The 144,179-nt window shown below is 36.3% G+C and overlaps 1 protein-coding gene across 1 annotated transcript; it reads left to right on the top strand.

Moving 5' to 3' along the window:
• Positions 1-85,668: 85,668 nt before the first annotated feature.
• Positions 85,669-137,105, top strand: CWC22 (CWC22 spliceosome associated protein homolog). Its single transcript, XM_054562314.1, has 20 exons — positions 85,669-85,705; positions 98,295-98,432; positions 102,979-103,046; positions 104,383-104,493; positions 105,554-105,799; positions 108,217-108,345; positions 111,895-112,063; positions 112,447-112,500; positions 114,137-114,272; positions 114,350-114,556; positions 114,650-114,712; positions 118,659-118,763; positions 120,053-120,134; positions 124,029-124,089; positions 127,714-127,791; positions 128,446-128,598; positions 130,023-130,150; positions 131,773-131,874; positions 131,967-132,184; positions 136,305-137,105. Exons 2-20 carry the CDS (start codon positions 98,406-98,408, stop codon positions 136,886-136,888), a joined length of 2,721 nt encoding a protein of 906 aa, XP_054418289.1. The 5' UTR covers positions 85,669-85,705; positions 98,295-98,405; the 3' UTR covers positions 136,889-137,105.
• Positions 137,106-144,179: the final 7,074 nt, after the last annotated feature.

Here is a 144,179-nt window from a genome sequence, read left to right as displayed (position 1 = left end):
CCGGCAAAAATTGCCTATGTAGCATAAGCTATATAGTCCTTTAACCTTAAAAAACTGTGTTTTTCATTATTTCAGCTGGATGGAAGAAGCTATGTTTTATTTTGTTCTGATGTCATTATTGGCTATAGTAAAAATAGGTGTAACATAGTGTTTCTAAAGTTAGCTGTGTGTCTGGGGGAAGGGTTCAATTATTTTAGAGAGGAAAGGTACATTTTGAATCTTTTGTATTTCCTTTTTATCAGAAGTTCTCAGATAACTCTGCAAACACATCTGGGATTTTTGCTGATACGTCTCTTCAGGTGAAATTACACACGTACTTTCACTTACAGTAAGTGTCTCTCTAGGTTTGTTTGTTGTCACTGTTTATAGTTCCAAACCTCCTACAAAATACTTATACTTTGACACAAATATGTCATTTAAAAATTCACTTGGCAACTGCCCCATTGCTAACACGCACATTAACGGCACTATTCCAAGGGGAGAGGTATCTTAACTGAAGACTGTCAAGAAGTACATACATTGAATGAGCATTTAATGAGCACCATCTTTGTGCCCAACACACTGCTAGGCAACAGAAATATGAACATGACACCAATCAGTCTACACATGAGAAACACATGATTTATCATTGTTAATTTGTATATATGGCATATTCAGATGCATATTCATTCGTTCATTCAATGCATACCTAGCAATATAGTAATGAGTACTAAGAACTATACCAGTCTGAAGTTAGAAATAGATATTTATATATTATATTAATATACTTTTATATTAATAGAATTAATTATATAAATACATTGGCTATTAATATATAATTATATGTCAGTATATAAATATATCAATTATTAATATAAATTATATATTAGTGTAAATTTATTAATATAGAAATATATAATATTAATACATAAATATATTGATCAGCCTTCTGGGTGTTCACAGACAAGTAGGAGAGAGGTGAGATGTCTAATGGGGACTCTCTATGATAACTGCATTAAGGGAAATATATCCAGATATCACGATAGTTCAGAGTAAATATGATTAGTTTTACTAACCAAAGAGCCATCAAAGAAATCCATACAACCATTGTGCATGTCTGAAGCAATACTGCTAGACAAATACAGAAAGGCATCCCTGATTTTCTTATTCATTTGGGCAGTGTTTCTTAACAATGTGTCTCAATTCATCCTAAAAGAATATGACCTTTAGACCACCCACCAAATGCCTCTGTATCTGGGCACAGTTACCACTTGGCATCTGTTAAGAAGTGCAGCGAGGGTATTAATTACTGCTCACCATGTGATTAATGTGGCTGATAGTTCTTGATGAGGTCAGTGTGTTTGTGGATCTTAGATTAATGATTCCAAGTTGACAGACAGCAAGCCACTAAATGGTTACCAGGTGGCAAAAATATTGTGTTACCCTGGGCAGAAATGAAGAGAATAACATAGCTAAGAGATCAGTTCAGGGCAAGCTTAATTACTTGAAAAGTTTTCCCATATTTTTCCAAATAATCTTAAACAGAAATTCTAATTTTCCCCATTTTTATTTTTAGGAAACGAACCAACTTCTCAGTGGTTTCTACCAAAAATCAAAGAAATTATTTTAAGATAAAACATAGATCAAAATTCATGAAGCATGGTGAGGGATATCTATCAGTTTTATGCTACACAATGAATGTCTAGCCTTTGGATGGAAAGAACCACATAAATGTTAAGAAATTTCACCTTACTACTTACATATTAACCATAGACTAAGTACATTTATGAGAGGCATTTAGCTGAAGACATTTCCTGAGATTCTTTAAGAAAATCCTATTAGCATATTATCTTAAATGAAGTACCTGCTTTTAAAAAGAGATAAAGGAAAAGAAACAGAAGTCAAAAGAAAATCATCTGACAGAAAAAAATTGAATGGGATAGAGTTATATTTATGTTTCCACTCTAGTGAGAACAGCAAAAGTCCTAACACACAACTCTCTTACGTCTTCCCCAGGACATTCATTTCTTATTTTTATACTCCCTGCACTGAACATAGGGTCCAATGTGGGGAGTGAAAATTTTGATGAGTTGTTTACCAACCAGATCTGGAGTACAGAGACTTAGCCTTGACATATATGCCACTGGGCATAAAGGACTTCCACTTCCTATGTCTAGAGTCCACCTGCAAAGGGGCAGACAGTGTCTGTGAATGAGCACACACAGGCACAATGCATGAGGCTACAACAATGATAGAACATACAGTCACTCTCCTTAAAGACCGTGATATAGTTCCTAACGTAGGATGGCTGTCAGTGGGTGTGAATATTTTATGTCCCAAAACCAGAACATTCCACCTCACAGTGGGTTTTGTGTGTTCCACTAAAAAATATTGGCCTAACTTATGACCCCTCTGCTTATGCAACTTTTATCATTACACATAGGGCTGCCAAAGTGACGATAAAATCTCATATTGTTAGCCAGAGTGATGCTTTTCAGAGGTCAGTGGATGGTATCATTCCTTTGCTAAAACCCTAAAGTCACTTCCCTATTTCCCTTTATCCCATTGTTCATGTGGTGAAAGCCATCGTTCATGTAAAGCATGGCCCCCCTTACTTCTCTTACCCCACTGTGCCCCTCTTTGAGCTCTGGTAGACCTCTCCTGCCTCCGCTTTTGAATAGCACTCACTTTTCCCTCATCCTAGAAGCCTCTCTTTTCACTCTATTCCTCTGTTCAAGCCTCTGCCCAAAGGTGACTTCCTCAATGAGGTGTGCCCCACCTACCCTTTCTCATCCAGCACTTCCCATCCTCCTTAGTATTTTATTTCCTGTGCAGCACTTATATAATGTTCTAACATATTATAAATGCATGTATAGACCCTATAGTGAGGTAGATCATTAGGGTTGACCTCACTCTGCTGGAAGGCAAGTTCCATAAAGACAAGGATATCCGTCTCTTTTGTTCTTTGCTGTATCCTCGGTTCTAAAGGTGTGCCTGACATATAGGATGCATTCAGTATTGCTGAATGAATGGATCAATCAATCACAAGGGCCTTTTTACATAGGGGCTGCACATAGGAGCTAACAGACATTAGAAAAACTTAGAGTTCAATTTCTTGTTGGGATGGAAGAGTAAGGGGCCACTGAAGAAGTCAAGCTAGAAATGCTCCTTCACTACCATTTATTATAAAAGATTTTCATTGGCATCCATTAAACACTATTGGGAAGAACACAATTTAAGAAGAAATGATCTTTACTTTGAAAGTAGTTTTGAGGGTTTAGGAACAATGATGAATGTCCACACAGACTACAAGGACGTTTACCAGCAAAGGAAGACTTTAGTCCAGACTTCCCCTGTCAAAGCTTCAGGCAGTCTACCCTCACAGCAAAATCCCCAAATTCCCACTCCAATGCCCCACAGACATAAGCAAGCGCTAGAAGACTGTCGTGTTTCAGTCCCTGGTCTAGCCCCTCCATTAAGTAAGTAACCCAAAGTCGCTTACAAAACAGTTTTTAATATTCAATACAAACTTATAAAAGCCTATTGATATGAAAGATTTCCTCATGTATTTTCATAATCAATTTTAATGTTTTATGATTTCTAAAAATTGGATATCCGGGAATAGAACATCAAATTACACCCTTATGCTTACAGAAAATACAGGTTCAATTAATAGCAATTAACTTGACAACCTTGTCCAAAACAAATTAGGTGAGAGCCAGAGCTGGTTGATGTCTGCAGCAGTACGCCTAGACTGGTTCTAAACTGTGATGGATTTCCGCTCTCTAGTGCTGTCTATTTCCTCACTCTCAGAATATTTTGGGCTTTCAGTGTGTACAAATGGCACAAGAATCTTAATTGTACAATTAACCATAGGAAGCAAAAACTGGTTTTAAATCTCCTTGGAAACATAAAACTGTTAAATCACTGTTAATTCCAAATTTAAATTAGTCATATGTCATTTAAATCTATGATGCCATTGAGTGTATAATGCATCATTATTCTGTATCACTAAGAAAGAATAAAATGTCAATTATAATTACAAGATGCCATTGATTATTAAATGCATCCTAATTTCAGAGATTTTAAAATGAGGGAAATGTCCATTTGAATCAATGAACCTTTTACTAATATTTAGGGGCATTATAGCCAAGATGGCCGAATATTCTTTTTCTAACAAGGAAAAAATAAGAGTAAATTAATTACTTGAGTAAGCTACTATTTAGTAAAAATGCTCTTGTGACATTACAGACTATCAAGCACTGCCCCAGAGTCAAGAAAAATTGTTAACTATCCTAGAATGAAATAATTCTAACTGGCATGAACCATACAATTAATCATGGTCCACACAAACAAGATCTAGAAAAATTAGCCTGGATATAAAAGAAATGACATTTAAGCTATAGTCTTCTGAAGCAAATACTATGCTTCCAAAAAAAAAAGATGTATCTTAAGTTATTATTGGCTACTCTTGATATTCTTGAATTCATGAAGGAATTGATTTTCTCAAATTGTTTTTAGTGGAATTCTGAGTTTTCACAAAATGGCTTTGTCTAATGAAAATATTCACCAATATGATCTTTTATATCCAATTCTTCATGCTGAGTTCTAATGGGAAAATAGAAAATGTCATTCTAAAAATTGTTTTGACAAATAGCAGGTAAATCATAAAACGTAAGCAAGATAATGCTTAAAATAGGAAAGCATTTGGCAGCCAAATAGCCAAGAAAGAAAAATGAAAACTATTAGTATGAAGACTGAAAGCATTTAAAGAATTTCAAGAATGCATGACTAGATTCCTCAAAATAAGAATTACAAACAATAAGAGATGTCATGCAGCAATTTCATTTTACGTAGAACCTTGTAAGTAAATGTACCATTTGATTTAATAACAAAAATATGAAAAAGATAAACTGTTAACAAAATATAGTCTGCAGTAGCTTCTTTCAGTAATAGTGTATACATTTTAAAAGGAGAAAGTCAATAGATGTAAGATTAAAAAACATTTTTCATCTCTTTCTCACAGCAGGGTGACTAAGCCTGCTGTCACCAAACATGTTACCTCACTGCTCCCTGATGGAGTTTCTTTAATAGGATGAGCTGAATGCAAGTGTTTAACTATTTTAACATATCAACAACAGAAAATAAAAGCAACTATTGAAACAAATGATATGGCTTCCCACTAATCGAATATGTTTGTTTTTAGACAGAAAGGCACTGATGCCTAAAATTTTCATACTGCCATAGGGATAGGAATTTACCAATTAAAGGACAAATTATGTTCAGTACCAAACAGGTTTCTCAAACACTTTGCCAATCCCTCAAACCAAAGTGCTTGTCATCATCTGCCAAGGAGTTTGTGCATGTTAATTTTAAATGTAAACTGAATCTAAACCATGGTTTCAAAAGTTTATCACTTCCTGACTACTGTTGGTCCAAATGCAGGAAGTTGTCTAAATTATTGACAGGTCACACTGCCTGGAACATGTGTACATAATGGGAGAAGTCTCTAGAATCCAGAAGATTTCTGTCTGCAATGCAAGACACCTTACCAGTCTCTACCTTTCTTGTTGTTGTTCTGTAAGGCACCCACAAACCAAGAAAGTACCACTTGGAAATAAGAGCATCAATCCTACAAATGAACCCCTTCAAGATTTTCATCGTTTTTGCCCTGACCTACCCTTAAGTCCAAATGAAAGCTAAATCCACCTTAATTCCCCATTCTTTAAATTTGCTTTCTTTTCCGCCTGACCTGTCCTTCTTTTTCATTGGGCTCCCTGTTCCTGAGCCTCCAAATTTTCTCATCCAATCTCCACTCACAGAGAACAACTTTTGCAGAGGAAGGACCTAACAAATTCTTTCTTTTAGTAACATGTACATTTCAAATGGTGAATAGGGAAGGATTAGTAATGTATCACATACAGTGGAATTTCCAGAGATGCGTTTATGTCCCCCTCTGGTGCAAATGACTGAGCTTAGCCTCGTCTACGCTTTTACACCAAGTTGAGCCATATTTCATATTTCACATGCCACAACTATGTTTCCCTCCAGGTTTCATTCTAAGGTTTCATTCTTAATTCATAATTAAGAGTTTTGCAATAAAACATACAGGATTTTCCAGAAGAAATATTTAAAAAATTCACACATACTCATAAAAATATTCATAAAACCTTGTTCAGTCAAAAGGAGTTTGAGATTATAGAACAATTACCAACTTCAGTGAGTAAGTCTACAGAATTTTGCAAGCAGTTACTTTACAATGTTTTCATTCTATCTAATTAGAATCAGCTAATGAGAAGAAAATAGCAGCCTTTCATCAAGCTCGAAGTACAATTTTTACTATCATATCCTTTAAAATAAGGACTGTAGCCTGAGGGCACCTAAGAACATGCGACCAATGGCAAAAAGGGAAAGGATTTTGTGGTTTAGAATATTTTAAACTCAGAATACTAATTATAGTATATATTTTTGGTCAAAATTTTTCTTTTAAGTGGGGATAATATGCTCCAACTTGTAGCCACAATTTTGGATTTTCAGGAAAGAAGCGGGGAGGGGGGAAGAATGAACAGGAGGAGGGGGAGAGAAGGGGGGAGGGGAGAGTGATGCTTTTCTGTCTTCCATCAAACTCTTCCCCCACATTAAATAACAAAACGGGCCAAGACAACAAACTCCATTGTTCACACTAAGGTATGAGGCAACAACCAAGATTTCTTCATTGAAACGACTTTGCCCCAAGATTCATCTCAATGTTCCCAGCACTAGATACACCTGGAAAGGTTTAGCTGAACACCTGATGCCCTGGAGCTACCCCACCCACAACCGCCCCCCCCCCCCGCCCCGCCCCCGAGTTTGTGATGGGATAGGCCTGGGGTGAAGCCTGGGTACCAGGAGATGTAAAAGCTCCCGGGTGAATTGCATGTGCTGGTACTCAGTTTTCATTAAAAGACGGAAGACAGAACTATGCCAGACACCTGTTTGAACTCATTGCGCTTGACTGAGCCGCAGCTGCAGCAGAGACCTCACCCCCCTGTTGAATCTTCATAGCCTCCCGCACCTTGACTCAGTGACCGCTGCTGCGGGATCGCCTTTCTTTGCCCGCAGTAGCCGGCCAGACGCTGCCTTTCAGCGACGCCCAGACCGCGTAGGGACGAGGCTGCCATCTGGCGGCCTTCCTGGGTATCTCACTCTTCTTTCTAAAGAGAAATGTAAATGACAAATCATACTCTCCCACTTTATTTACATACTAGAAACAGGCTTAAATATTCCCTGCAATGGAGGAGGGGAGCGAGGAGGGGGACTCCGTGATGACAGGCAGAACCTGAAGGGAGGACAGAGCCAGCCCTCTCTATAGGTCCAATGGCACAGCTCGCCTTCAAAATTGGCCCTGGCCCAATGGATTGGTTAGAGCGTCACCCTGTTTCTCCACGGTTGCAGGTTTGCTCTCCTGTCAGGGCCATGCAAGAATCAAACAATGAATGCATAAATCAGTGGGACAACAAATCTAATGTTTCTCTTTCCTATCCTCTTTTCTCTCTCTCAAATCAAAAAATAAATATTACAAAAAAAAAAAAAAATCCTTCACCCACCTGTCCATCCTTCCAAAGACTATTAGGAGAGAGGTCAGCCCAAATGGGTAAGAGTCTTGTTACCAGGAAGGATCTAGCACGGTGGTTCTCAGGTTCATTAGAATCTCCTGGAGCGCTTGTGAAAATCCCTATTGCTGGACCTCCACTCCCTGGGTTTCCCATCCAGCTGACCGGGCTTTGGGTTTGAGAATTTGCATTTCTAACAAATTCCCAGGTGATGCTGCTGGTCCAGTAACTGCACTTTGAGGAACACTGGGCAAACTGGCAAAGATTAGTTAATTGTTAAGAGTAAGCTAAGAAATCCTTCAGTCCCCTCAGTCGGCGGAGGGGACAAGACTAGGCAAAGTATCTACAGACCAGGGCAGCGACCAGGGTCCAAAGGCGGTGTCACTAAGAGGTTGTTCCTAGGAATCAGTGGAGTTATATAGGGAAAACAAAAAACACCAGCAACGAAGTGTTCTGAAGGGATTAAAGAGTACGAAGTGGCAGTTACAAAATAGTCAAGGGGATGCAAAGTACAGCGCAGGGAATATAGTCAATAAATTTGTGATAGCTGTGCATGGTGCCAGGTGGATACCAGAAATATCAGTGGGAACACTCTGTAAAGTGTATGATTGTATAAGCATTATGCTGTGCACCTGAAAGCAATACAAAATAATATTTAAAGTAAGTTATAATTGAAAACTAAATCATAGAAAAAAGAGAAGGAGTCTGGATGAGGCCTGGGCAAAAAATGCCTCTTCATTGTTTTGCCTAGTGTTCTCTGGGGGCCTTGGGAAACACTGCATGCTCTCTTACCTAAATACCAAATCATCCCAATCCATTTTGCTTAGCAGGGAGCAGACCTAATTTACAAACGAAATAGACAAGCTACAACAGATTTCAAACTGAGGATTTTATACAGTGACTAAAGATAAGTTTGTATTCCAATCGCGCCATCTAGTGGAATTTTGTTTTACATCAAACAACCTAAAATGAAGATGGTTTACTTTTGACAGGAACAGGGCCATTTGTTAATTATTATACAACTAAGGAGGGCAAGTAAACAAAACAGTAAATTGTGGCTGTGTGAAATGCATTTTTGAAATTATACATAATATTTTGTATGAAAACAGAGCAAAACTATTAGCTGAAAAACTTGCATACACAGAGAGAAATATATACACAGAGAGAAATATATACACATAGCTTTTGTAAAGAAGTCTGGTAAGAATAGGCAGTGGAAATGGAAAAATCTTATCAAAACAATGTCAATGTACTGTATTTATATGCCAAAACCTCAAATCTCCTCATAATAATTAACAAATTATTATGAAAATAAGAGTAAAAGAGCTCATGTTCAGCATCAATGTAAAATGATTCATATAACCACACACTTTACAGTTAAATAAATTGAATTCCCTACTCTCTACTAAAGACCCCAGGAAAAGACAGAATAAGAAAGAAAAGATAGATGTTAAATTGTGGCTGTTAGCCCTGAGAAGGGGTCAAAAAGAAAAAAATTCAAAATGTTAAAAATCTGCTTCACAGCCACATGTTAAATGCAGAACTTTTTCTTAGGTGAACTAATAGCTTAAGGGTAACTATTTGCTGAGCATAAGTTAAATATTAACAAGAAGCAATTTTATTTCTCTAATCATTGCTTCAAATATGATTGACTGACTAATGCAGTCACACTTCTGAGTATCTCAGGCAGATACCACTGATGTCTGATCACTTTTATGATTCATGAAAATAAAACTTTACCTATTCCAGGTTAGTGAAACTGATGACCCACAGGAGCCTGGCCTTACCCTCCTCCTCAGACTCCAGTGTCAAGAAGCCAACCTGGGAACTTGTTAAAATTGCAAATTCTCAGGCTCAAGTCAAAAGGCAAAGTCCTTTCAACATCTGTCGTCTGAAATTAATGCACGGTCTCCCATTCCATTGTTTGATTGTTGTATAGCAATAACATACAAATGCCTTGATACTTCACTGCTTGGTCCCAAACTATTCCTCAGATACTTTTGTAAATATTGTTGATAAAACTTTACCTAACCCATATTTCCTACGCTAAGTGAGATTTCAATGTGTATAGTTATAAAATTATATTCAAGAAAGTATATGTAATTCTATAGAGAGCCCTGGATATATTTCAGTACCTTCAACTAAGGTTTTATTACATTGTATTTCTATTTCTTATATCAAGAATTGTTCTAATAAATATTCATTGAATTGCATATGTACTCAGTGCTCTGCTCTGGAGGAAAGATAAGTATTTTAGGTGGGTTTCCCGAGAGGCGGACTCTGAGATGACAATTCGTGAGCACACGATTTATCAAGAAGGTGCTCCCAGGAGAAATCAGGAAGGGATTAAGAAAGCAGAGAGGGAGGAAAGCCACTCAAGGATGTGTTTCAGACCAAGTCCCATGGATCCCACGGGGAACTCCGAAATGTATCCAAACTAGGAACTGCCAAGCTGGGCTTTCATGCTCGCTGGCACATTTTTTCCGAGATAAGGAGCCTGATGTTGGCCAAGTAAACATAGTTCAGAGGTGCTGGCCACTGAAATCAAACTATGCCAAGGCTGCGGGCAGAGGGGGGGGGGGGTGGGGGTGGCCACAAATGGGTAAAAGGGATGCAAGGGGATCTGCATAGAGCAACAACAGTCTCTGTTTCCATCCGCATAAAACTTGTTTCCCTTTGATTGGCAAATAACATTCTAGGTGAGTAATAATAAAAAAAAAATAGATGCCAGTGTTAAACCAAATACAGCCAAGCGCAAGGTTATGGCACAGATGAAGCACATTGCAGCAAACCTTGCCACATGCTGAAATCAGTTTGGGGATCTAAAATATACGGATGCCTGACTCCCACCCTTAGGCATTCTGATTTATTTGGCATAGAGGGCAACCCAGGAATTTTTTAAAGGCCCTCCCATCTCCAGGTGATTCTAATCTTCAGGAAAGTTTTTGAACCACTGACCCAAGGCCAGAGAAACCAGTGTGAATTGTTTTCACTGGGAAATAAACATCAGAAAAAGGGTGAGGTTTCAAATGGATCTCGAAAGATGGTTAAAATTGGAGTAATGAGAAATAAAAGGGACAGACATTACAGGCAAAAGATGTATCATAAGTTCAAGGGCAAAAATTAGCATGACTAATAAAAAATACAATGCAACCAACATGAAAAGCTTTTGCTCAGACTGGTGAAAAGTAGGGCCTGATAAAGTGAATCTCTACTGCAGGTGGCCCAGAAGTCAAGCAACTACTTTTGAACTTGACCCAGTGGGCAACCACTGTAGATATTGAATAGAGGAGTGAAATGATAGAAGTGGTGTTTAAATAAAAGTATTCTGCAAACAACACAGAAGACAGGTTCAGACAGCAGGCGATGTGAGCGCCTGAGGCCTGCGGAGAGGCCATTTCAGTAATCCTGGTATTTGATAGGGTCTTCACTGGGGCAGAAGCTGTCAGAACTGAAAGGAAGGCACAAATAAGAAAAGGTATTTTGAAGAAAAAAGAGGTCTTGGAGCTTGGATACAGAAGCCAAAAAGAGGAAGGAATTAAAGATAAGTCCAAACTTAATAAGCGATTATAAGTATTAACGGACGTGTTTTCCCCAACAGTACGTTAACTCCCTGACCCACTTTCGGCTGGGCTGCGGCACACGAGGCAGGCTTGGCTCTCTTTTGAATGTCAAAGAGGGATTTTAAAAAATCCACCAAATCCTCTGATTTAAATAAAAGTTAGTAGTAATAATAAAGCTTCGTTGCACATATAACAGAAAATTGTAAAGGAAAAATGTTAAGAAAGCTTTTCTCAGCCTTCCCTCCATGCAAACGCTCCCTGGAAAGAAAGAAGATAATTAGGTGGGAAGAAGAGAGCTTAGACGCTCAGAGTAAGGGCTTTGAACACTGTCCGCCCCCCCACCCCGATTCCTCCACATTCTTAAGTGCTGTGGATCAGAAAGAGTCAGAAAAATGTACAACCCTGCTTTATCCTTAGGGGTCCGAGGATGGTGCGAAGTAGTATCCTCCTTTTCGTTCACCGCCATGGCATCGGGGCTTGTGATGACTCGGGCACGCGTTTTGATGACGGTCCTATATTTTGACAGCCCTGGAGAGAGAGCGTCAAACAACTGAAATTATTTGAGAGTCGGTGGCCCAGAGGCGTGTCAGAAATTGTTACGAAAAATGATGGCAGCAGAATGTGACACCGGACCCGCACTGTGTGGTGCCCAAAGACCTTAGTAAAAGTAAAGATTGATGCCGATAACCAAGAACGATGGCAGGAGGATGATACTTCTCAGCCAATGGCCACGTGGGGCAGATCAAGACTGAGTCAGGGACCCTTTGTCTGCCAACAGCGCACCTGTGCAGTGAAAAGAAAAAAAGCAGAAAATATTTTATACATAAATATATAAAATATATACTATAAATGTATCTAAGTATGTGTATATTAAAATATAAATATTAAACAGAATGGTTGGGAGCTCACTGAATCTGATTGGCTCAAATAATTAAGACATCGCAAAAGTGACCGAGTTTTCCTAGAAATGATTGGGCTGCTTTGTTACTATGAGAAGGAATGACGTGTGAAGTGAAAATACAGAATAATTGCATTTTCATCATAGAAAGATCAAGAATGTTACATTTTACACATCTGAATTTTCACTCTTTGAAAATCATACTGGCTTCACAAGGTTCTGAGCTAATATGACCGGGAAATGGCGGCGGCAAGGGGATGAGCCTGGCTTGGGGGCATGTCAGGTTCGAGCACCGAGACAGGAGTGGAAGATAGTCTGTGAGCAGATAGAACGCAGAACTGGAGCCAGACTAGAAGATGAAGACAGAGTTATGGATTAACTCGGTAGTCATTAGAATGGAAGTGGTAATTTAAGCCTGAGTAAATGTACAGAGGAAAACACATCAGTAAAGCCCCAAACTTCTATGTCACTTGTATTGGACATAAAAGTGAGCTTGGTACTTTAAATATCAATGTAATTATTCAATTGTATAAAAGGACACAACATAAAATGTACATATTTTTCCCCATCTTTTTCATTATTTGATTAAACTGAATAAATCAGAAGAATTTAGTAGGCCTATATTTTTTTCAACTGTTTCATATGTTTATATACTTTAAAGTTTTAAAATATTATAGGCAAATAGAACAGGAAGATCTCAGAAATAAAAATGTGATTGCTGAAATACATGACAAAGGCTGAGAGATAAGGTCGAAAAATTTCCCGGAATAAACAATGAAAACAAAACAAACAAAAATCCAAAAGATGGGAAATGAGAGAAATGACAGGTGATATAAAGGAGTCTCAGGAGCTCCAAGCTCCAAAATAATAGGAGTCAGAGACAGGGAAAAAAAAAGAGAGAGAGAGAAGGGGGAAGGGAGGGGAGAGAAGGGGAAGAAAATTATCAAAGAAATGGTAAAAATTTCACAGAGTAGTTTCTGCAGTAAATAATATTTACATATTCATTGTACGGTAATTTCTGTTTATTTTTATTTCACAGAATCGACACATTAGTGAGTCACAAAAAAACATCATTTTAATTCTAGGCCAGAGTAAAAATGTTATGAGCCTTGACAATGTTTACAGTGCAATTTAACATCTCTGTTTGGGAGGTCGAGACAGGGAAGAAACCTGATGGAAGTATGGGAACCCAGCTGTCTTCAAATTAAATAGCACAGAGGGAAGAGAAACTGTTTTAAGGTAATAGACTGCAAGATAAAGTTTTGAGAATATTATTAAAAGTCCTAATAGTAACCAACAGACCTCGAAACATGATTGTATCTGACTGAATATGGAAGGCAGAGAGGGCGGACTAGTAATGCCGTGGGACTCAGCGCGGTTCCTGTGGCAGGCAGCCTCTAAGAGGGCCCCAACAGTCCCTGCCTCCTGCTACCACAATCCTTGGTGCAAGCCCACCCAGACTCCCTTTTAACAAATAGAATACAACACGAGTGATTAAATGTCTAGATTAGGTTGTAAAAGCGACTTGGCTCCATAGAGGGCTCTCTCTTTCTGTCTCTCTCCGAGGGATGACAGCTGCCAGGCTATGGCTGTCCACATGACATGGCACTGAGGAGCCAGCAGCTTTCAAGGAATTAAGTCCTACCAGCACCCATGCATGTGAGCTCAGAAGCAGGTCCTCCTTCAGCCGACAGTTCAGATGAGGACGCAGCTGCAGCCGACCCCTTGATTACAATCTTATGAGACTTAGCTAAGATGAATGACTTAGCTAAGCCATGTTGAGAGTCCTGACCCACTGACTGTGAGATTAGTACACTAAAAATTGAATCACTGATTTAGAAGAAAAACCAAAGAAGCTCTCCAAGAATGAGAAGAATATGGGCAAAAGTAGAAAAATTATTAATAATTATTAATTATTAAAAATAACAGAGGAAAAATCCAAATTTCAGAAAATAGGCATTTGTCACAAATTAAAACCACAATGAGATATCATCTCACACCTGTCTGAATGGCCATGATCAATAAATCAGCAAACAACAAGTGCTGGTGAGGGTGTGAAGAAAGGGGAACCCCTTTGCACTCTTGGTGGGAATGCAGACTGGTGCGGCCACTGTGGAAAGGAGTGAGGAGGGTCCTCAAGACATTAAAAGTAAAATTACTATATGGCCCAGCAATCCCACTTTTGGGTATTTATCCAAAGAAATTCAAAACACTGATTTGAAAAGACATTTGCACCCTTACGTTCACTGCAGCATTCTTTAGAATAGCTAGCCAAGATATGGAGGCAACCTAAGTGTCCGCCAATAGACAAGTGGATGAAGAAGAGATGGTACATATATACAATGGGATATTGCCCAGCCATAAAAAAGAAAAAATCTTGCCATCTGTGACAACATGGATGGACCCAGAGGGTGTTATGCTAAGTGAAATAAGTCAGAAAGAGACAAATATCATATGATTCATTTACCTATGGAATCTAAAAATCAAAACAAACAAAACATAAACAAACTCCTACATAACAGAGATCAAACTGATGTTGCCACAGGGGAGAATGATTGAGGGAATGGGTAAACAGGGTGGAGGGATTAATATGTACAAATTTCCAGTTATAAAAATAGTCACAGGAATAGAGTCAATAATACTGCATAATTATGTGTAGTGCCATATGGGTACTAGACTTACTGGGGTGACCACTTCATAAGTTATATAAATGTCTAATCACAGTGTTGTATACCTGAAACTAATATAATATTGCATGTCAAGTATAATAGAAACTAATATAAAAGTTTTTAAAGAAAAAGAAAAAATAGGCATTTGCAAAGACATATGAGAACAAATGGATTCAAGGCAATAATCAAAAAAGAATAATATTTTCCTGGACTATAATAAAAGATCTCAGCCTGTAGTTCAAAAGGGCTCAATATGCCTCATATAACAAAGATGAATAGAGAACCATGCTTGGAAATCACCTGGAAAAATATGTAATTTCAGAGATGAAAGGGAGAAAGCCTATAAACATTCAGGAAGAATACATGGAATTTATATTTTATAAAATAAATAAAACTCATTCTCTAAGACACTGACCACTAAAAGGGTGAAGCAATATCTATACAGCTTTGAAGAAAAGTGATTGTGTTTTAAGGTTGTTTGTGTGCAAAAGCCACTGAAAGGCAAAGGCTATGAAAATAAACCACCCATTAACTCTGGTCTTAAAAAATAGGCAGAGATAAACTCTACCCAATTGAATGGTCAATAAAAATACTTATTTGATAATAAGAAAAATGGGATGCAAAAGATCTTTGGGGAAACACTGATATCAGTTAAATATGTGGGATGAAATCTAAACAAAAATATGATAATATTCATCTGATATAAGAGTAAAAGTAAATTCCTCATCATTCATACATCATTCATCATTCATACATTTTTCTCAGTTCAAGTTTAATAGAAACTACAAAAGATAAAAGGTGATGCCCCACTACTGTATACATCAGTTGGCCTGCTCCATAAGTTCAGGCCATTTCCTCCAGGAAAAGAAATGCCAGCCTCCCCAAACCCTGCAGGAAAGGGCTGTTCTGTCCCATACCACATCTGGCCTAAATCTAAGATACTGTGTTTTAAACATGAAAATAGTAAAAGAGATGTTTTGTTCACATGGTTGTAGACTGCCACCATGACCCTGTAATTGCCCAGTGCTCACTTCTGCTTAGGGAAATATTCTTGGCTCTTCTGGACATCAGGCTCGATGGTATCACTGCCAGGTTTCCAGCCAGCTGGGCACACTTCCCCATGTTTGTCAGTGAACTAGAAAGCCTGAACCGGTCTCAGAGTCTCATCCACAGAACGGCCAACAGGAAGGTCGTTTACGGTGATCTGACGAAGGATACCTTTGTCATCAATGATAAAGACGCCTCTGAATGAGATGCCTTCATCAGCCTTGAAGACCCCATAGTCCTGAGCAATGGTGTGCTTGGAGTCTGATACCAAGGGAATGGTCATGGCTCCCAGTCCTCCTTGTTTCCAGGTGTGTTGATCCATGCCAGGTGACAGATAGCAGGAGGTTCAAAAGTGATTTCATTTTTAATGAGTTTGGTGAAGACATTATCTTCTAGAATGTTTTTTGAAAAAGCAGAGGAGAGCCAGTAGAAGAGTTTATAAGTTAAATTAGACCGTGTAACAAACTCCTCTAAAGCTTACTGGGCTTAAACAACAGCCATTTACTTAGCACCTCATTCCGTGGGTAAACAACATAGACTGTGTTCCGGGGGCCAAGGGTTCTGTTCTCAGCCAGCCTCACTACTGCACCTGCTCACTACTAGCCAGCTTCAGCTGCCAGGTGGGCTGGGAACCATCTAGATTAGGATGGTCTCTGCTGGGACAGTTCATCTTTGGTCACACATGTTCCAGCATGACAGCCTAGGATTTTTCACATGGCAACAGGGTGATGCTTCTAAAAGAGCAATTGGAAGCACGCAAGACACCTGGGAGTTCAAATCTGAAACATGATTACACTTTCATTGCACTTTGTTGGGCAAAGGAATTTACAGGGCCAGCATAGACATGAGGGGGGGAAAAACCTGACTCTGACTCCTGATGGAAACTCTGAAAAAGGGCATGAAGATGGAAGGAAAATAATTATGACCAATTTTCCAATCTACCATGGCCGGATGTCTGGCCATAATTTTTCACATTCTCTTTAATTATTCACATTCTCTTGTAGACAAAATATACTCACTTCCCCGTGAGGCATCCCAAAATCTAATCTAATCAATGCATTTTGCTCCAAGTTCAATATCTTGAGAGCTACACCTGCTCCGGATACAGCTCCTCTTAACCTAGAAACCTCCTAAAAAGCCAAGGTATATATCCGCATACACCCAGACTACAGTAGTGAAAAATAGCAGGATAACCTCACTCGAAATAAATCAAAAAAGATAAAAATAGCTATTCATGTTCAATATTAAGAAGACTCAATATTGGTAAGATATCAGTTCTTTCCCATATGATCTACAGATTCAATACAGTTCTGACAAAGTCCCAGCAAAGTTATTTTGACAACATCAAAAAAACACTCTAATGATTACATGCAAAGGCAAAAGAGTCATAGTAGGCAAAGAACAAATGTGGGGGACTAACACTATGAAATTTCAAGACTTATTTAAAAGGCCACAGTAATCAAGGTGGTGTGGTATTGGTAAAAAAAGAGAAGAACAAGTAATGGAACAGATTAGGAAACCCAGGAATAGACATTCAAAATCTAGTCGCCTAATCTTTGACCAAAGAACAAAAGACACTCTCACTCGAAAAAGAGAAGGATCCAAGGCAGGAAGCAGTGATGGCCTATAGGAATTTTGAAATCTAGACAAGCAAATGTTCCTATGTCCCTCTACTCAGAGGTATGAAATGTTCCTTGATTAAAGGGCCGTTCTGATCCCTGCAAGTAGCTTCGCAGTAAACTAAAGGGTCACCATGACCCTCGGCTCCACCCTCTACATGTTCTTTCTGTTTGAACCCTGCCACACCGCCACGATCACAAACCTGCTTGAGAACATGTGGCCCAGTTGCCTGTCTGTTACCGCAGCTGACAGCCAGACAGACCCCAGGAGAAAAGCCACCCTCCGAATGCATGAAGGAGTCCAGTGGAGCTATTGAAGTTCACCCTAAATTGCTGGCCCGTTGAATCTGTGTTTAATAAATGTTGTTTTAAGCCACTTAATTTTGGTTTGTTACATAGAGATACATAACAAATTCATAAAATTTAAAAAATAGTATCCCTACTACAGAAGATAAAACAAAAAATAAATAAATAACCCCCTCCAAAAAAAAACCCCACAGTCTCTGTAAGGAGAAAAAATAAAGCCAAAAGGAACACAAAAGCAAGATGACAGAGAAGCAAGCACATCAGTCATTACAGAAATAATATATGAGTTAAGCTTCTCAGGTACAAGGCAACTACTCTCAATAAATTTCAATTTGTTGAAATTTGTTGAACTATCTGGAACTAACAAGAAACAAATCTAAAAATGACATGATAAAAAAGTATCCAAAAAAAATAGCAATAGTGTTATTATTCTATAATTAAAGATCCAAAACTTCAATGGCCTCTTTATCTCTTAGAAAAGATATACCAATCATTACTAAATATTATTAAAATATAAATATCTGATTGTAAAAAAAAAAAAAAGAGGGAAGGGGGAGGCAGGGAAAGGGAAGGGAAGGGGAAAGTCAAGGAACTTGACTCAGGGGAGAGGGGGGGTGGGAGGGGGAAGGGGGGGGGGGGACAAATGTATTTAAAAGTAATATTTATTAAATGATGAAAGTATAAAAAAAAAAAAAAAGGAACACAACACTAAATCCTAGAAAACCCAGAGTTAAGCCTAGCTGGAGACTTCCATTTGTTTTTGGGTTTTTTTTTGTTTTCTTTTGTTTGTTTTTTTTTCTTTTTCCTTTTTCCTTTTTTTCTTTTTTCCTTTTTTTTTCTTTTTTTAAACAGTCAGAGAACCACTACCTCTAATTTGTTTAATTATATAAAATAAATTTTTTACACACACACACACACACAAAAAACAAACAAAAAAAAACTCATTGTCAATTCCATGGTCATCTAGATGTTCTCTTTCATTAATTTCTAAAAATGCTATAGTTTTGTATTTTAAACTTATGTCTGTGATCCACTTTGAATTAATTATTAGGAAATGTGTTAAGACCTGTATCTAGATTTTTTTTTTTTTTTTTTGTATTTGGAAGTCCAGTCCTTCCACTACCATATGTTGCAAGAAGCTATCCATTCTACATTGAATTGCTTTTGTTCTTTGGTCAAAGATTAGGTGACTAGATTTTGAATGTCTATTCCTGGGTTTCCTAATCTGTTCCATTACTTGTTCTTCTCTTTTTTTACCAATACCACACCACCTTGATTACTGTGGCCTTTTAAATAAGTCTTGAAATTTCATAGTGTTAGTCCCCCACATTTGTTCTTTGCCTACTATTACTCTTTTGCCTTTGCATGTAATCATTAGAGTGTTTTTTTGATGTTGTCAAAATAACTTTGCTGGGACTTTGTCAGAACTGTATTGAATCTGTAGATCATATGGGAAAGAACTGATATCTTACCAATATTGAGTCTTCTTAATATTGAACATGAATAGCTATTTTTATCTTTTTTGATTTATTTATTCATTGTTGTATATTTTTATATAGACCATGTACATGTATTATTAAATTTATCCTTAATTAAAAAAATATATATAAATATCAGTATAAATACAAGAAAAATGAAAGAATAGGTAGGTATTTATAAATTATTGAACTTGAATCCTATTAAGATTGATTGATTTAGAATATAATCTCCTGTATAAGAATACAAATATGCATTATATTCTAGCATCTTTAGAACATATTTGAAACTTAGATCATATAGAAGGCAACAAAGAAAACTTCAAAAACCCCAGAAATAAGAAATTTCAAGGGTTCATTTTCTGACCATAGGCCTGGGGGTTCTTAATCATAAGTCTTTGTATAAGCTTCAAAAAATCCACGTAACTCCTGGCACTATCTTTTGCGTGTTATAAGTATTTATCTCAGTATTGGGTGCATAGTGTCTATCAATTTTTAAAACATTCCATTTCTAATAAAAATGCAAATGGGAACTAATAAGTACAACAAGCAAAACTGTCTTTATCATTATAGTCCAGCGTGCATATTGTGGTATGTAATTTGGTTTATTGTCCTATGTGTACAATTTTTATCAATTAAAACTTTTGTGTCACAAATAAGAAAAAACCTAATTCAAAATGGATTTTAAAAAAATAACAATGATAATGAAATTAGAACTTCCAATGATGGGTTTATCTCAATGTACAGGCTCAATGTGTACCGCTAGAACATGGCATATTTCCAATTCTATTCCCTGGTCCAATTGCAGATAGGCTGCTCCCTTACAGAAGCAAGAGAGCATGGACTCCAGAAACTTACATAATGAGATGTCTAATTTCGTATCACTATATCCCAAAAGTCTCCAGAAAGTCTCAAGACATCTCATTGGCTCTGATGGCATCACTTGGGCATCCCTGAACTGATCACAAGGGACAGGAAAAAGTGGGGATCTGATGGCCACACCAGATTCACATATCACCCTTGGCCCGCCACCCAAGCCCACCTATTGAGAGTGAGTGGTAAGTGGATTTCAAGTATAAATATACAAGAATTATCTAAAATAGCCAAATAGATGACAGAAAAGAATAAATGGGGCTAGCAATACAGCACATGCATTTTATTGATAATTTCATATTGACATGGTTATTATGCATTCTTTTTATTCCACAGTTTCTGAATGGAATAGAGCTATTAAAATTGGCAAAACTTGCTGTCATAATCAAATACTGATCACATACCTTTCCTTTCTCACACCTTTCTATTTTCAAAATAAATAAAAATTCTGCACTTACTAGAATCTGGTGGTTCCATGTGACTACAATTCATGAAATAAAATTATCCACATTTGAACATCACTAATCATCATGGAAATGCAAACGAAACCCCCAAGGAAATATCACCTTGTACCTGAAAAATGGCTACTACCAAAAAGACAAGAAACAACAAGTTTCTTGGCAAGGATAAGGAGAAAAGGGAACCCTTGTGCACTGTTGGAATTGTAAATTGGTGCAACTACTATGGAAAACAATATGAAGGCTTTTCCAAAAACTTAAAAATCAAATTATCACATGATTCAGCAGTTCTGCTTCTGGGTATTTATCTGAAGAAATCAAAAATACTAATTTAAAAAGACAAATGCACCCCCAAGTTTATTGCAGCATTATTTACAATAGCTTAGACACAGAAACAACCTAAGTGTCCACCAACAGATGAATGAATGAAGAAAATGCAGATATTATATACATACACACACACACATATAATGGAATATTATTGAACCAATTATCAGTGGATGAATCTTGAAGGTGCTATGCTAAGTGAAATATGTCAGTAAGTCAGACAGAGAAAGATAAGTACCATATGATCTCACTTACATGTGGAATTCTTTTTTAAATGAGCTCTTAGATACAGAGAATAGACTGGTGGGGTTTGGGGGTGGGCAAAAATGGGTGAAGGGGGTCAAAAGCTAGAAAATCCCAGTTTAAGCAAATAAGTCATGGCAATGTAATGCACAGCATGGTGACTGTAGTTAATAACACTGTGTTGCATATTTGAAAGTTGCTAAGAGAGTACATCATAAAAGTTCTCATCACATGAAAAAAATTTGTAACTATGTATAATGATAGATGTTAATTAGACTTCGTGTGGTGATAATTTTTACAATATATAAATATTGAATCACTGTGTTGTACACCTAAAACTAATATAATTATATTCCAATTACACTTCAATGTAAAAATTTAAATTTGACGACATCCATACTGTTAGACCCAGCAGTTCTGCCTCTATGAGTATACTTGAGAGAACTGCCAATAGCATTGGATGCACATTGTTATAGTAGCAAAAACCTGGAAACAACATAGATATCCACTGACCACAGAATAAGTAGATTGTCATGTATTTATTACCTAGCTTTTGAAATTAAAAAAAAATTACTTCTATATAACGAATAAATCTTGAAAACACTGTTCAATGAAGAAAGCAAACAAAAATCCAACTATCTATATTTGCATTAGCTCGTAGTATGTTAAAATTAAATTTAAATAAATGCCCACATTTTAGCTATTTAATTAAACTTTGAACTCTTTTGATGTTTATTATTAATGTTTCACACATTTCAGTAAAATGAAATCAGATTAATTCATTGTTCATACTCCTGGAACTCAGGGATCTAAAACTAATTGAATTCTTTACTTGCAAAGATATTCTCTTATTTATAACTGAAATTAAAGTGTATAGAAATTCAGTAGATATAATTAATGAGAGATAAAGGATTCTTTAAAAAGAAGTTCAATAAAGTGAAAATGTCATATAAAAGAAAAGCTCAATACGAAAGTTAAAAAAGAACCAAAAACAACACAAAAAAAAAAAAAAAGACAGCACACTAACAGAAGACAAGGGACCAAGACGCGTTCAAAGAATGTCTAAGAGCTTAACCTCCCTGACCCCAGGATAGCAGAGAAGACAATAAAACTTATTTAGCATTTCTTGGGCTTCAGGATGTATTGTGCATTGAAGGAACACAAGATAAATTATTTAGACTGTTTCAACTGAGATTGGCAAAACCCCAAGCTGTCATAAGCAGAGTTTAAAAAGCTTGATACTGCATAAATAATTTATAGTTTCTAAACTAGAAAAGTTCTAAATTTGAAACCCTGCATTGAATAGAAGACTACATCAACCACAGGGCATTCATCTGCCTTCAGGAGCTACTGAGGTACTTTATAAAAAGGTCACCATCATAAATAAAAGCACATTTCTTCTCTTATTTCCTTTTTTTTCCAGAAATGTAAACAAAACAGGATATTGAAGAGATATGCCATAGCAATTTTTGAGTAAAGAAGAACAAGAAAAATGCTCCCTATGTGCTCTTATATTTATTATGTGAACTGCATGCCAAATTACCCTGCATTTTTCTTTTTATAAGAGGATTGTGTTAATTCTATATTTACCCAAGTTCTATACCATGAAACATACCTATGATAAGTGTGCTTTTAATGTGAAGCAAGAATTGTAAATCTGATTACAGAATATTTCTAAATTTTTATTAAAATGTTTTATCTTTTACATTTTCTTGCCCACTACTAATATCATAAATTTTTACTGACTTGCCTTTACCAAGTGTGCCCAAAGCATTCAATTAGGTTTATATAGAAATATCTTCGCTCCTGCATTCATGCTTTACTGGTTTATATAACAATTTACTTAGATTACATGATGAAAATAACAAATATAGCTGACAAACAGGTTTGGGAGCAGCGCATTTCATCTTTGGGAAGCAGACGCAAACACCTCAGGACACCTGCTGAGAGCTGACCTGCATTGGCACAGCTACAGCATTTCATGAGTATCAGTCCAAATGTTTCACAAGGAAAATAAAGAGCATTGGTTAGTCTGGCAAGTTTGTTAAGTGGAGGTCAGATTAGAACACTTCCACACAGTGTAAGAAGGAAAACAGGTACTACCTATGGAGTGGCCACTAAGGTCCTTGGCACTATGCCAAGTGCTCTACGGACCATCTGTCCAATTTAAATATATCAGCAGGTAGTGAGATGTGTTCCATGTGATAACATCCCTAACACACAAGCAGATTAACTAGTTTTTTTTCCAATAGTGATCAAGGTAGACTTTCTAGAGTTTCTGTGGATTTAAAACCCTGCTTAATTTGGCCCCAAATGACCTGACCAATCTTATCTTCCACCACTTTCCTATCTGTACATGCTGTGCCAGCAAAAACATCTACTACCATCCTCATCCCAGCCCTGTGCCCTCCAGCAAAGTGGGTAAGGGAGAGTTTCCAACTGATACTGCTGGGGTTGTCCCCATAATCTACATGTGAACTGCTTAGGCTTTTTAAGTCAGTTTCCTTATTTGGAATGAAAACGGGATTAATACAACAATGAATATAATACAATTTCTACCTCATAAGCAAGATATTGCCTATAAAGTACAGTCCAATGCCTGGCACACAGCAAGTGCTCAATAAATATTGCCTATTATTGTTTTAAAATAGTATTAATTATTAGAAAAAAGTTTGAGTACTTATGGGCACTTTCTTCTAATTTTTTCTGACACTTAAAATAGAATGACTTCGAAATGACTGACTAGTGTTTGTTTTATATAATAGAATACATATTTCTAAAAATATTTCTAAACCCCAGACTAATTTACAACATTCTCAGTATTTTCTTAGAAATAACTAAAATAAGAACATACATTTAGGTTTTGGGAGTCTGATGTGAATCACTAATATTTTGTCTAGTGTCAAGTAAACAGTCAAAAAATAGTCAATAGTGATAAAGTATCATATTTCTATGTGTTTACCACTGCGGCAAGTACTTTATATGAACTATCTTGTTCAATCTCAAAAAAAAAAATGAGGTAAAGCATTACCCTTTTTCATGTGAAGAAAATGAAGCTTAGAGTACTTAATAACTTGCCCAAAGTCACATAGCTGGTGAATGGTGGAGTCAAGATTTGAACTTAGTCTGATGTCAGGGCTAAATTTTTAAGACTGTGCTAAACTGCCAGGATTCCTCACAAAACAAAAAATGGTAAGGGCTCATAAGGTGAGATTAGAGACCTTCCCGACCAAGAATGAAGGCTGCACTTCCTACTGATAATGTTCCCTCCATCCCTATGCCAAGTGCTCCTGTCATGGGAATATGGGTGAATCTGCGATGTACTGAGAGGAAAAAGTATCTGAGTCTTGGGAAGTCATGGAAATGTGGGATGTTATCAAATCTTTGTGAAAGCTTTTCTCTCTGAGAGAGATCTGTTTTAGAACAGACCATGCCTGATTCTCCTGGCTTGAGGGATACTGAGAACTATAAAAATTTCCTCATAATCTGCTAGTTAATACCCTACACTGTATGGGCCCACAGTTGTGGTAGACGGCATGGGTCCTGATTAGCTAAAAATTATTAAGCTTTTAATTATAATTTACTATTTTGTATTTATTACTACTATTATTTTTCCCATTACCACTCTTGGGTCTTTATTAACGCCATCTCTTCCTCACTCTTCAACCTCTGATATTTTCTATCACTTAAGTAAATCTACCAAAATATACCCAGTCCCACCCGAGGCAGCTTTTCCTGACTACACTAACTCACCACAATTGATCCTGGATGGGAGTTCTCATAGCAGTTTTTGTCCCCATCACTTTTCACATTACTAGTTATTTTTTATGTCCACTAGACTTATTTCTGTTTACACAGAGATTAGAAACTCCTTGAGAGCTGCATTATGTCTTGTAGGTCTGATCACCATCAGTATCTTCCTTGTAGGAGACAGTCAACCAAAATACAGTGCTTTTCTACTTAACAGAGACATAACAGTGCAGCAGCACTGAGAATTCAATTAGCCTTGGGATCCTTCTTACACACTATTGCCACCCACACACTGAAGAAGAGAAAAGGTGGCTGTACCAGTTGTGATGGAACAAGTGAGGAACTGAGCTGGGCTTATTCACCGAAAGGATTTAGGACTTCACTCTGAGGTCCGGAGAGAAGAAATTTCAGTCACTCTATCCTTAACACAAACAACCAACCAACCAATCCCACACTGAGGAAGCAGAAGAAGCCTTGACAGTTCTCTAACTTATTAATGCGGGAGCCCCTTGGCATAGTGTGAATTAGGAATTACATGTGGCCTGCACAGGTAATATGACAGCACTCATGGGACCAAAAAGCACAATATCATATGTTCTGAAAAAAACACATCAAAGAAAACAACGCTCAAACATGCTAACTTATTTCTCTCTAAAATAGAGCTGGTTAGTATCAGAGTTTGGATGAGAATGTGGACCTCATTTCTTTTATTGTCTCTCATTAAACAACATAAAAACGATTATTTTAAAAAGGTTTTATTTTCATTTTGTAAGACTTGACTCGTTACGACTTAAAAAAAAAAATTCTAGCGTACCATTAGAGCCAATTTAGGATTATTTAAAATGGAATCAGGCGCCTAAGTTTCTGCCACAGGTTCTGTTATCCTTCACCCAAGGCCATGATATTTTAACAAAAAATACATTTTTAAGAATTACTTTTTAAAAATAAATATTTTACTTTTATTTTTACTTTAAACCTTTAGCGAAGATTGGTGGAATATTTTTGCTTTCATATAATGACAAATAATATTTTTCCTGTTTTTTTCAGATTCCCAACTATATTTAAGGTACTTAAGAATAATTTTCTAAATGACGAAATGTGCTGGAAGAAGATAAAAACTATACCACGGAAAGCACAGGCACCAAGGGGAGGAATGGATGGGACGGATGGGAGCGATCCATTTGCACAGGCAGCAACCGATACAGATTCCTAATGCCGTTGGTTGTTTAAGGCAGACATTTTGAGAGGAAACCTATCTTTTAAAAATATTATTTAAATTTTACCTTTAATTAAGAAAAATTTAACTTTTCATTGAAAAATATGCACTGAGAACAATCTTGAGGGCCTTCCGAGAGGCACAGCCTGTCTCGCAGTCGTTCTCAGTACCGCTCCCACCACCGCCCCCCCCAACTCCGCCCGCTTCAGCACAGTCCACCCGTCCATCAACCCGCCAGCAAGCCCCGCCCCTCCCTCTACAGCCGCAGCCACCCCTACCCACTTCTCCTGCCTCCACAGGCACTTCCCAGTTCTCAGTCACCATCGCCTCTGATCTCTGAATTAAGAATATTGTTTCTGTATAAAAAATTTTCCCCTTGGTTTTGGGTATCTAACTTTTCATTATGAGATGTGTTGCTATGTTTTTAAACAATATGCTTATATTGCCACCTCTTGTTTGTCTGCTTTAGATATCTAATTACTTGTTAGAAGAAAATTATTTCAATCTCTTATACCACACACACACCTACACACACATTTCTACTCCCTATGCCCCCATTACAGCTATAGTTTTTGATACAAATAAATATTAAATGTTATGCTATTATGATTTTTGCAAATCTTATCGACAGCTGAGCCATATGGTGACCTAAGATGATGTTTTCTTTCTTGAATATTTTTTATTTAACCTGAGTCACTGGACTCCTTTTCTTGTGCTGCACACTACTAATGTTGAATAAAATCTGATTCTCCTTTATCGCAGACACAGGGAAGACTGCACTTCTCCACTTCTTAAGTTAGCATGGCCATAAGTCTTACTATGGCCAAATAATTTGAGAAAAAAATTACTTGTGCCACTTTTAAATGGAAGTATTCCAAGGCAGTGCTGTACTGCTCAGCTACTCTTCCTTATTACAGTGATGGTGAAGGTATGCATCACTAGGAAGATCCAAACAGCTTGGAATACTGAATGCATGGAAAACGGCAGCTCGAGAGACACACCTGGATCAGCAGCAGACATAGAGGGAGTGAGCAAAACGAAAAACAAAAAACAAACAAACAAAAAAAAATGTTTAATTGTGTTTAGGTACCCAGATCTGGGGGTTGTTTGTTAACACAGTATAAATTATGCTAGCCTGACTGATCCAATCACAATTACCACTACCATTAACAGTAACATCAAATATGCAATACTGGTTTAATTCCTGGATAGCAGGTGCTGAAGGACTTGATATCAGAGGTAGGAAATGGTAATTCATGCTTTGTAGTTGCAAAATATTTGGTACAACTATGAAGTGGGAGACATATTATGTTATTATATTGTCATTCACAAGATACATGTAGGAGAAATGGAACTGAATTCTATGATATGTCTCTGTGGATAGTATTTGACAAAATATTACAAGAAATAGATGAGAAGTAGGAAAGAAAAGAATGAAAGAGAATGAATGCAGAAATTTGAGGGATTAAAGGTTAGAAGAAGTAACTAATTTTCAAACAAAAACAGTAAAAAAAACTAAGTTAAAATAAGGGAAACTCATTTAAACTCAATCTTAGCAAAGATAAAAATAAGGATCAAAGAAGGATATAAGGGTATAGTTGCCATAACCATTACCAAAACCTCTGAGGAGTTTGAATGTCTTAAGGTCACCCAATAAATTCTTTTAATTGGATAAAAAGCATAAAGAAATGCTAATTGGTTCCTCTCACAAAAATCTAATAGACACAAAATCTTGAGCTGCTAAATTTCCTCAGAGATGAATGCTCCAATCTCCTGCCTGGGAAGTACAAGCCTGTCTAAGAGCAGTCTCAGCTGGCTGGAGGAAGGGGGCGGGTTGAAGATTTTCTATTCACTACAAACACTTTCATTTAACCTCATTGTTCTTTAAGATAACACCCAAAGCTCCAGAGAATAAACCTCCATTCTCCTGCTCAATATATAATGTGGCCACTTGTCATCTCCCAACCAATGGTGTTTTGTTGTTGTTGTTGTTGTTGTTGTTGTTTTCTCTGAGTTCATTCCTTTTAGTCCCTCTGTCATTTTAGTTAAGTCATAGGAAGGAACAAAGGTAAACATCAGTGCCCAATCCACTATATTTAACTCAAAGTCTACAGTGCCCTTTCCCTGATCTATCTCCCTCTTCTTCTCTAGTGCCTATAAACCATTCTCAGCACCACAGCCAGAACATTCTTTAAAACATCACCCATATTCTTTCCTTATATTAAACCCTCTAATGAATGTCTGCTGTATTAGAATCAAATCTAGCCCCCTAATCACTGTCCACAAGTCCACATGTGATCTGAGCCTTGTGTAGATTTTGATAACATCTCACATCACTTGCCCCTTCATTCTCTGTTTAAGCCACTTTAAATTTGTGTATGCTCCTTGCACATGCCAAGGTAATTTTTACCTTAGGGCCTTTTCTTTTGCTGCTCCTTGTAGGAGTCTTTTCCCCTAAATTTGTACAAGGCCAGTTATTTTTTATTTTGGTTCTCTGCTCAAAAATTACCTGTTCAGAAATGTCCCTGACCACACAGAGTACTCATTCTATGACAGCCTAATTCCCCCCCAGTCTTAGCCTGTTGTTCTTTTTTTTTCTTTTTTTTTTTTTTTGTATTTTTAAAGATATTAAATCTGTAATTTAAAACCTTCAAACAAAGAAATCTCTAGGCTTATATGACATCATCAGAAGAAACAACATCAATTTTGCACAAACTCTTCCAGAAGTTAGAAAAAGAAGAAACACTTCTCAACTCATTTTATAAGGTCACTATAAAGCAAAATCTAATGAACATTACAAGTCAGGAAAATCATAAGCTTTCCTCCCCTGAGCTTGGATGCAAAATCCCTAAGCAAAACGTCAGCAGCAAATCTAACCCAGCAGTACATAAAAAGGATAATGCACATCATTACTCTAGAGATTATTTCAGAAATACAAGATTAGTGTAATATTTGAAAATCAATCCATGCTTTTTCCACAATAACATAATAAAGGAGGAGAACCATATGAGGAGCTCAATAAATGCATCATGTTTGATAGAAAGGAAGTTCTTTAATCTCATACTAAGTCTCTGCAATAAGCCTACAGCAAACATCATTTCTATTGGTGAATTATTGAAAACTTTTTCTCTAAAATTAGGAGTGAGAAAAAGGTCTTCCTATCATTACTTCTACCCAGCTTGTATCCTGGAGGTTCCATAAATTGCAATAGGAAATAAAAATAAATAAAGTTTGGAAAGGACAAAAACAACTCATTATTTGAAAATTTTATAATTGCACACTTTGGAAATCCAAAAATTTCTACCAACTATGAGAATCAATAAATGAATTTCACAAGGTTAAGGGTGTAAGGTCAACATTTAAAACAATGTCCTTTTCTAAGGACCAACAGCAAATATAAAAAAATAAAATTTTGAAATTATGCCATTATAATTGCATGAAAAATTATATTAGGATAATTTTACATCTGTATTTCCAAATAAGAAATACTGATGTCTTGCTCACACCACACCCGAAAATCTACAGATATATTCTAGATTTAAATGTGAAAGGTAAGCTTTCTGGAATGAAGCATAAAGAAATCTCTTATGAAGGTGAGGTAGGCAAAGATTTCTTAAACAGTGATAATCTTAAGAACAAATACAATTTAAAATTTAAATTTACATTAAAATTTAAAATTTCCATTCCACTTAAGACACCAAAGAGAATGAAAGGACAGACCACAGAGTGCTGAAGATAACACTACCATACATATTTCTAACGAAGGACTTGTATCCAAAGTATGAATTTCTATCTGTACCTGTATCTGTATCTATTCATTCAAGGTAATATTACAAAGACACAACAAAAATAGCAAAAGTTCATAAAAGAGGTATGTATATCACCAATAAACATGAAAAATGCTGAAATTCATTAATCATCAGAAAAATTAAACCACAAAAGAATAACGAGACACACCAAAATGTCTAAAACTCCAAGTGGCAGAAAATTCAGAGGTTTTAATAAGGGTATGTTTCATACTCTGCTGACAAGAGTGTAAGTTGATATAATCACTTTGGGAAATGGTAGCCTTTACTAAAGGTGACAATAAGAATGCCTCCTAGGTATGTCCACCTAACAGAAATGCATGCAAATAGTAACCAAAATATATTCAGAATAATGTTCTCAGTAGCACTATTCACAATGGCTAAAAAACAAAAATGACCCAAATGTTTACCAACAGAAACCATACATAGGTTACGGCTTATCATACCATAGAATACACAGCGATGAGAATGAACCAAGAATGGCAGTTACCATTGCAGAAGGAATAATGACTGGGATGGGGCTGGCGGGGGGCCTCTCTGTGCTTCTGGAGGCTGGTAACATTCCATTTCTTGATGTGCTTAAGTGGGGCCGCTCAAAAACTCTGTGAAATATCATTGAGTTGTACTCCTATGATTTATACATTTTATTTGTTATAACTCAATTAATATTTTACTTTTAAAAAAAGTGTGTCTGATACTTACATGGGGAGAGTTATCTGAAATTATTGTCTAGTCTCATGAGTCCAGGAAAAGATATGTAGACCTCACAGGTTTTCTTGACAGGTTTGTTCTTGTGCACTGTAGAAGCCAGTTGGCTTTTCCTGATGCATTTGGGTAAAGTGAGTGAAGTTATATCTTAGATGGGGATTAGATAATAAAGACAGTTTTTAAGGTTTGAAAACTGAAAAATCACGTTTTGTCAAAATTACCACTGAAAATCCCTTAAAATGGTAAAACATTGGAGTCCCATCTGCTTTTTCTAAATCTAAAAAAGCCACTTTTTTCTTCTAGTATGGGAACATGTCACTCTTTCTATGACTGAGCACCTGGTCAATGTGTTGGCTGGTATGTAGGGGATTATGGTATATGGAAAATTCATACTGTCAAGGCAAGATGCCGAGGGAGACTGAGTTAGAAGAGAGGAACATCAGATTAACAGATCACATAAAACACTCACTCCGGAGCAAACTCCAGCTCAGTGCAATGGTGGGAGGAATTGCTAACAGATTTGTTTTCTCTATTCTTCTTCCCATCCCTCCTCCCTCCTCCTCATTGCCCTCCTTTCCCTTTCATGCGCCTTTCTTCCTCTCTCTCCCCCTCTCCCTGTCTCCTTCCCCCTCTACCCATCCCTTCCTCTTTCCCTCCTTCTGTCAGTCTCTTCTCATTTTTTCTGGTCAAATGCATATGGTTTAATTTACATTAACTAAATGTGCATCAATATTTGAATGTGGAACAAGATTCTCTTCTTAAGGAAGTCCTCATAGTTTTTTCAGATGGATAGGAATACATTATTATTAGAAAAATATCTGCCCTTTCTCGTAAGCATAATTGTTCTAATACTATATTTTTTTTTCAGAGACACTAAATGCTAAGCATTGCCTTGGGCAAGATACTTCATTTCATCAACTGTAAAGCAGGAATAATAGTTCCTGGTTCATAGGAACTTAGAACAGGGCTTAACTAAGAGTAAGCACTATATAAGTATATTTTAAATAAACAAAACTGCTGATCACCCTGCTATGGATACTTTAAGCATGTACGTTGAAAACAAGAAATTCACAATAAAAATTAAAAGACTCTTTGACCTCCTGTATTTGTATTATTGTCCCTTTGCTACTTTTTCATAACAAATCCAATTCAATAAGATTTCCCTCCAAACACTGTACTCTTCATTCACATCATTTGAGCAAATGTCCTAAGGTGCTTTTGCATTTCCCTCTGAAGCTCTTATTTGAGAAACAGAACTTAATGCAGCTCTAAGACATTCTCCAGGCCCATGCCCTCAAGCTTTAAGGGACAAAGGCCTTTTTCCAGATTTATCACAATGGAGTGGCCTGTTGAAATCATTGTTCCTGCCAGATATCTCTGCATGGAGCCATGAGGTAATACTCACCCTGTTTGCAAGGTACCACCTACCAGGCCCTTCAAAGTATTGGAGGAAATCTGTGATAAATAATAAAACGCACAAACAGAATAGGCCCAAACTAGCTCTCAACAATATACGTGTCCTGCTGGTCTAAGTAGGAAGGAAGCATCTTACAGCATATACGAATACCACATTACTACATAAATTTCATAAAAAATTGTACATGTTAAGTTCCACCCAAATTGATGACTTATGTTTTATAGATGCAAAGCAAAAGAATTAGTCTAAAATAGTATGATGCCCAGATAGTATTCTGCAGCTTTTTTTTATTGTTTTCTTCTTCCTCATATTTTCTTTATTTACCTGTGTGTTATGGACTAGATTGTGTTCCCCTCTGTCAAAATCCATATGTTGAAGGTTTATCCCCACTCTCAGGTGATGGTATTTGGGAATTAATTAGGTTTAAATAAGGTCATGAGAGTGGAATTCTCATGAAAGAATTAGTGCCCTTATGAGAAGAGGTACCAACAAGTCCCCCCCCCCACCCACCCCCCGCCGCCGCCACATCACTCCTCTCCCTTCTCTCCCTCCCTCCCCTTTTCCCTCTCTTCCCCTCCCTTTCCCTTCCCTTCCCTCCTCTGTCTCTTTCTCCATAATATACTCTATGAGAGACCCAGCTCCGTCTCTGCTGATAAACCCTGTCACATAAATATTCCACATTCTTATTTTACTATCTGTCACAAGAATTTTGTGGAGCAAGATTATTACTATTTTACTTTATTTAAAAAGCATATATATGAGGTACTTTCCTAAGGTTACCTAATAAAGTAAGTATATGTATATACATATACATAGAGACAATAAATCTAGAATAATGTCTATACTAGGAGAGATTAAAATTTTACAGAATTTTATTTTTGTCCTTTGTGTTTGTGTGCATGCAAATCTGGTTATAGAAAAGATTACAAAAAGAATATACTGGTGCCCACTATTATTTGAAGAGCACTAACCTTGTGAAAGCAGAAAATGCATCTTACCAGTTCCAATTTTCAATGTTACAGCAGCATCTTGTAAACCTTTTAAAATGTATCTAACATCTTCCAGTAAAAAATCTCACAGGGAACAAACATACTGTTCAAAGAAACCATAATTTTAAAAATATTCAAAATATTCTTTGTAATATAAGAGATCATTCCATACACTTATATTAAAAGTCTGCACCCACAGGCATTATTTTAAGAGAAGAGCAGACTCTAAGACCTGAACTCTGCAGAGATGTACCCAGAGCGGTGATAGTTTTATATGTGCCATAGTAGGATCCAGTCTCCCCAGATGCAAGAAGGGAACCTTGTGTGTGGAGGTTAACTTCTCTACCTCAGGCTTCGTGAATGAATTCTATATCAGCATAAAGCTTCCTTTTATATTCTCCTGTGGCACATCACTCCAGTGCACAGTCAGCTGTGAATGGCGGGGCACTAAAGTACCAGTGGAAAGAAAGAAAACTGCGGCCACCAGGTTCTCCTCAGTCACAAACACAAAATTTTCGTTAAAAACAATGATACAGGAGAAAAGCTGCCAATATGCATATGAAAGATGTTCAACATCATTAGTCATTATAGAAATAAAAATTAAAACCACGATAAAATAAACTATATAATAAGGAAATGGCTAAAACAAAAGACTGACATTCTATCTATAGGTATTTGACAGAAAAAAACAGATTTTTTAAAAAGCAGTAAGTATAAAAATTTTGAAAAACACCAGCAACTTAACCTGAATGATACCTAACAAATAAGGTATACATAGTCCTTTTAAATGACATGGAGCTACATGCTGGGCCGTAAAACAAAACAGTCTTAACAAAGTAGATTCTTGCTATTTGATTTCAAGACTACTTCAATTCAAAGCTACAGTAATCAAGACAGTTAGTTTTGGTGTAAGGCTAGGCAATGGAGTACCTCGATGGAGTAGAACACAGAAATAACCCCACACTAATATAGTCAATTGATATTCAAGAAAAGGGCCAAAAGGAAAATGTAATCTTTTCACTAAATGGTGCTGGAACAACTGGATATCTACAGAAAAAGAGTCACGTTCCCTAATCTATACCATGTATAAAAAGTAAATTGATACGGATTATAGACCTAAACATAAAAACTAAAACAATAAAGCTTCTAAAAATATCATATATTTGTTATAACCTTGAGGTAGGCAAAATTTCCCAGGTCACTGAAAACATTAGCCATTAGAAATGATATATTAGCCATTACCAAAATTAAAAATTCCTTTAATCAATGAAAGTCTTAAGACTTGAACAGAGAGACCACAGACTTAGAAAAAATATTTATGATACATATCCTCAACAAAGAACAAATAAAGTAATATAAAAATTGACAAGATGAACACTTAATAAGGAAGATACTAAAAAGACTAATAATGCTCATTAGCTGTTAAGATGAATGCAAATTAAAGCCACCAGAAGATATGACTACACACTCACTATAAGGGCTACAGTTATAAAGGCTAACACCAAATGTTGATTACCCAGCACTACCCAGCACTAGCCTACATTGCTGGTGCAAGTATAAAATTGTACAATCACTTTGGAAAATGATTTGGCAATTTCTCCAAAAGCTGAATAAGCTCCTAACACATTAACCAGCAATTCTACTTCTAAATATATATTCTAAAAGAGCCTTGTACAAAAATAGTCTTAGCAGCTTTATTCATAGTAGTCAAAAGCTTAAAACAACCCAAAACAGGTAAACGGATAAGCAAATTGTAGTATATTCATACAATGGAATACTACTCAACAATAAAAAGGAATTAATTACTGACACATGCAAACGCATTCATGAATCTCAAAAATATTAGGCTGAGTGAAAGGCACCAGACATAAAAGAGTACATATTGTATATATGAATGCACTTACATAACTTTCTAGAACAGGCAAAGTAATTTATGGTAAAAATATTCACAGCAGCCACTGCCTGCGTAATTGTGGAGATTAACTGAGAAGGGATATGAAGAAACCTTCTGGGATAGTAGAAATGTTCTGTATCTTATTAGGATTACATGATTCAATTACATGGGTGGAGTTTATTAAAACTCATTGAACTATAACACATAAGATCTGTGTTCCATAGTATATGTTTAATGTTACAGAGAAAATAAAAGGCTAATGTGTTATTTCCAGAATGTAAACATCAATGTTGGAAACAAGAGGGCATTTGCTCTGAGACTTGGGCATCTCTTCAGTTTTTCTAATCACTAGAGTAGCTCTCTATGGATTGTTACATAGAATCTTAATCTCTTTTGAAAAGATGGTTCCAATTATAAAACCTGATTTTTAACAAATCATTTGAAAAGCCATGCAATTCCTAACCCTGTAAAAATTAGGACCTTAATCTGGTCTTCATTTTAGGCCATTATAAACATTAATTAAAAAAATAAAACTCTGAACATTTCAGACATAAAGTAAAACATTAAGATAGTACATGGGATAAAAACTCTTCTTAAAAATTTAAAGATAACATTTGATTCAACACAAATTAAGTACATGCCTTTCTTAACCTCTCATTCAATATTAACTATGGAAGATGCTTCCAAAGTTTTGATATTTTAAATAATAGTATACTATTTATTATTAAATATATTAAAATATTTTAAATGTTATTTTAACAATATTATGATGAATGTCATAGTATAAATTTAAATTATAGTACCTTCTCTTGCTAATTAAAAAATATATATTATTTCTCTGAGTTTAAAATTGCTATGTTTACAAATCTGACATGTCATTGCCCCTATAACCTCTTAAATTTTTAAAGTTTATATCTAATATTTCCTCTGCAAGCAAAAATGAAATAGGACATTAAAGAAATTATCCAGATTTATGGGAAAAATAATTAAAAGCATATTTTAGTGCAATTATCCACATTCACTATTTATATTAATTCCATTACAGACTGACTTGGCATGATCAAACATTAGTAGGTCAATTTGAACAATTTAGACATTTAAAATTATTTATTTAAATTTAATTTGAATAACTATCAGAGAAGAGCTGAGGATGAAGATAGGAAATTGAGAAAATAAAGTTGGAAAATTGGTCTGAATTTCAAAGACCTGGTCCATGAAAAAGAAAGAAAAGCTTAAGCAGCAATATAATTCAGAAATTAGTAAGAAAATAATGAGAGTTTGGAAGGAAGGGAAAGGAAAGAGAGGAGAAAGAAAAGATAGAAGAGAAAGAGAAGAGGAGACTTTCTCTATCAATGACAAATATTTGACCCAATTTCTCAGGGGAATTTTAAGGTAGACAATGTAATACACACCACAGTTACTGGAAATTATGTATATCATCAGGCCATGAAAATGTCCAGAGTTATTTCCCTTTCCTGCCTTTCTCTTTCTGCCTAACATGTCCTGTATTCTCATAAATTAGGTTATAAATTCATATATCAACGTTCATATGCAGTACAAAAGAAGATACAATCCTCTGACTTTTTATCCTTAGCATGACAGTAATAGTGCATTTAGAAGATCAACTAATTGCCTTTGGATAAACTGGGAGCACCTACTCTAAGAGATGAGCTCCCAAACACACCTACTATTAAAGTGCTCACAAAAGAAAATGAGCTACAGAGAGAGGGAACTGTACAGGGAAGACTTGGGTGGTCAAAGGGTCACTGCTGAACTTGTGGGCAGGTGCCAAGCCAGAAGAAACTAAAACAGTGACCAAGGACCAATAAACCAAAGAGAAGAAAGTAGGAAGAGGAAGAGAAGACAAAGAAGGAGGAAGGTGTATGCACACACTAGCACAAAAGCAGTGAACATAAAATGAGGAGTTGGATGTGAAAGGCAAACTTCTGTTTTGCAGAAGGGTAGCCCTGATTCTTACTTTCAGAAATAATTCATTTTGTTTCTCTGTTATGAATATTCTGAAAATTATGGCCTTAATAATCCAATGGTTGGAGACCTCTGTGAAAACTAAAAGAACATCAGGTTAATCAGTGAAAGTAATGAAGAAGTTTCGTATATATTTTAAAAGACGGTTCCTCTTGTTAAATTCTCTAGACTAGAAACTGCAGCAGGAATTTGTCCTTGGCATTAGCATAAAGTACAGCTCATCTCTTCCTAGGAAAACTGTATTCCTGTCCACTGTGCTCAGTGGGGGTAAACCCGGAATAGCTTGTCAGATTACACAGCATTTCTAAATGCACACTGCTCTCATCTGACTGCTTTTCAATCAGAGCTATGCCTCTTTTGCCAGATATAAATCATCTTATATAAAAGGGCTTTTGAATACAAAGTCAATGAAATATTCTTTTTTCTGGAGGTCTTAATGCAATCCTTATTTGATTATGAAACCCAAATTTGCTCACCATATTCCACAGAGATAACGTGTCCTATGTTTCTGTAATACAAATGATATAAACACAAAACAGAAAACCATTCCACTAAACTGCAAACTATTCAAATGAATATCACCCTAAACTTGAAAAAAATAAGCCATACCATACTTTTTTGTTACCTGTTTTAAATTATAGCGTAACTACATAATAGTCTCTTTTAATTACTAAGAATGATGTAAAAAATAGAGTACTGATATGTGTATGAGCACATGGGGGTGAGGGGATTGTATTGGGGAGAGAAAGAAAGGAGAAATGGGTAACAGGCAACATCTGCCTCCCTAATCTCCAAGCAGGCGGTTGGAAAACATCCCCAAATATTTCAGAATTGACTTAGTAGTCAAATAGCCTGGGTTCAAAATCTAGGACAAATTAACCCTGAGGTTTCTGATAAATTACTTCACCTCATTGAGTCTCAATATCCTCAGCTATAAAAAAAAATGGTTTGATCTTACCAAATCTAAGAATGTCATTATTATTTTCAGATAAACTGAGTATACTGTGTGCGTGGCACAACTGTGATCTCTGTTTGTTTGCCATACATTTAAATCCTGGCTAAAATGTAAATGGAAACAGAAAAGACAAATAAATAGAAATGATGCCTCAGATCATTTTTGAAAAGCATTACGTTCATTATTTAACAATTACTCATTGAGTACTATCACATCCTGAGCACAGTATAGAGCATTAAATTGTAGAGAAATGAAGAAGTAAATGGTAGGATAAACGGCCGTTTAGGTAAGAAGGGAAGGAGGAAATTAGTTAGCTGCTTAGTTGGTACTCAAGCCTGTAATGAACCACAGAATGCTGTGAGAGTGAGGATTGGGCTGGGAAGAACAGAGCTTACCCAAGTCAGTGCAACATTAATAAAATTCGTTAATATACGATTTTAAGTGTACACAAAGAAATAATCTTTATTTTAGTGGTTATTATATATACATAAATTATATACATATGAAATAACCTTAAAATAAAAAGTATTACATATGTTATATATGAAATATTAAAAATAGCATATCATGATTATATTTTCAGAAGTATTATTGATTAAAATAAAGTGACAAAATAAGTGAGTTAAATTAGGGTCGATTTATTATTACTATAGTAATAGTATAACTATCAGGTTTAGAAAGTGAAAATCATGAAGATGCATTAAAATGACTAAACATGAGACAATGTAAAAGAAGAAAAACCTCTGATTCCTTGCTGCCACTCTCATGAATTCATGGTCCTTCCCATAATTCTACAATTTTAAAATTCTTTGAGAGAAAAGTAGCATATCTCTAGACCAAGTTTTTAAGAATTTTACACATGAGCACACACCCATACATCCTAGGCCTGTATTCTGTCAACAGATGGACTCCGTTTTTTAAGTGTGAACAGCAGATAACTTGAAGAGTTTCAAGGGCTGGGGGAAACAGCTAGAATAAAAGACATAACAAAAACAATATTTCTTGAACATCTACTCTGTGCCATGCTTTGGACTTAATACTATTTCTAATCTTTATAATATAACCCTGAAAGTTAGGGGGTTTTCCCCCAATTTTACGTGTAAGAAAACTGAGACGGAAGTTTTCTCAAGATAACACTAAGAACACGAGAGCAAATGAATTGAGCTCTTGCAACATTCTTACTAAAAAAACTTTTAGTTTCTACTTGTGGTATAGTTTTCTACTTTAAATTAAGTGTTTATAAAGAAAAATGTTTCTCGCTAAGATTTCTGGATCTCTGAAATAAAGAAAACCTAGCAGAGGATATAGAAACACAAGAGCTACCGGCACTTACATATGTGACTGGAAGATTGTACTCCGTACTAAAGAGAATCTACTCCCCAGAGATGTTTTACAGGAAAATAAGAGACTGGAGCAATGCAGCACTGACTTTAACTGTCTGGGAAAATTCAAAGTTCATGCTTCATTCCTCAGGATTTCTACCCGGAGCACATCCATTCGCTAGGGTGCCCCAAGCCCGGAAATGACTCCTAAGAACTCTGCTCTGGATTTCAGGCTGCTTGTCTATTTTGTCTATCCTTCCAAAGTAACTTGCAATATATGGCCTTCATATAGCCAAAATAAGTTTGAAGCATAACGCAAATAGAATTATTGACAATCTGATCTACAATACCAGACGATCTTAACATTTGTATGTAACAGAAGGAAGGGAAGGAAGAAAGAGAGAAGGGATGATAAAAAGAAATGGAAGGAAGGATGGTTGGTTGGTTGGTTGGAAGGAAATAAATATAAAAAGGGAGAGAGGAGGTGGGAGACAGAAGAAGGGAGGGAGGGTGAGTAAAACAATGAAAGGAAGGGAGGGAGGGAGAAAAGAAGGGATGGAAAGGTAGGATAAAAAAGGTAGGTGAAAAAAGCAATAAACCAAATACTTACAAATAGGTCCTACTCATGACTTCAAAAAACAATATCTTTGTTAATATGCATCCAAATGTATGTAAATGAATAGAAAATACACTGGGAAAAGTGTTTACTTTTGGGAGAAAAAAATGGGATCTGGCAAGGAGAAAAAAAAAATCTTCCCTTAACCTCTTAATTCCTTTTCCTGCATTGTTGAAAAGTTTAACCATGGGCATTTTTTTATTCACTGTTTAAGTAAAAAAAAAAAAGTTAGCTGCATAATACTTGAGTTGGTTGTTACTTTAGCATATTTTATAATTTCCATCTCAGTAATTTTTCAGCTCAAATGATATCTTCTGATTAAAAGAGATACTTCCAATCACGGAATACGAGTGAGCCCAATTGATGGCTTTCTCCTTCCATGGCTCTCTTTCACAGTGCTGACTAACCCACAAATTGAATCTACCAAATGACAGCAGTTTAATTCTGTGTTTCATGAAACAAATAAATATAAATCACAGAGCTACGAAACTGCAGCAGAACCTCACTTTGGTTAATAATTTGAAAGTCCTAGTTCTACAATTTAAGCAGCATAACTGTGATCCTGACTTCTGAATGTTTTTTGCAGTCATTTCTTTATAATACAAAGGACTCAGTATTTAAGGTTAGAAGATCTTAATCGTATGAGTTTAGGTACATTATTTAAATTTCTTATGTTCTTACCAATTATACTTTCTAACTGTATGAATTTGGGTAAGTTATTTAACTTCTCGTCTATTTTTTCTTCTATGAAGTAGAAAGAATAATAGTAATATCTCTCCTCACACAGGGGATTGAGGGCTAAATGAGGTCATATGGACAAAACCTTTGCCATCTGTAAAGCACTATTACAAGTGAATTAATATGCTAGTCATATTTCTTCCAGGTAAGATGATGTGTGGAGACCAAAACAAGACACAAGAAAATTTCACTAAAGATAGATTACAATCTTTCTAAAATGCAACATTTATGCTGCTCCCTGTTAATACTAGACATTAGAAATAGGCATCCTATCTGTATTTTTTCTGCTACTACTCATTAATGTGTAAACAAGTATTAGACACAGTACACATTATTTAACATTCTTTCTAAGTGAGATCTGCTATTCTCAGGGAGAATTTACAAGCTTTCTTAAATTATCCTCATTTGATAGTTTATCATATTACAACACAAGGGGGCAGTATTTCTTTAAAAAATTCCTGTCAGACAACTAAAATAATTCACTGAGGTGGCACAATGGAACATCTTTTAATGATATGTCAAGACTAAAACAATTTAGCATCCCTGTCAACTATAACTCATGGGCATTGGGTCAAAATCATAGTACTGTATTACATTTCTGGCAACACTTGAATAATTCCTAAAACAAGAAGTTTATGGGTTAACACAGATGTAGAGATGAAATATCTCCCAATCAAAACAGTAAAAAACAAATAATGTAGTTCTAGTCCCAGCTACTCGACCTATCTTCATACTAGAAGCAGGTTAGGGGGCATGTCCTTGTTTCTGAAGCAGCAGCTAGTAGTAGGTGCAAAAGAAACGTTGTATTACTTCACCACACCAACAGGGTCCTTTTGGAAAACATCGAGTAAACTAAATGGCTGTTTCCCTAGAAAAGGGCAGCAAGAATCTAAAGAACTCTCTACTCTATGCTTAAAATACTGACTTAAATGAACTTTGGTTCAATATATACAAGTAGCAGAGATATACAGCCCAGTGCTTCCTTTTTATGGTGGCTCTAATGACCTTTTATTCAGGGGTCAAGTCATAGGTCAACAGGAATAACCTCTCTAATGGGCTGAAAAGTAAAACATGTAACATGACAGCATGGACTGAAAATAATAATCACTGAAATAATTCTAAATATAGGTCAAATGGCAGAGCAGATCAGCCTCCTCAAAGCCATGTGGTATTATTAATGTCTATGGAGCTGTCACCATGCCAGGCTATCTTAAGCATCATTTAGCTAATTTAATCTCCTCACCAAGACTATGGTGGATACTGGTACTGAAGTACAGGTTAAATAAATAACCAGGGCTGGGCTGGAGCCAGAATAAACCCAGAAGGTCTAGCTCCAGAGCCTGTGTTCTTAATCAGCACATGATACGTGTTTTCACAAGGCTGAGTTCTGAGCTAGTATCCAGGCAGCCTGGATTTCAATCTCCACTGATACTATACCTGTGAGGCTGGGATTTCTGAGCCTCAGGGTCCACTTCATTCCACCCACTAACCACCCACCACCGTCACCTCCATAAAATAAAGAAATTGAATGAGGTAATGTGCAAGGCCTTTCTTTGGCTCAGTACTTCATGACACTATTTATGAAAGCAGCTATGAAGTCGATGCAAAGTATAGCATCTTGTATTTTTAGATACCTGCTTTCTTTGATCACGGATGGCAGTAGAAATAACTTTTTAATTTCTCAAAGACATGCAATAAATCACTAGGTTACTTGTGCAAATAAATGTATGGCCATCTCTTATCTACTCTTCATTTGCAAACAGGTTTTGATACAGAGAGCTATATATAAGCACTGTGTTTATATTACATGGGAGTTACTGGGGTACTCATGTCAAGAATTTAGAAAGGGCACCAAGTAATAAGGAAGTGCTGGCCAGTAAATACGAACTTCACCTATTGTACTTCACAACTCTGACTTTAGCTGGTTCCAATTCTTTCACTGAGATTTAAACAATGTGATAGCTTTTAAAAGCTTTATAAGAGAACAGAATAGAAATCGCATGTGCTTTAAAGCTTCTCTGACTGCAACTGCTGACATCTGCATTAAAATTTCCAGAAATTTAATGCAAAGCATCAAGATCCTATTAGGTAATCTTATAATCATTTTAAGAGAGGTCTCTAGATATTCTAATACAATATCAATTCAGCATTCAAATTATACTGTTTCACGTTCATCATGAGTATTAAAATTATTTCTAAAAAGCACAATTTCATACTAGCTATTTTTACAAATGGAGGGAAAGCCTTCCTTCCTTTAATGCATTTTCAACTGTGAGTATCTTAAGTCTTTCGAGATTTTTAAACATGAAGTTAATTTATTTCAGCCTGTATTTCATTCAGAGGCTTATTTGGAGGAAAAAAAGAACATTATTTTAAAATATTTTTTAAAATTTAGAGTTCAACTAGGTATCAAAATGGCTAAAATTTCATATTTGAAATAAATGCTAGAGGCTTAAAAATCAAGGGAGTAGCTTCAAATCTTTGTTATTTAGTATTCTGTTTATGAAATAGCAGTATCATCCTGGCAGACTAAATTTCTGATTCATGAATTTAACTTTGGCCTTCCCCACTATAACTGCTGTGGAGACAACCATAAATTTTGGAAAATAAACTTCATTAACCACCTCCTTACACCATATACAAGAATAAACTCAAAATAGATTAAAGACTTAAATATAAAACTTGATACCATAAAAATCCTAAAAGAAAACATAGGCAGTAAAATCTCAGACATTTCTCTTAAAAATATTTTTGATATATCTCCTTAGACAAGGAAAACAAAGAAACAAACAAGAACAAATGTAACTACATCAAACTAAAAAGCTTCTGCACAGCAAAGGAAACCATCAACAAAATGAAAAGAGAACCCACTGAATAAAAGAACATATTTGCCAGTGATACATCTGATAAGGGGTTAATATGCAAAATTCATTAAAAACTCATAGAACTCAACACCAAAAAGACAAATAATCTAATTTAAAAATTAGGGCAAAGAACCTAAATAGACACATCTCCAAAGAGAACACACAAGATGGCCTATAGAGATATGAAAAGATGCTCAACATCACTAACCTTCAGAGAACTTTAAAATAAAGCCACAGTGAAATATCACATCATATCTGTCTGAATGGCTATCATCAAAAAACAACAATTGTTGGCAAGGATGTGAAGAAAAGGGAACCCTCATGCACTCTTGGTGGGAATGCAGATTGGTTTGCCACGATGGAAAACAGTGCGGAGGTTCCTCAGAAAGTTAAAAATGGAACTGCTGTATGATCCAGGGATTCCACTTCTAGGAATATTTCTGAAGAAACCCAAAACAGGAATTCAAAGTATATATGCATCCCTATGCTCACTGCAGCATTATTTACAATAGTCAAGCTATGAAAGAAACCCAAGTGCTCATCAATAGATGTGTGGATAAAAATGCTGTGGTATACACACACACACACACACATACACGATGGAATATTACTTTGCTATAAACAAAAATAAAATGTTGCCATTTGCAACAGCATGGATGAACCTAGAGGGTATTATGCTAAGTGAAATAAGTCAGTCAGAATAAGACAAGTACCATATGATTTCACTTACATGAGGTCTGTCCAGAAGGTATCCAGCCATGTAATATGAAAAATAGAAACATTTATTGAAAATCCAAGATACAAGAAACATTGCACATAAGACAATGACACTTCGGTCCCCTTCATAGTAGGCACCTTGGGACCTCACACAGTTCTCCCAGTCACCATCAGTTGCCCCATCATGTTTTCCTGAATCTCATCAACAGTCTGACATGTCTTCCCTTTCAAAGGTGATTTTAGCTTTGGGAAAAGCAAGAATTCACAGTTCCCAAATCTGGGTTGTAGGGGGTCTGAGTCACCTGAGTGATTTGATGTTTCACAAAAAAACCGTGCATGAGATGCATGAGCCAGCATATTGTCATGATGAAGCTGCCAATCACCACCAATCATAGTTGCAGCCTTCTGAATCATCTGAAGAGTTTCCATGGAGGAATGTTCAACCTTAATGCAAAATTTGATGCAGTTCATTGTTCTATGCAGTCAGGCATTTTGAATGTGACGACCACACAGTACATACACTCACTCACTGGTGTCTACCGCCCCCACTGACTAGTACAGTGAATCGTCATTGTTCCCACATGCACATTCTAGTGCACGCTCCTTGGCTGCTAGTTACATCAGCGTTAAACAACCCATCCTCGTTATATTAACAATGGCTAGACTTTTTCTAGACAGACCTCCACACTGTTTTATATTAGAATCTGAAGACCAATATAATTAAACAAAACAGAAACAGATTCATGGATACTGAGAACAGAATGACAGTTGCCAGAGGCATAGGGGTTTGCGGACTAGGTGAAAAAGGTAAACAGATAGAGAAATACAGATCGGTATTTACAAAATAGTCATGGTGATATAAAGTACAGCATAGGAAATATAGTCAATAATATTGTTATAAGTATGAATGGTGCCAGTTGGGTACTGGAAATATCAGGGGGAATACTTTGTAAAGTATATGATTGTCTAATTACTATGAGGTATACCTGAAACTAATACAAAATAATATTGAATGTACACTGGAACCTAAAAAAATTTTAAATTTGAAAAATATATAAGCTTTTAAAAAAGGAAAAAAATAAGCTTCATTAAAGCTGAATAATCCTCCTTTTCTATCTTCTTAATAATCCACTTCTTGTCTGGTACATGTACAAATCAGGAACTCAGTAAAAATTAATCTTATGTGATAGTCCTAAAGACTGGAAATATTCTTTCACAGATTGAACCATGCTAATAGAAATTTTGCCATTCAGCTTATATTTTCTGCATAGACCTAAAGAAGTGGATATAATGCTATAACATAAAAACTAAAAGAATTTTATTTCATTACTATTATAATCTTCTGATAATCCTACAAATGTTAGGAAATAGTCAACATAATTTTAATATCTTAAAGATTTAAATATACAATCAATGTCTTTATTTTTTTACAGTCAATACAGGTCTAAGATAATAGTCAAAACTGCCACAGAATTCTCTGATATCTACTCAAGTCTAATAGTTCTCAAAAGGCACATTAGAACAGACCAAAAAGCTTTTCTGAGAGTCATAAATAAAAATAGAAAACAGGATTCCAGACAGTAATAACATAATGAGCAAACTAGCTCTATTTGTGCCAAAATTAATTTTTAAAAAAAGTTGTTTGGATTGATTCTTAGCTTAATTTAAGCTACATTTAAACAAACAAACAAACAAAAAAACCTGTATCTAGGTGAGAGTATCAATTTTAATAAACTTCAAAAGCCGTTTTGAATCATATTACCTTACCTTATTCTTATCTTGTAGATTAGTGCTATATTTTTCTTAAATTGTTATGTTTGAAAGGAGAAAAGGAAACCAGCATTTATTATGTTCCAGCAAAGTACCTGTGGAAACTACGAATTATCTCATTTAACCTTCATAACTTCCCTGAAAGGAATACATTATTTTCCAGAGATTTCAGAAAAGGGCCTTCTAACTTCAAAATAATGGTGCTATGCTATTTATCAATGTACCCAAAAAGACTGATGTGGGAGCAAAAGTCTTCCTCTAGCATACTACTAAGCTCTTTATGAGAAAAAACGCTTGAACCACGTGATTAATTGGGACGTTAGAAGTCATACAATTGGCTGACAAGAGCTTACCCTGCATGTGTCCTGAGGGTTCACAGAAGCCTTGGCTGGGAACTGGGACTAAAAGTAACAGTGTTCCTGTCCTTGAGGGTTTATAACTTAAGACATATATAGTTACTTAAAGAGTTAGCATTTACTTAGATTTCCATAAGCATCTGGTCCCACATATGTTTTCTTTCTAACCCAAATTTCTCCTAAGTGCTTTCTAACCATAGATAAGTAGGACAAATCTCAGCCACACTTCTGGTCCTTGATGACATCTTCTAGATCTCCTACTTACCAATATAAACCAGACTCTGTTTGAGCACTGTGCTATTCTTCAATGTTTGCAGGGGCTCTTGGACCTCTCTTCCACTACAGGCGGGCAGGATTCAATTATGGGAAACCTAGGTTTTCTGGACTAACTGCAAGAAAGCTGGTACTATACACAACTTGGAGATTATTTGTAATGGTGGCTCTCAGGTATCATTTGGGGGAGATCAAAATAGGTTCTTTCCAGTTCCCCAAAGAGCTCCTTTATTTGCTTTTAACAGTGCATGCAACTGCAATCACGGTCATTCTTCCACTGGACCAAGACCAGAGATGACAAATCCATGGAAGGTATTTGCCTACTCTTTCCCCTCTGCGCCACAGTAGGCACCAGTCATCAACCTCCAGGTGAATGCGGAGGGAACTATTGTACTTAGAGTGCTTCTCAAAACATTATAATCCATCTGTCAGTTGCAATCTAGAGACTGTTTCTAGATGCCACCTACTGAGCAGCCCTGACTGAAGAGTCCCTCTTATAATGCATTTATCTTTTTCATCAAGTTTCCCAACCACCCTCCCCTCTGGCAACCATCAGTCTGTTCTCTGTATCTGTTTCAATTTTGTTTCTTTATTTATTTTGTTCTTTAGATTCCAGGTATAAGTGAAATCATATGGTATTTGCCAAAAAGGGAATCCAAACAAAGGCAGTACTGTCAGTTAATATGTCTTCTCTATGACCCAGACACTTAAATTGTGCAAAGCCTCCTCACATTCCCAAACAGTGTCTATCACCAATGTTAACAGTGGCACAATCCACAAAACTTCACAGTGGCATAGCCCGTGGAACTTTTCACTGACTTTCGTTTCAAGGATATTGGGCAAAAGTTCAGGAGAAGCATTTCTCTAGAGTCTGAACAGTGTTAGTCAAAAGTGGATATTTAAGTTTCCAGGTTGTACTGTATTGGCATCAGGTACAGAATCTCAAGGGGCAGAGACACTCATAATCTCTTTAATAAATTTATTTTGGCATATTCTTGAGGTATGTGGAGCACTTTAAAGGATGAATCTCAAGCAGAGAGCCTCCTTGACAATGATGATCTATCATGACTTTAAAAACAAATGTGTTATAAATTTTAAAAAGAAAAAAATGAAACTCTCAATGCTATACATGATCATTTATCTACAAAATACGACTGTATTGGTGGAAAGGCTGTAAAAAGTAATTATTTCACTAACCTGTCCAGTTACAGAAAGCATGTTTTGAAAAGCAATAATTAATATTATCACCAAAAAATAGGAAAAATATACAGTAAAGCAGTAAAGGCAACAAACCTCATTAAACACATGCAAATAAAATTGAGTTATATAAAGAAAACTATTTTTAAAAAACCATTGAATGCTATAAAAAGGAATGTGAATGAATAGTAAGATGAACCATATTCTTGAATAGTGTACAGGATCATTTTATTTTAAATTAAGTTAAACTAGAGCTGAGTTCCCAGATTCTTCTTCTTTGTACTGTTCTGAGTTAGAATTGGCCAAAAGAGATGTTTGAATGGGATTTGGAAAGTAGAAGTGAAGCAGCAGTTCTTGCTCTTTGAAGCTGCCAATAGTCATTTGCAGTCACAGACAGATACACAGAGGAAACCCAAAACACTAATTCAAGATAATATATTCACCCCTATGTTCATTGCAGTGTCATTTGCAATAGCCAAGATATAGAAGCAACCCAACTGTCCATCAATAGGTGAGTGCGTAAAAAAAAAAAAAAAAAGAGAGAAGAAGAAGCAGCTGTGGTACACATATACAATGGAATATTACTCAGCCACATAAATATCCCTTACCATTTGTGACAGCATGGATGGACCTATAGAGTATTATGCTAACCGAAATAATTCAGTGAGAGAAAGACAAATACCATATGATTTCACTTATACCTGGAATCTAAAGAACAAAATAAATAAAGAAACAAAATTGAAACAGATACAGAGAACAGACTGATGGTTGCCAGAGGGGAGGGTGGTTGGGAAACTTGATGAAAAAGGTAAAGAAATTAAGAAGTACCAATTGGTAGCTACAAAACAGTCATGAAAATATAAAGTACAGCGTAGGGAATACAGTTGATAATACTGTGCAATAATAGCTATGTATGGTGACAGATGGGTACTGGAAATATTGAGGGGACCACTTTGTAGGCTATATACACTATGCAACGCACCTGAAACTAATACAAAATAATATTGAATGCAAAATATATAATTGAAAAATAAAATTTAAAAATTTATAAAAAGAAAAAAATGTTATCTGCAGTAACAGATATAGAGGTCTCAATGAATTCCAGCCTCCTCCCACTCTTGTGCTCCATGTCCAGCTTTCTTTTCCAAACACTGATGTTAACTAACACTTGAACCAGCCCATTACCAAACCCCACCAAATTCTCCCTTCCCTGAACATGCATATTGCCCTTTCTATAAAGGAAAAGAATTTGTTTCCCCTCCCCTTGAAACTAGGCTAGACTTGTGACTTTTCTTGACTAACAGAATGTATTGGAAGTGATGCTGTGCAGCCCTGAGCCCAGGCTTTGAGAACCTACGGCTTCCACCTCTGCAGTGTTAGAAGCATGCCGCCCTGCTAGAAGGGAGTCCTAGCTATGTAGCTGGAGAGAGAAACTGTACAGAGAAGATCTGAAGCATCTTGGCAACAGTGAGAACAGCGAGCACTAAGGCTCCAAACATTTGAGAGAGGCCTTTTTGGACCTTCTGGCCTAGCTGCAGCAGAGCTCCCAGTTGAGTATGACACAAGCAAGCAACTGCAGCTACACTACATAAATCAGAAGAATCCCTCTTAACTGAACCCAGTCAAGATGCAGGATTGTGAGAAATAATAAACTGTTCTTGTTTTAAGCCACTACGTGCCATGGCAACTTGCTTCACAGCAATAGGTCACTGAAATGAGGAAACTTACACTGTAAAGATGACAACAGTATCCCTTCCCCTTACTCCCTTTGTATCTTGATGAAAACATTCTAAAGGTCATCCTTAAGACTATTCAATGATGATAACCAATCGTCTTTTGAAAACTAAAATAATGAGAGGATGCTTGCCCCTGCCAAACACGAACATTTGTAAACGTTAATTATCAGATAAAAAATAATAGTTATCTTCTATTGCATGCTTACAGTGTCTTAAGCATTGCTCAAAGAATTGCCATGACAAATAATGCTATATTATTCTTCATGCTTACAGATGAAAATCTGAATGTAATATTCAAAGCTTTTATATTAGTAATTATAAGGCATCAATACTAAACCAGAATAATAGAAAAGATACTCAATAAAGCTACAAACATATTAAGTTATGCTGGTCAGACCATCAAAGTTCATTAAGATGAATTACACATGTAAGAACATTAAGCCTGCCCATGCATTGTACTGAATGAATAATCATCAGAACTGCAGAGACTTTAGCCTGCTGAAATGTTTCCTAAAGGATCTCGCACAACCCCAACTCTCACCTCAGGGGTAAAGATCTGGAGAAGAGAAGGAATACTCCATGATCTCAGCCACCGTGTCATATTTCTCTATACAACAGGCTGTAGCAGTGCAGCAGGGAAAGAATCATCAGAAGGCGTAAATATGGCCTCTGCTTAGCACATAAACGTTGCTTTAGGAGAAGCTTTCATCCCTTGGGGGAAAGAGCAGATCTCCTTCATTCATATACTAAAGCTGAAAAAACCAGCCAAAGAACAATGTGTTCATTTCACAGATGCCGGAACTGATACCCAGTGGGTAATGTGATTTCCCCAGGATAGCGGTGCCAGAGCTGGTCCTCAAACCCAGCTCCAACTCTACTCCAGCATCCTTTATACATCACGCCCATCTTAGAAGTACCTTCTCCAGCCCCAACCACTTCACTTTTATCAACTGACAGCAACTTAAAGAAGGAAGAAAGCAAAGGCAGTCTGTCTTGTTCACCTTGTGTCTCAGCATCTGGCACAATTCCTCTCCCTAGAATACAATCAAGGAGCATTGATCAAGGGAAGGAAGTGAAATGCGTATTAGCCAACAGTTATCTTCAACTCTCCTCAGCAAAGGCAGGCTATTTATATATAAAAGTAATTTTGTTGAATATGTCAATCATTTGTTAATACACAAGCATTTATTTCTATCTATGGTTAACTGTAAGACAAAATAGTCTTATTCCTTGAAACTCAAGATTTATTTTTCTACCATAATTACGCTTTTGCTTTCATTAAACAGGAAGAGTTGTTTTTTTTCACGTATCACCAAGAGGGTAAGATATTTACTTACAATTAATGATTAGAATGCCCTGGTGTGGGCAGCCTTCACTTTGCCTGAAGTGCCATTTCATCTGCAGGAATGTGATTCTCAGTTCATCAAGCCACGTTCAAACCATATGTTTCTTTATTTAAAGACACCTGTTCACAAAAGGCAATGTCAGGATAAAAATTAAAATTCCAAAGAAATCAGTATATTACTAAGGAAACAGTTCTTCAGGATAATGGATTTTTACAACATCCTATAACAGAATATTCTCTCTGAATCCTTCAGACTGGTTGACATATATATTGCTATATGATATATATGTCATAATGTTTTCTTCATTCAATAACTCTTGAGCTACAGAACTCATTGTGTGCTTACTGTGTTTCCAGAAACGGTCTACCCTCAGCATCCCAGGGTCATTACAGTAGAAAGTCTTGGCTCTCCCAACCCTCCCTGGCATGGTCGGCAGAGAGCACCCGTCAGTGTTTCTCCTCAGCGCACTCGCACAATTGGGCGGGGATATTCCTTGTTATTTAGGGCTGCTCCATCAACTGTTGTCCGCTAGGTGTCTGCAGCATCCCCAGTCACAGAGACAACCAAAATGCCCCCATTTTTCTCAACTTAGAGAGCCTGAGAGCCTGCCAGGCTGTGCCTGGGTTCCCCTCCCAGCACAGCATGGCCTGGGCGCTCTCAAAGGCATTAAGGCGGGGCCATCGTAGGGCTCATTTCACCTATTTCTGTTTCCCGGGGATCACTGTTCTTTATTGTCTACTGTCTTGAAAACTGTTGTTTCATATATTGTGTCCAGTTTTTGTTTGTTTCAGGCAAAGCAAAAGTCAGTAATCTGTTATTTTTTAAACTTAATGTGGATATGAACATGATTCTCAGTGTTTCTTTTTAACGAGGTATAGGCTTTGATGGGGATAAGAAAGAAAGTAGAGCTGAGGCCTAGGGAGTGTGGGGGAGGGGGTGCAGGCATGGGGGTGGAAACAAAGAGCAGGAAGTCACCACACCTTTCTACTCTACCTCCCAATTTTCTCTAAGGATGGCCTGGGAAAAAAAGAGTTCAAGAAACTCTATATTCCAGGATTATATCTAGACTCATATTTATGATACAGAATTTATAACAATGGGAAAAAAAGCAATTACTTTGTAAGACTATCTGGCATATACTACACAAATAGACAACTTACATAAAACCGCCTTCTTTATGACTGGTCCTCTGTACATTGTCCTTATACATGCTGATGAATAGCTCTCTGCAAGGCGTCACTACTCCAACCTGGAGCTAAGGCCATTAGCTCCCACAACACTGAATCTGGAGGTACCCTGTGTTCTGCATTGTTACCCCTACCGTCTCCTCCCACCATCCTTTCCAGTCTCCTTAAGGTCACAGGGCATATAATTAGTATCTGGCTGACCAAAATCAATCCCTGAAAGGTGACTGTCCTTCTAACCGACACAGCCTTTTATATTCCATCCCCTTGAAGAATGAAGAAGGCATATAAATGAGTTTGGGTAAATCTAGCAATTTCTAAAGTAGATTCTTCCAATGCAGTGAGCAAAGAGGGTCACCTAATGAGGTTTTTAATTAGTTTAGTGCTATTTCCGAATAATAAGAAAACAGTATAGTTTGCATGGTTAGTGATATGTTCTTTATAAAGGCACTAGGATCCTGGCCTAAATTTATCACCAGACTAGATGGAAAAATCTCTAGTAAGTAACAGTCACTGATTCATTACAATGAGAGATGTGAGTCTGTCCATGGTTATAACAACCCAGTCCTCATCCCTTTATTGGAATAAAAACTAGATTCTGTCATCTGAATGTTAATCCATGTAAATCTCACAGATGTTATTTAAATGAACCGAAACTATGAGCATGGCTTCATTGGAAGAGCATGCTGCTTGGACTTTTATGCCGGACAGAGCAGGGCTGAAATGTGGCAGGTGTGATATGCCAGATGACGCACTGAGTCAGACTGTACTCAGAGGGATGAATCTAATGATTCAAACCATTAAGAGGTGGGAAAAGACCAAATAATAAATATGTTCTCTTTAAAGCACAGCCGCAGTTACTGACTTAGAAAAAAAGAAAATAACGTCATGCTTAAGAACTGGATTGATACAGTCTGCTAGAAAACAGCATAATATAACAAGCTGTCATCTGCCTGTCACCGAAGGAGAACAGCAGTGCTTGCTATACCATTTCTATATGAAGGGGCTTTCTGTCCTCTTCTATGTAAAGGGTAAATGCTACTGCCATACTGTCTCTATTCTACAGTTCAAGTTCGTGCCAAGAAGTAAAATAAAGGTACCATTAACTCTTCCTCACATTTTTAGCCACATTCAGTAACAGTCTCTGATATTCTTTACCCACAGGTTTCAGCTCAGAAGTTCCTAAGATAATTAAAACCAAGGCATCAAGTACAAAAAGAGTCTCATTTATGCCTGTAAGTTTAGTTTGCTGCTAAAGGCACGGTGATTGGCAAACATAGGCCCTTGGCTCCTGTGGGCCCTCCAAGTAGTGCATAGTATTCAAATCCCAGCTGGATTAGCCCAGCCTATAAGATTTGCCTTAATTTCTTGTTTATTACTCTAGTCTGCTCTAGGACTGCCCTACTCCATAAGGATTGTGAACCTGGTTAACTATTTGAAACTGGTCATTTATAGAAAGATGGAGCCCTGTCCCTTCTACTCTCAGCTGCAGTCTGGAGTCTGGTTTGGAATAATGTGGTGATCTGGTGAGGCCTCCCTAGCTTCGCACATCAGCACTGCCTAAATCCTCCTATTGCTATATATCATCTTCTAGGCTGGACCACCACTGAGGTAAAGTCTGCTGTGGGGTCAAGTTTCCGACTACCCAACTTGAAGGTAAACCTGACGGGAAAGGTTACCTCTTGGTCCACAGATCTCTGGAAGCCTCGAGGATGAGCTTCAGACTATCTATAAATCCTCAGCATTTATTTCATGTATTGGTAGTTGAAATGAAAAGTTCAAAAAGAGCCATAGCCCCAGAATTTAAGATCCATCATCCAGGAGAAGTACTTGTTTTTCCTGTCCAGGTTTCTTCTCCCAACTGACAAGCACCACTAAAATCCCCCAAAAGTATTCAATACAAGCGAGCCAAACAGAATTACATCAACTACATCACTCCAAAATGTCTTAACCCCAATTTCTTCTTCACATTCCCCATTTGTGGTTAAGAAAAATGAACAATTGCTATTGTTTAATGATGTGATATTAAGACAGCTTCTTAATGGATGTTTAACTAATTTTCATCCAATTAAAACATTTGCTTACAAATTGTAAGGATGCCAGTGGAAGGTTTCAATTTCCAAGAATTTACTCTGCCACAAGTTTTGTGTTTCTTTTCCTTTGCTTTGCTGTTCCTGCTATTTTAATTAAGCTATTATAGTTTAAAGGTGGAAAATATTCAGACTTAATTGCAGTTGACATTGAAGAATTTAAACACATGCTAACTGGCTTCTTTATTTGAATAGCCATTCTCATACTGGTTTGTGTTCAAAAGCTAAAACTTTCCTATCAAATCACAATTCATAACTTGTCTCAGTTCTTACGGATTTTTTCCTTCCACTTTTTTATGGTGGTAGAATATGCAAACATAATTTACTGTCTTAAACATTTTTCAGTTTTAGCTGATTTATATAAAATATCATTCACAGGTACAACAAAAAGCACACTATTTTTATTAAATTTTATTTTTACCCTAAATAATAAACTTGCTGATTTATTTTTACCAGGCATTTTTCTTCAAGTTCTGTCCAGTTCTCCTCCATTCCTCCCTGGAAATGAAGTTAAGATAGCTCACTGCTTGGTTGATTCTGCAGGGAAATTACCAAGAAAAAAATGAAAGACTCTTCCTCTTAGGCTCTTCTATGTTCTCTCTCTCTCTCTTTTTTTCCCCTCCTCTAACCAGATAGTCACACTATGTATAGGAACTAAAGTAAAAGCCAGCAGTGTGTATTGGGGGGTGAGGGGCAGATAACATTGCCAGATACAATAAGAATGAAGTTCTGAAAATCCTTAGAGTAATACTTTTCTGTTTCATTTTATAAAAACTAGGCAATATATTAAGAAAAAAGTATGTATTTGAAATCATAATTAACAAATACTATCATTGAATTTACAAACACATGACTACATTAAATTTAAAATTACAAATTTCAACAAATGAACTTCTTTTTAGTTAAGCTATTTTTGCTGGAAAAAGAAATCACTAACATCTGGGGTACACAGATGTGTGTCAGAATTTGCATTGCTCTATTTTGTCATTATTGATTTTTTTAAAAAATCTACATACATGTAGATATTAGGTAGGCCGAAAAGTCCATTTAGTTTTTTACATAAAATAAAAGGCACATTTTTCATTTTCACCAATAACTTTATCAATCTGGATAGACTGAGTATGTTGGCTATCTCCTGCATGGTATAATAACATTGATTGTTCTCAATTAATGTCTCTATTTGATTGCTATCAACTTCAACTGGTCCACCTGACTATGGAGCTTCATCCAACAAGAAATCTCCAGCACAAAACTTCAAAAACCACTTTTGACATGTTCAATAATTCACAGCACCTTCTCCATACATTGCCCAAAACTTTACTTACATTTCGGTTGTGTTTTTACATTTCTAGAAATAATAAAGCATAATATTCTGAAAATATTGCGTATTTTCTTCCATCTTCACGGGTAAGATGGCTACACAGAAATTTACCAATTTTGATAAGTTTTTTAATGCACACTGATATGACAGCTGTCACAATACAATCTAACAAAATTGTTTCAAGTGAAGTTAAAGGCAATTAAGGGCTACTAGAGTGGTCTTATGGAAAAAAACAAAGGACATTTTTAGCCAACCCAGCGTATACCCCTGTAGGACTGCATTCAGCACTTCAGCCTGAACACTGTCAGTACAGAGCAAAATGGGGCTTGCATGTGAAAGGACGTAAATGATAGCAGAGAACGCCGTCTATGGAGTTAGCTTTGTAAGTTTTTAAAAAATTAAAAACAAAACAAACAAAATTAAAAAAAACCCACAGGGCATCAGAGCATCCCTTTTCCCTTTTCTCCAAGATCCAGCCATATAAGAACTCATCCTACGATAGCTCCAGGAAGAAGTGAGAACACACCTCCCCGTTTCCAGCCATGAAACTGTAATCAGATCATACATATCTTCAGGATTGGGAAACCAACATAAACAACTGAAACTGTTGTGTATGTAGTTAGAGTGGTGGGGACAGTGGTACACTAAAGACTCCACACCTGAAAGTCTTCAGGTTTACAGAATAAAATGAAATACCAGCCAAACAATACACATCAACAGAGTAAACTCGGCTGTGGTCCAACAGTCCACTCCCTAGATACAATTTTCTGATGCAGTCCTCATGGCCTGAGGCTGGGCTCCAGCAGAATATGACTTGATGGGGATCTAAGGAACTGGGTCAACGGCTCCTGGGAGTGATGATAAATAAGGCCACCATCTTGGCCAGTGCCCTGTCACCTCCTTCCTATCTGCTGAAAGCCTCAAGAATTGGCCAAGCTACTTCTACTTTTAGTACCACATCTTTTGTTTCTGTCTAGGGCTTTTCACTGGCCAAATAAGAAACACAGTAATCTCATAGCATTTACCCTATTCTCTTGGCTTTAAAGAAAGCATGAAACAATTTTTGTGATTCTTCTCACAGCTTTATGTTGTATTGTTAAAGATGAAATGTGACTTAAAGATAAAATATGACATGCAGTGGAGTACTATTCAGCCATAAAAAGAAGGAAATCCCATCATTTGCTACAACATGGAAGGACCTTGAGGCCACTATGCTAGGTAAGATAAATAATACAGACTCATGGAAGCAGAGATTAGATTTCTTTGCCAAAGTTAGGGGTAGGGAGGGGAAACTGGGTGAAGACGTTCGAAAGGTGCAAACTTCCAGTTACAAGGTAAATAAGTTCTGGGGCTGTAATGTACAGCAAGGTAACTGTAATTAATAACACTGTATTGTATATTTGAGAGTTGCTAAGAGAGTATCTTAAAAGTTCTCACCATAAAGAAAAATTCTGTAACTATGTGAGGTAAGGATGTTAACTTACTGTGGTGATCATTTCACAATATAAGCATATATCAAATCCCTACATTGTACACCTAAAATGAGTGCAATGTTATATGTCAGTTATATTTCAATAAAACTGGAAAAATGTGATTTTCATAATGTATAGTATATCAAATCACCACAATGTACACTATATATATATTATAATTTTACTTGTCAATTATATCTTAATGAAGCTAAATGTAAATGAATAAAGTGTGACTTAAAAGATTGCTTTCTACGTACACAGTTTGTTATTCTCATTCTTCTGCTTCAACTCTAGAAGAAAAGATAAAGATGACATAGGAGATAAGGGAAGACTTATGTAATAAAATTTGCCCTGTGTTCAGAAGAACCTTGATGCATTTTATGAGAGCATAGAGGTCTCTTCGTGGGAAGCAAAATGGGGCTACAGTTACATTTTGGGAGATGATGGAAAGTATTCCAACAACCTGAGAAGACAGAGTGGTTCACAGGCTTACTCTTCCCCCACTTATCTTCAACCTTTTTTCTCATGTTTCCATAGAATCTACATTCAAAGTTAGAGAATGAGCAATATATGGGATGACTTTGAGAAAACAAGAGGAAAAGAAAGACACAGGTGTAAAGATCCGAGGTTGAAGTAGATAAGAGGGAAGGGGGCAGCCTGAGCCTAGGGGACTATGTCTGGGAGGCCATCCTGATGAATGGGAGAGCCCATCAACTGTTTGGGCCGAAGTCCAGTGTTGCTTATGTCAGCCAAGCAAAACTCTCATGATCTCTCACCTATATTTATGGTGGGCACTCTGTAAACATCATAGCAGTGATGCGAACTAAACATTTCCAAAGAATATTCATGGTTAGCCACTGTTTTAGCAATGGTTTCTTCTTACTTACTGACTTAATAGCATAGTTTCAGTTGTCACATAATTCTAGACTCAAACAACTGAGAATAACATTGAAATATTCACTTGGTTTCAAACACAAGAATGTGTGTGTGTGCGTGCGCACCTGTGTGTGTGCGTGCACGCGTGTGTGTGTGCGTGCACGTGTGTGTGCGTGCGTGCACGTGTGTGTGTTCTGGCTGGTTTATGTTACTGAAGTCAAATAGAAAACTTTTCTCTATATTTTTAAAAAATAGTTATATAACAAAATTAACTGAAAGGCAAAAACTCTGTTAACCAATGAATAAATGAATTAAAAAATTAAAAGAAAGAGAGGGAAAAAGTTGTTTTGTAGTATTCATTTTTTTAAAACTAACCAAAACATACTGAGTGGAACCTGTGACCTTCACTATTTCAACAGGAAAAAAGGAAGTCAACATCTCAGATTGACAATTTTGCTTGGAAACCTCTCTGAGCAATTTTTAACTCGGTTGGTACAAATGTTTTCTGCCAATTGAATTGTGCAATATTCTCACAAGTTAAAATATTCTTGGCAACTACATCTCCTTGGAAAAAATAATATTAAGAGTTGGGTTTTTAAGTGCTTAATTTAAGAATATTTTAAGTAGGTATAACCACAAATTATTCATTTTTAAAATATTATGAACTTTCTAAATCATTATTTTGGGGCATTAGGAATATAGACCCAGCAATTTTTTCATTATCAAAACAAAAAATATAAAATAGTTCCTAATAGTTTACTACATAATAATTTTACAAGTCTGAGAATTTCTAAAAATTATTAAGGGCATTTCCTGTTGATCTACTCCAAGTTTTTTTGTGTTTTTTTGTTTTTGCTACAAGTCTAAGGCATTGGAAATGCAATCCAGAAACATCTGTATGATTTAGGCAATAAAATTTAATCATCAAGTGACTATGTAAAGGAAACAAAGGACAAAGGATACAAAAATAGATCATTCACATAAGAAAAAATCCAAATGGACAATAATCATATGAAAAAATAAGGTAGCATAACTCATTATGAAAAGCATGAGACTCTAGACTCAGACTATCTAGATTCAAATCCAGGCTATCACTTCTAGCTCTGTGACCTATGACCTTGGACAAGTCACTGATCTCTATGCTTTTTCATTTGCAAGATGATCAGATATTCAGATGATCACAGGAATACTTTCAAGAGTGAAGGAAGCAATCCATTTAAGAAATTGAGCAAATAAATGCCGTGGTATATGCACTCAATAAGTGTTAGCTATTTTTACCATTATGGAAAAATAGACTCAACCTCATTAGCAATCAGGAAGCTATAAATTAAAATAAGATTTTATTTCACCATATTAAAATGGAAAATTTTTATAAAGGGATTGATAGCAGCCAGGGTTGGCAAGACAGTAAATAAAGTGGTACACACATATAAAATTAGTGGAATAGATATTGGTTCTGCCCCCTCGGATGACAATTCAGGGTGAAGGAGGGGTGTGGGTTGTAGGAGAGAAGCGAGGCAAAATACACATGTGCAGTGTTCCCAGACTCATGTTACTAAAGGACACCGTTTCACGATCATCATCACTATCATCATTTGTTACACCCTATTCCCTTGTAAGGCATTTACTGGGAGTTGTTCATTTAGCTGTTGTATCTTACCAAACAAGATCAAAGGAAACTAAGTACACAAAGATACCCCATATTTGTGTGAGAGCTCTTTTCTAACACAATTAAAAACAACACTTTTATTTCAGTTAGTCTCTGTTTATGTTTTTTTAATATTTCATTTATTTATTTTTAGACAGAGGGAAAAGGAAGGAGAAAGAGAGGAGAGACACATTAATGTGTGAGAGACACATCAATGTGTGAGAGAAACATCAATGGATTGCCTTTCCTATGCACCCAGACCAGGGAACAAACTTGCAACCCAGGCGTGTGCCCTGATCAGGAATCGAACTGGTCACCTTCCACTTTGTAGGACAATGGACAATGCCCAACCAACTGAGCCACAACAGTTAGAGCTAGTCTCTGTATATCTTTCAATTGAATCTATATTTAATAAAAGAACCATGTGGTATCTATTGGTTCTTTATTGGAAATAGTCTTTGATACACAATACTTAATCTACATATTTTTCCCTTTTCTTCTTTTTCTATTGGGAAATGTTCCCAAGACTTTATTTTTCTAAACTAAATCAGACTAACTTCATCCATTATGGTTGGAAAATTCCTTTGGCTACAACATTTAAAAAATAAAACTAAAATAATAAGCCCTGGCTGGTAGCTCAGTTGGTTAGAGCGTCATCCTGATATGCCAAGGTTGCAGGTTTGATCCCTGATGAGGGCACATACAAAAAGCAACCAATGAATGCATAAATAAGTGGAACAACAAATCAGTCTCTCTCTCTCTCTCTCTCTCCCTTTTCCTCCCTCTCTCTAAAAATATAATATTAAAATAAAAATAGAGATACCCACAAAGAAAACTAAAATAATAAACTTAAATAGTAACTGTGATGTAACGGAAAGAAAACTAGTTTAGTCAAGACACCTGAGTTGCATTTTTAAACCTTAATCTAGCTGAGACTCCATTTTTTCATGTGTAAAGCATAAGAATACTATGATTCGTTGAAATCATAATATGGGAAAAATATCATCCCAAATTCGTTTTGTTAATTTTTGAAACAAGTTTCTCCTCTCAGTTTCTATGGCAATTGAGCTATGACCTTATAGAGGCCTTCTTTGATAGCATCCAAGTCTAAAACAGGCAAGAATTTCACCGGATCAGTGCTGAAACAAGATCCTCCAGTGTTCAACACCACGTGGGGGAGGGTCAGGAAGGAAGACAGGGTTGGAAGGGGGAAAGGGCATGATTTTTAAAGGGAATCAAAGTCCTTTCCCTCCATTGGGAGAAACAAAGGGATGATAAATTAAGCCAGAGGGATCATTTCGCTCTTCACAGCCCCTGGAAGAATAACATCAAGACAGATATAAGGAACAATGGGATGACAGATGCGTGGGAGTGCAAGAAGGAAGAAAGCTCAGGCCTAAATTTACTCTAGACCTTAATCTAGCCTATGAAATATAATCCCTCGGAACTTGTTTGTAGGAAAACAGGAATGAAGCAGGAGCATGGGCAGTAGTTGAGAATTTCCTGTGCCTTATTCATGAGGTTCTAAGCATGGTCCCAAGTGACTCTAAGGGCAGTGGAAATTTTGAGATGGAGCATTTGGCTCTAACTTGCTCAATAAAAATTTTCAAGCTTTGAAGTCACACAAGCTCTGGGATTGGCCCCCTCCTTGCTTCTTCCTCGCAACACACACACATAATATTCACAATACTGTATTTCCCTATACATTTCCTATGAAAATCTTTAACTCCTCAGTCTTAATATAGGTTAGAACTCTGGAGGCAATGCCCAGAAGCCTGGTTTCTTAAAGCCTCTAGATGTAAGACAATCTGTTTGGGCAGAGTTTGGGGCTTTAGGGACAGAGCTTTGGGTATTATTTTTACCTCCATGATTAATAACACCTCTCTTGTGACTCTGCGTGAAATCAGAGTCTCCAAAAGACACTTCCTCTTAAAATTATTGCTTTTTTTCAGGGCATTAAATATGTCTATAAAGATTGTTAAGTTTCTAATGGCTTATGTCCCAGGCCAGGAAGTCCTACAAGTAAGTCAAAGTGAGTGAACCGGAACCTCTACATTCCTAAAGATTTATTCTGGATAACCCTGGGGAACAGTATGGGAAGTACAGGGAGTACACATTTGGACCATTAAAAGTGATACATATCCACCATTACTTGTTGTCATGAGTTGATGCAATCTGAGGAAGTGTCCCAAAACTATAAATGGTGTTATTTAAAAATTAGTTAGCTAACATGTAACATTATGACTTTTATATGTGTTAAAATCCAGAAGTGGTGATGCCCAGTTTGATGTCAATAGGGCAGTTAGCTGTAGGCAAACTAATGAAAAAGCATAAATCTTATTTGGCCCTTCCAATTGTCATTGACGCTGTACTCTGCCTGTTTGACCTGTCAGCATGCAAATCCCTTTTAATGCTTTGTGGGCTGGATGCTCCCGTGCACTGTCCTCCTTTGACTGGCCCACCCCAAACAGGGCCCATTACCTAGCTCCTTGCTTCACACTAACTTCCAATCAAAGCTCAGCTTGTCATATATTCTACTCTTAATAAACTCTTTTTCTTAGCCTAAGAATTGGTTATTAGTAAGAAGTTAAAGTTTGTTAAGCATTATTACTGAATGGCTTTTTTATATTATTTAATTCTAACATATTAAAAACAAAGTTAAGATCCACAGCATTTCTCTGTAAGACCCTTTGCCAGAGTTAGTGACAACGCAGTCTTCAGCAGCACCCCACCTCAAATGCCTCAAGCAAACTCTGGGTTGTCTCAAGCACCAAGGTCTAATGCTGTGTTAAGGGTGCACAGTATGGTCACTGTGAAATGATGCCTTGAACCCACTCTTTTTCCCAGTATAGGCAGATGGAATGTTTTATGGACAGAATGAAGGATCGCTGAAATGACATCACAAACTTCATTTTTTCCTTCTCTGTTGGTAAACCTTTGGTGAACCAGCCTCTTGTTTCAGGACACCTGTGACTCTAGTTAGCAAGGGGGTTCGGGTTACTAACTCAGAGAAAAAGAGGATTAATCTGGATGCCCAGAGCTTGATCTTATGGTCATTTTAAGGGATAGTCTTAAAAAAGGTATTCATGATTATTTCATTTGGGTAAGAAAGTGGAAAAATATTCAAAATAAAAGCCCTACTTAGGGATAAAGAATGCATTTAACAAGCAAAGTTTTCATTATTGTATCTCCTGAGAATCTAAGCACAGGAATAGTGACTAGAAGGTATGTGGGTTTGATTGAATTACCCAGTGTTTGTTTTTTTTTTCACTAATAATAAATTATATTGTTCTATAATCATTTCTTGTTCCTTTTTTTGTTTTGCTACTTGCACATATAAAATCAGTCTCTCTTTTTACCCTCCAGTTCACAAATTGAATTTCTTCTTGCTTTTAGCTTTTAGTAAGATTAAAACAAACAAACAAACAAAAAAACAAAAAACAACTTTGTCTTTCTCTTCTTGCAACCAGAATTCTGGGTTCCAATTTGATCACTAGAAATTAGATCACTAAAAATTCAGAGATTTCAGTAGCAAACAATCTTCACAAAATGAGTTCATATCTGTAAAAATATTCAGAGCTGCTCAGTGGAGACCTTTTAGCTTGTGTCATTTTCCCTCTGGGCACCATGGGCACAGTGATCTTAACCCATGATATATGAGGGTCTTTGAGAAGTGAGGTCATAAAAGAGTTATTAACTGAAAGATATAAAAAGAAAAATAGACAATTCAATAATAATAGATGGATACTTCAGTACTCAACTTTTGATAATGGATAGAACAACTACCTATTAACAAGAAAATAGAATACTGTGAAAGCACTATAAATCAACTAGTTTTAACATAAATCTATATAACACTCCACCCAAAAACAACAGAATGTACATTCTTCTCAAGCGCATATGTTCTCCAGGATAAATCATATGCTAGAACAAATCTCAGAAAATTTAAAAGGGTTGAAATAATACAAAAGGGTTGAAAAACAAAATATATTTCTTCAATCAAAATGGAATGAAAATAGAAATTAGTACCAGAAAAACAATTGAGGGAAAACCACAAATATGTGGAAAGTATCACAGTGCTAAATAATCAATGGGTTAAATGAAGAAATCAAAAGGAAAACAGAAGATATTTTTAAATGAATGAAAATAAAGACACAACATAGCAAAACTATGGAATGATAAATGAACCAAGAAAAAAGAGAGAAACTCATGTTACCAGATTTAGAAATAAAAAAGAGGACATTAGTACTAACCTTAGAGAAATAAAAAGCATTATAAAGTAATATTATGAATAACTGCATGTCAACAAATCAGATAAATCAAAAGAAATGAATAAATTCCTAGAAAGATATAAACTACTGAAATGACCCAAGAAGATTTAGACAATTTGAATAAATCTATAACAAGAGAAGAGAATAAATTATTGGCCAAAAAAATACCCAAAAGGAAAGCCAAGTCCCAAATGGCTTCACTGGAGAATTATACCAAACACTTAAAGAATTAATAACAATTCTTCACAAACTCTTCTGAAAATTGGAAGAGGAGAGAACACTTTCCAACTTATTACCCTGCTACAAAAAAAACAAACAAAGGCATCACCAAAAACACCCACAGATCAATGTATGCTACTAATATGGATACAAACATCCTTAACAAAACATTAGCAAATGGAATCCAGTAACATAAAAAATTATAGATCATGACCAAGTGGGATTTACCCCAGGAATGTCAGGTTGGTTTAACATCTGAAAATCAATTGATGTAATAGAACATGCCAATAGAATAAAAAAGAAAAATCACAACCACTTGGATTTTGACAAACTCCAACTTTTTTCATGATAAAGAAACAAACAAAGAACAAAAGGGAACTTCCTCAACTAGATAAAGGATATCTATGAAAAACTGAAAGCTTATATCATGCATAACAGAGACTAACTGCCTCCCTGCTAAGATCAGGGGAAAAAAATAAAAATGACCTTTTTCATCATTTATACTCAACATTGTACTGAAGGAGCAAGCCAGGACAATCAGGCAAGAAAAAAATAAAAGACATTCAGATTGGAAAGGAAGAAGAACTCTATTCAGAGATGACATGATACTGTACTTTGAAAATCCTAATTAATTAACTAAAACACTACTAGAATTAAAAAGTGAATTCAACAAGGTTGCAGAATACAAAGTCAATATACAAAAATCAATTGTATTTCTATACACTAGCACTGAACAATCTGAAAATAATAAGAAGAAAACAATTCCATTCACAAAGCATCAAAAAATAAAATATTTAATAATGTATTTAACAAAAGAAGTGCAAAACTTTTACTTGGAAGTCCATAAAACATTGAAAGAAATTTAAAAGAGCTAAATAAATGAAAAAATTCATGATCATAGATTGAAAGAATTAATATTGTTAAGATGGCAACACTCCCCAAATTGATCTACTGCTTCAAGATAATGCCAATGGAATCTCAAAGGATTTCTTTGTAGAAACTGACAGACTGATTCTAAAATTCATATGAAATTACGTAGGACCCAAGATAGACAAAACCATCTTGAGAGAGAACAAAGTAGGAGGACTTAACTTTCTGATTTCAAAACTTGCTACAAAGTAATGGTAAGTAAGGTTGTGGGGTACTGGCAAAGGACAGACATATTCATGAATTGGAATAGAACTTAGAGTCAAGAAATAAAATTATGTGTCATGGCCAACCAACTTTCAACAAGGGTGCCAAGACTGTCTAATGGGAAGTTTTTCAACAGATGGTGCTGAAATTACTGAATTGCCGCATGCCAAAGATTGAAGCTAGACCTTTTACCCACACACACAAAAATTAACTCAAAATGAATGGAAGGGTCTAGTCAAGGAACAGATAAAAATGACCCAGGGACATGGACAACAGGGAGGGGATTGGCTGTGGGAGCAGGGAGCGGGGAGAAGGTGAGCAGGGCAGAGGACAGCAACGGGGGGAAATTGGGACACCTGTGATAGAACAATAAAAAAAATTAACTCAAAATGGATTAAAGACATATTAAAGGGTGAGTTTCATGACCTCAGATTTGGCAAAAGTTTCTTGGATATGACATCAAAAGCACAAGCAAAAACAGGAAAAATAGATCAGTTTAACTTCATCAAAATCAGAAATGTTTGTGTTTCAAAGGAAAACACTGAAAAAGCAGAAAAAACCAACCCTAAAAAATGGGAAAAATACTTTCAAATCATATATCTGATAAGGAACTTGTATTCCAAATATACAAAGAACTTTTACAACTCAATAATAATTAGACAACCCAACATAAAAAAAAATGGGCAAATATTTCTAATAAACATTTATCCAAGGAAGATATATAAATGGTTAATAAATGCATAAAAAGGTGCTTAACACTGTTAGTCATCAGGAAAATGTTATTAAAATCACAAGGAGATACCACTTCATACCTGCTAGGAGGTTAGAATTGGGAGCCAGATAATAACAAGTGCTGTAAAGGATCTAAAGAAATAAGAAGCCTCATACGCTGATGGTAAGAATGTAAAATGGTGTCTAGTAGTTCCTCAAACATTCAAACATGGAATTACCATATAATCCAGCAATTCTACTCCTTGTATATACTCAAAAGAGTTGAAAACAGGTATTCAAATGATTGTACACAAATGCTTAAGCAACACTGTTCACCACAGGCAAAATGTAGAAATGACCCACATGTCTATCAACTGATGAATAGATAAGCGAAATGTGATCTGTCTATAATAATAGATGTTATTCAACCATAATAAGTAATGAACTGCAGATATATCCTGCAACATGAATGAACCTGAGCACATTATGCTGAGTAAAAGAAGCCAGTCACAAAAGACTACATATTATTGTATATTATTCCATTCAGGTGAAATACTCAACATTGAAAAATCTATAGAGGTAAAAAGTAGATTAGTGGTTGTCTAGGGCTGGAGAGGAAATGAAGGGAAATGAGTAAGGAGGGTAATAGCTAAAGTGCTTGGTGTTTCTTTTTGAGGTGATGAAATGTTCTAAAATTGATTGTTGTAATCGCAGCATATATTTGTGACTGTATTAAAAGCCACTATTGTGCACGTTAATGGGTAAATTGTACAATAATTGAATAACACCTCAATAAAGTAGCTTTTTTAAAAAAGCACTGCTCTAGTTGGAAACACAGAAGTCATTGGCTCCAAACACAAAAGTAAACAATTAAATGTCTATAAAGAAATGTTATGTTTATTTCATTGACCATTAAATTTAATGTTAATAACAATTTAATTTTCCTGGACAGCAATTTTTGGGCTTGATTGTCTCATTTTAAAATAATTCTCCAGGAAGCATGATGATTCTTTAGAAATAAGAGTGAAACATAAATAATTTCAAAAACAAAAATATAAAAAGCATTTACATTCTGTTCACTGGACAGAAATTACATTTAATGTGACATGTGGATACATTTAAGAGTGCTTGTTATGATGTAAGGCAGGATTTCCCAAAGTAAGTGTTGGAGGCTCAGTTTTACAGTGTCCCTGCTTTTACAATGCCTTCCCCACATGCACATGCCCAGACACTGTGTTTGCCAGTGAAAAAGCCTTACTGATTTCATATTCCTTCCTCTTGACTCAACACATTTTGATTTTTGGAGACTCTTGCTCCAGCTTTCCCTTCCAGGTTTTGAACATTAATTATTTGTCATCTTTCACACACTGAGGCTTATACTTTCAGGTAAGGACTAAGGAAAATGTGAACTAAGAAATTAGCTCATTTTCATGCAACTATCTTTACTGAGTGAAAACATCTTTGTGTCAAGAAAGTGCCAAACTAAGAATGCCTGGAATGAAATTGGTGTAGTGTATAAAATTATTCCCCCTTGAGATAAAATTGTAGCTAGTTAGTATTTTAAATTTGGTCAATTTTTAAGACAGAGGAGAGAAACTTTGGAAACCGAATGTCTTGGGTTTGGATCCCTTATTTTTCATTTATGGGCTGTGTAATCTTGAACAAGTTACCCAAGTTCAGTTCTCTCACCTGTATAAAAGAGGATAATAAATTATACATATATAACATTGTAAGGGGAGGGAGAACTATGCCTAGCAGCAGTTGGCACTCAAAAAACTTCTCTATCTTAACATTCCAGAATCTGAATGTAAAATGGCAATATCAGTAATAACACCATTGAGTCATTTAAGAAACGTTGCTTGATCCCTAGTAACTAAGATTAATGAAGATTCATTCTCTGTTTGTTCTAAATACCAGAGGCAGATCAGACACTGCCTCTGATCATTATCTATTCTCTAATATTTTATGATACCTAGTGAAATAGTTTCAATATAGTTCCCTGAGCAAATTGAGAAGAACCAACTTGAGAGCAGGGAAATCACTGGAGTACATGTGACAGGCCTTCAAGTTTGCTGATAGTGGAATAACTGGTCGTTGCTTCCTCTCTGCTGTAGCATTGCATCCACAAACTGCCTTATGTCACAGGGACATTGTGAAGAATTAAAGGCCTAATAGAAATGCGTAAGATGATTCCAGGCAATCAATGTCTATTGAATTAATAAATAAAGCAGAAAAGAACTAAAGAGGAAACAAAAGAAAGACAAAGTTATCTTCATCTGTAGGATTAAGAAAAAGCAACTTGAGTATGGTCAAGAAACATGTTAATAAGATGGTTAAGAAACCGAAATGTTTACATCTGCCTGATGTGATTTTGTTTCCCTCTCAGCTAAAATTACCTTTCTATTCCTTACTTTCCTTCACAATTCAACTCTCACAAAACTGTACTCCACCTGTAATGTACAGTTATAAAGACAGACTCTTAGTGGTAGAAATTTTCCAGTGGGGTGTGGTGAGGAAGATAAATTCTGACCTTTTCTTATACCTTTTCTGTGGCCAAAGTTAAGCTAAGAAGAAATGGAGTCAAAGAAAGCTGGCGCTTCATTGATTAAGTCTATTTCTAAAGCAGTCTGGGAATGGACCATGTAGAAGAGACAGTGATTTGCTTGTTTGCTTGTTTGTGTTTATATTTTTCCATGTGCAAAAATAAGGCCTATATCCTTTCTACTAGTGGAAAAAGAAGTCAAATAAAATTTTGAAGGTGCCTTAAAATTTTGAAGAATTTTTAAAATCCTGCTCTCACTTCCAGAAAACCTCCTGAAAACTTTTGAGATAATGTTGACAACTTTAAGTAACCAATCCAGAAATTTTTTTTAAAACATGAATCCAAATTTACTAGGGCCCAGTGCCCAGGGCCCAGAGTTTCACCCAGAGCCGTATCTCCAGGGAGGTCCCATGCAATCTTTGGTCCACAATGATCCCTGCAGCAATGCCCACCGATGCTTGGCTTGTGATGACTGTGCCAGGCCTAAAGAATGAAGTCTTTACTCACCTGGGATCCTGCCACCTTAGTGTGGAAGTAGTCATTCTTTTTGCAATCTTGCTATGTTACCTCTCCCCACATATCAAGGCAATACCATTGAATGGGCCCCATGTTCTCCCTACTTGCAGACTTACCCACCTCTGTCCCTCCAGTTTTCCCTGCCTCTTCCCTTCCACTACAGCATAAACATGTGCCGTATAACGATGTTTCAGTCAACAATGGACCTACCACATACGACGATGGTCCCATAAGATCATAATGGATCTGGAAAATTCTACTACCTAGTCACAGTGTAGCTATCCCAATGTCTCAGTACAATGCATTATTCACATGTGTGTGGTGATGTTGGTATAAATAAATTTACTGCACTACCAGGTATATAAAGGTATAACACATGAAATTATGTATAGTATTAATACTTGATAATGATAATAAGTAGCTGTGTTACTGGCTTATGTATTTACTGTACTATACTTTCATCATTATTTTATATGTAGTCTTTCTAATTATAAAAAAAAAGTTGTCTGTAAAACAGTGTGTCATGTTACACTGGCAGCAATAACCTATCATTTTTACTGTACCTCGACTGCATCATTTTCTCTTTTGTTTCATTTAACCTCCTGTTGTTTAATGTTTAGATACACAAATGTCAGAGTGTTATAACTGTCTAAAGTGTTCAATGCAGTACATGCTATACTTAGGCTATAGCACATAGCCTAGGTGTGTAGTAGGCTACAGCACCTAGATTTGTGTAAGTGCATTCCATGATGTTCACACAATGATGAAATGGCCTAAGAACGCATTTTGCAGGGTGTATTCAACCAATGCATGACTGTAGTGCCTTCCAGAGGTGTGGGCCTTCAGAAAACAAGTAGCTTCTATTTCCTGACCTATCATTAACCTTCCCTGAAGCAAGGATAGTCTGTCTATCTGCAGATTTGATACAGGGTCAATAGAGAGTATAGGGAAGGGGGAACTTCATTATCATTTAATTCTGAAGAGCATAAAATCTCTTTTGTTGAAGAGAAAAAAAGAATGTTTCTTTAGTGATTCCTAATCACTAATTTTACAACTAGTTTGGCCATTTTTAGCTAGCCTGGGACAGCACAGTGCCAGGTACTATTCCAAGTGTTGAAGCACATGCCATTGATACCTTGATTACAGTCCTTGGCCTCTGCAGAGGTCACCTGCAGCGTGGTGGACAGCTCCGTAATGGCTTTTTAACATGAGCACTGCCATCTCTGCCTGGGGCCTTTCTCTGGCTGCAGAGCAAGCAGAGCTGGAACGCCAGACCAGCCAGAAGTTAACTCCCCTGAGGAGCTCTTAACCAGTGATGGACAACACTGTCCTGTTAGGGGCAATTCCAAGGTATGTTCTCTGTGATTTCCAGTATAGTAGCTATTAGCAAATGTAGCTACTGAGTGCTTGAAATGTAGCTTGTCCAAAAGAAAGGCACTTTAAGTGGAAAATACACACTGGACTTCAAAAATATAGTATTAAAAAAGGTAAATTATCTCATTAATATTTTTACTGACCATATGTTGAAGTTACAATATTTTGCTAAATAAAACATAATATCTAATTTAATTTTATCTTATATTTTTTACTTACTAGAAAACTTAAAATTACATATGTGGCTAGCATTTTTACATTTCCATTGAATTTGTATATAGTTTATGAAAGGGTCTCCTGCAGAACTGAGCTACAAATGCCCACACCAGTGACCCAATCATTTAACTCAAGATCTCCCTCATTTTCTTCCATGCTGGAAACAGTAAGGACTGTGATAGAGATTATAAAGAGGTTTATTTGGATGGAGTTTGGTATAGACAGAAATTTGTGCCTATTCTAGGGACAGCAGAAAATCTATATGGGGTGAAAAACAGCTCTTTGGTAAAATACATTTGTATGGGCCTTTAGGTTATACAAAGCAAAGGAGAAAGTGGGATTTGAGATGCTTGAGATAATGAGAAAGAAATCTGCTCTATTTTTCTTGTTGGTATATTTTATCTTTGCAGAGATTATGATAATGTTGGTTAGGTTTAGCTTTCCCTTGAGAAAGCTGGAGACAGAGCAGGTGGGGCCCCAGACCCAGAGCGAAGGCAGGAGTAACAGAACCTCCATTTAGGTACAAGGAGTCAAGCTTTGGACCATGGTGGCAAGACAGAAGGAAGGACAGAGATGGCCTTCCAAGGAGCCCCTTCGGAAAGGCATGCCTATCGGACTCTAGGAGAAATGGCACCTAATACTTCACTTTAGGTTTTCCTTTTCTTAATTGTGCTATCATCTTGTGTTTGTTTCAATGAAGTTTTGAAAAATACCAAAGCTGTGCTTTGGGCAATTAAGGGTTTGGAGCTATAATTAAACTGTCTTTTGGCAATAACTAAAATAGGACACAAACAGCAACCAGATGAAGTGCTTATAAGATGGTGATGAGCAGAAGCGTCTGAGACACCCATTTTGTTGGGAGCGGGAGGGGTGAGCAAAAACCAGCTATTAATAACACACTCATTATTGAAACAGGCACGTTTGAACTAAAAGGCTCTTAAGTTTTTCACAGATTATCTCCTTTCATTCTCACAATAATCACATAAGTAATATCATTATTCCTCTTTTATAGGTAGTAACACTGACACAGAGATGCCAAATAACTTGACCGAGATCAAACAGCTAGTCAGTGGCAGAGTACACATTCTGACAATCACTTCTGCCTTAGAGCCAGTCACCTTAACCACTATGGTACTGTGTTTCTTGGGACAAGTTTGTGGAACAAGGACATGTTCCCTGTGGATCTTCACAAATCAGGAGGGAAACTTGATAAAAGACCCTGTGTCAAAGCAGGTCTTTCACAGATCTCAACTAGAGGGTCAACCAACAATGGTTGTTAGAGCTAATTCAATGCCAACAGGAACCCCCAACTTGGGATGTGATGAAGATGGGAATTTTATTCGGTGCAAAACAGCTCAATCGTGATACAGCCCATGTGAAAACCGCATGGCTGCGGACCAGCTCAACTGGGGCAGAGTGCTGCTGTGAAAACACCATCGCTGCGAGGCAGTCCTGGGGCCAGGCTCCTCTCTGGCTAGAGACCTCTGCACTGCTAGTCTGCTCCGCTCTGCGCTGTAGAGACACATTCAGTGTTGCAGCTCAGCCAGGGGTCTTCAGTCTTCTGTTGAAAGGGAAAATGCACTGCATGAGCCAAAGGGGAGCTGGCTTATATAAACAGAAGTTCCCTCCCCTGGTCTCTGATTGGTCTGTCCTCATGCAAATGAGGGCTCCAAATCCTCACAGTTTGACTGGTCCCAAAAGGCACTCTCCTGATTCGTCAGAATAAAGGCACTCTAACTAGTAGAAGCTGCACAGCTCCAATTGGATCGGGAAAGCTTTAGTACTATGGATTGAAATAGGACTCCAGGAACTCCTTTATAAAAGCTGATTCAGATGTCAGAGACACAGTGCAGGCACTCAGTTCGGGGCAGGAAGTCCAGTGCAGGCTTCTGTGTGAAGTGCGGTTTGCCTGCGAGGTCCCTATGTAGAAATGGTTGGCACCAGGAGCCCTTCTTAGTAGGTATCTTCTTTCTCAGGATCCATAATAGAAAAAAAGAAAAATCAGCTTTCGCAAAACTACCAACTAGATAGAAAATTTGAAAGGTGAGAACAATTTCCTAAACTTCATGTTCCTCACAATGACTCTTACTGTGACCTATGCTAAGAAATAATTCCTAGTTACTGATAAAACGCACAAATATGAGAAATCTCCTTTATTTATTTTTATTCCTAAATGCTCTAATATATTAGACACCAACCTTTAAGCCATCTGAAATGTCATCATTTTTACTAGAACAGCTTTGAGTGACTACAGATATATGATTTTTAAAGTACTACCAAGTGGTATTAAATTTTAGTTCAATATAAACCTAAACTTCAGTCAGTGAAATCCCCATTATTGCTTTTTTAGAGTATGTTCATTCTACTTAATCTAAGGATTACAGAACACATGATCCAGGATGGGATGAGGTTATAAAGACTTTACCTCTTCATAATATACTTGGCTTATTTTCCTTTACTGAATTGCTTATTCAAATGTCTGTAATTTTCACCAAATTGCTTATTCAAAAGAATTAGAAAACAAAGAACTTTTTAATAGGTTATACCTGATTTAAGCAGAAGAAAGCTTGGTTTTCATTCCACTCTTCCTTTCTGGGACCTGCTCTTTCCTTACTGTTTTTCCTATATATTTGGTTTCTACCCCAAACTTTGTTTCCACAAGAATCTAGGCTTCTGGAAACCAAACCAGGAAGACGAGCACGCTGTCAGCTTCCTATTCTGCCATATCTCTTTCCCAAGGCATGAGCCAAGGAAAGCAACTGCTGGCCTCAGGGAAGGGGAAAAAAATCCCTAGGAACAAAAATGGTTGTTATTTCAAAAATATTATTCTGTGTAAGGCACCGTGTTCAGCATTTTACATACAGCATCTTAGTTCATCCTTAAGCAACTCTAATGTTTATTGCATTGTTAAATGTTGTAAATGTTATCATTTATCTTCATTTTAGAGTGAAGGACACCGAGGCTTGGTAGATTGGCAGCCTCTGAGATAACCTAATATACACACCCTTGGGTCATTCCCTCCCCTTCTCCCCTCCCCCCAGTCCCCACCCCCATGTGTGGGACGACACTAGCAATTTGCTTCTAACAAAAGGAATACAGGAAAAATAATGAGATGTCACTTTTGAAATTAGGCTGTTCCCTCTGTCACTTGTTCCCTCTGACGGAAGCCAGCTGCCATGCTGTGAGCTGTTCTGGGGAGAGGTCCACATCAGTGGCTGGGAAGTGATGACTCCAGCCAACAGCTAATGAGGACCTGGGGCCTAGTAACAACCACGTCAGTGAGTTTGGAAGGAACCCTCTCCTGCTGGGCCTTGAGACAGGTGAAGCTCTGGCCAACACCCTGATTATGGCCTAGTGAGAGACTCTGAGCCAGAGGACTGGGCTAAGCTGCACCCCATTCATGACTCTCAGAAAATGTGAGATAATAAACATTGCTTTAAGCACTAAGCTTTAGAGTAATTAACTAATACATTGAAACTTCGGGGATTTGGCCCTGGACATGCTTCTACTGCTCCCTAGGGCTTGGGGTTGGCTCTCTAAGCTTCCCCCACAGAGGCGACCACCTGTGGCTAAGTCCAGTATGCTCCCTCCTGTTTCCCAGTGGCCTGGGTGGTGCTGAGAGTCTAGCACCATAATCAACTCCTTCTCTTGTCCCAAAGAAAGAACCCTTGTTTTCTTGCTTGCACTACAAGGTCATTATTGATAATTCTTGTTGGATTATGACTCAGAAATATCCATTCTTATTACCACTTCATTTATTTCTCTGTCTTCTATCACTGCTTTTAAGCTCCCCTTACTTGTTTGTTGTTTTTTTTTAATCTTTATTCTCCATTTCCACTTCCTCCTGTAAACTGTTTTCTCCTGCTTCTGTTTTCACTTACACAAAACGGCACTATTTGCCTTCTGGAAATTTAACATTTGTCTGAAAAGAACAGTTTTCTGGAAACATCATCAGAAAGAAAAACACAGGTGGGGGGTGGTGCAAGAGAACTCTCTTCTGTAGTGAGTTTCTTGTTTTTGTTCCCACCCACCTCCCGTATCAAAACATCCCTTATGGCACTTAAAAGCTGTTGGCTATCCCAATTAAAGTGTTTTCATAGAAGCTGTCAGAAATGGTTCCAAGAGCACTTTTAAGTTATTACATGTGGGTTACATAAGCACTGGAGACTTGTTAAAACATTCAAAATATGATATGAAATGAGTCACACAACAGCAGGTCAAAACTTTAGCTTTTTAGTGTGTATAACATGATTAGCTGAGATTTAGGCACCCTGGATAAAAACACATCTTAAAGAAAATCAGTTAAAGAGTATTTTCTGTTCCTTCCAGAAATCCATACTCCTAGCTTTAAAAAAAAGAAAGAAATGGCTATAATTACTTTGTATTTGGATTAACTATGCTTTCAAGTATAACTGTAACAGAACCATTCACACTAGAAATTGGATATGGGATCCAAAGGTAATTATTTGGTTTAAATTAATCTTATTTTCCTCAAAAGCTCTACCCATTGGGTTGTGTGGAGAAAAAAAGAAAAAAGAAAAAACAAAAACTGTTAAGCCACTCCTCTAAACCTAAATGGATGGTATGACTTAACCTCTTTCTGCATTTCTCATGACAATTCAAGTGGCATGTTTGGTGGGATAGTTCTTTCTAGAGCTCTGCAGACATTTAGCAGCCTGCGCCCCCTCCTCCTCCTTACCTCCTCCTTCTACAGAATGCCAGGAGGATGGCATGATGACAGCACCGCCTTGACCACCCTTACACATTTCCAAATGCCCCCTGAAGGTTGGTATTGACATCCCCCCAGAGAACAAGAAACTCTAGGTAATGCTCAGGTATTTAGGCAAATCTAGGCCAACCTTCTAGTGTGCCAGACCCATCCCCAGCCTCCCCTTGTCCAACAGGGCATCTGGGCTTTTTAGGAAAAGAGACAAGTGAGGATCCTTAGATCAGTGCAGTGTCCCCAGGTCCTCTGGCCTCCAAGGAAATGGTCATTACTCAGAAGACTGCCCTTCACAGCTAAAGTCAACTGGTGTCATTTATGAGCTCGTCATAACATATAAAGTCAACTCTTGTGAATACATGATTAAATGAAAATTACTCTCAAATGTGCCACTTCGAGAATAACCTTGTTGCACAACTGATTTATCCAATTACACCCTGGTAAAAAGAAGGAAGTGCTTTTTTCAGTAAAAAGTTATGTTGCTATGAGAGTAAGGAGATTCAGTAAAATAATTTGTTTCTCAATTCTTAGGCATCAATGAGAATTCAATCCCAAAGGCAAAGTGTACTAAGTTGAAGATGTGAAATAGCTTCAGAAGAAAGGGAAAGGGTTCTCTAACATGTCTACAAAGAACAGAACATTAAAATACCAAAATATTCTGAATAAATTACCACATTAAAAGTTCCCTCAATAGTTTATTAAGTTCACAGTAATTAATTCTCATTTCGTTGGGCCTTAGATGAAGCAGTTAGCTTTCATGAAGTATGTCTGCTTTTGCACAGAGCTGACCTATTCCACTAGTCCAGTCTAAAAATTTCCTAAGCAGTGTTATCCCAAAAGATTGTACCCAAGGCTTTGTTTCTTTTTTTAAAAAATTCTAATAAAATACAGTTGGTATACTAAATTGGTTTCAAGAGTACAACATAGTGATCTGACATTTATATACCTTATGAGGTGATCATCACAGTAAGTCTAGTAGCTGTTACCATGCAAAGTTATTATGAATTTATTGACTACATTTCCTGTTCTAGACACTACATTCCTGTGACTTATTTATTTTATAACTGGATGTTTATATCTCTTATTCCCCTTCACCTTTTTCACCCATCCTCCCATCATCCTTTGATCTGGCAACCATCAGTTTGTTTTCTGTCTCTGCAAACAGGACTATATCAAATTAAAAAGCTTCTGCACAGAGAAAGAAACTATCAACAAAGTGAAGAGACAGCCTGTTGAATAGGAGAAGATATCTGCAAATGGTATACCCAATAAAGAGTTAATACCTAATACCTAAAATATATAAGGAACTCATACAACTCAAAATCAAAAAATAAATAATCCAATTTAAAAAATGGGCAGAGGGCCTGAATAGACGTTTCTCCAAACAGGACATACAGACAGCCAGTGGACATATGAAAAGATCCTCAACATCACTATCAACAAGGAAACGCCAATCAAAACCACAATGAGATATCATCTCACACCTGTCAGAATGGTTATTATAAAAAAATCAACAAATGACAAGTGTTGGTGAAGATGTAAAAAAAAGGGAACTCTTCTGCACTTATGGTGGGATTGTACATTGGTGTAGTCATTATGGAAACCAATATGGAGGTTCCAAAAAAAATAAAAACAGAACTACCCTATGACCCAGCAATTTCACTTCTGGCTATTTACTGGGGGGAAAAAATGAAAACACTAACAAGAAAAGATATATATGCACCCCTATGTTTACTGCAGCACTATTTACAATAGCCAAGATATGGAAGCAACCTAGGTGTCTATCCATAGATGAATGGAAAAAGATGCAGTATAAATGTACAAAGGAATATTGCTCCCCAACAACAACAAAGACTGTTCTTTGAAATATCCATAGTTCAGAGCCCTTGGTGCCATCTATTCCACAGGATTCTGAGACTGTTTTTTGTAGAAGACACAATCACTAGCCTGTTGCCTAATCTAGATCAGGCAAGCTTCAGAGGGAAGTAGACACCTGCTTGATAATGAGACTGCATTGCTGTGGTCCATTTATTACAGTAGCAACAATATTAGAATGAAAAATTCCCTATTAGATATTTCATAAGGGTTTAATCTATGTTTCCCATGAACTAAGAATCTATCATGGACAGTGAGGGCAGTGACAATTTACAGGGCCTTATTTTAAAATGTACACTTTCTGAAATTTTTAAATGAACTTAACCTAGGGAAAGTTCTGATCTGAATTCTTCCAATGCAATTCGTACAATAGTGGTGAGATAATTAGGAAGTATGCAGCACACCGAGCAAACCTAACTTTTTCCACCATCTCTCTAGTGTCAATACCTACTGTGGCTTGTATAGAAATACACCCTTCTTGGAGTAAAGTCGAGTGAGTTCTTTGTATATCTTGGAGATCAAACCTCTATCTGATGTATCATTAGCAAATATATTTTCCCAAATGGTTGGCTCCCTTTTCATTTTGCTGATGTTTTCTTTCGCCGTGCAGAAGCTTCTTATTTTGATGAGGTCCCACTTGTTTATTCTTTCCTTTATGTCCCTTGCTTTAGGAGACATATCAGTGAAAAAATTGCTGCGTGGGATATCTGAGAGTTTCCTGCCAATGTTCTCCTCTAGGACTTTGATGGTGTTGCGACTTATATTTAAGTCTTTTATCCATCTTGAGTTTATTTTTGTGTATGGTGTCAGCTGATGATCCAATTTCAATTTTTTGCATGTAGCCATCCAGCTCTCCCAACACCATTTGTTGAAGAGGCTGTTATTGCTCCATTTTATGCTCCTGCCCCCTTTGTCAAATATTAGATGTCCATAGAGACCTGGGCTTATTTCTGGGCTTTCTATTCTGTTTCATTGGTCTATGGGTCTGTTCTTGTGCCAGTACCAGATTGTTTTGAGTATGGTGGCTTTGTAGTAGAGTTTGATGTCCGGTATTGTGATCCCTCCTACTTTGTGTTTCTTTCTCAAAATTGCTGTGGCTATTCGAGGTCGTTTATGGTTCCATATAAATTTTTGAAATGTCTGTTCTATTTCTGTGAAATACGTCATTGGTATCTTAATAGGGATTGCGTTGAATAGACAAATGATCCAATCAAAAAATGGGCAAAGGACCTGGGCAGATGCTTTTCTAAGGAGGAGATACAGAGGGCCCAGAGGCATTTGAAAGGATGCTCTGCATCACTAGCCATCAGAGAAATGCAGATCAAAACCACCATGAGGTACCACCTCACACCGGTCAGAATGGCCATCATAAATAGATCCACAAACAACAGGTGCTGGCGAGGCTGTGGAGAAAAGGGAACCCTAGTCCACTGTTGGTGGGAATGCAGACTGGTGCAGCCACTATGGAAAGCAGTGTGGAATTTCCTCAGAAAGCTGAAAATGGAACTGCCTTTTGATCCAGCGATTCCCCTGCTGGGACTATACCCTGAGAACACCAAAACGCCAATACAAAAGAACCTATGCACCCCAATGTTCATAGCAGCACAATTTACAATAGCCAAGTGTTGGAAGCAACCTAAATGCCCATCAGTAGATGACTGGATCAAAAAATGATGGTACATATACACAATGGAATACTACGCAGCAGAAAGAAAAAAAGAAGTACTAAACTTTGCGACAGCATGGATGGAACTGGAGAGCATCATGCTAAGCGAAATAAGCCAGGGGGCGAAAGATAAATACCATATGATCTCACCTATAAGTGGAACCTAACCAACAATGCAAAGAAGCAAGGAAAATATGACCAGCAACACTGAAAGGAAAAGAAATCAACAGAGACAAGGGGGAGGGGGGCAGGGAAAGGGAAGGGAAGGGGAAATTCAAGGACCATATAGCAAAGGACTCATGGACAAAACCAAAGGGGAAGAGCTGAGGGAGGGAAGGTGGGAGGGGGCAAGGGAAAGAGGTCAGGGGAAGGCAGAGACAAATGTATTTAAAAAGTAAATAAATTAATTAAAAAAAAAAAAAGAAATACACCCTTCTGAGGTTCAGACCTTTCTTCAAGAAAGGGCTTGTGGCCTCCAGCTATTAACTCCTTCAGGCCAGCCTCAGTTTTTGAGCTCTCAGGTCCCGCTTTTCTCCGGTGGGCCTCAGCTAATGACCAAGCAAGGTGTGCTCTAAGGGCCGAGACTTTTGCCCAATGCAAGTCTTTTCTAATAAGTCACCCTCAGTCTGGGCCTTTCTGTTGGTCTTTCAGAGACTTTGTCCGATCTGCATTGTTGTCTGTTGATGATTCCTGCCCAGTCTGGCTCCCTGCCTTTTCCTTTCACAGGTATTATTCCCCAATAAACATTTTATACTTCTGTTTCTGTCTCTGTTCACTTCTCAGAGGACCCAACTAACACTATAATAGCAGGAATGATACAAAAAAGTGGTAAGTTGGGATTTTGAGGCTGGATCCCCCACTGTCTGACTGGCAAAAAAGAGCCTGTCCCAAGTGATAAATGGGGCACAATTCTTGGTACAATAGAATAATGCAATTGCTAAAACTTTTCACTGGCAGGGAGCACTGGGACATAATACTCCATAGGTAGAGTTCACTGACTTTGGGGAACTTTCTTTGGATATAGGAGTAAACACTCTGAAACAGACCCAAAGGGGCGGAGCAAATTGTTTGCCTGGGTGACTTCTGGACACCTGGAAGAAACAATGGCTCATGCTGGGGAAATGAGATGCCTGCAATACCATAGCTGACTCTGGAGGAAGGAAGTAAAAAACCCAGGAAAGTGGGCATGCCATGCTGGAATCCATATAGTGTGTGCAACCAGAAAACCTGCCAGAAGATTATTTTCTACAGGAGAGCCCAGAGAACATATTTCTGAATACCAACGGGACTGTGCTAGTACGAAAGGCACCAGCATCACAAAGACACCTAGCACTCGCTCCTCTTCACTGGTCAGGCCTGCCTAGAGGAGAGGCGGCACAAAGCTTGGTTCATTAGGAGCAGTGAGGATGATGGGTACTTGAAGCAACAGAGACTTAGGCAATACTTAACCCTTAGAAGCTCGGGGTGGGGGGGTGCCACAATTATAGTGACCGGAGTGTTGGAGCAGCAGCCATGGGGGAGTTGTGAAGATGGTTCATGGAACATGGTGTCACTAGGAGCAAAAATATATGAGCAGCCAGTGAGAGCTGCTTAGTATACATAAAAGAAAAAATGGACAAGCAGAAGGCTGAGGTGAAGAATCCCAGCAAAAACTCACAATCTCTTGCACGGTTCCTAGACCTGTACCAGTTTTCAAACAGTTGACTGAAGACTTGGCTGGATCTCAGGAAGCGGCACCATGCAACACTACGTCGAATATATATTGTAATGATTCCCGTCGACCTTCCCCAAAGGTACACACTTACACTTATATAAATGACTGTGCAATGGGAAAAGGGGAGTGTCCCCATATTTTGAAGATAATGGATACAGGGTCAGAGTTGATATTGATACATTTCAACTCTCTTATTGGAATAGAGGGATATGGAGGTCAGGAAATAAATGGAGTTACGGCCAGAGTCTGGTTCACAGATCAAGTCAGTGGTCCCACGTGTGTAATTGGGATTGATATACTTCATAATTGGAGTAATTCCTTTATATTGTCCTTGGCCTGTAGAGTAATAGCTATCATCGTGCAGAAAGCCAGGTAGAGGTCTTTGAAACTGCCTCTCCTGACCAAGAAAGTAAATCTAAAATGATATCATAACGCCATGGGAATGGTGGAGATTAATGATATCCTGAAATATTTAAAGGATACAGAAATAATAGTTCCCATCCCATCTCCATAAACCAGATGAATTAGCAGAGTGATTGTAAATTACCAGCAGTTCAACCAAGTAGCAGCCCCAATTGCTGCTGCCATGCCAAGCATAATGTCATTGCTAACACAGGGTAATATGGCCATTTATTTCAAGAATGCAATCTTTTCTATCCCAATCAAGAAAGACAGTTAGAAATGGTCCACATGAAATAGATCACAATATGCATTGATACTTTCACTTCAGGGCTATGTTAACTTTCTGTTTCTCTCCTAATATAATCCAAAGAGATCTGAATCAAGTTGAAAATCTGTGGAGTATCATACTGATACTTTGTATCAATGGCATCATACTGATGAAACAGGTTGAGCAAGAGGTAGCTAGCTTGCTAGAGATTCCTGCTTCAGAGTGGGAAATCAACCCTACGTAGAATCCGGAACCTGTCTCTTCATCAAAGGTTTTAAGGGACCAGTATTCAGGACACACTAGAGCATCTCCTTTAAAGTAAAAAACAATTTTCTGCCTCTTGCATCCCCTACAGCAGGGGTCCCCAACCCTGGCGCCATAGACCAGTACCAGTCCGTGACCTGTTAGGAACTGGCCACACAGTAAGTGGGTATGTGATGTGCAAGGGAGTGAAGCTATGTTCGCATTACCACCTGAGCTCCGCCTCCTGTCTACCCTACCTCCCACTCAGTGGAAAAATTGTCTTTCACAAAACCGGTCCCTGCTGCCAAAAAGGCTGAGGACCACTGTTCTACAAGGAAGGAGACAGCACGGTGCATAGGAGGCTGCTTTGGGTTCTGTAAGCAACAGACTCCACACCCAGGAATATTTTCTGGCCCATATACCAGGTGATATACAAAGCTGACAGCTAAACAACTTGGCAAAAGAAAGGCTCTGCAGCAATTTTGACCAGTGGGGTAAGCACCCTTGACACCTGGGCTATAGGATCTGGCAGAGCCTATGATATTACAGTTGTAAGTTTTGGGAAAAAATGCAGCACGGAGTTTATAGAAATCTTAGACAAAAATCCCAGGTCAGGCCCCTGGGGTTCTCGAGCAAGTTTGCATATATTTTAGAAATTAGCTCTTGGCATGCTACAGGTAAAGAAGAAATGTTTGACCATTGGACATTGAGTGACACAAAATGAAATATATCTTGTTGAACCCACCATGTCAGAAATTCTGGGGTCAAGGGAGGGCCAGGTGCAGTTCATCATAAGATGGAAGTATTAGAGGGATGAAAAATAAAGAAGACAAGAGGGTATAATCTACATGAGCAGGTAGTACAGACCTTGGCATCACTATCACAGTTGAATCAAAACTCCTGTCAGCTCACACTGTTGGCCATATCAGATAGGAGTGGTGTCTTGATCAACAGCTGAAGGAAGAAAAAAATGGCCAGGCCTAGTTTACAGATGAATTGGCTAAGTATGTGGATGAAAGCTGAAATTAAATAGCAGCTCCATTACAGCCCCACTCAGGAACAGAATTGGAAGTGGAGGAAAAGGACAATTTCCTACAGGGCAGAGCTTCAGATGGTGTACCTGGTCATCCACTTGTGTGGAAGGAAAAGTGGCCTGATGCTGGAACACAAATAGACTAATAGTTAATCGCAAATAGCCTGGCTGGCCAGTCAGAGGTCTAAAAAGAAGATGTTTATATATTGCAGACAAAGAGGTTTTAAAGGGTTAGAGGCATGGGGATAAATTACATATTGGTGTGAAAGATGTGCAAAAAGCATGAAGACATCTTTATCATATATCAATGTCCACCAGAAAGAATACATGATGGAAGAAGCATTGCACAACTAAGTAGACAAAACTGCTGATCTGGCTGGTGTGAGCCTGTCTTTGCCAGCGGCCATCCCAGGGCCACACAATGCACACTTGAATGAAATGGTCCTGGTAATAAACAGGAAGTCTGAGCATGGGTCCATCGTCATAAAACCGACTTCCCACAGCTGACCAGTCTACTGCCTCATCTGGTAACTCAGCTTGACAATAAATGAGACCAGTATAGAGCTCCTAATATGTCATGATTCCTTCAGAAGATCAAAGAGCCACTTGGTGGCAAGTTAACCACATTGGGACCTTCCCATCCAGAAAGGAGCAGCAGTTTCATTTCATGGAAATAGACTATGTATTTTGGATATGCATTTACATTTCATACCTACCAACCTTCATCCAGCATCACTATCTGGGAACTTACAAAATGCCTGATCCACAGACATAGAATATAATACAATATTTTCAACCAGGAAAAACTTCACAGCAAAGGTTGTGCAGGAGGCTACCTGTGAACATGGGTTCCACTGGTCATATCACATGCTGCATGTCCCAGAAGCTGCTAGCCTAATAGAGCACTGGAATAGCCTGCCAAAGGTGAAGTTTGAGCACCTTCCAGGAGATAATACTCAGCAAGAATGAGGTCCTCTTCCTCAGGATGCAGTAGGCCTTGATGCGGCTGAGTCCCTAATAGGAACATGGGTCTAGTAATCAAGGGACTAAACAAGAATAGCCCAACTTACCATCATCCCCCATGACCTACTGGGGGAGATAATGTTTCCTGTTCCTACAACTCTGAGCTTTGTGGAAGTCCCACTGAACTGAGCTTCATCTGCCTAGCACTTTGGACATCTTGAATTTAGGGACAAGTAGGCAAGGAGTTCACACATTGGCAGGAGATGCTAAGTCTGATCAGGAGGAGGAGGTAGGCTTGATGTTACACAATGAGGGGAAATAAGCCTAAGTGTGGTACTCAGGTGATCCACTTGGGCATCTCTTAGGACGACATTGCCCAATAGTGACTGTAAATGGGCAAGTGCAGCAACGCCTGTCTGAGAAGGAGTTTATTATCAGGGGCTCAAATTTTTCAAGGATTAAGGTTTTCACACAACCAGTTTAATCACTGAGGGCAGCAGAGAGTGAGAGGAATTTAGTATGAATAGTGGAAGTGAGGGGCAATGAGTTTAGTTGTGGCTCAAGACCAGTTGCAGAGATGGGAGCTGTAGTTTGCCCACTAACTTCTCTCCTCTCAGTTTCTCTTCACAAAGAGAGGCCCACTGGAGCCCCAAAGGCACTGTTCCCTGAATGTGTACAGACAGTGGATCTACATGGTACAAAGTATGAACTATGACACAGGGACATGCTGCTTAGATACATCTTCAACAAAAGGCCCTTCTCCATAGTTGTGAGGAGTGTCCTTAGATGACAGCCTGCAACAGTTAACACTTTAAAGTCCACCTCAGGTCTTGAGTTGAGGCTGCATTCTTCTTGGGGTGGCTCCAGTCCATGGCTAATCAAGACCGTGTTACAGGGACCTACCAATTTATTCTGGTGTGGGTCTCTTACCTTTGCTCTATCCAGTTTCCTACTTTCACCTTTTCACATTCTTAACTCTCTCTATTTGTTTCCTAAAGAATCCAAATGACAAACCTAGTGTTTTCCAGCTCTGTTCAGCTCTGTTAGGTTCTACTCAAACTTTCCTATTTCTGTTGATAACCGTTAGAGGTGGTTCTGTGCTTTTTTCAGATATGCCTACAAATGTTTCTCAGATTCATCCCCTGTATCCCCTATTGGTACACTGAAAGCAATTCACTGAAATATTTTAAGGCACCAAAAAGCGCTTTTAACTATAGCCAAATATCTTAAATATGAAAAAGAATGGATAATACTATTACATAATAGGAATTACCTCAAATGCATCAAATGTATCAACTGATTAAATTCTTAAAAGTACTCTGTGGGGTGGGTAGTATTATTCCTATCTAACAGATCAGGAAATGGGCACAACAGTGTGAAATAACGTCCCAAAGTCAATCATCCAAAGTATAGCAATAGAATCATAATTTAAACATAAGCAGTCCAGTTCCAGTGTCTTTTTCCATAATATTATACTCTTCTGCTCCTAGGAAAGGGCTGGTAACACTAGCACACTAAAATTGCAACAACAAAAAAGTGTTTGGAGAAACCAGGCCTGGTTTGTAAAGGGTTGGGGAACATAAAGATACAATGTAAAGATACATCGTCCCTACATGCCAAAAAATTGTGGGTTCAATCCCCAGTAAGGGCACATACCTAGGTTGTAGGTTTAAACCCTGGTCACAGCAAAAAAAAATAAAAATAAAAATAAAAAAAATAAATACAGTTGTTTTAGGGAAATATAGATCCCCAAATAGTAACAAGCAGGGGAACTTTAAGGTGTTACTATTGAAAAGTAAACCTTAAAAAAACACTGATTACCTCTAATCTCTGCACAGACCGCTATTTCCAAGCTGGCCAAGCAATCTCCTTATTCTCACCACATCTCATGAGCTGGTGATGCCTTAACCTAATATATAGGCATCATTTACTCTACAGAATTAGCGTCTCCTCATTACTTCTCTTGTTTATGGTCCAACATTCTCCCATTCACTTTGGCCTTGAAATCTTGGAATTTTGCAGGAATATAAAGTAATATTTTTGCTTTGTTTTTCGTTCTTATTACTGTAAAAAGACATTAAAAAGGTGTCTGCTCTTTTTGAGATTTTCACGGAAAATGATTACGATGGTCTACTTTTTGCAACTGCGAAGAAATAGTGTTAAAGCAAATTTTTGCTGTGCTGACCAGCCGCCTGATTGTACTCTCTGGCGCTTATCCAGAAAAACTACAGTTCCCGTCGTACATTGCGGCCCTCACTGTCCAAACTACATTTGCTTACGTCATATCCACCTTCACAGTCGGTGGATGCTGGACTTTGTAGTTTGTATCAACTTGCCGTGTTGGGAAGGGGAAAGCGTGGCCGAATCAACTGCTCTGCATCTGGTATTACGATATGGTTTTTAAATAAATTTTATGTTAACGTATCAAAGCTAATGTAGCTTCTGGTTTTTATGTACTTCACGTGCCGCCTTCCTCCTGCCGGGCCGGGAAGGGGAAGTGACGTACATCCGGTGTAATGGCGGCGCGGTGGAGTTTCAGGTAAATACCTAATTCCATAGACTCGTCACAGGCAGCGAGCCTGATGGTGGGTGGTGGGTTACTGGGCCGGGTGGGAAGTGAAACGGGGCTCAGGAGTGGGCGCGGGCTCGCTGGTACAGCCGTAGACGGCACAGGGATGCGCGTGGCTTTCTTCCCGCCGCGCGGTGGCCCGCGAGGCTGGGAGATGAAAACCGGTCGGGCGGAGGAGTCCGAGCGGATCTGGAAGGGCGGCCGTGAACTCCCTGTTCGCCTCCGCGGACGGGTGTAGCTTCCTAGTGAGGTTCTGCAATACCTTTGTTGCTGAAATCCAGCCCCAACACTGGTTCCCTTTACGGTGTGCTGTTTCGGTCGCCGATCACTTAGAGCCTCTCCTGTCTTTTGGGCTAGAGGCCCCTTTCTCTCGGGCCGCGGGACATGGGATTGGAATTAATGAACTGTATTTGATTAAAAAATGGTGCAAGATCCACTTCTGTGCTTCTCTCCGGCGTAATTTCCCTGTGACTGCTTCTCTGAAGTGTCAGTTTCTTTTTCATACAGTTGCCGTAAGTGAAGATTCTTCCTAGTGTTTAGTCTTGAGGACTCTTTGTTCCTCAGTATGTGTTTCTCTTCCTCTGTCATCCTTTATCCTTCCTTAAGTTGCTCAACCTCCAAAGTCGTGATAGCTCCCAAACTTGGCCCTCCAGTCACCAACTCTCCATTGAGCTCAGGATCCCACAATACACTTGCATATAATGGTAATATAATAGTTACTTTAACTGAGTCTAACTGCAACACCACTTTACCTATTTTCACTTATAATCCTTACAACAATTCTTTGAACTAATTGGAGAAGGAAAAAATTGGGAAAAGGGTATTCCACTTGCAAGACTTTGGTGACTAAAAGTGTGGTAAGAGTTCCTTTTGCATTTGTGGATGTCCAGATGAGAAATAGCACATAAACAAGCAAACTTGGGCTTCACAAGACCAGGTAGCCTGTTTCCTCTTTTAACTGTGTTTAGACTTGTCTTGTTTTAGGGGTGTTCTGTGAAGTGGACAGTTAACCTCGATTACCTTTCTACTATGGAAAAGCAGGTTTAGAATTAGCATTAAAAGTATGATTTTGACCAAAAGAAGCATTATTACAGGCGGGATCTCTATGTGGAGGAGAACTACTTACATCGGTGTTGTGTGATGGAGTAGTAAGCCCAAGATTTCAGCCTTGCTTCAGCATGTGTAAGTCTGTTGCTTGAGGCAGATTACCTAGCTAATGTCTTTTTTCTCAGCATCCTTATCTGAAAAATGTCGATAATGGTAATACCTACCTCAGTGGGTTATTTTGAGGATGAAGAAAAATAATGCATATATGGAGGGCCTTGTGCACAGTGAGTGCCGGGCATACAGTCTTAGCTCTAATATTGTTAGTATCACGATACAGTTGAATTCTCTTTCTGTCTCAGTTCCTGTTCTTTGGTTCTGAATGTTGCCTTTCCACTTTTATGTACCCATGTCGCTTTTTTAGAGCTTTTCCCCCGTCATTTGGCTCTGTCTCTGATATCCCAAGAATGTTAGCCCAGTGTTCTGAAAGCATGGTCTCCTGAATCAGCAGCATTAATATGTCCTTGGAACTTGTTAGTAATGTAAATTATTGGGTTTTCTCTGAGCTCTGTTGAATCAGAAACTGTAGAATGGAGGGCCCTTCATTCTCTTTTTCTTTTTACCAAACCATGTGATTCTCATGCCAGTTTGAAAGCCATTGTTCTAGCCCATCTAGGGATTGGTTAGGGTTCACCGCCATCCCCGGAATCAGGTTTGCTGCCTTCCATGCTTTAATGTATTTAGTCCATAGCCGGCCAGTTTGTCCGTGTTGTGCCACCCTTCCTTCCCCATTTAGGACAGTTTAGTTTCTGACACTTCCTAGACTACTTAACTGTCTTTCCTAAACCAGCTTTAGCTCTGTCAGTTTTCCCAGCTGCTGAATTCTTAGAGGTTAACTCCTCCCTTATGACTGTGCATTGCCAAGTGGTCTACAGTGGCTATTGTGCCTGAGACCACCTAAGAGTACACAGTGACACATTGTGTATTTATAACACCATGCCTTAATTTGAACATTATTCTCTGCTTATCACCTATATGTATTTAGTGTGAATTTTGTACTACTTGGTGTATCTTTAACTTGGTATAAGGCATGACTAGCCTAGAGCTAGTTTAAGCTGATCCCACTGATGACTTACAGCTTGTTGCATTTCTCCACTTTTCTGTTCAAGTCTGAGAATCCTAGCACGGGAGGGTGATGGAACAAAAAGATGTCTGGCATAGTAGTTTAAGCAAACTACCAGACTTACTAAACCTATAGCCTAAATATTTTATCTCAGTATATGCAGTTCCTAAGTGGACAATAGAAGAGACATTTCAATGCATACAAGGAAGTACAAACTTTCAAAGCATTTTCTTCAAAAATAATACATTGGAAGGAAGCAATGGGTTAAAGCAGACCTTTTCCATTTGTTGCCAAGCTAATAAATCTTTCCCAGTAAAGAAATGCCGAAAAGATACTATGGTCTGCCTTGGCCTGGGGACATATGGACCCCTGTCATACAGAATAGGTTAGCTAATGGGAAGGAGAGACCCTTGGAGATTTATGTTTAACTTGACTTGGAGCCTAACTCATAAATGGATTAGGTTAGACAGAGAACAGGTCTTCCACCTGAGAAGTTACCGTGAGTATCCTGTCCTGAATTAGTTTTACTGTGACAGCTTTTTAATCAGGACAGCTGGTGACAGGAGCCTCTGTAGTGGAACGTAGTGGTGGTGTGTGTCTAGGGACTGCTTCATAAATCTCTGGAGGCCACCACCTTCAAGTTTTCTTTAAAACTGAAAGTGTGGCTCTTGTATTAAATACTTAGAAAACCCACTTTCAGAGCCATGCTGTGGAAGAGCTGGCAGAACATAACCTAGCCCATACACTTGATTGGGCAGTCTGGGGAACGAAATCTTTGGGAGGGGGAATGAAGTTGTATGAATGTTTGAAGGCACAAGGCACACTCAGCAATGAGACTTGTTTCCGTAAGGTGAAGAAACAGCACCTTGAGCGTCCAGATCCCTCTCGCAGTGCCATCAGTGGAACTGGATGCCCTGCCCCTCCCCCCACCGTCTCCGTGGGGAGGTTTATTCAGGCTGCTCACCAGGTTAAGGTGGGGTGAAGACAAATAGGTGTTTGAAAACAAACACCTGATAGTGTTGTGTTGATGGAGTTTGATGACAGACAGCTTGGGGGTTCCTAGAAGTGGGGGTTGATAGGTGGGACAAGGCTGCTGGGGTATTCCTTGGTAAAGAAGTTGTCAGAATATCATTATAGAGAGTTCTGTGTAGGAAGAAAAAGAAATAATCACCAAAAGTCCACACGCCCTCTTTTACATTGAAGTTTAGAATTGGAACCTACTGAGTAGCAGACACTGTCTTGGGTTCTGGATATAAAACAATGACCAAGAACTTCAAGTATCCAGTGTTCTCATACAAGTTCTGTTATGCTTTAGCTTCATGAATCTCTCGTGTTCTATCTCATTTCTGCTTAATCCTATGTATGCACCCTGTACTCTACTCAAACAACTGTGAATCCCCTAAATTCTTTTATGTGTCTGAGTCTTTACACATTCTGATCTCATTTCCTTAGCGACCTTTTCCCCTTTTCCTACTTGTCCTCGAAGATTCAGGTTCCAGACCCAGGTCTAGACTTCTTTATGCCCCAGGCCCACTTACTTAGTTGCAGTTCCTCATTTTTTTCCTATTTGCCCTGGATAAAATTTTTTAATACCTCACAAAGGAGACTCTTCTGCACAAACACATATTTAACACAAAAATGAAAATGGAAACATTCAGTGGGTGATTAGAAGCATTAGGGCTATTTCTTAACCACAAGGCATATATTGAGTAAAGTGGTGAGGGTTATGGTATAGGTTTAAAATATAAGATTTTGTCTCTTCCTTGTTTGAAAATGGGTAGAAATTTGACTTGATCACTGGACCAAGAAAACCTATATAAATAATATTTGTTCAGTGAACGAGTTGCTGGGGCTAATCAGGAAACTTAAATCTTTTTGCCACGCAGTTGAGCTGTGAACCAAGGAATGTATGTGGAAAGTAAGGCAGGACAGGGTGGGTTTAGGAGGATTTAAAAGAGGGTTTAGCAGCAGTGGAGATGTCCCTTAGAACTTGTTTTTATTCAGTAACTAGAGGGACTGCTCCTGAAAAACTCTTCTATAAAAGCATAATACATGGAGTTAGGATTGCTGACACAGTAGACATTGAGACAAAATTTCCATTTTAAAAACTCAGAAGGAAATTTGGAAAGTATAGAATAATGTTGCCTATATTGTAATGGAATGTGCTTTTAATTTAAGGCCTGGGTTTCCTTGAGGGCAGTTTTGCAGACACCAAAAGGACTTTTTTGTCCTGCATGGGTATAATTCATTGGAGCCCTACCCATTAGTAGAATACATATATAATTTTTATTTTTTAGAGGCAATTTGCAAAAGTCCTTACAGCCTAGAGATAAGGAAGACCTTGTGAGAAATCTCGATAGAGGTCTCAAAGTCAATTTGCCTTCTAAAATGAAATGAAGGTTGTCTCATGGGGTCTTTTCTAAACAGAGGCTTCCACCTACATATTTCCTATGAAATGAGAAGGTAGAATCAATAGAATTTGGACACGGGCTGGGAGTGAGGAGAAGGAAGAGTCACTTCTAGCTTTATAGGTAATGTCTTAGAGGATGAGCTCGTTTGAGGAGAGGAAGAAATGATGAGTCCAGCTTGGACCTCCTTAGTTCAGAGGCAGCCATGTGAAGGTTTCCTATAGACTTTTGGATGTAAGGATTTGGAACTCTAGAGAAGATTGGGCTGGAGTGAGAGTCACTCTAATAAAGTTAGTTGAAGGTGTGGGGTAGAGGGAATGTGGAGAAAGGATAAGGACTGTTCATTGAACAAATTTGTATTGAGAGCTTTCTGTGTTGGGAATATGGCAGTGAACAAAACAGACAAAAATCCATGAGCAAAGATTAACCTTTATGTAACAGTAAATGTTAGAGGGGTAGACAAAGAGAAACCAGATGAAACTGGTGTCCCTGCAAGTTGAGAAGTGAGAACTTCCGGAAGAGGTGGTTAGCACTAGCAAATTCTGGAGCAATGTCAGATAAAAGAAAGGCATGGTCCCTGGATTTAGCAACAAAGATGTACTTGTGTGACCTTGAGAAGTACTTTGGAGTAGTGGGGGTGCAAAACAGATTTTGGTGGGTAAGTGGAATTAATGGAAGGTTAAGAATTGGTGGCATCAAGTGTAGACTTATGTATCAAAAAAAAAATTGCCTGTTTAAGGAAAGAAAGAATGGAACTAGAGAGGGGACAGGATAAAGGGAATTTGCCTCATAAGTGTCATAATTTATATTTAAATTAATCAGTAAAGAAGTTCAACATGTAGAACTTTTTCCTAAACTCTGTGAAATCAATACCGAAAATCAAGAAATAGCTGATTAAAGTTTTGAAACAAAAATTAACAAATTCCTCTTCTCATGGAGCCTATATCCTGGTGAAAAGGAGCACATTAGAGGATCTTCCTATGTAAAGCAAAGCAGTTTTTTTTTTTAAAGTGTAAGTAGCATATCCAAATGATCATATCACCAACTTTTTGTTCTTTGGTGACTTAAATACCGACCACTATGGACTGGCTTCATGATGTAGGAAATGAATGGGGTATGATAGCTACTCCCAGGTTATAATGAGTTATTTTTAGTATGGATATTGGTATCACAGTTCATTAAAAAGATACGAACTTTTCAATTTTGTCTTGTTTTTTTACTCATCTGCGTCTTTCATGAGATGTCCCAAAATTGGTGTCATCTCCTTTACGCAGAGTCAGAGACAAGTCAAAGGCTTTTTGTTGTGTTTATTCCTCATCACTTACAAAACCCAAACAATATCCAGACACTATCTGCACATTTTCCAGTCCTGTACTTGAACACAGGAATATTCAGTCATTCAAATGGTTATGAGTCAAATCGCACTCCTACTGTGCAATGACTAGGAACAAACAATGGGGGAGTACAGTCTGCAAATCTTTATTTATAATTCTTGGAGTCACACTGTTTTGATATTCAAATTTTTTGTGATTTTAGAGAAGAAATACAGTACAGATATATTAAGTACCATATTTTGCTATGTATAATGTGCACTTTATTTTGCATCAATTTTTAAGAGAAAAATAAGGATGTGCACTATACATGGGTAGTACCTAAAACACCTCGTATCTCTTCTTGTGTTTTGTAATTATTTGTTACATAGAATTTCTTGTACTATAATATGTTAAAAAATAAATGCTAAAATTTATAATACAAAAAACAAGTATCTTAATATAAACACATAAAAAGTTGAATTAAAAAAATTAAAACAAAAGATTTGTTTTCCTGAAAGTTTGGGCCAAAGATGTGGGAGTGCATTATACACGGCCAAATACAATAATCCCCCTTTGGCAGTCCAGCAATGGCCTCTAATTAAAAATTAATATTTCTGCAGAACAGCAAATGAAGAGTCCCATGAAGTCGCAAGTTGGCGTATGTCAGGTTTTGCTGCCAACTGAGTTTACCACAAGGTTAAAAAGAAAAATCTTTGTATTTGCAGAAAAGCCTGTGCCTTTTCAGATTTCAGAATTGCAGATAAGGTTGTCACCCTGCACCTGGTGACTTCCTGAAACAGATAGCAGTGTGTTGGCCTTTTTAATTTTCCTGAAATTGTGAACTATGCTAAATTACATCATTTTCCTTATGTGGCATATCATGGGGCAAATTTCTCACTAATATGTACATATCAAAAGAAAAAAATAGCAAGAAAAAAATAAGAAAATTGTTTTCTTAAAGAGGTTTTCCTTTAGTACAGACAGGGAAAGGCCATAGCAATCTTGTCATTAATGCCTAAGAATTGTGGCCAGTCTGCTGCTACTGTCTGTTCCTTGAGAAGGAAAATCACTATATAGGAGGGGCGGAGACTTGGATTTTCCTGAGGACCCCATCCCCCCATCACATCTTTTTGCATTTAGAACAAATTTTAACTAGTTTTTATTTGAATATTATTTAACATTACCGTTTTCCCCATTGGACAACTAAGAGTTTGGAGTGTTTTTAACTGTGTTACAGTGTTTGAGGTTTGCCAAACCTGCTGTTACTATGTAGAGTACAGAAGAGCAAACTATGGGGAGTCCACTTTTCCTTTCAACAATTTTATGATGGTATATTTTAGTGAGTTCCTCTAACCTGGCTTGAGGACTCATCAGGGACAATGGCAGAAGTGTTCTACTAAAATAATAGGAAAAACAGTGCATTTCAACCACTGGTTGAACATTTTCTCATTTTCTGAATTTTTGAGATAATTGCAGAATGTACAGTTTCATAGTTTCCAATTAACAGTGTAAAGCCCTTCTTACAAATGTTATTAAATATTTTGCTTTCTGATGCTTGCTAAAACTGATAGAAAGATCATCATTTTTAAACTTCATGTCCTTACTATAAAATCTCTTCCTTGCTCAGAGAGCAGGTGTGGTTTTGCTGAGTTGCTTACTTGTGACAAGGAGAGAGAGAAATTTAATAATTCATCATAAAATCCTCATAGTGGTGCTAAGAAGAGCAGTGAGAGCTATAAGCTCTAGATAAATTGCTCTCTTTGCAGGAATTTCCAATTAGTCTAAGTATCAAGCACGCACATGGTGAACTCTCAGAATTTCCCTAGAGGCGTATTCTGTGTAAATCGGGATGGTGATAGAACTTTCTACATTTTGTTGTTGTTGTTGTTAGAACTGCAGTACCAGTCTACCTTACAATATTGTTATTTCACACTTACATTACTTGATTGCCAGAATATTATTTGGTGATGATGGTCTAAGGGTAGAAAGAGGAAAGATGATACTGATCAAAAAGAAAACCCATTAAATTTAAACAACTAAGGTAAATTTGAAATAAAATACATAGAAAAAAACATTTTTTCAGTATGTTGGTTGGTTAAGAAGAGAAACCAGATTTAAGATCCAAGGGGAGTATCAAAGCAAAATGAAAAATCTTTCACAGTACAGTCAACTGATTAGCTCATATTATATCTAGTCATAGTGAATTTTAGGTATGCTAACTAAATAAAGGTATCTTTAAAGTTATTACTATGGAAGTTTAAAAAGAAGTATTGTCTCACTATGTAAACATCAAAACTTTCACTATCTGGAACTTTGGAAGAATCATTAGGTTAGGGTAGGAACATTTTCTGGATAGTAGAAACCATACGTGTTTTCATTTTATAATTTGCCAGTTTGGTGTCAGCTTATTAATGTTGGCATTTTCATTAGGATGCTGTAGTGGATGGTTTTGTCATTTAAACTTCTTTTGAATTTTAGCTCTGCCATTTACTAGCTGTAATTTATTTGGACACATTGCTTCAAATTTCTGTATCTCAGTTCTCCCATTGTAAAATAAGGCCAAAAGGTACTTGACCGGGATGGCTCAGTTGGTTTAGCATCGTCTGGCAAACTCCAGGTCAGGGTTGTAGACCTCGTCCCTCGTTGGGGCTCCTGAGAGGCTACCTATCGAAGTTTCTTTCCCTCTCTTTCCTCTTCCCTTCCCCTCTTAAAAAAAAAAAAAAAATCACCAGAGCAAGATACATATGAGGATTGAAAAGACTATATAAAAATGCCTAGTATAATGTCTTTGTGGATACAGTAATTTATCATTTTTCATTATTGTCATCTTATCCTAAATTACACATTTTTGACTTCTGAAACAGGAAATGTAGTTAATCAGTTAATCTGTGGATGTCTCAGGAGCATCATTGAAATGTGCTGTGGAGCCTATTGTATGTGTCGTCAACCCTTCCTTTGGCTGGTTTTGAACATTGATGCTTAGTTTGCTTGCACTCTTGCACATCAGTACCCTTTGGGACACTTGTCACCATGCTATGCTAAAATGACTTTTGTCTCAGTGGAATATGTGTTATGAGGAAAATGCTTTCTAAAACCTTGTATATTATTGACATTAGTACTTAGAATAGCTCTGTGATTAACTTGGGCATAACATTTAAGTAACAGGTGATTTTGAAATGAGTCTTATTTTAAGTATGTACTAAGTTAAGTTCTTTTAGAAATATATATATATAAAATATATATATTTATATATATATATGAATGCAGGTAATTCTGAGATTCCAAATCCCACCCAATTCTCACTCTTTTACGCAGAAAACCATGATGTGAATATGATAATAATTGTCAGCAAGTTTACAGTCTTATGGATCAGAAAGTGTTCTCTTCCATTATTTTGTTCCCACTGTAGACATAAGAACTTCAGCCCACCTTTATTGTTTTAGAAAGAAGACTGGATAGAAGATATTAATCAATTGAGTTAGTGTTGAATTCAAGTTAACATGGGTTCTTACTACATAAAAATATCCCATTCTAGAGAAGGGCGAGTTGTTCAATTCAAGATCCACATATATCTGTTTAGTCTCATTTATTCTATCACTGTCCTGCTCGCTCTTTTTTGTCCCCCATGCCATTGAATTGTTGGGGAAAGTGGTTCATTTGTCTTGTATATTAAAGCCCACCAATGAAAACTCACCAGTAAGATACCTAATTAGTAGTCAAAGTTCATTTATTAATTTGTTACAGTAAGGGAGAAACCATACTGTAGGGAATCACATGGTGCCTCAGAAGGGATGGTTCAGAAAGGGTACTTACAGAGTTTGTGACACTGGAGGTACTTAGTCATCAGTCTTGACAGGGATTGGGCAGAGGTTTTAAACTAGAGAGTCACTGGAACAGTAAATGATTCTATCTTTAGAACATATACACTGTAACTCCTTGAGATATTATAATTTTTACTTTAAACAGATCTATGTTTTTTGAATAAAAAGTAGTCTTTTTTATTTCCTGAGAAAGTTACCATATCTAGTGTTGTCCATTTCTTCCTGAAAAAATGAATTCCATCTGGTATTATTTCTCTTCAGCCTGAGGAACTTCCTTTAGCATTTCTTGTAGAGCAAGAGTATTTTTGCTGGAATCCTAGGTTAACAGTTTTTTATCTTTCATTATTTTAAAGATTGTTCTGCTGTTGTCTAGTCTCCTTAGTTTAAGTAACTAAGTTAGCAGTCATTTCAATTGTTATTTCCATGTATGTAATGTTTATTTTATTCTCTTGCTGCTCTCAGGATTTTCTCTTTATCTTTGGTTTTCAGTGGTTTGACTTTACTAATACACATAATCTATATCTCTGTGCATAACTGGTTTTCTTCATATTTATCCTGTCTGGGATTCTCTGAGCTTCATGAATAAATTTATATCTTTCACCAAACTTGAGGAAACTTTGGCTCTGAATTTTAAAATATTTTTTATATCCCATTTTTTCTTTCTTTTTTGGATTTTAATTACACATACATGAAACCTTTTGATGTTGTTCTACATGTCCCTGATACAGTTTGTGAGTTTTTTGGGGGGGCAGGGCACATTCTTTTTCTATAGATTGGATGATTTCCCTTGATCTGACTTCAGGCTCATTGATTTTCCTTTATCTCCATGTTACTGTTAAAGCTATCTAGTGAATTTTTCACTTAATATATTTTTCAGTTCTAAAATTTCAGCTTTATTCTCTTACATGATTCATGTTGTTATTTGGGGGTTTTCCCTGAAATTTTCTATGTTTTTATTCCTTGCAAGCTTGCTTTCCTGTGCATTTTTTAAATATGCTTTAGAAACCTTGTGTGCTAATTTCACCGTCTGGGTCACCTCAGTATTGGTGTCTTTGTCTTTTTTTCTTAAGATTAGGCCACAATTTGCTGATAACTTGAGGTTTTTTATGTGAAGACTCTATTCTATTACATACATACGTCTGAGGAGTAGTGACTTTTTAGGCAGTTAACTTGATTAGACTTAAATTGCAAATTTTCTCTTAGCTGTTCAAATCTAAGTTTAGTTCTTTGCCTCTTAGCAGGACTCTATTTTGTGCATGTATAGGTACAGTCGTCAGAGATTTGGGAGAGTTTACAACCAGCACTTCGAGCTCCCCTTCTCTGGCTCCCTCCCACCTGGGAGTTCTCTAGCAGCACCTTAGCCTATCTGCAGCTGCAAATAATAAGAGGTAGGGTGCTTTAGAGTGAAATTATATTTTATACATTGATAAATTTATAAAGACTCTCATGTATATTGCATATACTAATCTTGATTTCATGCTAACCATTGTAATAGAAACTTTCCTTGACTTAATTACTTTGTACATCCCCATCTGTATTAAATGGTGTTGAGGTCATTTGTGTACGCAGTCTAATGAAAAGAATACTTAATTGGGTGTCCTTAAGCTAGGTTTCTACTTACGGTTCACCACTAACTATTATAGCATAGGTTATTTAAATGACTTATTTGACCTTCAGTACTCTGATCTTTAAAAAGAAAAAATTGCCCCTGGCCAGGGTGCTCAGTTGGTTGGAGCATTGTCCCATGCACCCAAAGATTGCAGGTTCGATTCCTGGTCAGGGCACATACCTAGGTGCAGACTCAATTCTCAGTCAAAGTGCGGACAGGAGGCAACTGATTGATGCTTTTCTCTCACATTGACATCTCTCGCTCTCTAAAAATTAATAAACATATCCTCAAGTGAGGATTAAAAAAGAAGAACAAATTGTAGCAGATACTTGTAACATCCTTTCTGGCATTCAAATTAAAATTTTTTCCTGGTTGTATTCAGTTTTAGGGACTGAGCACAGTTTTTCTCTAATTTCTCATGTCTTTTCATTTTATTTTCTTCTATTTCATTTTGTTTTTGTAATTTTATTACTATACACCATACTGAAAACCACTTAAATATGCAACTTTCATAAACCATAAACCACTAAGATACATAAGTCCAATAAAATACTTGAAAGGCAGTTCTATGTAAACATAATCAATTCAGCATTTTTCAAAAATTCCTAAAATTTGTTTTAATAGATGGATATTGAAAGACATTTTATTTTAGCATTTAATGTTAATGACTTTATTTTGATCTAAATACTTAGTTCTCTTAAGTGCATATATTTGAAGCCTTGTGCCTAAGATAGATCACATTAAGACTTGATTGCTATAGCATATTGTATTTTCATGCAGAGTATTTCTATCTCTGAGTGAACATTATTATAAGAATATTGGATATTTCATTCTTACTTTATATAGAAACATTGGATAATTATATTCAGTTTATACAAAGTTTCTCGTATAAGTGTTTCCTCTGTTCACTTGTTTTTATTTCCTAATAATGTCATAATTCTCTTTTATGGTAGATATAAGTATCCCTCACTGAGACCAAGTTGAACAAAGTTATCTGACATCAGTTATTAACTTTTGTTCCTCACAATCTTTAGAATGAAATACTTTATTTTGCCTACTATGTCCTTTTCATTATTTGCTCACTGTTCAGAATATTTTCTACTAATATGTATTCTTTATACATTATATGAAACCATTTAAGGATTTTTTAGATTCTTAAGTTATTGATTATATCTGTGCCTATTGACTAAGAAAACTAAGGTGGTCAAAGTTAACAAAGCTTTTTTTGGTATATTTTATAGGTGACCCTTGCAGACAGAAAAAGTAAACTGTCCAAGAATTGATACCATTTGGTACTTGTTATTTGGACCAGCTTAAAGAGTTTGATTTATAGGATCAACTGGCAACAGAAAATGAAAAGTAGTGTGGCACAGATAAAAGTAAGTGTTTGAAACTTGTAATAAAAAAAAAATGAACTAGTAGTTAATTGCCTATCCTTTAAACAAAAATGCATTTATACAATTTAGACATTGGAAGCAGATGGTTTAGTGGCATCATACACACAATTAACCTATGCAATTTCAAATGTAGAAACTTGGTCAAATGGTAGTAACAGTGTTCAAAAGGACAGGTGAGAGAACATACGGCTGGGGGGGATGCGGGGGTGTGTGTGTGTGTGTGTGTGTGTGTACGTACGTGTGTACATTAGTGCCTGCACGAATCAACAAAATGCATGTGAGTGGGCACATGAAAAGAAAAATAGTAACAGAGCAGGAAATTGCACCATCCTTAAAGAACATGCCTTCTTGAATGAGCCTGAAAAGAATTGTGCCCTCAGTTGGTCACAGTTCCTGCATGCCTGTCTACAGGTGAGCTTTCTCTTGCATATTTCATATGCATAAGTGAACTCTTTATCATGTGCTGTCCTTCAGATAATATACATTCATTCAACAAATATTTGCTGAATTCTTACGGTGTCTCAGTGACTGTTCTAATTACTTTGAGTAAAAGGGTGAACAAAACAGGAATCCTTGTTCTCATGGAGTTTGTATTTTAGTGGGGAGAGACAGAAAATAAATCATAAACTTAAAACATAATTATGTTAGAGCGTTAAGGGCTAGACTTGTGCTATGAAGAAAAGAAATGGGGTAAAGTTGATCAGTAGCATTAGAAGTGGCCATTTTTAATAGGGAAGGCCCATTGGAAAGGTAGCCATTTAAGCAGAGACTTGAAGGATATGAGGAAGTTAGCCATGCAGATGTCTGGGGCAAGTGTATGCCAGGCAGAGAGAACAATAAGGTCAAATGCAAAGGAGTCTAGCGTGGCTGGAGCAGTTTGTGAAAAAGGGAGCACGGTGGGAGATGAGAGCAGAGCAGTAGCAGGTCGGTAAGCTGAACTGCGTTCAGAGCTATTTCTCTGCTCTGGGTGGACTCGGTGGGAGAGCAAACCATTCCACTTCCTTTTCTTTTCAACTTCATGGACCTACATACAAGCAGATACATAGTTTCCTGGGTCTCCGTTATTAAGGGGGAAAGTGTATTTTGTTTAATTATAAATCTAGGCACTTCTTTCCTCTCCTCCATGAGCTCTGCACCCATAAACCCCCTTCTCTAAAAAGAACCAGTGGATTGTGATCTCCTTAACAGCAGATAGCAGGTCGACGACCTGGTGCATGGTAAGTGCTTAATAAGCTGAATTGATAGACTTACCGACTGAGGCAGGCTGTGCTGTCATCATTTCTATGTTCTTAACGCCATGAGAAGACACATTCTCCAGACTCCCTGCTAGGCAGACATCCCACCTCTGCTTACATATCTCCCTTGGCAGGAGGCTCACCATCTCTAAAGCTACCCCATCTGTCAGTAGATAACTTGTATGTGGTTCTGAAATCTTCCTCTTTGGGACTTGTACTCATTGGTCCACTGGCACTCAAACAGTTAATTAATTATGGGCCTAGTAATAAGTGGCAGATTGTATTAGGCACTGGGACGTAAGAAGATCTTGTGTGGAACTTACTCTTGACTAAGCTATGTTAGATTAGGGCACTCAGATTTAGACTGATACCTTTTATACAGAGAAGGACTGTTTAGTCGCTCTTAGAGTCATTCTTCCATTCCTCTTTGACTGTGCTTCTCCATCTTTCCCTCTTGTGTTCCTCATGGGTACTCTGTGATATCCCCTCAGCCTAGGAGTGGGTGTCCAGTCAGCAAATCCTTTACACTTAATAGTGGCTTGGACCTCCTAGTCTGTTCTGTTTCTTTTATTTATTTATTTTTTAAATATTAATTTGAGAGAGAGAAAGAGAAACATTGCTTTGTTGGTCCACTTATTTATGCATTTATTGGTTGTGTCTTGTATGTGCCCTGACTGGGGATCGAACCTGCAACCTTGGTATATTGGGATGATGCTCTAACCACCTGAGCCGGTCGCCCAGGGCCCAGTTCTCAGTTAGTCTACCTGCCTCTCTCTATTTTGCTAGCCACAAGCAGGTCCACTCTCTAGGTTAGACCCAGTCTTAGCTCTGGTGAAGGTCAGATCTTCCCTTGATATTCAGAGGACTCATCTGTTAGGTTCAAGAGGTCTGAGCGGAGGATCTCTTGTTTTTCCATTGAGTCTCACTGTGGCTTCCTTGGGTAGCTGGAAGCAAGCTCCCCTACTCCTTCAGCTGCTCCTTTCCCTTACTCTTGAAGATTTGCTCCCTTTCCTGAGCCTAATGGATGCCGGGAGCCTCTGTACCCAGGCTCCCTGCTTCACTCACCTCCTTGCACTGCTCTCTCTGCTTTTAGAGACTGCAAGTGATTGCATGGTGTAGCATATTTGTATTGCTAGATGAACAATTTAGAGACTTTTTAAAGGTAATTTTGACAATATGTTATTTTCAATTACAGCTCTAACTTACAATCTAAACTCTATGATAAAGGAAATTGGGAAATTCTGGTTATTATTATTTTAATCATACCTCAAAATTATTTTTCACTTCGTGAAATCCTGTTCAGCAACTAAAGCCCAGTACAGGTCCCCCTTACCCACTGCCATCCCTCAAGCCTCTGTGCCATAGTGATGGTGCTATACTCAGGATTTCCTGCTGGCACTTACTACGTGTGCCAGTCATGTGCTAACTTGATCGTATTTACAAAATCCTGATTCACGACTTCAATATTTTTGGTTTCTTTTTCTTGCTCAGAACAGATGTTGTAGAGATGTGTTAAAGATCATTAGCACAGAATTGAGGCCATCTCCCTAATATAATCAAAATAATTGCCCTGCCTTGTTAAAAAAAAAAAAAAAAAGTAGATTTTGCAGTTTTATTGTCTTTCTCCTCCTCCTCTTTTCCTCTTCCTCCTCCTCTTTTTTCTTCTCCCTTTTTCTTCTTTTTTCTTTCTCTTCTTCTCCCCTTCCCCTCTCCCTCCCCCTCCCTCTCCTTCTTCTTTCTCTCTCTCTCTTTCTGTAACATAGAATCTGATATGTTTAATTGTGGAAATCTTTATAACCATCTTTTTCCTATAAGATCATAAATTCCTTGAGGGTTTTTCCTACCTTTTGTATCCTTCTGAGTGTCTACACAGGAAGGGCATTGTCTTGTAGTAAATCATCAGTAAGTACTATGTTTGATATTACCATGAATTGAATGAATCTTGTGCTCCATATTTGGCTTAAAATATTGAAGTTGGGTTTATAGAAACCTATATATACATGTTGGACATTTCCACTTCATTGTGTTGCTAAGTGAAATAATTTTAAAACTTTCTTATGCATATTAGAAACGGTTTTAAGATGAGTACATTGAGTATAAAGTAACAGTCTATGGCTACTGTAAATTGTAAATTTGATCACATGCTTATTCAGTTACATAAGTGAGTCTGGTTTATGTATACTATTTAAAAAATTCAGGAGTTAATGAGACTGTTTGGGAATTTACTTGTGATAATGTTAGACTCAAACTTCTGTTAATTAGATAATCATAAAATAAGAGGAAGTTTGAACAGTTTACATTTCTATGCAGTATAATTTTCTATTTTTAAGTGTGCCTTTTTCCCACTAGGGAGGCAAGGATATAAGTATACAAAACAAGTTACTCATTGTTTGTTTTACTTTTTCTTAGATTTTAAGATTAAGATACTTTACAAAATGAACTGTTTTTCTTAGGTCAATTAAAATTACTTTAATTTTTAAAAAAATGCTTATCAATATAAATGTCGACCAGTGGTATAAAAAAATGACCTATTTATAGAGATAAATATTTTGGCTTCTTAAATGTATTTGGATTTTTAAGTTAGAGTGTGTTCCCAAACTAGATGGTTCATGTCTCTGTCTCATGTGACATGTCTTCAATCTCATGTTATATTGAAGTTATTTATATGTCTGTTCTTTTTCAAAGGATTTAACATAGGAGCTATAAGAGCCATATCTTTGAAGTCAACTTTTTCAAATTCTTAGAACTAATGTAGTGCCATACATATCGGATACTCAAATGATGTTTGCGGAAAACAAAAATGAATTTCATAAATATATTAAAGTTTGTATTTTCTAGACACTTATTTTATCTAGATTCTTTAACCTGGGCTAAAGTTGTGGTTATTATAAGCCTAAGGAACTAAGGAGATAAGTTCAGTACTAAGATTTGCGCATAACCACAAAAGTGAGCTCTAGCTAGAAAACACCTGGCCCTTAGTCATATATTTCCAAAAGAAAGCTTTGATCTTGTTTCAACAAGAGATATCTTTATAAAAATGGTGTTCTGTAAGTTTATAATTTATATAAACTTAACAAATAAAATATCTTCTAAGTAGCATTGAAAATTTGAAAAATATTTTCAGCTACCTTAAAATTTTTTGGTTAAAAAGGGTATTTGCTCCACTGTGAAAACAAATTTTTAAAAAATACTTTGAAGTAATTTCTAAAGCACTGCCAATTGTCTGTATTTCATTGCCTATGTGTTTTTTAACATAATTTTTAAAATGTTTTATATTCTTTTCCTTTTGAAAGCATTCTTCAGGTCATGACAGAAGGGAACACAGTAATTCTTATCAGAGGACCATCTCTCCAGAGGATAGGTAAACAGTTTCATGTGTTATGAATTCAAATTAAATATTTTATAAGTTTAAGAAATTACTTAGCTCTTAGGTTTCTAATTTTAGTGTGAACTACTTTTTTTTATGGTTTTATAAAGAATATTACTTGAGTGGGCTTGAGGACAAATCATTCTTGATTAACTGTCTAGGACTTTATCTAGTAAATCTAAATTTTAAGTAATTTTTTAGGTGAATGTAAAGAACTATAATATCTTCAATACTAAATACAATGAGTCTATAAAATGGAAAATTGAGTTGAAATCACATTATTTTGAGATGTTGCTTTTACTGTTACTACTATCCTTTACATTTACATAGTTCTTCATACTTTTTAAAATATTTTTTGTGTCATCATAGTCATGTTAAGATCAAAGATCCAGAAATATCACCATTATATTCATCATGCATTCATATGGGATTTCAGTTATTTCACTTAGTAAACTGTGACCATTAAAAATAATTTATGAAGGGAAAAGCAATAAACTTTCTTTTGTTTCTCTAATCTCTTCCTCACTTCATATGCACTTTCTTCTTACTCTACTCTTTTGTCTCTGAAAACCTTTGCTTAATGTATAAATTAATTGCCATGGTTTGCAGCTACTTACTATCTTCCATCAATTACCTACCGCCTATTTTAAAAAAATCTCTACACACACACACACACACACACACGGGTGTGTGTGTGTATCTAAATTAATTATAGATGTGTATAGAAAATATGGATTATGTTACTATATATTTATTATGTGGGTGTGTATTTAACCTCTCTTGATGTTCTCTGATTTTACTGACTTTTGAGATTCAAATAGCAAATCTTAAACTATTCATCCTTGCTTGCTTGTCATTTCAATTCATTGTCACTGCTATCCAAAAATGCAGTTTGAAGAGTAATAGCTAATAAAGTATTTTGGAGTGGAGTTAAACTGGTCTTTATAGAAACCACTTGATGGCATTGGTCCCATTTGTTCAGTGTTTGGATAAAGTAAATAGATACAGACTAAGCAAAAGAAGTCATTTGCAGAATAGTCTTCATGCTAACTATATACAATATCTGGATAAATGTCTTTTACTGAAGACAGTGTGAATCAGGAAGACCAGTTTGGTTAAGAGAGTTCCAGTGGTGGGTTTTTTGTGCACAAACTGAACTCTTTCATAATCAAGACTGAATGAATGGGTGTCAAAAATGAGCTGTTAAACTGTCAAAAACAATTTGTTAAGACATTTTTTAGTCATAGAGTTGCTTTACATTACCAGTGTATGACTTTCATAAATATAATGGAGTTGCTTTCAACTTTGGTTTTCTTATTTTCTGTATTAGATATGCAGAACAAGAAAGATCCCCTCGGGATAGAGATTACTTTGATTACAGCAGGTCAGACTATGAGCGTTCAAGAAGAGGACGTTCTTATGATGGTAGCATGGAGTCACGGTTAGTATTGGAATTAACTATAGAAAAAGTGTATTTGGCCCTGGACACATAGCTCAGTTGTTTAGAGTGCTGTCCCAATACGTCAAGGTTGTGGATTTGATCTCTGGTCAGGGCACATACAAGAAGCAACCAATGAATTCATAAATAAATGGAACAGCAAATCAGTGTTTCTCTCCCTCCCTTTCTCTCTAATAATCAGTAAATTTAAAACATATCTATATAATGATAAAATGAAACTGTTTTTACTTACTGTATTTACGTAACTCATGGTTGCGCAGAGCATGAGCAGAATAATCTAAGTTTCCAAAGCAGTATATATAAAAAACAGCTAAGTGGACAAACTTTTCTCTAGGGAAAAGTAACAAAAAGCAAGGATTTACCCTTTCCTGTTAGTTCTTGATGGTTCCAGAAAACAATATTCTGATTATTTTAATAGTATTAGCTTAAGAAAGGATATTCTGAGATTTCTAATAAAAATACCAGTTGTATCAAGGATAATTTCAAATGTTACATTTTTTTTACAACAGTTTTCCTCTTAAATTGTCATTATTTGAAATAAACTCTGGTTTCTCTTTTATATAGTTCATAATCTATATCACAGGCCAATTTGTCTTCTTAAAACACTATTTTCATGTCACTATCCCACTCAAAAACTATATTAAAAAGTTAGTGTGTTGCTTGTCTTTTAAGATTTCATTGTGACTTGAACTCATCCTCTCAAACTGCCATTACATATGATTCTTTATTGTTTCCATACTGTTCTTTTCATTCTAGCCTGAACACACTTCCTCAGTTTTTCAGTTGTTATTACTACTTGCAGAAAGCCAGTCTCCCTTCTCTTTCCCTCCTCCCCTTCCTGCCCTCACAAATTCTGTCAAGCGTTGGAGACCTAATTTAGTTACATTTTCTCTGTGAAGCACTTTCTTACCATTCCAAGCCACTCTTCCTTGTCTGGATTTCTGAGGCCCACTTACAGTCTCACTGATTTGGTATACAGAAATACATTTAAGAATGTATTTCATATTGTCTTTTCTCCATTTTCAAAAATTTAATGTTACAGAAGTAGGGACCGAGAAAAACGCAGAGAGAGAGAAAGAGATTTTGATCGGAAAAGGTCCCGGAAATCCCAATCGCCTGGGAGAAGAAGCCCAGAACCATCGATAACCCAGAGTTCTTCTGCTCAGGATGAACCAACTGCAAAGAAGAAGAAAGATGAACTGGATCCTCTCCTTACTCGTACTGGTGGAGCATATATTCCTCCTGCAAAGCTCAGGATGATGCAAGAACAGATTACAGATAAAAACAGGCATGTTGATATCACTAAGTATTCGAGGGAAAGATACCCTGATTGGGGGGAAAAAAAATCAACTATGGTCTAATTATCCTTGACTGTTGAGAATTTACATTAGTCCACAGTGATAACAGAGCCCTCAAATTAAACTTCTTTCCTTTTTTACTCTATAAGCTCCCTTGAAGCTTTCATACTATTCGCCCTGGCATTAGCTCATGACTTCTTTATTTTTTTATATGTATGAATTTAAAAATTTGAGGAAAGATCACTTAGCTATTTTTACATTATTTCTTTCATAGTTGCATGCTTGCATATAAGTAGTGTCAGTTTTCCTTGATAATAAAAGAGTATTGATATTTTTGACCTAAAATAAATCTTTTCAGTTTTACCAAACCAGAAGTTGGTATACTTTTTCTGAAAGAGGCCAGATACATAAACACTTAAGGCTTTGTTCACTATTCTGTCTCTGTTGCAGCTACTCAATTCTGTTGGGATTACAGCCATAGATAATATATAAACAGATGAGTAGCTTTGTTCCAAAAAAGCTTTATTTATAGAAACAGACTATGGGCTGCATTTGGCTCATAGTCATAGTTTGCCAACCCCTGGTCTAATCCATGAAACTACATAGACAGTTTTCTCTTTTCTTTCCTTTTCTTAGGCCATAACATCTTAGACTATAATGTTTTGCTACATTAAGGCAAAGAATCAAAATTCATATATGAATACTCACACTCAAAATACCTTTCCTTCCCTTTTCAAAATAATTGGGATGTTGAGGCATGATATAGGAAAGTATAGCTAAGTTTTCAAGATGATTTTCTGTAATGGAAAGAGATAATGTCTCGGTAAAGTATGGTTCAAGATTGAATTGGTCACTCAGTTGCCAGGTATTTAGTTAAAAGATTGGGTTAGAAGATAGCTGTACTTTAAGAAAAACGGATTCTAAGTGGGCCAAAAAAGTGTTCCTAAATCTTTCATGGGTATTTTAATGGCAACTTGAAAGTACTTGAGAACTTTATATAAACAAATTTGTTTCAGGAAAGAACCTAAAGTAGAAATGTCATGTAAAGTGCAAAGATTTGAAGTAAATTAAAATATGTGCTAGAAAAGGACATTAGATGACATTAAATTTAAAACTGGTAAGTTTCTCTTTATGTGTCACATTCCAACATTTGGTAGTGATGCTTTGAATTTTACTTTGAGAAGAGATTTGGAGATGGCTTTTGTGGTTCATGGGAGCTTCATGATCATGTAGGCTTGTAGCTCTTGTAAAAAGCAGTAGTGGCAACATTAATAAGTATTTACTGTCTCAAATACAGTCCTAAGCAATCCCAATTGTAAAAGACCAGAAACGGTGTTGTTAAACCAAGTTTTTTTTATGAATAAAGTGGTCAGAGGCAGCAGTATATGAAATTTTAAGTAGATTCCTCAAAGATAAGGTTATTAGGTCTACCACCACTTCTTGTTATTTAATATGCTAAGAAGCACAGAGAATACTATATCAACTTTTGTTCTTTTCATGTTTTAAAAACTATTTCTGTATGATTGCTATTCTTTGTAAACCTAAGTATTAGTATATGTTATTCCAAGAAGTCTGTCAGCTTCATCAGAGAGCTTTATGTAAGAAAAAAAAAATTAAGACTGCATCTGAAATCATATTTCACAGAGAAATAGTTATAAAAACCATAGAATTTTGAGCTTTAAAATTAAAAGACTTCCTCCATCATCACATTCAACCAAAGAAAACCAATTAGGCTAAAGAGTTTACCTAAAATCTTAGTTTAAAAAGAGCACATAACTCAACATTCAGCAGGTATAGGTGTGGAATTACTGCATAAATGTAGAGATGTTCATTAAGATACTTAGGACAGTCTTTCAGCCTCATGATTTCTCATGGCTTTCCCTTTTTCCTATAATTATTATTTCTTTATATTGTAGTTTAAAACATTTTTTTCTGTCATGCTTTTACAAAAAAGGACATAAAAATTTCCTTTTTTAGGCTTATATGTGGGTGTTTCAGGTAATAATTTAAAATAAAAAAAATCTTTTAAAATGTTTTCTTTAGAGACAAGCTTGAATGAAGTGTTATAATGTAAAATAAACATGTATTGAATCTGGCTGATGAATTAAATGTTGTAAATTACAATATTCATGATCATGATCAAAGGACAAAAGATTATCCTTAAATATCCTTAATATTCATGTTAATTAAAGGGAAGGAGTCTGTATATAAGCGTATGTACATAAAAATCAAATAGCTTAGGATGTATTTGTGTTCATTTAGTAATATTTTACTGCATTTTGGGATCATTGTGTGAAAATCATGTTAAAAATAAAGGAACTAAGTATTTTTCATGTTCTTATTATAACCTCTTGTTATTTTGATTGTTGACTAAGTTTTAATCTTTATTAAAATATATTCTTTTCAGCTTAGCATACCAGAGGATGAGCTGGGAAGCACTAAAGAAGTCAATCAATGGTCTTATTAATAAAGTCAACATTTCCAATATAGGTATTATTATTCAAGAACTTCTTCAAGAAAATATAGTTAGAGGAAGGTAAGCATCAGCTATTTTATTTTTGGTATTTCATAGTAGTTTTTTATTTTTTATTTCATTATTTTTTGAAGTATATTTTATTGATGCTATTACAGCTGAATTCTTTCCGCTTTGCCCCCGTCCACCCCGCACCTCCCTCCCTCCAGCATCCTCACCCCCATAGTTCATGTCTGTGGGTCGTGTATATAAGTACTTCAGCTTCTCCATTTCCTACACTATTCTTAACGCCCCCTGTCTATTTTGTACATACCAGCTAGGCTTCTTAATCCCTATACCTTTTTTTCCATATTCCCCCTTCTTCCTCCCCACTGATAACCCTCCAGATGATCTTCATGTCTATGATTCTGTTCCTGCTCTGGTTGGTTGGTTAATTTGTTTTTGTTTTTTAGATTCAGTTGTTGACGGTTATGAGTTTGTTGTCATTTTAATGTTCATAGTTTTGATCTTCTTTCTCTTAAATTAAGTCCCTTTAACATTACATGTAATAAAGTCTTGATGGTGATGACCTCCTTTAACTTTACCTTGTCTGGGAAGCACTTCATCTGTCCTTCAATGCTAAATGATAGATATGCTGAATAGAGTAATCTAGGTTGTAGGCCCTTGCTTTTCATCACTTTGAATACTTCTTGCCAGTCCTTTCTTGCCTTCGAAGTTTCTTTTGAGAAATCAGCTGATAGTCTAATGGGAACTCCTTTGTAGGTAACTCTCTTCTTTTCTCTTGCTGCTTTTGAGATTCTCTCTTTATCTTTAGCCTTTGGCAATTTAATTATGATGCGTCTTGGTGTGGCCTTCTTTGGGACCACTTCTTTGTGCTTCCTGGATTTGTATGTCTTTTTCCTTCACCAAATTAGGGAAGTTGTCTGTCGTTATTTTTTCAAATAAGTTTCAATTTCATGCTCTTCCTTTTCTCCTTCTGACATCCCTGTGATTTGGATGTTGGTATTTTTGGATATGTCCCAGAGTCTTCTTATTCTCTCTTCGGTTTTTTTTTGAATTTTTGTTTCTTTATTCTGTTCCGATTGATTGTTCATTTCTTCTTTATGTTCCAAATCGTTGATTTGAATCCTGGCTACCTTCCCTTCACTGTTGATTCCCTGTGGATTTTTCTTTATTTCACTTAGTGTAGCTTTCATTTCCTCCCTTTGCTTTTGCTGTACTCAGTGAGTTGAGCAGCTTTATCACCAGTGATTTGAACTCTACCTCCAATTCTGGAGCTTTGTTCTGTTCTTTCATTAGGGCCATATTTCTTTGTCTTCTCAATTTGGCAGCCTCCCTGTGTTTGTTTCTGTGTATTAGGTAGAGCTGCTTTGGCTCCCTTCTTGGCACACCTGTTCAGTTGTATGGGGCGGAGCCTTATGTATTCGCAAGGGTGGACAACCTGCTTCATTGCTTTATGGCTCTATATGTGGGGGAGGGATGGAAGAAGGGACAGTGCCATTGCGTGGCTGCTGGAGGCTTGCTGCACACTCGCCCTGTTTCCAGTCACTTCACTCACTTCCCATATGCGACCAGTACCCTTCTAGCTGTTGCACTGGTGGTTGTTCCCAGAGTAGATGGGTTTGTGTAGGTTTTGGGACTGTATGGGCCCTTTAAATGGACTCTCCTGAGAGACCAGCAGTTTCTTCTGCTGCCCCCCACCCTGCCCCCAAGGTTTTTACAGCCAGAAGTTATGGGGCTTTATTTTATTTTATTTTTTTGGTGCTGGAACCCTGGGCTTTGCAGTCTTGCCTGCGGCTGAGAGCATTTGCTCCCCAGGTGTCCCTCTTAATTTTTATCCACCACACGTGGATGTGGGACCGCCCACTCACCAGCAGCTGCCACTGCCTTGCTGTCACCGCACCTCATCCTCTCCACCTTGGCTCCCCGGCCCCACCCCTCCTACCGTCTGGATGAATGTGACTTATTTAAATCCTTGATGTGGGACTTCCATAAAATTGGATTTTCTGGCATTTCTGGGTGTTTTTTGTTTTGAGCTGAGTTTTGATCCTTCAGCTTATGGTTTTGATCCTTCAAAACTCATGGTTTTGTAAGGAGGCGAAGCATGTCTACCTATGCCTCCATCTTGATCGTAAATCTTCATAGTAATTTTTTAAAGGAACATAATACCTACATGAATAATAATCATTGATTTCTTATGCTACTTATTTTAAAGGTAGTTGAGAATATTTAAAATGCAGTTTTTATAATAAAAATGTAAGTTATTAACGGGTAACCTGTACTTCACTGTCAGAGGTTGTATGGAGTTTTTGCTTTTGAGAAGCTTTGATGTGTTGTAATGATTTTTGTAGACATTTATTTACTGAATACTTCTAATAACCTAAAATCATGAGGCATAGTGAATATTTATATATTTTTATATGTGTATGTGTGTGTGTATAACCTCAGACCAGTTTAATTTCTGATGAAAGCAAAGTGAGAATGTGAAAGAAATGAGGAAGATGAGTAATTTTAGAAAAGCAGAAGAGAATGACTTAGCATTTTCTTTGTGGTTTTATGTAATTGTGATATTTAAAAGGGTCAAGAAATATAGATATCCTGAATTCATTCTATATATTATGTTAAAATCTGAAGGCTATTGTCTTATGTCATTTCACATGACCCAGATTTCTTATCTCAAAAACAATGGGGATACAACGTAAAGTGTAGCATGCTGTGGGGGTGTACAGAGGTGACTGAGGCAGCCACTGTTTGCAAAAGTAGGTAGAGCTCTTTTATTTTACTGAGAAAGAAGCAGACTCAGAGAAGCTCTGTGGGTTGCTTAAGGTCTTATAATTTATTAGTTGAGTTCTTTTTTCTCATTTTCTACTCTAATGATTTAGTTCTCATACCTAAACGTAAGAACTATTAAGACTGTTTCCCTGCCTTTGGCAGTCCAATAATTGTTTGTCATTATATTGCTAAAAATAACTACTTAACCCACTTCTCTCCTTAACAAATACATATAGAAACGTACTTATTTCAAAATGAATTAAAGTAGAATCTTTTATTTTCCCATTATCATTTCAGCATTATTCCAGCAGCACTTTGATTGTCTTTTATCTTTCATATGAGTATTCTACGTCTTCATTTTTATTTTACTGAAAATAAAGGCTTAAAGATGGGAACCACCCAAATTTGTCTTTAATCACATAATTTTATGTAAAAATAATGGACCAGAAGTGGAAATCTTACATTGTCTAAATGTAGTACTTTTAATGCAGGCCTTTGGTTTTTCACTGTTTTGAAAGGGTTAAATTATTTCTAAGAAGTTTAAAAGACTCGCATTTATGACTTGCTATAACAATCAACCTGGGAAAGAGGAATTGTATTTGAAGAAAAAATTCTGCAGAAAATATTGTGGTAAAATCTGTTTTATAAAAGCACAAATTGAAGTTTATTTTCTCAAAAGCAGTCTTTATTAAGAAGATAAACACTTAAATTTATTCCTGATTTAGCATTTGTGATTATTTACAAAGGAATAATATTGCTGGATTTTAAATGAAGTATTTATTCTTCTAATTAAATTGGTGATTATTGTTGACTTATTGTTTGTTTGTTATTTTTAAACAGAGGCCTGTTATCCAGATCTGTTTTGCAAGCACAAAGTGCTTCTCCAATCTTCACCCATGTTTATGCAGCACTAGTTGCAATTATCAACTCAAAATTTCCGCAGATTGGAGAGTTAATCCTCAAGAGGTTAATTCTTAATTTTCGAAAAGGCTATCGAAGAAATGATAAGGTATATATGATGGGATTATAAGCAGGCTGACACATAAGGACAAACTAAAAAATCAGTATCAACCATAGTGAGCAATGTTGATTTCTTCATAGGAATTATTTTTTAAACGGCACATTTCATGAGAACTTTTCTTTGTTCTATTAAATATCCATGGCCACTAATCATGAGCCACAAAAATGATGGCTATAGCTATAGAAATATAACTATTTTGTCAGAAATGGCGCTCTTTCATATATATTAGTTCTTATTATTTAACTTTAATGTGAAAATTATCCTGTGTTACATATTTTAAGTAGAGTGTGTAAGTAAGCTGTAGATTCTGTAGGATAAATGAAAATTGGTTTTAGTTTATAGATTAACTTTTTTCTATCTTTGCTTTTCAGCAACTTTGTCTGACTGCCTCAAAATTTGTGGCACATCTTATTAACCAAAATGTGGTAAGTAATTATCTTTAAAGCTTGGTGCTTTTTTGTGACATTAGACCACAGCCATATTTCTGTTTTTGTTTTGACTTTATAGTCCTTGGGAAACTTATCTTGGTAATATTTTTTAAAAAAACTATAATAAATACCTTTAATATTCCTTAATATGAGGAAGAACCAGACAGTGTTTTGTCAAATTGATCTCTTAATTCTGTAAATGGTTACTTAACTACAAATCATTTTTTTAGAGAAAGTAATTGAATTTGTTTTTATAAAGCAATAAAGTTGGTATCTCTTTCACTCTTTTTCCCTGTATGTGGTATTCATGAGAAACTAATAGTATCTTATTTTTAAAACCCAAGTTCCTGCAACTATGTTCATAGAATCAGTTTATAAAATATAGTAGATTTTAATTTTAATCAGTTTTAAATACAACTAATTTTATCTTTTTGTTAAGTTTTTGTGTTTATTTTGTATTCAGTCACTATTTGAGAGCTTTGATTCAGCTCTGTTCAACTTGAAAATAGTAAAATTTCTCTTGTTCATATTCAAAGGTTTCTTGCATAACCATATTTATATCTATAAAAGGAGAAATTTTGAAGTCATTTTTAATTTTAATTCACTGACATTAAATATTATTTTATTTCTTTCCTACATAAAAATGTTTCCAGTGTTTATAGTTAGAAACCTTTTAGATTTTACCCTAATTATCCATATTATAACAATGTAACTTGCTGATTAAGACTATAAAAACTTTACATGTCTATATTAGCACAGCTATATGTTTCAGTTTCTTAATGCATTTTACTTATACTGGAGATACTTCCCGGTTGTGGTACAGGGCAGTATTTTCTTCTCACTTATAAGACTGTTTGCTCCTTCCGCAAAAAGGTAGTATGTATTTTTCATCTTGTGCTCAATGTAAAAAAGTTAATTTATTAAAAGTTAAAAGTTACTATATAGTGGTTTTGAACATGCTTGTTCTTTTTCTTTCATAGTAAAGCTTCCCAGTAGAATTTTATTCCCATTCTACCAGACATTGTTTATAAATTTTAATTTTTGAATATGGCCAGTGTAAGTAGTTTGATTTAGTAGGCAGGAAGGAAGAAAGGAAGGAAGAGGGGGAAGAGAAGGCGGGAGGGGGGAGAGAGAGGGAGTGAGGACAGAAGAGGATATATTCAAAACTGTAATTGCATACCAGAAACTAAGATATTTTCTGATAAAATACTTACTTATGTAATTTTTGTAACAGTTGCTGATAGAATGAATTGGAAAATGGATATAAAGATTTGTGCTCATGGAAAATCACTGTTCTTCATATAGTGACTATGAAAATATCTCAGATTAAAAATTAGTCATGATTTTCAACTTACATTTTGAGGTTAATTGCATTTCCTGTAGCTAATGTATATTATATTTTTTACATAATATATAAGAATATTTCTTCTGGAGATGTCAAATTCTTAACAGATGCATAATGAAAGTGAAAATAAATTTTATTTTGTATTTGCAGTATTTTTGAATACATTATAAAACTTTGCTAATCATATATACATTATCACTACAAAAACTATATTTACTTTTAAAATTACTCTCAGTGATGTGTGTGTAAGCATTTTCTCTATTCTGTTACATCTTTATTCTGTTTAAGGCGCATGAAGTTTTATGCTTAGAGATGCTTACCTTGCTCCTGGAAAGACCAACAGATGATAGTGTTGAAGTAGCAATTGGCTTTCTCAAGGAGTGCGGCCTCAAATTAACACAAGTGTCCCCAAGAGGAATCAATGGTAAGTTTATGTGCTTGTTTTGACACTGAGCTTTTGTTTTGACTATTATAATATTTATTGCTTTTCTTTCTGTTTAGCTATATTTGAACGCCTTCGAAACATTCTCCATGAGTCTGAAATTGACAAAAGAGTTCAGTATATGATTGAAGTGATGTTTGCTGTAAGGAAAGATGGCTTCAAGGACCACCCTGTTATCCTAGAAGGACTTGACTTAGTGGAAGAAGATGATCAGTTCACCCACATGCTCCCTCTGGAAGATGACTATAACCCAGAAGACGTTCTTAGTAAGTCAGGGGTGATGATTGGGAAGTAGGGCACTAGCAAATGTAAACATAGAAAATAAACACTTACTTAAACTTTTAATTTATTTTTTTAAGATGTTTTCAAGATGGATCCTAATTTCATGGAGAATGAAGAGAAATACAAAGCTATTAAGAAGGGTATGTAAAATTTTATTAAATAATCTATTTAGATAAGTAGAAGCAATTTTTGTAGTTATATAATACTGATAAAAAGGTATAGATCACTACTGACCAATCCTAATAAAATCTCTGTTCTTATTAAAGCTGTTCTCTTCACTGTTTTTTTGTATGCATTATTTTTTGGTCTAGTGTTGTCCATGGTGTTCCTTCACTCTACATTATTTACATAGTTTTTCCTCTCCTCTTTCCTTGTGTTTCAATTATGCAGCCTTTAAGTTTTATCCCTTTTAAGAAATATTCATGTATTACTAGTGTACTTTATTTGACTTAACTACTGCTTAAAAATACTACTTTAAATGACATCCAATTTAATATTCAATTAAGTGCTATACTTGATTATTCCTTGAGAGCAGGTTGATAGCCTTTTGATAACATCAATCACAGTGCTAGCAATGAGTGCTTAATAAGTTGATAATTATTATTTGTACACCATTAATATATTATAAGCATTAACTTTGGACAGATTGTGGTTTGTATCTTGTCTTTGCCCTTACTAGCTAAGTGACCTGGAATAAGTTACTTGTTTGATGTAAGAGTAAATGTTCTTTGTTTGTATAAAGATAAATAAAATACAGTGCTTTATATTGTCACAGAGCAAGTATTTAAACAATGATACTTTTTCGCATTTTTTCTAAAGCTAATATTCAGGGCTACTTATATAATTATATTTATATAATAAATATATATTTACATATTATAATTATATAATGACTTTATGGGTCTATTTTCCCGAATTGTGGTTTTACCTGAGAAGTACTCAGTGCTTTGAACGCTCCTAGGAAGAGAGAGCAGAGACCTAGAACAATGTCACTGCCTGCCCTCTACTGTAGTCATTCTTAGGAGTGGAATGTTGAAGTGGAAAGTTAGGGTATAAGGTGCATTCCATTTCCATAGATTATTCTAAAAATCTGTACAATAAATTGGATTAGATGCCAGTTTCCTCAGGTTGTGTTAGTGCACCAGCCAGAAACTAAATCTGTTTCTAAACATGGAGAACTCCTTAGACCTGTTTTCTTTTTTTCTTATGAACTTCTTTTTCTAGTCTTCCTAAAACATGCTAAATGGTTCTATGAATTACTTATTATATTTTGTATGATATATTTTTTTTAAACTTGGGAATTCCCCATCCATTTCTTTAGGGCTTAGGCATTTGGCCAGTGCCAGGAAAGAAGCACTGTTCTTGATTGTTGCCCTTAAACTCTTTGGTCTCAAGAGCTCTTGAAAATTACTGAAGACTCCAAAGAACTTTTGTTTATCTGGGTTATAATGATTAATGTTTACTTTATTAGAAATTAAAACTGAGAATATAAAAAATGTTAAAATAACAAAAACTAACCCGGTGCCTGTTAGTATGTAACATTTTTATGAAAATTACTTTACATGGCAGAGAAATTTAATAAGAAGAATGACATGTTTTTATATTCTGTACAATTTAATGTCTGGGTTAATAGGAAACAGTTGGATTCTCAGATTATTTCTGATTTAATCTGTTGTAATAGGTTGTTTTGATTGGAGTATATGAAAAAAAAGTTAGCCTCAAACAAGATACATAGTTCAAAAAGAAAGGAGTATTTTAATAGTCTTTTCAGATAATTGTGTATACTTTTCTTAACACTGTGCCAATATTTAATAGCTAGTAGTTTCTTAAAGATAAATATAATGTGAAACTTCAAAAAATATGCATGAATTTTCATATTCTGTTAAATTACAATTATTTGGCCTGTCATTTTGAATGTATATTTTATTCAGGCATGATTTTGTAACATGTTGCATTGGTCATTTGGAAAATACTGACTCAATAAGTGTGAGTGTTTTCCAAGTGTTAACACATTAACATTGTCAAAATTTAAATTAACACACTAATATAATATCAAGAATTTACATTTATTAATATTATCACCTGTTTTATCAGGAAAATTGAAATATTAGGAAACTGTCAAGCTCTTGAGGATGAATACAAGTTTTCCAAAATTCTAATTTTTTTCTTGAAGACTTTAATTTTATCATAGTGGCAAATATAGCTAATTATTTTCTTTGAAGTGACAGTCTCAGTTTGTTTATATTTGAGTAAATGTGTGCCAAATACCTAACAACTATAGATTGTGAGCTATTCTTTGAAATAAAAATGAACAAAACCTGATTTATATTGCAGCTCCAGTACTTTTCCTTGAGATAACCATCATCTTACATCTGTCTTTAGCGGCAGTTACTCAGACTATTATAAAGGCCTATATTCATGGGCTGAGATCTAATGAAATCAATAGTTTTCTACTTCTTCAAGGACATCCTAAAGTGAAACTGGCTTTTCCCCTACTAACAAGAGGACGGCAGCAGTAAAGAACAGAACTGCTAGTGCAGTTGATGGGTTCATTTGTGCTCTGTTTGCAGCAGTTTTAACTCCCATTGCTTTTGGGCCATCCTTGTAGATGTTAGCACAGGGGAAGGCAGATAATGTCTTCATATTATTACAAAAATAGTTTTAACCTCACAGACCACCTGACAGGTGTCAGTGATCATCCCCCCACCCCTGGGGACTTACAGCCCATACTTTGAAACCACTGCTTTATTCAGTTAATGAAATCCAATTGTCATTGCCTAAGTGAATTGAGTAAGTAGATTCTGAAGTGAACAGATGAGGAGAAGATGATGTAAATGACTAGACAATTCATTTGACCTTCATTCTTTCATAAAATTGTTCTAGAGCTGGCATTAAAGAAAAAAATGGTCACAGCAGGAAGTGGGCACAGCTTTAGTAATTAGCACCTTAGAGTGACTCAGGTGTACTTGTGTTTTAGGTCTGACAGCATTTGGAGAAACAGCAGGAGTACCTGTCTTCCTACTATTGAATACTAAATAGTTTCCTCTTTTAAAAGTCTGGCTAAACCATGTTATGTAATAATAAACTAGACACTTAAGATTATTTCTTGAAGTCATATTTGTTAAAAATATTCTTGAGGAGATTTGTATGTCAGCTAAGGGCTTAATGACAATTTGTAAATGATTCATTCCTCATAGTATGAAGTTCTCTGCTAACGTTAAATACCGTTATACTGCTTAGTAAATAGAAAGACATTAAAAGTTTTCTAAAAATGAATTGGCCCTAAACTTTTTATTAAAAATTCTCTGTTTATAATAGAAATGAAAAAAAAATGAAGCGTTAGCCAGGTTTGTAAAGTCTTTCATCAGGCTAATAGAGTGCACACCACTGGACAAAATATAGTTTTAGTTTTTGTTATTTGTTTACTTATTGATAGGATGACTAGCCTTATATAGTCTCCTATTTACATCACTATTTTCACCCAGTTTTGAGTGTAAGTTGTATTTTAATAAGTAATAATCCAATGACGTGCTCATCTTACCAGTATTCTTAAATGCTTTTAAACTTTGACTTCTGTTTTATGCATAGAAAGTTTTTGGATTGAGTGTAATGTTCTATTTAATAGATATACATTTTAATAAAAATCTCAATGGTGTTTATTTAGAATGAACATGAAATTATGCAGTTATTTCTTTTCTCTTTTTGTCTTTCAAAAAAAACATTCTTAGCCTAAATTCTTGTTTTCTAGATCAAGCCTTTGTAAACAGACTTTTCTTTCTGATGATGAACTAAGATTATTTTGACTCCAACATACCCTTCCTCTTTTGGAAACTTTTATCCCTTCCTTGTTTCATGGTTACTTTTCTGCCTGTCAGAAGAATGACACATGGCTCTTTCTAGTCAAATTAATTATAATGCCCTCTGACCGCTGAGGAAATGACAGGAGGCCTATGTGATTATCTTTATTGGTTGATAAACTGTTGCACCATTTTGGATTTCAGTGAGCTGAGAATTACCTTCACGGAATGAAATGTGTGGGTATCATTTGCTCATTAATTTTTTCCTAAATTTACATTGTTCTTTTAGAAATTCTCGATGAAGGAGATAGTGACTCAAACACAGACGAAGATGCTGAAAGCAGTGAAGAGGAGGAGGAGGAGGAAGAAGAAGAGGGAGAAGAAGATGAAGAAGGTAGAAGTACAGCATATTTAAATAATACTGTAAAATACTCTGAAATTAATTTAATTCTAATGTAATTCTATAAAACAGTGGTTCTTAATCTGTGGGATTGGGAGGGTTGCACTGGCATCTCCTGGATAATGGATAAGAATGCTGTTAAATATCCCACAAATCACAAGACTGACCCCTCACAACAAAATATTGTTCAGCTCACAATGTTAGTATTGCCAAGGTTGAAAACCTTGCTCTAAGAGTATTAAACAAGGAAATTCATTTTTAACACCAGCATAATTTTAATTTGACATCTTGTGTCTTTGTTTATAAACTGTGAAAAAGGCACATTCATGTTCAGTGGATATAATTTATGTAACCCTGGCATTAATGTGACAGATGAGAATGACTAGATATTTGCTGTTCATTTTGGCAAAATAGACTGGAGAGGCCAAAATCTATGTTTATACAGAAGTGGGCATGATGTTCATCCTTTTCAGCTTTGATTACGTTATATTTCACAGAAAAATGAACTCACTTCTTTGATTCTCAGTTTAAACATCAGAACATGCCTGCACTGGTCACTATTTACTTGTATTACACATTTGAAAATGTTAAAAGTATATCTTTCCCTTTTAGGGCATAACATATTTTTTTTAGTTCTGTCTTAGAGTATAATTGCTCTTCTATAATATATTTTATAAAAATAAGTTTAATTTTTCTATTGTCTTATTAAAAACACCTCACTGTTCATGTATTACATTTTACTTTAGAATTTCTTTGTTTCATGTGAAAATACTGTTCAAACAAAACCGATTAAATATTTAACAGGAAAGTTTTCATGCATTAGATAAGAGAAAATTTTGACAAATGCACATATTTATAGTGGATCCATCCAACTTGTCATGATAATCCCATTGTTCTCTGAAAATGTATTTCTACCCATAAGGTACAGTTTTTCTAAATTAAGAAGAGACTGTTTAGAACTCTAGAAATAATGTTTTGCCACACAACATCATAAGTGCAGCCTTTTAGAGTGTCTAAATGAGCAGGTGGCACAGAAACAAAAATAGTCTTCCTGGCCTGGTTCTGGACTTCTTTGAGGTAACAATCTTATTAAAGTACTGTAAGGTATGCAAAAAACTTGAAATAGTTACTTTGAATTCTACAAAAACTAATTTACACTGTAGAAAATAATATTGTTTTTAAACTCATAGATTCTAAATGTATTAAAATTATTATACAGAAATACATGTTCAGTTTTTCACACTTATTTCTGTAGTTGCATAATTTTGTTATGTTTCTTTCAGGACAAAAGGTGACTATTCATGACAAGACAGAAATTAATCTAGTCTCGTTTCGTCGTACAATTTACCTTGCTATTCAGTCAAGGTAAGATAACTAGTTTAATTGATTCTTGCTTTTGATACCAAATGAAAGAGGGACGCTGGACTCTGGATCTGAGAGTGCCTGTACAGGGGGCCAGCTGAGGGAGGAAGCAGGGCTCTGAATCGGTGGTGTACCCTTCAGGCGCCAGCTGAAGTGGGAGCGTGGACTCTGAATCCCACAGAGCCTGTCCCTGGGGTTGTCACAGATGGGAGGAAATAATAAACCTTTCCAGAAATTTCTCTGTCTGCCAGGAGACGGGGCGGCTCTTCCCTCTAGTGGAGAAGGCTCCAAGCCCCTTTATCCAATGGCTTTTATTGAAAGGGTTGTCAATGGGGCGAGGTAGTAGGAATGTACAGGTGATCTCATTACATCAGTATGCTAATGTTCACAGAGAATAGATAATGTTGAAGAAAACAAATGGCAGGAACACACTGATTTACATGGGTCCGAGAGGAGAACCGAGTGAACATGAGAACGCAAACATAAGAGCGCCAAAGGGATTAGGGTCAGGGTCTTCAAATAATGTAAATTTCCTTCCCAGCATGAGCTGCTTATAGCTTTTGAGGGGAAAACAAAGCATGCTTTAAAGAATTTACTTCTAGGGCTGTCTCCAGTATTATTTCAAGCCTGAGACAGGCAGGGGAAGGGCAAGGCAGACAGGAAATAAGGAGACTTCTTTCAGATAGAATGAGGACCCCGGCCATATCAAAGCCAAGGGATGAGAGTCTTTCACCCTTTCTCTGTGTCCCCCCAAGTTTTTCCCTGATCCTCATTGCAGCTGTGCCTGTCTTATGTTGCCCCTTTCATTGAGGGGTCTCACCCATCATTGACTAACCAACCATCCTCCAGGGCCAAGGGTGATGTGAGGGAGACAGGTTTTGTCTTCTCAGTGGCCTGTTTTCCCAAAGCCTCCTTGATTAGCTCTGGCCTTGGGGCCCTCTCGCCTGTTGGCAGGGCCACAGTTCCTGCAACCAGGTGGGACATTTCCCAGCAGCAAAGTAGCAAGGAGATGGGATTTTTAGAACCTGAGGACAGAAAACTTGATACTAGTTCAGGGATTCTCAAACTACCTTCCTCTATGCCCTTATCCCAAATCCAAGCTGATAGATCCCTGCTATTGGTTCTTTGCTTCAAAAGCAAATTGTGTTTACTTACTTGGAAGGTCTAACTGTGTTACATAATTAAATGTTTGGGGATTTTTTTGTTGTCTGTTTTTTTGTTTGTTTTAGCCATGCCATTTCTTATATTTACATATCACTAATAAAAACCAGAAAACAACTCTATATTACAGGGCTAGCACAGTGTTAAATTGTGTAGTAGAAATTTAATATTTTACCATTTTCTCATTTGTTTTCTAATTCTAGTTCTAAGGAGAGAAGCACTGTTATTTTAACCATCAGACACCAATTTGTTGTACAGATAGAAATGTATATAAATGAAAATAGAAATTAGACTTAAGGTATTTAGGACCCCATGGAGCAATGTTAAGTAAAAACAGCTATCACGTCATGAAAACAAAACATATTCCCTTTGAAGGCTGTGAGTTTGGTTTTGAAGAAAGTAAATGAAAATGTTGAATGTTTAGTACATTTGTTGTTTTGTTGTGAATCAGTCTATTAATGAGTGGGCACAGCGTTTACATTTTACACTGGAGGAAGAATTTGTTTTTGTTACTACGTTTTGAATATTTCCATTTATGTATGATGTAATAGCAGTAATGATTCATAAGTAGGAGTCATCTTGTTTTCAGTCTGTGTGAAAACTTTTTGGCTTAGATTCATCTTAGAAAAGTTAAACAGCAAACATTGGTTAGAAATTTCTTGGTTTACCCTTACCTATTGCTTTGCTTTTCACATAAAAGAAAAACCTATTAAATATTTTTTTTCATGCCGGACTAAAGTGGCAAATGAGAAATCTTTGTTGTAGATAACTATTCTTAGAGTTTGACCGTTCACATGTATGTCCTTTTTTTAGAAATTCAACAGTAATAAGTTGTTACAACAGAGTTATTGTTTTAATATTGCTATTAACATTAACTTTGAAGAGTTACAGTGGAGCTCTTTGAATAATTATTTAAAAGCAACTTCTTCTTTTTATTAAGTTGACCTAACCTTAATAACCTCTGAATCACACAAAAGACTTGAAAATTAAAGCATTAAGACATAGTGACAGCCACAATTATGTAGTGGTACCCATCACAGCAACAACTACCTTATGTATTGGTATTAAGAGTTCTCAGCCTCTAAATGCCTAGTAAAGATAATTTATATATGGTAAAGGTTAGTTTACTTAAAAGTACATACAAATTTTAGGAAATAAACACAGTGACTGACAAAAAGGTATTTAAAGGATATGGTTGAGAGATTCATATAGTGGATTATAAAACAAACATTAGTTATTAGTCATATAACTAACATGTGCTGTTATCATTCATTAAAACAACTGAAGGGGTTTATTTCATTAAAGCAATAGTACTCAGTACTAGTGACGATTTTAGTGAGATACACATAAACAATATTAGTGGGAATTTACATTGATAGACTCTTTATGGGAAGCCTTTCAGTACAAAGAATCAAGGTCTTAGTGTCCATTCCACTTGACCCTTCTTTTTATTATTATATTTCTTAAAGAAATACATATTGACAGAGAATTATATACAGAATCGTTCAGTGCAAAAAAAAAAAAGAGAGAAGCAATCTTACTTTTCAACACAAATAACCAAAATATCCAGTTTATGTCACCATTGAAAATTAGGCTAATGGAGCATTGTTATTGATATGGGCAAGCAGTCTGATATAATATTAGTGGGGAAAAAACTCTATAGACTATATAGTACTGTGCCCATAGTATTATGTTTACTGTGATTAAATGGATAGACAGATTTTAAAAATAATACATTAGGAAAAAAGTCACATCTTTTTAAAACTTTTTTGGTATCACTATGTTATTGAAGTTTGTCAGCTACACTTTAATATTTTAATCTTAGTGCTAAATATAGTTTAATAGTATCTGTTAAAAGCACTTTCCTGATAAATAAGTTTTCCTACAATAATTTTTTTTTCATTTTAGATTTTTAAAAAATTCTATTACACTCTAGCATACTGGGTTATTACCCTGTTGTTTTTATGCAACCCAGTAAGTAACAGGCTGAGAAGTGCAGATGAACTCTAAAACTAAATTCATAATCATTATATTTTAGTTGGTAATTATTTTATACTACTGTTTTTAAAAGAGTGAGTGAGGATTTGAACAGTCTGCAAGAAGTGCAAATATATTAACGTTATTCCTGAGTCAAGTTCACACTGAGTTTGATCATTTTCTTAGGTGAAGCATATGAAAGATATTTTAAATGCAATGAATGTTTGGTAAAAGCAGTTTTTTTTTGTTACTTGGAAGTGATTTTGGTTGGTTGTTATTTTTATACTTAGTTTTTATAAAACGTAGAAGCCCTCTGTTTGGGTATAATCAAGATAATTTGTAAAAATGGTAATTAAGCACTAGATGTCATGTTTGGCTCCTGAGGCATCTTTTACCATTTACTGATTTAGATTAGAAGGAAGTAGAAATAATTTAGTGGTGTAACAAAAATTTAAGACTACTTGCTATTCTTACGGATTTCCTACTCAGGATGGTTTATGTGAATGGAATCATGGTATATGTGTTCTTAATGTGTCTTGTCCTTTTCACTTAGGATAATTTAAGGTCCATCCATATTGTGGTACTGCCTTCATTGTAGAATTAAGAGCTATATCTTTTTTATATATACAATATAATATAAAATTACAACTTAAAAAATATTTAAAACAACTATTAACGTAAGATTCTTGTATGTAAAAGAGTACTGTAACTGCACTGTAAGTGTTTAACCTAACTGTTATGAGCATTGTATCTCTACAGTTTAGATTTTGAAGAATGTGCTCACAAATTGCTGAAAATGGAATTTCCTGAAAGCCAAACAGTAAGTCTTAATACTTTTTTCTATTAAGAAATATATTGGTTATAAAAATATTTAGGACAGTTAATAGGTTTCATGAATTCAAACAACAACTTAGTACTAAATATTATTTAAATGTAGATTTTTCTAAAATTTATAATGAATCAAAGTTTAAAATAACACAAAAAAATTAAAATTTAAAATAAATCGAAACTTAGGAGTCCTGGCATGTTTCATACATGCTACTCCTTCCAATAAATTAAATTGGCTGCGTGAATGTAATGTGGGGAAAGGACGTTGTCCTCTGAACCACTATACTGTATATAAATTTTTGAGTGGTTGCCTATAAATCAAATTGTGGCTTAAATACAGTAGGAAATTTGTTCATTAATGATTACCTGATCCATGAGTAAAGCATTATTTTAGGGTAGAAATTATAAAGATCATTGTACATGGCATTACATTGTTTAATTAGGTATGAGGAATCTGTATCATTTTTTAAAAATTCATTCATAAAAGTGTTTCAGCATATACTCTGTCAGTCAAGGTGTCAGACATTCAATGAATTTAAAAAGTACATATTAGACCCCTTTTAGCCCATAGTACCCAGTCTCATAACTTAGTACTTTACCATTCAAAGTACCATAGAACTCTTATGCCAAGGATAATAAAGACTATATTAAACAGGTTATCTTGGATATTTTTTTTAGTTGTGCTCTTTTGTACGTTCTTGTGCTGGAGTCTATTAGGCTATTTGGTTTCTCTTTCTTTCCAAAGATCTTGACTATCTGAGCTAAGTTACCATTAGCTGTAAGTCCTTTGTCTTAAGGCTTTAAATGTGATATGTTACAGAGATTAGCAGACTAGCCCAGGCCACTGCCCATTTTTGTAAATAAAGTTTTATTGGAATGCAGCCATGCCCACTGGTGGTATATGGTTTCTTTTGCCCTTTATCAGCAGAACTGACTAGGTGCAATAGGTACTGACCATATATAGCTTACAAAGCCTAAAATATTTATTATCTGACCTTTTACAAAAAATGTTTGCCAACCTCTGTTCTAGAATATAGATTTATTCTTAAAATGCTGTAGTAAGGAATTTTGAGAAGAAATTATTCTTTTCAAATTGAAATCATACTTTTTTCTCTCCTAAATTTTGTTTACTAGTATATTAATAATAGTGTACTGTTTGTACTCTAGGTGTACTTGATGTGTTGTCATTGGAAGGAAATAAATTTGTGAATTAACCTTTAAAATTATAATCAAAGCTGAAATTACTGTATGATCTTGTTATATTATTTGAGGAATATAAGTCATAAACTTTATTAATATTAATCTAGAGGATAATATTAGAACTAACCTCAACATATTTTGATAACATTTGGAAGAGTGTCCTAGAGTGTCTTTTTTTATGCACTCAAAAGACTCTCCTTAAACAGCTATAATATTTAATTAAAATGTTAAAATATTTAGTTATTATAAGCCACAGGGAATAACTCTTGTAATTGCATTTAGTCCAGGGAAGAGAGTCATTTGTGTTATAAGTAGTGCTGACTTTATTAGCAATTCTATCAGTGTATTACCATAATACACTGTTTACAATCTGATTAACTCTTATTGTAAAATACAAGGTTAGAAAAGATGACAATGCCTTTCAATATACAAAATTAACATAATAAAGCAGAAGTCAGAAAACCCTCATTTTAAGTTTTTAGTACTATACTAAACTTTGACAAAGTATATCTTTTCAAAACTTATACATTCATAAACACTTAATTGAGGTAACTTACAACCAATCTTTTTAAAAAAATAATAATCAAGATATCTAAAAATTACCCCATATTGTGAAGTGAGACCTTTGAGGAACTCGTTTTATAAGTAGATTATCAGCTTCTAGAACAGTACTGTCCAAAAGAACTTTCTGCAGTGATGGAAATATTCATATTCTACACTGTCCAGTACAGTAGCCACGACTCACATATGGCTTTTGAGTACTTAAAATGTGACCACTGGGACTGGGAAACTAAAATTTTAACTTTATGTAATATTAAGTAATTTAAATTTAAATAACTACATGTGGCTGTAGGCTACCATCCTTGACAGTACAGTTAGAGTATCTGTTCTGTGCTTCTTCAGGGTCCCCTTCCTCTTCCGTAACATAAATATATGCAATAAATATGTATTAACCTAATTTTTAAATGTTTACAATATTAGGTTGTATCTTGTGTTACTAAACATGACAAAATGTCAAAATTGCTAATTAAAAATATAAAGATAAATTAAAGTAAAAATGAACTGAAAAGGTATACATTATATTTTATAAGCTAACTTTCTGTTTATAGAAAACAAATACATTGTAGTTAAGATACTTAGAAAAAATAATTTTAAACTTTTAATAAGCTTTTGTAGAAAAAGATACTTAGTCAGTTTTACAGCAGTGGTCATAATGAATGTATGTCTTTTTTATTTTGTCTCCATTGATTTGTCCATGTTGCCTGAGTTTTTTTCATCTATGAAATTGCTATAATCAATCCATATTTCATTAGGATTATTTCAGGAATTAACAGACAGCATTTGTTAATTATAAATCAGCTATTTTCTTATCCTTGATTTACTCCTGGGTTTAGTTTTTTTGGACTTATTTTTTTCTGGTCACTTTTTTTTATTGTTGTTTAAGTACAGTTGTCTCCATTTTCCTGCCACCCCTTTCCTTCACCCCCCGCCCGCCCCATCCTCCCACCCTCAATCCTTCCCCCCTTCGGCTTTGTCCCTGCATCCTTTACACATGTTTCTTGAAGACTCTTTTATTCCTGGGTTTATTAATTTAACAGATTTTCACAGAGGAGTTTTCAAGGCATACAAATAGCTGATTAGACAATATATTATCTCAGCAGTTATGAAATGATTCCATCTATTTGTATATATTAAGCTATAGACAGATCTATATGCCTAACTTTTATTTTGAGCCTAGAAAATTCAGCCACAGAGATCTTTTTCTTTGTTCTTTTAAATATATTTTTTCTTTAACAACTAGAGTGTCATATAAGTTGATATTGTAGCTTGTGCCTATTTATGGTTCTGTAAAGACTCATCGTGTTCTGCCTTTTCTTTACTATTTATATTTCTTAATAATTGAGTTTAAATTTTTGAAGCGTATATAACTGAATTGTTAGATATTTTGCAAGTTATCATATTGGTGACCTATATTTAAGAGAAATCTGTATGGAATCTTTTTTTTTTTTTAATTTTATTTTAATTTATTTTATCAAATACATTTGTCTCTGCCATCCCCCCACCACTTTTGGAATCTTTTTAGATTACAGTTTATTTAATCTTTTTTTGATGTGTTTATTTCATATACTATGTTCTCTTAAAGTGGTTCATACTTATATAAATTTAGAATTTTATAATCAATCCAATTACCATGAATGATATATGGAAACTGTCAGCCAGACTGAAGGCTTTTAAAAACTACTCTTAGCATAGATTTTTAAAAAATTTTTGTCTTAATCACTGAAGTTCTGAAAGTCCTAGAAGTTTTGTGTTTTTAAAACCTTACTTAAAATTTTAGGCTATCATATTGGTAAGTAATCATACAACATGGATATATTGTGTTTTGAATTATTATTGCAATTTTTTTTCCAAATAGAAAGAACTCTGTAACATGATACTTGATTGCTGTGCTCAACAAAGAACATATGAGAAATTTTTTGGCTTGTTAGCTGGGGTGAGTGCCAGCCTCTTTTTTCTTGTTGGAATTTAATGGAGTCACTAAAGGAATTCTTAACAGGAATATTGTGAATTAATGTGTCTGCTTTTTGGTCTGGACTGATATAATACCTTCGCTAAATGTAAATTGTTCTTCCTCAGGTTTCCCACTCTCTGCACCTTCCTTCTTTCCTTCTTCATTTTTGTAGTCCCTTACCATTGCATATCACTCTTCCAGAACTTTTTGAAACTCTACATGCCTTGTAAAAATATTCTAAAGAGGACAATTAAATGCTGTCTTTCTGAAATCTGAAGGTGGCTTCTGAATTCAAGTGCATGTTTAGGCAGCACGAATAGAGCATAAGCTAAAATAATTTTTTAAATCAAACTCTACCTACAGAGAAATATATCTGTATAGTATACAGATGTATGTGTCTATGATTTGTATAATTTGTGTAATTTGTGTCATTATGCTCTGTATAATTGTGGCTTATAAATTCTAGATAGATAAGGATAATACATATTAATTTCTTTCTTGAGCCTCCCATCATATAGCACAAAAAGGTATGATATAGAAAATAGTTTTGATTCAATAAACCTAGAATGATTTAATATGCTTATAATTGTATCGATACTCAATTTTTAATGGTACTGACTTTTTTTTATTTATTAGCGATTTTGCATGCTAAAAAAAGAATACATGGAATCCTTTGAAAGTATATTCAAAGAACAGTATGATACCATCCATCGTTTGGAAACAAACAAATTGAGAAATGTTGCTAAGATGTTTGCTCATCTTCTCTACACTGACTCACTTCCATGGAGCGTAAGTAGATGGAGGTCAATGTTAATACTTCTTAATTGTTATTCTTAGATTTGTATTAAGAATAATATAGCCATACTTCTCCTTCATAGGAAATGTACTGCAAAATGAAATTGTGGCAAACTTTTACTATAATAGCTATCTTTGAGTTTATGTTCATATAACATGGTGTCAGAAAACTAAGAGAATAAACATATGAGAGTAAGAAATACCATTTTGGATGACACTGGCATTTCAAACATCATGGTGCTTTTTAAAAACATGGCTATGAGTTTTTTCATGGAAATTATTATAGGTTTTTATCTTTGTACACATGCATGTGTGTGCACTCATATTAATGTACACCAGAATTTGGTAATAACTTATTGCTGAGTTACTGCTTGTTTCATAAGGGACTATCAGTGCTTCCTCCAGTTAGGACATGAGAGAAATGTTTGTCCTAGCAGGATGTTCTTCTTAACTGATACTAAATTTGGGTAAGAGATTGGGAGGAGTTCCTGCCACAGTTAGAACAAGGGAAGATATTCTTAATGAGGCAACGTACACTGGATTAGAATTTGAAGTGCATTCATTAAGCTGGCATTTTTTTACAACTACTGTACATTGAACAACCATTTATTTAGCTACCAATAGAAAGAAATTGTGTTCAGGAGGAAAGAAAGAAAAGGATCACATTGTAGAATACCAGAATCTAATGGAGAAATGAAGCCACACCATTGAACTTAAAAACAGTGGATAGCTTTTTGTTATATTTTAAGTACTAAGTATGTCCAGCTGCATTAATAGGCATTTTGTAAGCTAATCTAGGAGCCAGATCAAAATATTTTTTTTACTTATTTTTTTCCGTTTTTGGGAAAATGAAATTAAAGTTTTAAACCATTGAAGCAGAGGGGCTCCTGAAACACACAACTCCACAAACTGAAGGTTGCTTTTATTTTTATTTATTGTTAAATGTCTATGAGCTTCAGTGTCTAAGCCTCAGTCTTAGTATTCAGGATAAGCCATTTCTCTTTCTGTCTTTACCCTTATGGTGTATTATATGTGCTAAACGACACTAGAGCCCGATGCTCTAAGTGGCATTTTACCTCAGACCCTCATATACCCACATTTTGATGAGTAAGGTTTAGGAGCTAGTAATCTTTACTTCAGCATTATGTACTCACGACAATATATCCCTGCTATAAAAAGCACATTACTCAAGAAAGAGAATGAACTCTATTTCTGCAGCATCTTAACATTTTTTAAATTAGCACAGAGCAGCAGTCTTAAACTTTGTCAAGAAATATAATACACATCAGTGTAAGGGAAGATATTCAGAGATAATTCTCATTGGAAATGAGACTAAATCATAATTTCAAAAGGAACTTTGAATTACAAATATTGGTCACTTTGTACAAATATTACCTTCTTTTTCTTATAAATTTCAGGTTCTTGAATGTGTAAAGTTGAGTGAAGAAACCACTACGTCCTCCAGTAGGATTTTTGTTAAAATATTTTTCCAAGAACTGTGTGAATACATGGGTCTTCCTAAACTTAATGCAAGATTAAAGGATGAGTAAGTTTATCATTAAGCACTTTTAATTCTACTGTCCTAAAGGGGTTTCCTTCACGTTAGGGACATTTCTACCCTTGATTGTAAAACAAGAGTTAAGCACCTATGACTTTTCTTCATTAGTTAACTACTGTGAATCTCATATCCTGTGGGTTAGGACAACATGAAGTTTTTAATGATGGTTTTTAGTTCAGTAGAGGAAACACAGAATTAATGCCTCTTTTAGTTTAGTTAAAACACAGAAAATTATTTTTTTATGCTCACTGGAGTTCCTCAGTGATGAGTATTTATAGTTTTATTTTCATTTTTACCCTAAGTTTGAGCCATAGAATGATAGCTTCTTATTATCATAGACAATTGTAAATATATACAGATGAATTTGTAATGTAATTGTTCAAGTCATTGCACTGAACTAGGGTCTTGTCTTAGGACTGTTATGTAATATCTATTACTGCTTTTTTTGCTATTTTATTCAGGTTACTGATTGCCATTCACTCATACTGCCTTCTACTCCATTCACATTACTGAGGTTACCCTTTCAAATCTCTTAGTGACTGCTTGCCAAGCAAATCGAGTTGTCTTTCTCAGTCCTCATGTCCCTTGAATTCTCAGCCTCACTCACCCAGTTGACCACTCGCTCACTGTGGCTCCTCACTTTCTTCGCATTCTACCTTACCCTCCCCAGTCCCCCATCCTCTCAGCCTGCCTCTCCAGTGCACGCCTGCTATCTGGAGCTCTCCGTGCTCTCTCTGCTATCCCATCCACTTCCCTTGGCCTTATAAACTCATGAATTGGCCCCTGCCCGCTTTACGAGACTTCCCTAGTAAAGCCGACTCCAGCGAGCTGCGCTCCAGCCACCCCCGCACGGGGCAGCTTGTTAAGCAGGCCTGGCTCATTCATGCCTGTTCACCTCTCTTCCAAAGCTGGAGATCCCTCTCTTGTTCTATCCAGCTCTATCCAGCAAGCTCTTTATCATTCTTATTTGTTACCTTTTTCTATAGAACAGTTTTTCCTGACTGCTGCTTAGTCATTCACTATGGCAGTCAAAACCACATTATATTGTTAATGGTTTTTGTTCCCCTCCCTATAAGTAATAATTATATTATATGCAATCAGTAAACATGAATACATCATAAATAAACATAATCTCTCCCTTTTGTTGATTACTTCCCCCTCCCCGAGTGCCTCACACAGTGCTCTTTGTGCGCGCACGCGCGCGCACACACACACACATACATACACACACACACACACACAAAATGGTATTTTTTACTTTTCTGAATATACATTCACATATATGCACATTTGTTTGTTACATATATCCATTCTCCTTGTGTGTGTGTGATGTATGTAGTTTTTAAAAACCTCTTGTGTAATTACACAAATCAAGTTTAGTAAATTATGAATGGACCCTACTCATTTCATTTAGATACCATGTAGCCTAAACTAATAAGTTACATAAATCATTTACTTGGTTGTGTTTTATATACTAATTTAATACATAGAAAATCTAAACAGTAACTGTGTAAAAACTTTGCCTGTAAGCAAAGAATTTTATCTTTTAAGCAATCTGTTTCCCTTTGGTCATTTTCTTTTTTTCTTTTTTTTTCTTTTTTTTTTTTTAGAACCCTACAGCCATTCTTCGAAGGGTTATTACCCCGAGATAATCCCAGAAACACTCGGTTTGCCATCAACTTTTTTACTTCGATAGGTCTTGGAGGTTTAACGTAAGGATTTTCAGAATTGTATTTTCAATTTACAAAATTACCTCACAATTGCCTTCTAAGCAAAACCTAACAGAGATTACATTTTTAATTAGGGATGAATTACGTGAGCATCTCAAAAATACACCAAAGGTTATTGTGCCACAGAAACCAGAAGCTGAGCCAGATAAATCCTCTTCTTCCTCTTCTTCCGCGTCCTCCTCTGCGGAGTCCGACTCCTCTGCTTCGGACTCAGACAGCAGTGACAGCAGTTCAGAGTCTTCCAGCGAAGAGAGCGATTCTTCATCTGCCAGTAGTCAGAGCTCTGCCTCAGGTATTGAATCTCATAATCGATCGTGCTCTTTTCTAATAAGTCTATTGCTGGTGATGTTTACAATGAAAGAAGTAAATAATTTGAATTTTTTATTTTAGAGTTCAGTTGTTTAAAAGCCACAATTAATAACATGAATGATCATCTGTCACTGTTGCAGCCTATTGCAAATTATAACATTTGCAATGCTAAGATTATCTTTTGAAAGCCTTTTCATAGAAGTGAAGACATTTCATACCATCCATAATGTCTGTAATCTAGTTTATAGGAGCTTTCCTGATAATTACATTTTAAGAAATTTTGGTTTTTACTTTTAATAGGGAAGCTTTATGGTAGTTCCTGACTTGTATCACACGTTTAGTGCGCATCTCATCAGTGTACAGCTGTATAGAGAACACATCCATGCAGCTGGCACCCAGAAAAGAATGACCAGCACCTCAGGAGTCCCCCTTGTTTCCTCTCCCAGTTACTACCACTGCTCCCATTCACTGCCTCATGGCAGCTGCTGTTCTGATTTGTAATTCCATAAATTAGTTTTGTCTTTTTTAACTTTATAATTATGTATTATGAACTTAACGTCTTGCTTATCTTTCAGAATTGTTTAATGAAATTCATCCATATTATTGCATTTATAGTTCATTTATTTTTCTTGCTGAATAGTTTTCCACTACATGAATATACCTCAGGATATTTAACACCCTTTTTACTTAATGGCAATTTAGATATAATTCATGTTCCCATGAATACTCTTGCACATATGTTTTGGTGACTGGACACAGATGCACTTCTGTTACTTATGTATTACCTAGAGATGGACTCACTGAGTTTTAGGTTGTGTGGCTATTTAGCTTTAGGAGATGCTACCGAACGGTTTGCTGAGTGGTTGTTCCAGTGTCCGCCCCCATCAACCGAGTTTGAGAGTTCCCCTTAGAGCTTGTCCTCACTACCACTTTGCTTGGCCATCATTTTCATTTTAGCCTTTCTGGTCAATGAGTATAGGCATTGCATTTTGGTTTTAGTATGTATTTCCTTGATCACTAATGAAGTTGAGCACCATTTTATATATTATTGGCTATTTAGAAATGTTTTTTTTGTTAAGTGGCTGTTCAAGTCTTTGCCCATTTTTTTTTTATTGTTTTTTTCTCTTGATTTTTAGGAGTTTTTCAGTATTCTGGACGTATATCCTTTGTCTTTATATTCTTGTCTCTCCGAGATTGCCAGAGCTCTGCTGGTCTGCCCTTCAGCAGCAGCCAGGACCAGCAGACGCTTGCAGAGAGAGTGGCTGTGGAATGTCAGTTTACTTCTCTCTGTTTCTGCCTTTTCTTGAGTCTTGACTCTTCTAGTCCTTATTTCTTCACCAGCTTTCTGATGCCTTTTCTTTTTTACTTTTTATTTTGAACTAATTTTCCACTTATAAGAAGGATACAAAAATAGAACAGAGAATTTCCATACAGCCCTCACCCAACTTTCCCTAAAGTTAGCATTTTACATAACTGTGGTTCACTTATCAAAACCTGGAAATTAACACTAGACCAATACAATTAACCAAACAGCAGATCTTAATAATTTTGCATTTCTCAAGTTTTTCTCCTCTAATGTTCTCTTTCTTGTTCCAGGTTGCTACTAGGCATTTAATTGTATTTCTCCTTAGTCTTCTACAATCTGTAATTAGTTCCTCTCAGGCTTTCCTAATGGTTTTGACAATTGAAGTCTTATGATCACTTGTTTTGTAGAATGTCCTTCAATATGGAGATATGTCTGACATTTTCTCATAATTAAAATGGAGTTATGCATCTTTGGCTAGAACATAGAAGTGATGTGTTCTTAATCATTGTTGACATTAACTTTGATAACTTAGTTAAGTGATGTCTAGAGGATTTCTTCATGGGAAGATTTTTCCCTGTAACCTGGGTCTTGTAGGGAGATAATTTGATACTGTGCAAAATCTCTTAACTTCTCATCTCCAGTTTTAGCATTCATCTTTGCATTTCGTTGGAACACGTATTACTGTGGTGTTTGCTGAATGATAATTTTTTTTTCTATTTGTCTCTTTTTTTTCTCCATTTAGTAATTGAATTTCTTCTGTAAGAAAGAGTTGGCCCTTCCTCCCATTTATTTAATAATTTAACTATACATATTATCACTGTGGATTCATGGATGTTTATCTTACTCTGTGGACTAAAGTCCAATACTATCATTTATTTTGTTGTTCAGATTATTTCAGCTTTGGCAATTAGGAGTTCCTTGAAGTTAACTCCTATGTTCTTTGGATATACCCCTAACCTTGTCTTGAGCACTGCCACCTTTTATAGCATCTAAGGTTGTCCAAGATCTTTATCGCCTTTAAGCAGAAGATTTAAATTTATGTCCAGCATTTCTAGTTGATTTTCAACAAGAGCACTGGTCTTCCACAGCATTCTCTATTCTACTTGGAACTGGAAGTGCTATGGTAAAGGATTTTTTTCAAATGTCCCATTTTCTGAAAAGGTCTATGTTGTTTTCTGCAGGGTCACCTCTGCTTTCTTTCATTATAGTATTTTAGTCTGAGTTAGAGATAGTCTAATTGTATAAAATGCATAATACTTCTTTTTTAATGCATATTTCAGAGAGGAAGCACTTCTTCCTATAGCCTTAGAAAGATGGAAGCCTTGTCTTTTTATTCTTATTCCCTGGACTGTTACACTTTGAAGTGTTTTACATACTATGTGGCAGCCAGATCTGTGGGACTCTCAGTGTTTTATATTATTAGAGCAAGATTCCATTTACTCACAGGAAGTCGTCTTCTTGAATTGAAATACGCTAACATTGTTCACTTAACATTCACCTCTTAATTCTCAAGAATTTGTTATTTCATGATCTGTTTTGAGAACAGATGATAACACAGCATGATTGCTGCAATAAGGAGGCTTTGCTGGTTCAAAATTAATTTGTCTCATCATACAATTTCAATAGAGAGCTTTCAGTTTTATTAATAAAATATTAAATAGCATAAAAGCAGGATGAACTGTTCCCGTATTGGAAAATTGTAAAGCAGACACCAAAGAGAGAGGAGATGGCATATGATTATATGGCACAGGTTTTAGTGTCAGCAAACCGCTGAGAGCGGAGCAGAGCAGTGTCAGAGACGTTGACTTAGCACAGAGCCAGATGGTTTCTGCTTGGGTGGCTGCAGTTCAGCTGAGCTGCATGATCAGAACAGAGAAGTAAGTCCTCAGTGGCAAACCAGCTGACTGTTCAAGGGTAGGCATTTGGCAGAGGAAACACAGGTTGTACAGTGAGATTTTGGTGGAGGTAGGATGAGAGTAGGTGGTCTTCTACCTTCTTTTCTTCTTTCTGTACACATACAGAATGTGACAAAAATTTTGGTCATTTTAGCACCTTTGACATATATCCAAACTAAGTAACACAAATGAAACAACTAAATTTGTTTTATAGCTGAAAATGGTAAGTTTTTCACTGTAATTATTTATTTATATATGTGGTTACACCAGTAAAGTTAAATTGTTCAAGGCCTATTTAGAAGAGTTTTCTCAGAAATCAAGCCTTAGTGGCTCTTATAAAGCCTGTGATGATATCTTAGTGTAGCTTCTCCTGGTGGTACAGTTAGTACTTCTCTAACAGCACTGAAAGTAAAACTGCTGTTTTCTAGGAAGAGGTATTTATTAGAAATATACGTATTTATGCTGTTAAGCAAACCCAGCTGTCCCAGTCCCTCTCACCTATGGGAAGTGATGTTGCTGGTGTGTGTGATCACTATATTTTGATTAGGTACCAGAACTGACATATTTCATATGATATAATGCACATGGACTGGAATTACTGTTTTTGAATAAAATTTGTAAGGGGAAATGTATTATAGTCATTTCATAAAAGATTTTACATTTGTTGTAGTTAAAAGTTTCTGTTCATGGTTTTGAGTCTATAGATCAAAACAATACTTTAGTAATTAATGTTGACATATTGTGTGCTCTTAAAATTTTTGTGAAATGTTCTGTCAGACTTTTTGTTCAGTCATTTTGGCTTTGCATCCAGTTTATCTGACTTAGTAAACTACATTATATTAATAAATGTGATTGTTAAATTATGAAATTAAAGCTAACTATATTTCATCTTACATATGCAGCTAAAGATATAAGAAAGAAGGGACAAGGGAACACCAGAAGTAAAGAAGTAGATAAATTGATCAGGAAACAACAAACAAATGATAGGAAACAAGATGAAAGATCAGAGTCAAGGCACCAAGAAACAAGGACTGAAAGAGAAAGAAGATCAGAAAAACTCAGAGATAAAAATTCAAGGGATCCAAATTGGAGAGATCCCGTGACAAAATATGCTTCAGACAGAGGTGTTCCTTCTGACCGAAATAGTTACAGTAGAGTCACAAATGACAGAGACCAAGAAATGCACCCAGATTTGGAAAATAAGTATGGTGATCCCAAAAAGAGGAGAGGAGAAAGAAGAAATTCTGTTTCTGAAAATGAGCATAGACACCGAAATAAGGACAGTGAAAATTTTAGAAGAAAAGACAGATCAAAATCAAGAGAAAAGAATAGAAAACATTCAGACTCCAGAAGCGATGAAGATAGGTATCAGAATGGTGCCGATAGGCGATGGGAAAAATCTAGCAGGCACTCTGAACAATCTAGAGAATCAAAGAGAAACCAGGACCGGCGAAGAGAAAAGTCTCCAACAAAGCAAAAAAAATAACTGTACAAAATTACAGAAACTCAACATGCCTTATATTCAGTCGAAACAAATTATTTTTTACATTGATTAACGAACTTCAAAAGAATTCTTGTATAAAGTACTGGTTTGTATTGTACATTTAAAAAATGCTTTCATTTTAACATGGTTTATATAACTGATACATTTTAAGGCCCTCCACATAAAATTATTTGAAAAGTTTCACTGGAGAGGGATGTAATTCTTGCATATATTTTGTTAATAAAATGATTAAATAAACTTACTGAATCGGTGATTTTTTTTCATTGACAAAAAGTTTTTTTCTCATGTTTTCTGTTGTCATAGAACTATTATAATTATTACTGGCTTTTTATTTGTAACTGAAGACCAAAATAAATGAAGCATTTCAGTGTAACATTTTTACATTGTCAATGAGATGCTATGAACCATCTCTGGGAGTCACCTTTTTTTTTTTTAATAGAGCAGTTATTTCATGTGTCATATTTTGTCTTGAACAAAAGTACAGGTTGTTTTTCACAAATATTTTGGTGAAGCCACGTGTGTATTAGTCTTTCAACAGATACACGGCTATGTTATTTATAATTAGAACTTCTCTCATTTATAACATTTCCTCTTCCTGGACTGCTAAATTAATGTTTAATTGAAATTCTTTGTGACTAGTGCTTTTTCTCAGCCTTGAAGTTATATCGTTGTTGGTGAATTACGTTCCTGATTTTTTATTTGCATTAATACGGAATTGGAAAACAACAGTCATGAGAAATGTGAACAGCCTAACTGAAATAATTCCAACTTTTTATAAGAATTTTAAGAGTTTCTATCATTGTAACTCTAACCAATTATTATGTGACCATATTATTTATTACTTTTGAAATAAAATATTGCCACTGAAATTTTAGATTTGTTGACAGACATTTAACCCTACTTACTAATAGACTACTTAGTGTTTGTTCACTTTAAAAGTTTATAAAATCCATTTTACCCCATGTCTGGGTTCAAGAATAATGGGACCACCGTCTTAATGTTTGGTTTTCAGGCATACTCTGATTCAAAATGTTTTCTGTTTTTGTTGTTTAAAAGCTTGAGTAAAAGTTAAAATAAAGTCCATGTAAATAAAGAAATACTATCCTCTCCTCCAACCCTCCTGCCTTCCCCACATTCTACTTATTTGGGTTTTTTTGCTCCTCACTGTTTTATTTACTATTAACAAAAGCAGTTAACAGAACACCTAACTACCTTCAGGCCGAAGTGTTTGAGTGTGAGTGACTCAAATCAGGACTCAGTGACTAAGAAGTAGAGTGCAGAGCAGGATCGTTCTGCCATCCTGATGCATTTCTACAGCATCAAATGCAGTGCGTTCACATGCCCTGGCTTCCAGTCAGGCCGATTTTTCACTTCAGTCCTTTTAATATGCAGACAAGAAACGTGTTGCCTGTATTTCTAATATTTTACTTTTTAGGATTAGCATTTCTAAAGGATCATCTGAGTTCTAGATATTTTGCATACATTTCTCATTCTTTTTCAGTTCCTCAGCTTCCTTGCCTCTGAGGTTTTTCTATCCCTAATACATTCTTAGCCACCTACTCCCATGGTTATTTATTTCCTTTATGTTGACTTCACAATCTATACCACCTCTGAAAGCTCTCCTATAAGTATCTCATTTTGACCACTGCCCATCCAGCTCACCTGCTTTAGTACTGCTGTTCTCAGAATCTTTCTCATTTTATCAAAGCTTCAGGTCTGTTCCCTCTATTTTCATTAGTTACCCACCACCCCACTGCCATTTCTTTACTTCCCGTGTTCTGTGTGGTCCATCATTTGAATGGATGAATAAACAGAACAACCCTATGAAATTTGGCATTGTCTCTTCATACTACAGAGGAAGAGAAAAAAGTCGAGAGAGGTTAATTGGGCTCAGACCACAAAGCTGGTAAGAAGTAGTAGGACCAGGTTTTCACCCAGATCAGCATCATTCCGAAGCACAACTGGAGGAGGGAAAGAAGATTGAGAGTATTTGAGTTCCAGCTCTGACACCTATGCAGGTGTGTGAACTTGGGCAAATTGTTTCACCTCTATGACCTTCACATTCATCTTTAAAATACAGGTGGGCCCTGGCTCACTTGGAGTGTTAACCCATACCCCAAAGTGTGCGTTGGATACCTAGTCAGGGCATATACCTAGGTTGGGGGTTTGATCCCTAGTTGGGGTACATACAGGAGGCAACCAATCAATGCTGCTCTTGCCTTCTCTCTGCCCATCTCCACTTCTCCCCTCCCCCTCAAAAAATCAATAAAGACATGCCCTCAGGTAAGGATTTTAAAATACAGAGGTGGGAAAAAATAGGTTTACAGTTCAAAATAATACAAGAATAAACTTTTGCATGCTCATATTTGTTGCATTTCCCATAATGAACAACTATAAACCTACCTTTGCCCACGCCTGTATTGTGCCCACCTTGCACAGTAGCAGTAATACTGTAAGTGAAGTGATGCAGTGAGAGGCCCGTAGTAGTATGTAGTATGAAGTGGGCATTTAGTGAACATTAGTTTTATTTTTTTCCCAGAATGCAACAAAGACTTAGAAGAAAATTCAAGCTCATTAACCGACTCATTCTGATCGCTTTGTTTCATTCAGTCTGAAACTACTTTGTAAAGAAAGGGATGGGGGGCGGTCTTAAGGTAGCTACACAGAATGAATGGATTTTTCTGAAGTCACTAATGAAGAACAATCCTTCATCACTTTTCTCCTATCATAGTACTTCTTCCCCAGATGTATGTGAGTATAGTCTTCTAGCTCAAGCCAACTGCTTCTTACACCCATGATTTCACATTTCCCAAGTGTGTTGTCAGAAAGAAAAGTTCTGGTCATCTATGACAGGAGTGAAGTTTTGATTCTTGACTTCAATAATTTGTTTACGCCATTTTCATCTTGACTCAACTGATGTGTTTTTTTCCTAATTCACATCTACCTCATACTTTTATGCTTTCCAGCACCAGCATTAGACCCCAGATGCTTTTCCCCCCGATTCTCACTCTTTCCAAGGCAGGCAAATACCCTGTCTGATATTTCAGATTCTCTCATTCTGTTCCACGTTTATTCCACTGAATGTTTCTTCAGTCAAGCAACCTTTACATCCACTGGTAATTGCGGAGAGAGCACAGAGTGCCCAGGGTGACCTCTAGGAAACCTCTATTTAACATACACATCCTCACATACACACTTCCAAACCCTAACAAACACTTCCTAGTGGTTTTCCTGGCTGTTTTTATTCTGATCCCTTGTGTCCCCTCAACCTTGGATATGCTCTACAACTTCCGTTTATACCCACCCACATGTTTCTTTTTAAATCTTTAAAAACCTTTGAGTACATTGCATATGTCAAGTTAGAACATACATTTCTTGAAGTTCATCCTATCTATGCATTTTATGTTTTCTGCAGATAAGAGTGAGGGCTAGTTTCTACCACTACCACATGCCCTCCCCGACCTCGCAAAGGCCATGCCTTCTGAAGAGAGGTGAAACTCTTGCAGTCACCTTAGGCCAGAAGAACACAAGGTAGAAGAAAGAAGATAGCTACTCAAAGCCACGTAGGGGTGTGCATGTTTGTGCACACATATACCCCAGGAAAGCCCAGGTCTGGCTGAGGTAGAGATGCTTACTTCTAGAAAAAGACCAGATTCATATGCAATCATTTATTACCATTTAATTTGAATATTTGGGGGCTGACTGCATATTTACATTTGACTGGGTTTTTATCTCATCCATCCTACTTGCTGGCTGTTGACTTTTGGGCAGGTCTTTGAACTTCCATGTCTGCTTTTTCATCTGTAAAATAGTATATTAATAATGACTCCCTTAAAGAATGAATGACCTCTGTGTCTTGCTTAGAAGAAGGCCTGGAACGAAGTGCTCAATGTGCTGTTATTACTGGTACTTTTTTTATTGTTATTGCCATTAAAGTGGACATAGTGCCACCAGATCAGGAATTGCAAGCTCAAAACACCTGGAGGGACCAGGTAGAGAACGCAAATGAGGCCAATTGAATTGGGTAGCGAATTAGAGTCATTTAAAGGCAGCAACCATTGCTCACCTCCATCCAGTTGTGCCTGTAGAAAAGAAGGCTGGCTGAAGGCTGATAAATCTGCCTGGTTTTCAAGAAAATTCACGAATCAGAACTTTTGTGTATATTCTTATTTTTAAATGTAGACAATGATTTTTTAAAATTTAAAGCAGCTCAAAATTATACATCCTGAAAAGTGATCTCTACAGGTAAATAAGATTTTGAATAACTAGTTTGTCCAGACCATCCAAAAATATCACTTAATTTTGCAGTGACACTATTTGTTATGCAAAGAAAATCATTTTCACTCCTATTCTTTATTATAGTGGAAGAGTAAGACCCTTCATCTTTCTTGAGAAAACATCCTTACTTTGCTAACCTCAGCAATCTCCTCTAGCTAAATTGCTGTAAAATTTCTGTCAAGTTGTAGTTCTCTACTTAATGTATTCGAAATACAGTTTATTTTCTCTCAAATCATGTTTTCTAAATTAACTAGAACTGAGTCCACCGATTTCCCATCCCTTTTGAGTTTTCAAAGCTGTTTCTCTGTCCCCACATCACCAAATTCTATCAATATTGCTCTGGGGAACCTTCGGTATATGCTTCCATCTTCCCACCCACACTGTCACCGCCTGGTTCTGGCCCTTGTTCCTTTGTGGCTGGATTTGACAGTTGTTTATTGACCATCTAATGTGTGCCAGGTACTGTTCTGAGGATATAACAGTGATCACACAGAGAACTTGTTTTTCATTGAGCCTAAATTCTTGCAGAGGAAAACAGTTAAAAAAAAAACAAAACCTTACAGTACTTTGAAAAAATAAATGTTAGCTATTCAGATGAGCCAAAAGAGTTGTGCAATGACCACCTGTAGTATCCACTCAGATTCGGATTAATCTAAAGATTTATTTTCATCCTGTCACTTCCTTACACATCGAGGTCCAATGACTCCTCTAGCGCAAGGGAGAAATGTAAATCCCCAGCCTGTTTCTTCACCTTCAACCTGTCTCTCAATATTTGTTCCATGAGCTGCATCCTTTGAACACTACTATGTAGCAGGTATTTTAGAATACCTAGTTTTTATAGCAACAGCTGTAAGGCATGAGAAATCCTAATTTTACAGGTCTCATGCCAGCATCTACCTAGCTAAAACATGGCAAAGCCAGGAATCCAATTGGTCACATTATTTCAAATGACAGGTGAAAGCATTCTTTTTTTTTTTTTTTTTTTTAGTTTTTCACCACACGAATCCTGCTATAGCCAGACTGGTTATTTAACTGCTCTGAAAAGACACTGGTCTCTCTCATCTCTGCATTTCTGCCTCCTTCTTACCCTCTACACAAAACATTCTTTCCTGTTTCGTTGTCCAGATCATTCAAATCTTTCACATCTACCTTGCTACTAACACAAAGGACTCTCTGATGTAGAGTCCAACAATGGCTTCTCCTTCTATAACATTTGATGCTGTGCAAGGTACACATGGTAAAGGCCTTGTTATTAGCACTTATATATGGTACAGTGAGCTCACTTTTATTTATTATCTTGCCCCCCTCCCCACCACCAAGTAGATTACATTTATCAGGGGCAGGAGTTGTATGTAAACATTGCCTTTCTGCCTGCACCTTGCCATAGACAAGGGTTTGTTAATATCAGCACTATTGACATTTTGGATCAGTTAATTCTTCATTGTGGGGGACTCTCATGTGCACTGAAGAATGTTTAGCAGCATCCCTGGCCTTACCTACTAGATGCCAGTAGCACCAATCTTTCAATCCTGATGTTCAAAAATCATCATATATTACCATATATGCCCTTGGAGGCAAAAGTGTTCCTAGTTAACTACCACTGCCGTTAGATCTAGCACTTAGAAAATACTCTAGTGCACCACAGTGATAGTGCTCGTTCTGTGAACATCCCTGTGTGTACTCATATAAAGCAGTGACTTATACTGTCCTCTTATTTCTACGAGGGCAAGACTTTTTTTATTAAGGAACCCATCATCTAATAGAGTGGTGGACAGCAATATTTCAATGCTTTTTGTTTCACAAAATATTCTGGCATCCCAGGGGAGACATTCTGGTTATGATTTTAATAGGTAGGTTTTAATATAATATTAAATATATAATAATATTACTATCCCATACAGGTTCTGGTTTCTCACTGTAGTTGTTTATTAAAACCAACTCATTTTAGAAATAGGAAACAACCAGCTGAGACCATTGTATTATTTTTAATCCTATATTAGATAATTAGATTTCAATATTCAAACACCTTAATTTTTTGTTAAACACTTCCGGGACAGTCAGTGATTATTAAAGTGAATAAACTAGCCACTTAATGAGTAATGTCATGCATTCTGAGACCTAAAAGACTGGGCAAGTGGGATTGAATCTGCTGTGAGTTCACATCCATCCTAGACAAAATCTTGGCATATGTATCTCTGATATGAATTAGGAGTCCTTATGAGTCCCACGCTTTATATAGCACCTTGTTTTGCTTAGCTAGACATCCTCCCTGCCCTCACACTTTTTATGACCAATACATGTGAAGCACCTGTGAGGGATGTACTAAACACTTGCTGTTTTTGTCTGAGGATTATTCTCTCTGGTTAGATCATTCTGATGAACCTGCCAAGGAAAGAACTCCCTGGCCTGACCATACATAGTACCTGATCCCGCTGGATAAAGTAATTGGTTGAGGAGTATGCATATGACCTAATCTGGGCCATTCAGAGTCCTTCCCTGGTAGTTTTTCAATGTAGAGCATGAAGCACGGGGCTACACCTCGGAGCACACAGACCAAGAAGGATGTTCATTGAAGCTGGAGCATCTACTGTGGAAAAAGCTAACCTGCAGTAGAGAGCATCAGTGTGCCCAAAAGGAAACCAAGCCCATTTGGAGGAGGAAGACAGCTTCTAAAAATTTTGCTTGAGTTCTTGAATTGAATTCACTGAAGCTAAACTTCTCAGTTTAATGACACTTTTCTACTTAAGCTATTTTGATTTGGATTTGTACCACTTAGACAGAAAAGTCTGTACTAATTCTGGGTGATTTCCTGTTGATAGACAGGTTGGGATCATTGGGTGTTAAGAACAGCTATTCCCGTCTTACTAGACCTTCACTTACATACTTTTTCTTGCAGCCCATCCTTTAGATGACAGAGGGAAATAAATATGGACCCAGTAAAGATGGCCTGTGAAAAAAATACAACAAAGGACCTTTGGTGGCTCTTCACTGTGAT

The sequence above is a fragment of the Pteronotus mesoamericanus genome, unplaced genomic scaffold, assembly GCF_021234165.1.
Source record: "Pteronotus mesoamericanus isolate MK-2021 breed Mesoamerican mustached bat unplaced genomic scaffold, CSHL_Meso_final scaffold_651, whole genome shotgun sequence".
NCBI lineage: Eukaryota > Metazoa > Chordata > Mammalia > Chiroptera > Mormoopidae > Pteronotus > Pteronotus mesoamericanus.
This window is presented reverse-complemented; position numbering and strand designations above follow the sequence as displayed.

Coding starts and splice junctions, on each gene's coding strand:
- CWC22 (XM_054562314.1), top strand. CDS start 98,406: ATGAAAAGTAGTGTGGCACAGATAAAA. Junction 112,501..114,136: donor ATCTTATTAACCAAAATGTG/GTAAGTAATTAT, acceptor ATTCTGTTTAAG/GCGCATGAAGTTTTATGCTT. Junction 120,135..124,028: donor TACCTTGCTATTCAGTCAAG/GTAAGATAACTA, acceptor GTATCTCTACAG/TTTAGATTTTGAAGAATGTG.